This window comes from Rattus norvegicus, chromosome 5 (assembly GCF_021556685.1).
Source record: "Rattus norvegicus strain SHRSP/BbbUtx chromosome 5, alternate assembly SHRSP_T2T, whole genome shotgun sequence".
Classification (NCBI taxonomy): Eukaryota; Metazoa; Chordata; class Mammalia; order Rodentia; family Muridae; genus Rattus; species Rattus norvegicus.
The window spans coordinates 31590451-31734629 of record NC_141538.1 but is presented as its reverse complement, the minus strand read 5'-3'; the positions used below and the strand labels follow the sequence as shown (position 1 = coordinate 31734629).

Here is a 144179-nt window from a genome sequence, read left to right as displayed (position 1 = left end):
TCACAATTACTGGTTCTTTTTTCTCTCAAATGGCATCATTAGTACTAGAAAGACAGAACCTTTGTCATAAACTAGCCTGAAATGAAAAGGCAGGCATGACATGTAGAGTTTATAGCATGGATGAAGGAGCCAGGATGATAGCAGAGTGACAAATCAGGATCTTAGTATGTTGACTAATGAGGCTATGATCTGGCTGCTCAGAGAACGTTTGAAAGGACCAGCCAATTACCGTATTGGCTGCTACAGTCTTGTAGATAAAGTATGATTGAATTTAGCGTATTGCTTGACTTTTGCTATTTAACGAGACACATCAAAGTTCAAATACCATTTTTTTTTCACTCCTGTGTCTGAAACGTGGCTGGAATTAGCTGATGTGGACTGGACTCAGTTCCAATTAAGTGTATTTTACAGCTTGAAACTTCTGTGGTCCCATGGGTAAATTGAGATGCGGATATGAACGTTATATAACTACATAACTATGGACCAAACAGGGGCACCTGATGTTTTAAAGGCCTAGGTAGAGCTGCTATATGTCAATTGTGTACATAGTTTAGTGACCAAGGTCAACATCATGTTCAAGCTTAACACCAGTTGGGTAGTGGTATATACTTCACATCCAGAAGTACTATGAAATGACATGGGGAAGGCCAAATGCATGCCAACTGTGTCTGTGGCTTAATGTGTAAATGGTTGTGGCAATTAGGAAAACATGTACTGCAATCTTAAATTTTTTAAATTAATAACTCCACAGTTTCAGTTTGTATTAGGTTCAACAAGTAATATATCCAGTTCTGGGCATAGAAGCGAAGGGGAGTGAGGATTGGGGGCATGTAAGGAATGTACCACGTAAGAGACAAACTATGGCACTGTCTTCTTCTTGGTTGCAACACAAAGAAGCAAAGCAAGATGAGCAGTGAGCATAAATTGCCGAGCATGAGCAGTGAGGTAGAAGATTACAGGAAATGAGAAACCGGAACCCAAAAGATGAAGAAACAAAAGTGGAAGCACTTTGGAAGGGGTGAACGTGTGTGTCTGCGCATGCGTGTATCTGTTCTATTGCTGCCAACCTTATTTGCGGAGACATACTCTGTCCAAGAATTTGCAACTCACTGCTAATGATAAACTGGCTGGTCAGCAAACACCGGGGATTTACTTATTTTGTCCGTAAGCTGTGTCGGGTACCATGGCAAGCTTTCTTGCAGGTACAGGAGAACTGAAATCCAGGTTCTCGTGCTTGGGCAGCAGGAAAAGTATTCACTTACCCATCTCCTCAGATTCGGGAAAGCGGAAGGCTTTAAACCACAGAAGGTTAACAGAGATTAACAATAATTCGAAACAAACTAAGTTGACTCAAATTTTGCCTTGGCATTTAGCCATCCACTTGATGTGAAATTTTAATCGTTTGATAAATATAAGATACTATGCTATTGAATTTTATTCATCTAAGAAATGTAGGATAATATTGTTTGATAAAGATTAAACTTGTTAACAACTCTATAAAGGTAATTAAAATAATATGATTACAAAGCAAGGTTAGCTTTTAATTAGGATAAAAATCACTTCTTGCTGATAATTTTACCTGGCCAGATTTCAAACGTTATATTAGGTGATGGTCATTTGCTTCTTGACAGGATTATATTCTACAACATAAACCATCCTATAATGTATTATAACCATAAGGTTATTGTCTGCTTAGCCCATTACATTCAAGTAATATTCAAATTTTATACTTGCTTGTAAATTATTATGCCAAGTCTAAATTCTACTAATAATATGCTTTTATTCATTTCATCAATTGCTCATTTGTTCATTCAGTGTTTTCTGTAGGTGCTCAGTGCCTGAAGCTTTTTTCACTGTTTTCATGAATATGGTTACTATGAGTAAAGCACTTCTTAAAATGCTTTAATAAGGCTAGGGCGCTGGTCTTGCCTATGTGCCTATGTGTAGGAAGTACATATGTGCACGAAGAACTGAATTCCATTCCAGTGACTCCTCCCACACAAGCAAAGCCACACGGGATGCATGTGCATGTGACCCTAGCACTAGGGAGGCGGGGACAAGTAGTCCCTTGGAGCTCTTTAGGTAGGCCACCTAGCCTACTTTACAATTTTCAGGCTAATGATAGACCTTGTATTAAAAAAAAGATTTTTAAAAGTTATTGTCTCATAAACAACACCTAGAGTTGCTATCTGAATCCCACACTGGCAAAAGTACCCGCAAATATATTAAAATGCACACACACACACACACACACACACACACACACACACACACACACACTGCGTTTTAAGAACTTGGACAGTCAAAATTATTGTAGATATGACTTACTTTTTATTGCAGTAACATAAATTCAACCATGTTAATAAAAATAATGACAGGAAGAATCCTTCAAGTCTTTACTCAGAAGTCAGTTGTTCCAAACGAAAATTTGAAGAATGTTTTATGCTTTTCTCCAACACAGTGAATCACCATGGTAACATTGTCAGCTGTGGGCCCTTTAACAAGGGATTAGTCTTGAAATCTCTGCTCTCTTGAATGAATCAACGTTGTGATCATGAGAGTGGGCTGATTATTCTAAGAATGAACTCCTGTAGAAATAGTAAGTTCTCTCCATTTCCTTTCTCTGGCTCCAGTGTACATTCGCCTCTCTGCCATCTTCGGAGGGAGAGCTCATTTCATGCCCTAAGAACTTAAGCTTCTCAAACCATAGAACAATTAGATTTCTACTATTTGCTAAGTATAAAGTCCATAACATTCCACTACACCCTCAGAAAGTAGACTAACACACAGGAATACAAGTTAGGGGTGTGATTTTTAGTAAATAGGTACTACTACTATGTAAATAACTGTAGTAGTGACGTGAGAGAATTGTCTCACAATATTCTGACTCATACATCATTGCATATTGCATCTGGAGAAAACTCTTCTCACAATAAGGTGTTTAAGAAAGAAAATTTGTTCTTGGGAAGAATATGGGTGCATATTTAAAGAGCCATATCGATAGACACCTATAACAAAAAATCTTTATAAAACAACATTTGTCACTAGCCAACAAGGAACACAAAATGGGAGTTCATCCACTCAATGGAAAAGACTGCGCTAATAGCAGCCGCGATGTAGACTTGCCTTTCAAACATCTTTAATGGGCACACAGTGAAGACCCAGTTTAAGCCCATTTTATAGAGCTTTCTTGGTAGCGAAAACATAAACCATTCAGCTCTTTCTCTCCTTGCCAAACTCATAAAATATTGTGCACTGCTCTAACATACCCCAATGAATATTCAATCAACACAAGATTGGGCTATGAGGAAGTTATATATACATAAACCCCCTATTTATGCTATCACAATTTTGCATTTTCTCATTTCCTGAGCCACAAAGTTGTCTATGTTGCTAATGTACAGATTTTCTGCCATTTGCTATCATTTCTCAGAAACTGTTAAAACATAATCCTATGTTTGCTGTGAAATTAGCCTTGAAGAGAAAGCTGCTGAGGAGAACATAGCACCTTACTAATACACACCTCCCAATGCCTACTGCCTCCCTCTACAAACAGAAAAATATTATACTCATCTAGTCAGCGAACAAACACATTATTAAACACTTATCCTGTGCCAAGCACTGTGCTTGCTACTGAGACGCACATATGCTTGGGAGAGCTATAAGCCAGTTTTCTCACGGAGGTTACTGAAGGGCAATCAGCAAAGGCAGACTGTTCATTCTCGCTGCTCTGCAGATCAATTGCACTGGGAGGCATAGGGTAGAGGATACCTGGATGGGGAATGGGGCAAGAGTAAGTTCACAGAGAGGTGTCAGGAGGTTAGTGGGACAGCAGAGAGGTAGGACCAAGGTGAGATTGTTCAGATGGCTTCAAGTGTGGCGACATGGTTTGTTGGCCAATAGGGTGATGGTTGTTACAGCCATCAACCGAGAGAGAAAATGGTAAAAAACACATGCTGGAGGGGAAGTGACAAGTTTACAAATTATTACTGGACACAACTTTGAAGTTTATGATGCCACTGAGACATGTGAAGGTGTTTGGCAGGTAAGGAACATGACACTAGATATTAGCATGCTTATTTAAAACAAGGGCTTGCTGTATTGTCCAGGCTGGTCTTGAACTGCCTTTGAAGTTCCAGTGAGCCTTACACTCACAATATTCTTAGTATTCTAGATGCTGGACTAGCATGCATTATTCAACTAACTACACTTGGATATTATCTTAAGATAGAAGTACATAGGCTTTATTTAAAGCTGTGACACAGAATAAAGTAATCAAAGGAGTAACTTGCACACAGAAGATATTTAGTGTCAACTTATCATTTTTCCCCTATGGAAACTTGGCTCATACTTGATATTTTTAGCTCCATTCTGCTCTGTTCCTGACAGCATTAGTGTCTTCTATCACTCACGAGTAGCTATTGCTTGGATGTGACTACGACGATGCTAGCTTCTCAATGGACTGCTGTGCTCTCTCTTTGCTGATCTTGCCTCAACATGCGCCCAACCTCGTTGCTTCACTCTCAGCCAACACATGGTAGTATAGATGAATTGTGTCTTCAGAGAACTGACTAAAACAAGTGCTTATCCCCAGTAGACCATGTGCCTGAAAGGATGAACTAGCTACTATTATTCAAAATAGATTTGCCAACTCAGCTATCTATATGAAGAGCTATCACCTGAGCTTAGATAGCAGACATTACTCTCTTCTGGCCACTCTGAGCAAGGATCCATCTGTCAATCCTTTCTCTGCCTCCCACCCCCTTTCTGAGCAAACTTCACCTTGGTCCTCAGGAAGCTACTTAAAAAAACGTGTCACCCAATCTAGCGTTTGGCTTAATGTCTGAATTGAATACATGCTTTTGGTCTTATCCTATACTCAACGGGTCTGAAAACTGTTTTCAAAATAAAAGAGCAATTTTCCCCTAGAAAGACTTCATCAGACTCCACAATGTAAATGCCACTGTCGCTTGTCCTTGGGTGGCATCTCAGATTTTGTCAAAGTTTGTTCATATTATGTGATACTTCTAGATCATGTTTCATTTTGTAATACTTTTAGTAATAGTTTTTTATTGGATTTTTTTTTACATTTCAAATGTTATCCCCTTTCCTGGTTTCTTGTCCATAACCCCCTATCCCATCCACCATCGCCCTGTTTCTGTGAGGGCGTTTCCCCTCCCCCAACCACCTACCCCTCCTACCTCTCTGCCCTGATATTCCCCTACACTGGGGCATTGAACCTTGGCAGGACCAAGGGCTTCTCCTCTCATTGATTCTCAATAAAGCTATCCTTTTCTACATATGTAGCTGGAGCCATGGGTCTGTCCATGTGTATTCTTTGGATGGTGGTTTCGTCCTTTGGAACTTTGGATGGTTGGTATTGTTGTTCTTATGGGGTTGCAAGCCCCTTCAGCTCCTTAAATCCTTTCTCTAATTCCTCCAGTGGGGACTCAGTTTTCAGTCCAATGGAGGGCTGTGAACATCAGCCTGTGTATTTCTCATGCTCTGGCAGAGCCTCTCAGGAGATAGCTATATCAGGCTTCAGTCAGCTTACACTTCTTGGAATCAACAAGATAGATAAACTCTTAGCCAGTTTAACCAAAGGGCACAGAGAGAGTATCCAAATTAATAAAATCAGAAATGAAAAGGGAGCCACAACAATAGAAACTTAGGAAATCCAAAAAATCACCAGCTCCTACTACAAAAGCCTATGCTCAACTATACTGGAAAATCTGGAGGAATTAGACAAGTTTTTAGACAGATACCAGATACCAAAGTTAAATCAGGATGAGATAAACCATCCCATAAATAAATAGAAGCAGTCATTAAAAGTCTCCTAACCAAAAAAAGCGCAGGACCAGATGGGTTCAGTGCAGAATTCTATCAGACCTTCATAGAATACCTCATACCAATACTGTTCAAACTGTTCCACAAAATAGAAACAGAAGGAACATTACCCAGTTCCTTTTATGAAGCCACAATTATGCTTATACCTAAACCACACAAAAACCCAACAAAGAAAAACAACTCCAGAGCAATTTATCTTATGAATGAATAGCAATGCAAAATTGTTCAAAGAAATTCTCACAAACCGAATCCAAGAATACATCAAAATGATCATCCATCAAGATCAAATAGACTTCACCCCAGGGATGCAGGAATGGTTCAATATACAGAAATCCATCAACATCAATGTAATCCATAATATAAACAAACTCAAAGAAAAAAACCACATGATCATCGCATTAGATGCTGAAAAAGAATTTGGCAAAATTCAACAACCCTTCATGTTAAAAGTCTTGGAAAGATCAGGAATTCATGGCCCATACCTAAATATAGTAAAACCTATACAGCAAACCAGTAGCCAACATCAAACTAAATGGAGAGAAACTTGAAGCAATCCCACTAAAATCAGGGACTAGACAAGGCTGCCCACTCTCTCCCTACTTATTCAATATAGTTCTTGAAGTCCTAGCCAGAGCAATCAGACAACAAATGAAGGTCAAAGAGATGTAAATTGGAAAGGAAGAAGTCAAAATATCACTATTTGCAGATGATATGGTAGTGTACTTAAATGACCCCAGAAGTTCCACCAGAGAACTCCTAAACCTGATAAACAACTTTAGCAAAGTGGCTGGATATAAAATTAAGTCAAACAAATCCATAGCCTTCCTCTACTCAAAGGATAAACAGGCTAAGGAAGAAATTAGGGAAAGGACACCCTTCACAATAGTCACAAATAATACAAAATACCACAGTGTGACTCTGACCAAGCAAGTGAAAGATGTGCATGACAAGAACTTCAAGTCTTTGAAGAAAGAAATTGAAGATTTCAGAAGATGGAAAGATCTCCCATGCTCATGAATTGGCAGGATTAATATTGCAAAAATGGCCATCTTGCCAAAAAAAAAAAAAAATCTAAAGATTCAGTGCAATCCCCATCAAAATCCCAACTCACGTCTTTATAGAGTTAGAAAGAGCAATTTGCAGATTCATTTGGGAATAGCAAAAACAAAACAAAAAACAGGATAGACCATGTTTCTAATGGACTTGGTAAACTTGTAAGTATTCATGTTGGGTATGTAATTTAAAAACCCTTCATTGGTTTCTGGGCATATTAAACTATTATTACTTTGCTGCTTGAATTTTCACTAAGCAAGCATATATCCACAGCAAAAAGAAACAGAAGTGGTTTGGCTGTTTAATTTCAGCTTCTCCATTCTTTTTAGCTTTAAAACTGTTCTAACCCCTATTCTAACCTAATAGTGAAGTAAAAATAACTGACAAAGTAGAAACAAATTTCTGAGAAACTGCATAGCCATGGATCTTGGAAGATCTGTGTTTTGCCCTACCTCTCTAGCTTCTAGCCTAGTAATTCTGATATGTGCCTCAAATGATAACCATTTTCTTGCCTAGGAGACCATGCTCATCATCCCGGTGAGTTTATAGAAAAGGACAGTATCTGTACATCTCTGCTATGTACTGGTCCATAAGACCTCATTAAATCTAAAACTTTAATCCCTAGCTTTGGTCCTTGCTGCAGTTATGAACGTAGGTCTAGCTAGCAGGTCAGGGTTTTTTTTTATACAGACTGCATTCCTAGAAAATGAAGGGAAATGTCCTCTGGTTGCCGATATCCCATCCCAAGGTCACACCTTACTCACATCTGCTGTGTCAGAGTCACAGGGCTTCTGCTCTTGGCACTAAGCCTGTGCTGTCACAATTGCTGACAGGTGAGGCCCGTTGGCCCAAGATCAAAAAGCTTGCTTGGACTGTAAGTGCACCTCTTCCTCTGTCAGCTGTCACACATACTCTTTTACACTGCCCCACTGCAGGATAGGTGACATCTTATTCAAGGTAGTAGCGATCTGAAATGATCACTGTATGTTTATTAGGTTGTATGTAGTGTTTCCCCAAGCTGATCTGCTCTCTGCGGGCATCCTTACAAATGCCTCCTTCCGTGACAATGTAGGGTCACATCTGAAAGCTTTGAGCCTGAATATCCAGCTGATTAAGTGAAGTCTGGGCCTGAAAAGGGCCCAAATTCATCAGCAGATCCACCTGTCAGGTGACAGGCCAGGCTCGGGGTATGGCTGCCTGGCAACACAGTGAGTGCCACCTGTTAGTTGGGATTTCAGCCAACCTTTCTAATTGTAGAGACCTGGTTTTAAACGTGAAATAAAGAGCTGTATAAAAGCAGTGGTCTGCCCGGAGCAGCCAATCAAAAGATAACATCTATATAAAAACACCCAGCCAGTAAGTGATGTTGGAGAAGTACAACCTGCTCTATTTTGCTCCTGTAAGCATAAACATCATTTAAATTATAATACTGTAAACTATAAACACACAGTTATTTAAGGGATACCATAACTCAGATACCGACCTCCTTGTCTCTCCCCCCCACCTCCCGCTCTCACATACACATACGCACATGCACATGGACACACACACGGACACACACACACACACGGACACACACACACATACACACACACACTGTTTTCTAATTGAGCCTAGAAATACAAATAAAACTACAAAAATGCTGAAGTAATGTAATCAGAATAGACAAAAGTTACTGATTTACATCTTTTAGTATAACATCTGTTGTTTCCCTCATATTTAAAAATTATAGTAATGTAAAGGGGAGTATTTAGTCATTCCATTTTACCCATTTCCAAAGATAATACAGATTTACTGACCACTGTTCTTCCTCTACTTGGACTGAACCTTCATTAAAGCCGGCCATTGCTGTAATCTTCCAGTAGTATGTGGTATAGGAAGTTCCTCAATATATTTTTACTGCTTTGAAAGAGATCCCGTTGGGCCACACAGAAACTGAAATAGACTCATAAATCAAGAGCTCTCACTGTCCTCCTTGTTTGAGTACCATCTAACTACCCATTAAAACCATAGTCAACTAATTCTTGTTTGAAATCAAGATCTATGGCATGAGTTCCATATTTGAATTAAACTGTAGACTGTTAAACTTTGAAGAATTTTTGAACTAGGAATAATAACTTAGGAAATAAGGAGTGAAGGGACCATGTCACTCTAATGTAAGAGAAGACTTATATCATGTAGCAAGACTTTTATTGATGGTGTCAGATGTACCTGAAGAAATAGGCTCAAGTCGTTTGTAGATGGGTACATTCTAGATAAGTTATAAGGTACCCCACAGACTGTAGGCAACCCACACTACATCATAGAAACACCCACCTTTCAGTATATATTGAAGGGCATTGGTGGTAGATATTGGTAGCTAGTCTTTGCTACTTTATGGTCTCTTTTTTCCCCCACTTTATCCCTGGTTTCACCTCCTAACACTAGATAGGAGAGAAACACAGTAGAGGGATGAGAGGTATTGGGGAGATCCCTAAATCTAATTTCTTTCCTTCTGTTTCACTTTTGTGACTACTAACATATCACAAGCAATCTCCATAAATGACCAACAACTATCAACCCCACCACCCGGGGCTCTAGTTTTTATATACTCTCTAAAAAGTTTCCAGATTCCCAAACATGACACAATCACAGAGATTATATGCAGCTAGCAAAACCATGCCTCTACTAAAGCACGAAGCAAATCATAATCAGTTGCTTCAGACAGCTGAAGCAGCCCCACATGCCTATATCTGGATTAAAACAAAAGTACATTCTTAACAATATTTTTGTGTTTTATTTTTACAAGAAACCAAAGTTCCAGAATTCTCACTACAGATATTCTCACTCTCATCCACTTGTAGATTAAGATTCTTGTGTAGCACTAAGTCAGGGCATTTCAGCAATAACCATATGCATATTTCTACCTCAGTAAGGATGTGTCAGTCATGCCTGAAGGCATCCTTCATATGAACTCCCACTAAAAGTTTCAAGGTTTCCTAATCTAAGAATTAGAAATCTGGGTATTCTTTATTAACTCAAAACATCAGTGAGAGGAAAATAATATGAATTCCATTAATCCTTTGTGAGACATTTTTGTTTTTATAAGAGGAAAGAAACTACTGTTGTCCTTCTAATAATGATCAAATTTTATTTGTGTTTGCTTAATGCAGTGGTAGAGCATTTGCTTAACATGTACAAGACTCGGATTTCATCTCAAGGACTAAATAGTAGTAAGTAGATTAAATTTAAAAAGTACTACCTTCATCTTTGCTATATTTTATAATTCCATTTGTTCTTGGTTGGTCAAGAAAATTCTCTACTTGGTTGCTGACGACCTCAGGGTAATTAGTTCATCTTCCTAAGTCTACTTTCAAAGGATGAACTTCATGGCACTACATTTCCATTCTTCCTCTCTGGCTGTGGTCACTGCCAGTTATTTTTATGTTACATACATTATAATAGCCTTATTATGTTATTTTTGCTTTGTCAGTTTTTGGAAGGCTTTTAAATAAGCAGGCATTAACCCAACATACCACATTTCTATTTATCTTTGTTATTGGGTATTATTTATTTAAATTTCAAATGTTATTCCTTTTCTCCCACTCAACCACCTATCCCTTCCAGCCTCCCCACCCTGACATTCCCCTACACTGGGCGGTCCAGTGTTGGCAGGAGCAAGGGCTTCTCCTCCCATTGGTGCCCAACAAGGCCATCCTCGGCTACATAGGGAGCTGGAGCCATGGGTCTGTCCATGTGTATTCTTTGGATGGTGCTTTAGGCCCTGGGAGCTCTGGTTGGTTTGTATTGTTGTTTTTGTGGGAATGCAAACCCCTTCAGCTCCTTCAATCCTTCCTCTAACTCCTCCAATGGGGACTATGTTCTCAGTTTAATGATTGGCTGTGACCATCCACCTATGTATTTGTCATTATCTGTTAGCCTTTCAGGAGACAGCTATATCAGGCTCCTGCCAGTGTGCACTTCTTGGCATCAGCAAAATTGTCTGGGTTTGGTGGCTATATGTATATGGGCTGGATCCCCAGGTGGGACAGGCTCTGAATGGCCATTCCTTCAGTTTCTGCTCCAAACTTTGTCTCCATATCTTCTCCTAAGAATATTTTTGTTCCCCCTTCTAAGAAGAACTGAAGCATCCGCACTTTGGTTGTCCTTTTTGAGCATCATGTGGTCAGTGGATTGTACCTTCTGGCTATTATAAATAAGGCTGCTATGAACATAGTGGAGCATGTGTCTTTGTTATATGATGCATCTTTTTATATGTTGTTTTATGGGGCATCTTTTGGGTATATGCCCAAGAAAGGTATAGCTGGGTCCTCAGGTAGTGCAATGTCCAATTTTCTGAGGAACCTCCAGACTGATTTCCAGAATGGTTGTACCAGTGTACAATCCCACCAACAATGGAGGAGTGTTCCTCTTTCTCCGCATCCTCGCCAGCATCTGTTGTCACCTGAGTTTTTGATCTTAGTCATTCTGACTGGTGTGAGGTGGAATCTCAGGGTTGTTTTGATTTGCATTTCCCTGATGACTAAGGATGTTGAGCATTTCTTTAGGTGCTTCTCGGCCACTTGATATTCCTCAGCTGAGAATTCTTTGTTTAGCTCTGTACCTCATTTTTTAATAGGGTTGTTTGGCTCTCTGGAGTCTAACTTCTTGAGTTCTATTTCTTATGTTGTTCATTTCTTTGCATTCTTTTGATTTAATTTGACAGTCATCACCATTCTATGATTTCCTTTATATTTATTACAGTTTGGCTTTGCAGACACTGAAAGTATCTTTTGTCATTTGCATATTATAAAGCAATTTATAAACCTTCATTTTCTCCCAGTACTTGTAAGTTTTAGTCTCCTTGCTACACGTAGGTTCCGTGAAGATGTTACCCATCCGTCCAAACCTGTGTGATCACTGACTAGTACTCTGCTATTAGCATTGTCTTCTCTTTCTTTTGTTTCATGCTTCTTCACTCTGACATCTTCTAAGATCTTATTTTCAAAATCACCTTCAATAGAGATTCAAATGGTCAGTTATGATGGGCTTTCATTTTTCTTCTTCTTGCTTAACAGAGTGTTGATTTACTTTCAAAAAGTAAACAAAATCATGTATAAATATTTCAGTTGGATGTATTATATCTAAGTAAATACTTTTCTGCATAATCTTTAGACATAAGATTTTTTCCTATGGTATATTTACACTGTTCTATTGGTAGATGTCCAATGTGTAAATATCTATATTAATAGCTGACACGGTGTATTTGTCTTCTCAGTTCATAAGTTTCATGCTGCTTTCATTCCCTTTTAAATTTAGTCCCTTGACATAGGCATAAACTTAGGATCCTCCATCTTGTTTTGCTCTTTCATTTTTTTACAATAATAAAATAAAATAAAATATAGTATGATAAACATAAACTAACACTTCAGAATTGGGGAAACCAGAACAAGAAAACATAAATATGACAAGGGAATTCACAACAGCCAGATACCCACTTGTTTGCACCTTTGGGAATCCCATAGAAACATCAAACTGGAAGCCATTCTATATCTGCAGAGTACCTGTTGCAGCCCCTGTGCATGCTGCTTCAGTCTCTACGAGCTCATATGAGCTTTAATCATGGTGATTTTGAGGGCCTTGGTATCCTCTCTTTTAGGTCTTACACTATTCCTGTCTTTACTTCCCCAGAGCACTTTGAACCCTGACAGGAGAAATCTGATGAAGATATCCCATTTAGGAATGTGCTTCAAGTTCCCTCATTCTCTGCATAATATCTGGCTGGCTGTGGGTCTCTGTATTTGTTCCCATACCTGTAAGAGGAAGCTTCTCTGATTGTGGATGAGCAAGGCATAAAATCTATGATCTATGACAGTAAGAGACATTCTATTACTACTGTTTTCTCTTTAATTAATTCATTTATTCAATTTGCATCACGATTGAAGACACCCCCTCCAGTCTCATCCTCACACTTCACACTTCCCTTTTCTCATTTTCCCTTCTTGCCCTCCTCTGAGAAGGGGAGGCACCCTCTGGGTACTATCCTGCCTTAAAACATCAAGTCACAGCAGAACTAGGCATATCCTGTCCCACTTGGACAATAGATCGCAGGCCAGCTAGGGGAAAGGGAACCAGAGGGAGGCAAGAAAGTCAGAGTCAGTACCCATTCCACTTGTTAGAGTACTTGTGTGAAGACCAAGTTGCAAATAGGCTACACTTGTGCAGGAGGCCTGTGTCCAGTGTCTTCATATTCTGTAGTTTAGTCTGTGAGGACCCAAGGATGCAGGTTAGTTGACTCTGTAGGTCTTCTTGTGGTGCCCACGACCCCTCAGGCTTCCTCAATTCTTCCTCCCATACTTCCAAAGACTCCCTGAGTTCCTCCTAATGTTTGACTGTCTCTTCATGTGTTTCCACCAGTTGCGGGATGCAGTCTCTCAGAGAACAGTTGTGCTTGGCTCCTTTCTGCAAGCATAGCAGCGTATCATTAATAGTAGCAGAGGTTGCCTCTCTCCCATGGGATGGGTCTCAAGTTGGGCAGTCATTGATTGGCCATCCCCTCAGTCTCTGATCCATCTTTGTCCCTGCACATCTTGTAGGCAGAACAAATTTTGGGTCAAAGTTTCTTGCCTGGCTATAGGAGATGGCCACAACAGCCTTTATATTCCCCACTGCTAGGAGTCTTAGCTAGGGTCACCCCCATAGACTCCCAGGACCCTTCCCTGTCCCATGTTTCAGACTTGTTCCAGAGATGCCCCCAATGTCTGCTGTTGGTTTTGTTATGACATTTTATAAATGTACATGATATACTTTGATCATTTTAATCCCATATTACCATATCCAATTTCCACCTCCCACTGTTTCCCCTCTCTCTCACTATTTTCTTTATCTCTAAGCCCTCCTTCAATATTTATATATTCTCTATTATTTGTTTTTGCTTAGTTTTTATCAATATATAGAAATCACTCTTATATATATATAAACACAAATATATATTTAACCTAATGAATCTCTTTAGTGTTGTTCATATTGCCTGCTAGCCAATGCTTCAGATTCATAATTCTACGCATTTTGTCTACATTTTTGTTTGTTTGCTTGTTTCTTTTGGTGAATCAGGTGTCAGTTTGATGAACATGGTTTCTACTAGCTCATAACGATAAGAGAAAAGTCTAATTTGATATTCATTGTCTAAATAATAATAAAGCTTAAAATTCCTTCTCTTCAATAACAGAATTCAGTTAGGTAAATAATAATTCACTACATTACCTTTGAGAGTCATTTGTCTGTTTCGTGTCTAGGAATATTTATATTTTCTTCTTGAGAGTAATATATACTATCTGTGTGAAAACTGAAGGTCTATAGGCAATGACTGATTCACTCAGGAAAGCTCAGAGCTGCTCAAGTTTCCTGCGAATTAAAGCATTTCAAGGTAAAGCCATTGTTTGCAATACCATAGACTCAGTGTTTTGCCTAACTTCTGAAACCTCCACAATTTACATGAAAAGGTTCATAAACACATTTTATGAGACTCCATGAAAAAATGACTGTAAAGTGGTTCTCAGCAGATTGGTCAACTTAGAAAATTAAATACTGTAGATAACTCTTTTTTACAATTACTAATTTTATCAATTTACTTGTATTATTGTTTAATTTCTCAGTTAGGCTTTTGGCAAACATTTATTTCTTTAAAACACAGATTGCACAACTTTTCCAGACTTGCGGAATTCCTACCTTTGTTAGTCTCTGTATTTTCCTAATGATCCACTTTAGCACTTACTGGATTATTTGGCAATCAGTTGTTGTCACTTGTCTGTACAAATAAGATCATCATGATTCATATGACAGGCATGTTTTGTTCATATATGTATTAGTATTATTTTCCATTTCTGCTCTGTACCATTAGGCACTAATACTACTCTGAATTTTCACAGTGTAAGTCATAAATGGGGATAATGGTGTAACAGAGACAGAAGCCAAGTCAAACTAACAAGTAGTCAGAAGATATAAAGCTAGATCAGGAGGTGAAGTGAGACCTATAAGGATGGAAAAGTCATTAAGATCATTCTCTTAAGTAAAGTGAAACAGAAAATCACAGAAGATTCTGGATAGGAAAGACCACACATGTTGCACAGAACAGCACTGATTGGTTTTCCTTTCCCCGAAAAGTTCAGTTTCAACATTTAATTTTTTTCTCATAATATCAATATTTGTTAAAGTCTTGAAGCAAGTAAAAAGTAATTACTCTTCAAGCCCACCCACTCTCCATGATCTCTTCCTTTCAGATAGCTAAAGACATTTTCTAAGGAGTGTAGAGTTCTTGTAAAAAAATGATATAGCTGTTCAGCATTTTTGAAAATTCATTTAGAGACATCCAGTTCATCACTTTTGTTGAGATTTTACAAGCAACCTTTGCAGTGCCTTTAGTATTTGGAAAACAAATTAGTATCATTTTAAGCAGCATCTGTTGACAAAAAGGGAGAAATTTTGAAAATAACAGTGAGGAACTTTAAACATTCAGAATGTTTGCTACATAGAACTGAGAAAGCATGGTTTATCTGTATAATTTCAAGAGACTTTAACTCGAAGCCATATACTTCAATAATTAATTTTGATCTGCCAAGTGTGATGGTCCACAACCTATAATTCTGACTTTGAGGTAGCTAAAGCAAGACTGTGAATTCTTTTGTTTGTTTGTTTATCAGCTATTCTGACAGGCTAATCAACGGATAGATGGTAGATAGATAGATAGATAGATAGATAGATAGATAGATAGATAGATAGACAAATAGAGATTTGAAAAAGTCATAAGAAATAATATATATTCTCTTAAAATTACATATAATGCAGCTAAATCTGTGTATTTTTATATGCATGTAGTTGAAATAAAATTTCCCATATGGGTTGACTCTGCTCTCCCCCCAAAGCCATAGGCTATCTAATAAAACCTTTAATCCCAGGTTTGAAAAGCCCTCCTTCAAATTTTCGGTAAGGGAATGTCAAGAGACTCCCTCACATAGGTTGTTTCAGTTGCTGTTTCCTTGTTTTCTTCCAAGAGATGAAGACACCATTAGGGCTGAGGGACCAGATGCTCCCAAACTGAACCTGAACTTAGAGCTTCTGCATGTGAGGACTAGCTTTCATGGTACCTGAAGGTGCTCTGTAAGCTTCCAAAGGAGAGAAGCAACCAACAGTCCTGCCCAGTCATGATACCTATGAATCACCAATGACTAGCGTTGTAAGATAATCTCCAGAGTTCAGTGGTGGCACACACTTCCTGGAAGTGATCAACACCACCGTAAGATCCACTCAGAACCATGAAGATCATGTCTGGAATCAGAAATCACCTATTCAAAGTCTAATGATGTCATGGATCTTGAAGGAGAACCATAACCACCACAGTTCCTAACTTCATTCTATATTTATCCTTATACTCCTAGGTAAGTGTATCTCTCGCCCCTAACAGAAGAAACTTCTTTTTTATTATGCATTTTACTTTTTAATATAATAATATAATTATATCATGTTCCTATACTTTTCCTCCCTCCAAGCCTTCCCATATACCATCCTTGCTCTCTTTCAAACTTATATCCTTTTTTCCTTTATCATTGATATTTTTCTTATCGTTGTTGTTGTTGTTGTTGTTGGTGGTGGTGGTGGTGGTGGTGGTGTGTGTGTATTTCTAAAAAACATAAATAGAACCTCTTCAGCTGTATAGTATTTCTTGAATGCATACATTTGAGAGATGACAATTTAATGTATTTATTTCAAAACTAAAATAATTATTTTTAAAAAACAGTCCCTGTACATTATCACATAAGAATTTCTGCAGTAAATCATTTTATTGTTATAATGGAAATTTTTCCAAATCAATTTACCCACAACATATTTCTTTCTTTACTATTTTTATTTTTTCAGGCAACAGTTTTCCGAATGAGTTGTGCTTACCTAGGTCTTCTGAAGGGCAATGCCTAAGGCAAGGTCCCAGTCTAGGACTGAGTGAAAGAAAATCAAACGGGCACATAATGTGATGTCACATGACACAGAGAAGGGTTGTTTGTCTGTCACTGTTCTGATTCTTTTCACTGGCCAAGGATTACCCAGGCAGCACTTGGTTTTCAGATTGCAATAGCCTAGAGAAGCAGCTTAAGCTGCACATTGCAAACCTGACCTGGGGAGAGGGAGCAGTGAGTTCCCAGGCGAAGCCCCACTCTGGTGTCCAGAGGCATTTGGGCCCAGGCTACAGGGCAGACTCTAGTATGGTCTTAAAATTCGGCCAAGTGGGAGTATTTGCAGTGTGAAATGATGGGGATTTGAGGTGCCGGGGTGTGGGAGGGCAGAATTGGATGAATCAAAGACAGCATTCAACCTTAGCTTACAGGTCTGACAAACGTGAATTCTTTCCCACAGGCACGCTTTCGGGCTCTCTCTGATGGTCTTAGGCCTTAAACACCTGAGACTTGATCCCTTGCTGTGTCTCTCCTTTGGTTGCTCTTCTGTTTCTTTTCAGTTCTACTTTCAGAGGACCTTCTCACTTGACCCCATTCCATAGGTATCTGTTGGTTTAGTTGGTAGAGATGGAATCCGTACCACTGTTCACGACGGAGCATCCACATCCTCTCCTTGACAAGCTTCTAAATTGTCTCTTTGCATATTCCTACCTGTCTTCGAGTTGAAGAGCTGAATGTTTGTAAAGTACTAGACATGACACTTAAAAATGTGCTAGTCACATGGAGCCCATTATTTTAATAAAATCCTATAACCTTGTGTCTTAAATCAATATACTTTCAAATTTCGAGTATGTTGTGGGTTTCCAAAATACACTCTCTGGATTTGCATTTCAGAGCAGGGTACATGATCTTTTAATTAACTAGGAAAGGGGGCTCTGAATGTATCACCATTCTTTTTTTTAGACTTGGGTGACAAGTACTGACATTTTTGGCTTTAATGTTTTCTTGTTCTCTTGTGTTTATATTATCACTATTATGTTTGATTTCTAAATTATTATTTGTCTGAAACAGGGTTTCTCTGGGTAACAGCCCTGGCTGTCCTGGAACTCACAGAAGTCTACTTGCTTCTGCTTCCCAAGAGCTAGAATTAAAGGCATACAGACAGCATCATGCCCAGATGATTTCTACATTGTTAATAGGCATCTTTATCTACTTCATGAAAATGTTCATTTACTTAGGATCAGGTAACCTAAACTTTAGATCCACTTAATGAAATATATCAGAACTCAATACTCTCAATTTACTCAATTCACTGCAGTGAATGAGAGGGTGAGATGAGACGATAGATCAGTCAGCACTAAGAAGAATTCTGTGTGCTCTATGTGATAAGTGATCACCTTGGGTACCTAATACAGGTGTATTGCTGCATCCTTTGCTAAATATTAATACAGTGCAATGTGCTACCTTAATATAGATATTAATAAATATACCTTTCTAGTATTTCCTTGGTACACTCAATGGACCCTCTCGTACAATCACTTTGACAGACATGGTTCTGAGTTATGTCTTTCTATGTGACACAGCTGGTATGTTAGGCTAGCGTGTTCTTCTTTCTGCCTCTTAGTAATGTGGTGAAAATGAAGACGGCTCATGCCTCTTATTGCTTTAGATACACATCTCTCATCTCTTTCAGCATCTGAAAGGATGGAGGATAACACAAAGCTAAGTAAAGACCTGTTGAGGATGTCTGCTATTTCTAAGGTATATTGATTTTTGCATTCCACAGGATGATGTGATTAATTGAGATCAAAGGGGCTGTCTCCCATTTCCTGTTCCAGTGTAGATCCCCCTCTTCCTATCCTAAAGAGCAGGATCTGCATGCCATACTAACGTGCAACTTGCGACTAGTGTTTGGAGAACATGTTGGATAGTTATTTGCAGCAAAGGTCATAATTTCCAATGAAGGAGGAAAAGACAGAGCTCAAGACTATACATTGGCTTCTAGAATTTTCTATGGGTCTGCAGCTGCCAAAGAACAGCACATTGAGAAAGTAACTCATGTCCCTTGGACACAAGCAACTTGGTACAGGAGCCAAGATGGGCTTGTCTCCCACTGCTGAGGGCCAACAGAATATGGGACATGAATGATAACTCCTGGTAGTCAAGGTATCCTGGTTCACTGTACTTAATCTTCCTGCCTTGGTAGAAGAAGAAACAGGAAGTAGAGAGGATAAATCCCAACATGTTCCCTTTAAAACTGAGAGATCATTTTTAAAAGCCCTATCATAGAAATATAAAGAGAGAGAATAAGGGTTACTGCCTTAAATGTATAACTAGCCATCTTAGTCAGGGTTCTATAGCTGTAAAGAGACAGCATGAGCATGACAACTATGATAAAGGAAAGCATTTAATTGGGGCTTGCATATACTTTCAGAGGTTTAGTCCTTTGCTATCATGGCAGGGAGCTTGAAGACATATAGGCAGACATGGTGTTGGGGAAGGAGCTGAGAGTTCCATATCTGGATCTGCAGGCAACTGGAAAAGAGAGTCTCTAGGCTTAGAATGGGTCTTTGGAGACCTCCAAGTGCACCCTCAGTGACACACTTCTTCCAACAAGGCCACACCTCCTACCTAATCCTCTCAAATAAATAGCGCCACCTCCTGCTGACCAAGTATTCAAATCTATGAGCCTTTGCAAGCTCTTCTCACTGAAACCACAACACCAACAAAACTGGTAAAATGACATAAAATACATGGGGAAAGCTACGAACCAGAATTATTCACATAGTACGTGTCCTATAAAATTAGTTTTAAAAGTTCTAGCAGTCTTTGAATGAATAGTTTGAGCTAAGATGGCAAGGAGTTGCTGGTAATTACTAATAATGCCACTTTTTCAACAACCACCTCAGTACTCTTTATATATTACTGCTATTATTAAGTACCTAACGAGTTTGTTGACATAGAACAATGTGCTTCCTTGAATTTAAAATAGGCAGTAATTCAATAGAAAAATTTATAGGCAGTATAGAACCCCTTAAGTTGAATTACATTGTTAAATACAGTACTTATAGTACCCTTGATGTAAGTGTTTTTTTAAAGCATTAGAGGAATCAAACAAACAAAGTCTATATTTTTGCATAGGGTGTTTTATGTTCAATGCTGAAATATTTATGTTTGGCACTAATCGCTCCAGGGGAAAATACAGGCTGTGTGTCTTTTATGTACTTGATAGTTCAGAATCATTGATACCCAAGAGCTTGCTATACCCACTGATTTGTGCCACAATGCTTACGACACTGAAAAGGGATTTTTTTGCTATTTAAAAGCAAGCTAAGCCTAATTTTGTAATTGCTATATACTACAAGATTCTATTTAGTAAATGAAGTACCTAAATGATCTATCATTAGACACAACGTAGTCTGTTTTACACAAGAGAATGACTTCCAGAATTTGTTTTATTTCAACCAGAACGATAACTTGAAAAGTCTCATTTCTTTGGCAGTGTAGCACAGAGCTAAGTGGAAGTCTGTTGGAGAAAACTGTTATTCCTAAGAATGACATGTATCATGTATCATATGAAATGGTGATGTGATTAGTAATTGAGATCCAATGGACTGCCAGGTATTAAATTTATTTTCAAAGCAATGAGAAGCAAAGTCATCAGCTCTCTTGCATCTATTTCGAACAAATAGATTCTGGTTCTACTATTTCCATTAAGGTTTTGCTTATTTCTCTTCTAGAGGGATTCTAATAGTGCAACTCTTAAAACACTAATAGTGAAGGTCAAACCGGGGAGATAGTTCAATAGATAAAATGCTTTCTGTGTAAGCAGGAGAAACTGAGTTCAGTGCCCAGTATTCACAGGGGAAGATGTATAAAAGCAGATGTCCTGGGAATCTGTTTTTCTTCAGCTAGCGTAACCTATATGGTGAGCTCTAGGTTGGTGAAAAACTCTCTTTCAAAAGACAAGATGGATTTGCACTGAGCAAGGACACCTGAGGGTGATTTCTGGGCTCTCTACACACACACAATTCACTTAATAAAATGTGTGTACATTTACTCCCTCATTCACGTGTTAACGTGCACATGTTCACCACAGAACCTCAATTAAAGTATTATTGTACTGTGTATTGACTTTCAAGCATTACGTAATGTATGAGCCAATGAGAATGATCTTCATTGAAGGATTCAGTGTTATTTGTTACTTGGAAAATGATGCACGAGAAGTGCATGGATGAGACTGTATTATTCAAGGGCCTCTGAATCCTACATCAGAGTCTGAGGAAGGAAAGAGTGACTGTAGAAGATTGAAGTCTGTCTTGAAAGAGGAGTGCATTGTGCAGCTTACTATTTCTTTTTCAGTCAGTGCCTGATTTTTTTCTATGTATAATACGTGTGAGCTAAAAATACTTCTGATACTAAAATAAATGTAAATCCATGAGATCAATAATGTACATGTCAGTTGTTCAGTACCTGTTATGTGTCAGGAGTTTTACTGTCTGTCTATCTGTCTGTCTGTCTACCTTTTGATCTATCTATCTATCTATCTATCTATCTATCTATCTATCTATCATTCAATCAATCTATATATCTATTTGCAGGAAAACTGAAATTCAAAGGGATTAAATTTATTGAATATGATCATTTAGTCCATAGGTCAAGGATCAGGGACTGAGGCTAATTCAGAATGTCTTTTGTTCACCAAGAAGAAAGATGAATCATCACACAGATAGCGTATGATGTCAGTGGAAGGTCTAAATGATTTGTATTTTGGACTGCTGCTTTTCACCTGCAATGATAGTGGGAAGGAACTGAAGTAATTTGAGTTCAGTCATCCTGGGTCAGAGCTGTGTGTTTATCATTAGAAATACTTCTGTGATTAAAGAAAGGTGATCCTTTCAGTTTCCTAATCCTCCTATTAATCATTTCTGAATAAAACATGGCTCAATGAGCTGTTGTGTCCAAGTTTTGAATAAAGAAATGAGGTTACCATTCCTGTGCCACCTCTTGTCCCAAAGTGAGTTTTATCAGTCCTGCAAGTTCATCATGAAAATGGAATGTATCAAGATCCATGTTATAGAGAAGAGACTTTAAAACTCACAAAAATTAAATCAGTCACCAAGAAATAATGATAGTTGTCTAGGCATCTCTAGTGCCACATGGTAGGATCGAGTTCCCTTCTGGCATTACTTGTAACCATAAAACCATGGCACATTCTGAACAAATGCAAGTGTAACATAAAATAATTTGTTTATTATGACTATTCCTGGTGTGGCTTTTGAAAATTCAAACAAGTTGCTATTTCTTCAGTCCTCCAACGTTTTTTGTGACCCCTATAACATCTTGTATTATATGCATTGCAATTTAAATGCATCGTTCTCTGCTACTGAGATAACAGCATTACCATGCTTTCATCATTCCATCTTGAATTAACTAAAAGGTAAGCAACTAAGTGTGCATGGGAGGGATTGTTCTTAATTAAATCATTGAGGTGGGAAGAACCTTCTTTAACCTGGGCCACATCTTTTCCTAGCTTCCTAGATCAAGGGCACAGAAGGACAGGTTGACTCTTTTTCTGCTTGTTCTTGCTTTCAGTGGTGAGATGCCTTCACTGGCATCAGAAACTGCTTCTTTGGGATTGCGGTATATAAATACTGAAGACCAAATGTGACATCCAGTGTCATGAACTGAACTGGATCTGGATTCTAGAACTTGATTATGCAGCCATTGTTAGACTAGCTGGACCACAGACTGTAAGCCGCTCTAATTATATGTATGTGTATGCATACATATGTATATAGTGTCATTATGTGCATACATTGTCGCACCCAACCTCAACCAGCAAGGAATACGAGACCAGAGGAGATCTTCTTCAAGCAGTTTTACTCAGGAACCTTGATACAATCTTCTGATCCTGGGAAACCCCTGCACCACACTTAAATAGCTAGCGCTGGCCAATCCTAGCAAGCCACGTGGGTCATGTAGATAGGCTGTCACTATGCGGAAGCTAGCAGGCCAGGCAGGCATAGTCAAATAAGGACTTGTTTACTACAAGGAGCGTTCACCCTTGGGAGGGTGGAAGGCAGAAACCAGCGCCATCTTTGAGGCGCGGTACGTCGCAGCTCCCTACAATACATGATGTATATTATATATAGATACATAATTCTTTCAATTATATACATATGCATGCACACACTACATTCATTCTATCAGTGTTGTTTTTCTAAAGAACCTTGACTAACGTAGGGAGAGGTGTTGCTTCCCTAATTGTTTCTTAATTGTGTAAATAAAAAATATAGAAGCCATTGAGCCATTGCTGGATGAAAGGAAACGGGATGCAGAAAAGGAGAATTTAGAACCAGTCTTTGGAGCAAGTCGTAAACTGCAGACATGTAAAGTCTTGGGGCACCTTGGGGCACCCACTGCAGGCAAGGGTTGGGAGAAGGGGGCAAGGAGATGGCGGGAGCTAGCTTGTAAGATTAGGACAGGAACGTAGTGAGACAGGCCTAATCTCTAGCCTAGCCAGGAGCTAGACCCCAAGAAGGCGCAACTGTGATTTTTTTTTTAATTACAAGCAACAGACTAATGCATTAATTCTTAATATTCTGGACCTAGTGCTTCAAGAAAATGTACATGCCAACTGTTTGCTTACCTGCATGCTAGATGGTTGGCGTATATTCTTTAGACTCAGAAAGTCTGGCAGGATATATGGCAACTGAGAGTTAAAATACTAGAGCAGTAGCAGTTGGGATAGGATGGAAGCCTTTCTTTTACTCATACTGCCTTGCCTTTTTGCCCTGTGTCGAATGAGAAGTGGAAAGTCTAAGGAAGCACGTGTGATAATCGTGGTCAATGGGTTAAAACCTATGTAAGAAGAAAAATGCCGAAGATCAGACCATACAGGAAGATTAAAGTTTGGTCCTCAGGAGATGGTGGTCTGTTTCTTCCTCCTCTTACTACCATGGGAAATAAAAGTCTCCTCCATAACCCTATAATTCAATTTTTCCAATTTTTGAAAGCCTTCAAAAATATTGCTGAGACATGACTAATATGCAAAAATTGTACCCATTGAATGAATTTCTTTAAGGAGTTTGAACATATGCACAATATGCATTATGTCATTGGCATGGAGGTACTAATATCTTTCATTTCCAAATATGTTCTTGCGTCCTATTCTGCTATTTTCCTTTTCTGTGCTTGTTTATTTGATTCTGGTAATAATGCTAGACATGAAATATATTATGAATATACCAAGCATTCATAATACATTGTTAACTGTGTGTATTAAGTTATAGAGTAGCTCTCTAGAGTTCATTCATCTTGCATAATAGAACCTTCACACAAATAAATGCTATTTATTGTTCAGAAAAGTGATGTTAAAACACCCATTCGACTCAAAGCTATCTGCAGATTCAGTGCAATCTTTATTGCTATCCAAATGGAAACTTTACAGAAGCTGAGACAGAAATTCTGAAGTTCTTATGGAGCCCCAGTGTACTCTGAATAGCCAAAATATTTTGAGAAATAAGAAAGCTGTAGACATCATCTTTACTCATTTCAAAATACTCCAAATCTACAAATAAACAAAAGTAACAAGAAAAAGAAAGCAGATGATGCGGTCATATCAAATTTAAAGGCTTCTTAACGCTAGGCTGGAGAGATGGCTCAGTGGGATGGGGCTTTATTCCCAGTTCCTCATTGCAGCTCACTACTGTCTGTATTTCTAGTTCCAGGGAGCCCAGTTTCCTCTTGACTTGATAGGTGCTATACCCACATAATGCCCAGACATACATGTAAGCACAGTCTCTGTACATATAGAATTAATTAATTAATAATTAATTAAATAGAAGTTTATAAAAAGAACATGTACACCAAATGGAAGCCTTAGGAGACTTAGGACATTCTGTAGAATGTGGGAAAATATGCCTCAGTCTCTTTGATAAGAGGTTAGCCTCTGAAACATGTAAGAATCGCCTCAGTCAGTAGAAACACTGACATAAAAACAAAACATCATGAAAACAGGCAAAAGACCTCTGTAGACGTTTTATGAAGGAAACCATAAAAAAAGGCTACCAGATTTCTGAAGGAAGTGTTCAACATTGCTAATCATCACAGACATGAAGAGTAAAACCACAAGAAAGTATTGTCCCCTCTGTTAAGATTATCATCAAAAGATAAAATTATAAAGAGAAATAGTAGAGAATGTAGAGTTTGGATAGTAAAAATATTGGCCATGTGAATGTGTCTGAAGACCTGCTCCCTAGATGGTAATGCTAATTTGGAAGTGAAAAGACACTTAGGAACTGGGGCTTCACTGAAAACAGTGTGGGGCTGGAGGCAGGCTTGTGAGCTTTAGGTTGATCCCAGGTCCAGCTCTTGTTCTCTAGGCAGCATGACCACCAGTGCTATGTAAACATTTGCCTCATGTTCCCACTGTCTTCCAAAGCTTCCACATCACCATGTATTCCCAATCCTGATGGTCTGTACCCTCTTAAACCATGAACCAATGCAAACTCCTCCCTTAGGATTCTGCCAAATATTGGGTCACAACATCAAAAATAGCATACAGAGAGAATTCGAGAAATTAGAATCCTTGAGCAGTATTGTAAGATTGTAAATTTCAGCAGTAACTACTGAAATGGTATGGAGTTCCCTCAATAAACTAAGTATAACTAACACATAATCCATAACCTCATAAAAGCAGTAAGGCACATACAAAGACGTACATACATCAGAATCCCAAAGGTATTTCTGTCTTCTACTGCCCACTGCCTCATTATTGTAAGAACTACAATATGTGAACATCCCAGATATCTATGAATGGATAAGTTGATAAGGATGATATAGGATATGGGTGGCACACTTATGGAAGAAAAATGCCCTGCCACTCTAAAACTACAGATGAACCTTGCTGCCTCAGTAATATGATGTACATAAAAATGGTCAAATTCTTAGAAGAATTGGAAGAAAGCGGAAGTGAGAAGATTGTTAATAGACAAGAGTTTTCTGTTAAAACTGGAAGATTTAGAGGTGTCTCCATGGTTGTATTTGAACCCTGAATTCAGTCCTTCTAAATTTCTCAATCTGCAAACTACCAAGCCATTCTATTAACTTTGTTACTTTTATTCTTGGAATCCAAGAAACCAAGTCACTAAGCTAAATCATGCCCAAAACTAAAATAATCTAGCAATTCTTCTTATACAGCCCCCAATGAATACGTATTTAACTGGGCAGCTGCTAGCCTAACTTTTGCTGCCTAATTAATCATGGGGAGAAATTTAGGTCAAATGTGAACAGCCAGCTACATACGTTTCCTTTAAACAGCAGTAAGGCACTTGATTTCGGCATCTTTTTGCTTCTTGAAAACATGATATTGAGGCTTCTTTATTTACAATCGCATTCTCCACCTGACTCAGGTGTAAACCAAATGGCAAAGTGTTAGCCTTTTCTAGCTCGTCTGTGAATACAGTGCTAACAGCTGAGTAAGGCTGGACCTTCACCTCTCCCGAATTGCCTCAAAATAACAGTTGTCAGATGGATAAATACAGACATGTCTAAGTAAATAAAAGCTCAAAAAATAAACACGTGAGGAGAATCTTAAGCTCAGACCTCATAAAATACCTTAACTCAATCAACTGGTGCATTTGCCTTTAGAAGTGAGTGTCATCGTAGGTTATTTTTCCTGCTGTCTCATGTAGTCAACCACATACAATGAAAACATAGCTGGGGTGTGAGTGCCAGAGTATGGTAAAAAGCAACATAGTTATTTTTCCGCATGGATGACAGGGCTCAGAGACTCATAACCTCTGTGGCCCCAGGCAGATGCTGTAACGAAGGAGATGGTGAGGCCTCTGATGCATTGGTATAAAGTATCCACTGTAGAACGCTCTCCAAGTGTTTCCCTCAAGAGATGGAGGCTCGCTTTTGTAGAAGGGTCTGCATATTTTAAAGAGGTAAGCCAGTTGTTTTAAGAAAAGAAGTTTATAAATATGTACACAAATTCAGTTAAAAAGCAAAAGCAAATTATTTGCTAAACAAAATACATCTTCAGGTTTAGGTCAAGAGATGTGGTAACTTGTTTTAGGTAAATGGACCATTTCCTCTCCTCTCCCAAAAGTCTATATTTATATTCATTTATTGATATACTTCAACAGGCATTTTTCTAAGGTTGTTATGTGGTATTGAGCTAAATTACAGGAAGTGTGTCTCTGAGATGGATTGTCTTAGACGGTGACTGCTGATTAAGGTAAATACAAACAGCTCTGACAATTGAGAAAGAAAACAGTCAGAAAAAAATACGTCCTCATCAAAATTATATTAGCTAGTCAGGGTGATTGTCCCACAGTGATGACAGAAGTACTTCATAATCTCTCTACCCAAAGGATAGGCATTAGCAATGTGCGGCTGTTCAGCACTTGAAACATGGCTAGTACATTGATCAAAATTCTATATTTTATTTAATTTCATATGTGTGTGTATTGCACTAGACAGTATAGTTCTAAGCACATGCCTCACAGCAGAACATCTGATTCAAATATGTCAGACCTATGTGCTTCCTTGTACATAGATTCAAAGATATTGCCCAATTAGCCTTAGGAGTTACATGCCCAACACTGATCAAATTTTCAACATTTGCCTTTTTAATACCTGGCTTGTCCAATAATTTTTAACTGTTTGATGACCAATAATTGTAGCTATTGGATACTTTAAGTTTCCTAACTAATAGAGTTTGTTATCTTGTAACATGGACCATCTGATTTCCTGTTTGAAATAGCCTTTTACTGTACATTGAACATTTGTATAATGGGTTGATCTATCTCTCCCCTCCCTCCCTCTTTCCTTCTTTCCCTGCCTCTATTTCCTTTCTCCTCTTTTATATATATATATATATATATATATATATATGTATATTAAAAATGTATAATCTAACCATTTGCCAATTATAATTGTGTCAATTATAAATGCCCCATTCCAACCTGTGTATTGTACCCTCAGTTTGTATATCTTATGTTAAACCTTTAGTAAATATGACATATCAACTACTACATGGCTTCTGCTACTGTATGGTGTCTTTTGAAAGTGATCCATTTTATTTGAATTTAGCAAACAAAAATCTCAAGTTACCTCAAAGTTGAGATAAACAGTGACTAGATTTCATTTCTTTTCAGTATATTAATTTATCCAAAGAAATATCCTTACATTAGAACTATTCATTGATTATATAAAATCAAAATTCATCTGGTTGTCTTTGATTTTGACAGTCAAACTTCTTTTATACATTTTCAAGTTAATTAGCAGATGGCCTTTTATTTTACCCAAAATGAAATTCTGACTTTCAAAAGAAACATTACTTCTTTTATCATTTATTACTGTTTATTTTGGAAATTAAATTTTAATTAAGTCATTTTCCCGTTTTCTTCCTTCTTCTCAATACCTCTCATGAACTATGTATCTTTCAAATTCATGGCCTTTTTTTATTTGATTTTTTAAATTTACATTTCAAATATTATCCCCTTTCCTAGTTTCCTGTCCATAAACACCCTGTCCCATCCCCTTCTTCCTGCTTCTATGAGCATGTTCCCCACACCTACCTACCCACACATTCCCTCCTACCTCTGCACCCTGGCATTCCCCTACACTGGGCCATCGAGCTTAGGTCAAATCTGATCCCACTGATGCCCAACAAGGCTATCCTCTGCTACATATGCGGCTGGAGCCATGGGTCTGTCCATGTGTACACTTTTGATGTTGGTTTTGATGGTGGTCCCTGGGAGTTCCGGTTGGTCGGCTTTGTTCTTATGGGGCTGTAAACCACTTCAGCTCCTTCAATCCTTCCTAGGGTGATTTGGCTCTCTGGAATCTAACTACTTGAGTTCTTTGTATATTTTGGATATTAGCCCTCTATCATATGTAGGATTGTTAAAGATCTTTTCCCAATCTGTTGGTTGCCGTTTTGTCCTAATGACAGTGTCTTTTGCTTTACAAAAGCTTTGCAGTTTCATGAGGTCCATTTGTCCATTCTTGATCTTACAGCATAAGCCATTGGTGTTTTGTTTAGGAAGTTTTCCCCAGTTCCCATGTGTTCGAGACTCTTCCCCACTTTTTCTTCTATTAGTTTGAATGTATCTGGTTTGATGTGGAGGTCCTTGATCACTTGGACTTAAACTTTGTACATGGTGATAAGAATGGATCGATTTGCATTCTTCTACATGCTGACCTCCAGTTGAACCAGAACCATTTGTTAAAAATGCTATTTTTCTTCCATTGGATGGTTTTAGCTCCTTTGTCAAAGATCAAGTGGCTATAGGTGTGTGGGTTCCCTTCTGGATCTTCAATTGTGTTCCATTGATCTACCTGCCTGTCTCTGAACCAATACCATACAGTTTTTATCACTATTGCTCTGTAATACTGCTTGAAGTCAGGGATGGTGATTCCCCCCAGAAATTCTTTATTGTTGAGTATACGTTTTCACTATCCTGGGTTTTTTGTTATTCCAAATGAATTTGCAAATTGCTCTTTCTATCTCTAAAAAGAACTGAGTAGGAATTTTGATGGGGATTGCATTAAATCTGTAGATTGCTTTTGGCAAAATCACCATCTTTACTATATTAATCCTTCCAATCCATGAGCATGGGAGATCTTTCCATCTTCTGAGATATTTCTCAACTTCTTTCTTCAGAGATTTGAAGTTCTTTTCATACAGATCTTTCACTTGCTTGGTTAAAGTCACACCAAGATATCTATGTTGTTTGGGACTATTGTGAAGGGTGTCATTTCCTTAATTTCTTTCTCAGCCTGTTTATCCTTTTAGTAGACGAAGGCTACTGATTTGATTGAGTTAATTTTATACCCGGACACTTTGCTGAAGTTGTTTATCAGGCTAAGTAGTTCTCTGGTGGAACTGTTGAGGTCGCTTAAGTACACTATCATATCATCTGCAAATAGTGATATTTTAATATCTTCCCTTCCAATTTGTATCCCTTTGACCTCCTTTCACTATCTGATTGCTCTAGCTAGGACTTAGAGAACTATATTGAATAAGTAGGGAGAGAGTGGACAGACTTGTCTAGTCCCTGATTTTAGTGGAATTGCTTCAAGTTTCTCTCCATTTAATTTGATGTTAGCTACTGGTTTGCTGTATATGGCTTTTACTATGTTTAGATATGGGTCTTGAATTCCTGATCCTTCCAGGACTTTTATTGTGAAGGGGTGTTGAATTTTGTCAAATGCTTTTTCAGCATCTAATGTAATGATCATATGGTTCTTACCTTTGAGTTTGTTTATATAGTGGATTACGTTGATGTTTTTCCGTATATTAAACCATCCCTGCATCCCTGGGATGAAGCTTACTTGATCATGATGGATGATCGTTTTGATGTGTTCTTGGATTCAGTTTGCAAGAATTTTATTGAATAATTTTGCGTCAATGTTCATAAAGGAAATTGGTCTGAACTTCTCTTTCTTTATTGGGTTTTGGTATAAGAGTAATTGTGGCTTCATAGAAGGAATTTGGTAGTGTTCTGTATGTTTCAATTTTGTGGAATAGTTTGGACAGTATTGTTATGAGGTCTGCTCTGAAGGTCTGATAGAATTCTGCACTGAACCCATCTGGACCTGGGCTCTTTTTGGTTGGGAGACTTTTAATAACTGCTTCTATTTCTTCAGGAGTTATGGGGTGGTTTAGATGATTTATTTGTTCCTGATTTAACTTTGGTACCTGGTATCTGTCTAGAAAATTGTCCATTTCCTCCAGATTTTTCAGTTTTGTTGAATATAGGCTTTTGCAGTAGGATCTGATGATTTTTTTAAATTTCTTCAGATTCTGCTGTTATGTCTCCCTTTTCATTTCTGATTTTCTTAATTTGGATACACTCTCTGTGACCTCTGGTTAGTCTGGCTAAGGATTTATCTGTCTTGTTGATTTTCTCAAAGAACTAGCTCCTGCTTTTGTTGATTCTTTGTATAGTATGTTTCATTTCTACTTGGTTGATTTCAGCTCTGAGTTTGATTATTTCCTGCCTTCTACTCCTCTTGGCTTTATTTATTTCTTTTTGTTCTAGAGCTTTAAGATGGGCTCTCAAGCTGCTGACATATGCTTTCTCCTGTTTCTTTTAGCAGGCAATCAGAGCTATGAGTTTTCCTTTAGTACCTGTTTCCCTGTATCCCATAAGTTTGAGAATGTTGTATCATCATTTTCATTAAATTCTAAGAAGTCTTTAATTTCTTTCTTTATTTCTTCCTTTGCCAAGTTGTCATTGAGTAGAGCATTGTTCACCTTCTATGTATATGTGGGCTTTCTGTCATTATTGCTATTGAAGACCAGTCTTAGTGCGTGGTGATCTGATAGGATACATGGGATGATTTGTATCTTCCTGTATCTGTTGAGGTCTGTGTTGTGGCCAATTATATGGTCAATTTTGGAAAAGGTTCCATGAGGTACTGAGAAGAAGGTATATCCTTTCATTTTAGGATGAAATATTCTATAAATATCTGTTAAATCCAATTGGTTCATAACTTCTGTTAGTTTCTCTACATCTCTGTTTAATTTCTGTTTCCATGATCTGTCCAGTGATGAGAATGGGGTGTTGAAATCTCCTACTATTATTGTGTGAGGTGCAATATGTGATTTGAGTTTTAGTAAGGTTTCTTTTATGAATGTAGATGCCCTTGCATTTGGAGCATAGATATTTGGGATTGAGAGTTCATCTTGGTGGATTTTTCCTGTCACGAATATGAAGTGTCCTTCCTTATCTTTTTTTAATGAGTCTTGGTTGAAAGTCAATTTTATTTGACATTAGAATGGCAACTCGAGCCTTGTTTCCAAGGCCATTTGCTTGGAAAATTGTTTTCCAGCAATTTATTATGAGGTAGTGCCTGTCGTTGTCTCTGAGGTGTGTTTCCTGCATGCAGCAAAATGCTGGGTCCTCTCTACATATCCAGTCTGTTAGTCTATGTCTTTTTATTGGGGAATTGAGTCCATTGATGTTGAGAGATATTAAAGAATAGTGATTGTCACTTCCTGTTATTTTCGTCATTAGAGGTGGAATTATGTTTGTTTGTCTCTCTTTTGGTTTCATTGTAAGGAAATTACATTCTTGCTTTCTTCACAGTGTAGTTTCTCTCCTTGTGTTGGAGTTTTCCATCTATTATCTTTGTAGGGCTGGATTTGTAGAAAGATATTGTGTAAATTTGGTTTTGTCATGGAATATCTTGGTTTCTCCATCTATGAAATTGAAACTTTTTCTGGATACAGTAACTTGAGCTGGCATTTGTGTTCTCTTAGGGTCTATATGACATCTTTCCAAGGATATTCTGGCTTTCATAGTCTCTGGTGAGAAGTCTGGTGTAATTCTTATAGGTCTGCCTTTATATGTCACTTGACCTTTTTCCCTTACTGCTTTTAATATTCTTTCTTAGTTTTGTGCATTTGGTGTTTTAACTATTAAGTGATGGGAGGAATTTCTCTTCTGGACCAATCTATTTGGAGTTCTGTTGGCTTTTTGTATGTTTATGGGCCTCTCTTTCCTTAGGTTAGGGAAGTTTTCTTCTATAATTAATATATTTACTGGCCCCTTAAGTTGGGAGTCTTCACTTTCTTCTATACCTATTATCCTTAGGTTTGATCTTCTCATTGTGTCCTGGATTCCCTGTATGTTTTGGGCCAGTAGCTTTTTCTGTTTTACATTATCTTTGACAGTTGTTTTGATGTTTTCTATGGTATCTTCTGTCCCTGAGATTCTCTCTTTTATCTCTTCTATTCTGTTGGTGATGCTTGTGTCTACGGCTCCTTGTCTCTTCCTTTGGTTTTCTATATCTAGGGTTGTCTCCCTTTGTGCTTTCTTTATTGTTTCTATTTCCATTTCTATTTCCATTTTCTATTCCTTCACTTGTTTGGTTGTGTTTTCCTGTAATTCTTCCAGTGATTTTTGTGTTTCCTCTCTGAGGGCTTCTACTTTTTTACTTGTGCTTTCCTGCATTTCTCTAAGGGAGTTCTTTAAGTCTTTCTTTAAGTCCTCCATCACTATAAAAAATGTAATTTCAAATCTAAATCTTGCTTTTCAGGTGTGTTTGATATCCAGTATTTTCTTTGGTGGGAGTACTGGGCTCTAATGATGCCAAGTAGTCTTGATTTCTGTTGATTAGGTTCCTGTGCTTGCCTCTAGCTAATGGATTGTCTTTGGTGTTTGCTTGTTTTGCTGCTTCTGGGAGTGTCTTTGCCATGCTGTAGGCCTCTGTGTCAGCACTCCTGTAGAAGTGTTTTCTGGCTTTTGTTTTTTTTTTTCAGCCTTTCCTGAGAGCAGGTGCTCTGCTCTCAGCTGTGGCAATCCTCCTGGAGATTGTCTTCCAGCTGTAGGAATGGTCAGGAATCAAAAGGTTCTGCTCCTGATTGCTTGTGTAGGTCCTTGCACCCAGCAGGCACAGTTGGCACTATGCAATTCCCTCTTGAGTCTGGACTATTGGCAGAGGGTATTCTCCTCGGTCTTCTCAGGAGTATCCACACTTCTGAGGTTCCAGCTCTCTCCCCCAAGAGATTTGGGTGCAGGGATCTGTTTGGTGGGATAAGTTCAGACCTAGGCACAGACAACAACAGTGGGTACCGGAGGCTGTCTGTTCCTTTATCCCTCTGTCCAGCGGCTCTGTTCTGTTTCCCCTTGGACAACAGATGTGGGCCAAGGTGTGCAGAAGTGGCAGTCTGTCCTGTGGCCCCGGGATGTCTTCACTCCTGAGTGGTCTGCTCTCTTCCCTACTGTATTTGTGTCCTGAGTTCAATGTTTGTATCTTTCAAATTCATGGCCTTTTTTTTTATTAACTTGAGTATTTCTTATATACATTTCGAGTGTTATTCCCTTTCCCGGTCAGTTGTGGATGCACTGTGCATGTGATGTGTGTGTGTGTGTGTGTGTGTATGTGTTTGTTTGTGTGTGTGTGTGTTTGTGTCTGTGTGCCTGTGTATGTGTTTGTGTAATTATTCCTAAATATGAAGACAATCAGTCGATATAAATATACTTGTATATAGATTGTTTTAGGGTTGGCAACTTAGTATTACATAACCTGTCAAGGTCCCCTTCTTAGAAGAGAACTAACTTTTCCACTCTCAGCATTTATTAGTTGCCTGTAAATAGTTAACCTGCTTTCACCATGCTTTTCTTTCTCCTTTCTGCCTTCTCTTCTATTGATTGAACACCCATACATGTTTTATTATGGTGAAAGATTGTGTGATCTAACTCTATTAATAGTTTTCCTTGTTGGCCTTCACATTTTATGCAAACTTTGTTTATTTGTTGGTTTGTTGTTTGTCTGTTGAATCAAAATTTGTCTATGTACAGCAGGTTGGCCTTGATCTTACAATCCTCCTGACACTTCCAGGACAGAGGGGCTACATGTTTACATTGCCATACCTGACTTTACACAATTTTTCTGGAAGTTGTAATTGCTGTTATGTCCTTTGACCATATTTATATTAAAGTTTTCTTTTCCCCCCAGTTACTTTGTTTGGCATTAAAACTGTTTTAGCACTTGGTACTTTAGATGACAGATATGAAGCTTCTGGACCATGGAAGGATTGGAGGAGCCAAAGGACAAGGAATTTTTTTCTGTGAGCTTCTGTCTCCTCATAATAACAGAAGCTATACTCATAAATTCTCACCAACATGCCAGATAGACATGCCAAAGTAGATAGGGGAAAGCCAGAGAGGCTTCGCTATTTACAAATAATTGTAGGCATCTAAAGAATTTGGAGTGTGAGAAGTAGTCTTTCCCAGTGAAGAGTATACCTTTTGTTTATCCAATACCAAAGAATCAGTTCTGAGAACAATCATACAAGTAACATTACACATACTGAGCGGGTAATACCTAGGACTATGTTTATACATACATATAAATAAATGTAAATAATAGCAGTTAATGATTAAGAGACTTTGATTCAGAAAGGGTGCAAGGAGAGCATGTGGGAGGATTTGGAGGGAAGATGGGGCAGGAAAAAAATGTAATCATAATCTTAAAGATTATTCTCCTTTATCTAAAGAAACTGCTTTATCATATATCAAGTCCTAAAAGTCATCTATAGCACTTAAGTTGGATATCCCAGTTGTCAGTCTTGATAAAAATGCCATGTACCTAAGTATGTATAGGATTCAATATACTGAAAGAATCACGTATAGACAAAGAGTCTCAGAGTATCAGGAAGCATGGAGGAAAGTGGTGTGACACAAGGCTGAACTAGAACACTCATCCACCTTTAGTAGCCCTTGTTGCCAGCTAGCCTCACCTCCTTTAGACATCAAAGCCTCATAGCAGAAAAACCATCCATCGGGTGAACAAGTGTTTGTACACATTAGCCTGAGTGTACATTCATATTTCATCCATAACATGCTCCCAACTAAATATATTTAGAATTAACTGTGTTTACATTCACCTTCTCCTCTTAAACAGAAGAAATTTCCTTTAGTGTTAGAGCCCAGCTCTCCAAGCAGACCCAGCATCTTTTAAAGTGGCCTTTTATTTTCAACTGCAACCAGAAGCTATCAAGGAACTTGCCAATCAAATTTCCTTTCATCTGTTCCTCAGAAATTTTACCTCTTGACTGGATTGTGAGGACAGTACCGGAAGCTTTTAGAACATTTCAAATAAAAAGGGAAAAGAGAGATAAGCTCTTTCTTTCAGTTTCATCTCTGAAGTGAGAGGGAATAGATGCTGTTAAAGAGAGTATACAGGTAGAAATGTCCTGACAAAAATGTACAGTAGGGAAAGGAGGAAGAGTGTGAGGAAGAAAGGGAAAGGCAAAAGAATGAGGAAGAGATGGAGAAGGGAGAAAATGAAAAGGAAGGAGACAAGGAGAATATTGAGGAGAAGAAAATGAGTAAAGAGATAAAACTGGTGTTCAAGTCTCCACTTTGTCCATGGATCTTGAACTACTCCCGTGACCACAGTTGTGTTGTTGAGAAAGAAATAGTTTTTTCTGCCAAAGTTAACATGAAATTAAATATAACTTTCAAGTCCTTCTGCAAGGTGGCTGAAGTCCTGAATAATTATCTTCTGCCCACCCTAACACTCTAGACAGTAAATTGGTCTCCATAGGCATCTATGAATCACTTCATTGATTTATTTCTACCTCATGGCACTAACCTGCACACTGAATATTGTCAATTAGCTTTTGCTATCCTGTTTATCTCAACTAAGCACCATTCATCAACTTGGCACTATTGTGCCCTGGGTTCACCTTACCCTTCCCTTAGGCTCAGAGAACTTGCATAAGATCTTTTCTTATATAGGCCTAGCCTTTTACTTTTAGAAAATATTTGCGAACAAGGCCATGCCCTCGCATTTATACTTTAGAAAGGAAATCCAAGCACTATGTGAATTATATAAAATGGAGGTAACAAAGCAAATTGCAATAACGATACCACTGAGAAGGAAGATCCTGAGTAATGGTGAGGAGTTGAGGAGAGAAAGAAGCAGGAGTAATGGGAGGAACTCATTACCCAACTTATAGAGCAATCAGATCTGAGGGTTTGGATTTCATTGACTAACCATTCAAGTGGAAATTATAAAGAAACAATATATGTACTCACTTCAAATAATAATGGTAAAAACATGTTTTAGCAAGATATATACTTGCTTGAGACTATAACACTCATATTGACTCTATCTGTTTCCATAAGGGATGAGCTCAGTGGCTCTGTGGGAGTGTGAGGTCAGGTAAAGAGTACTGGAAGCTGTAGTATGAAGTAAGAAGGTTCCCAAAACACAAAATTGGAAGTAGTCTTCCTCACAAAGAAAGAAGGTAATGAAAAGTAAACCCCTTCATGAGTAGAGCTAAACATGCTATGAAGAAAGAGGTCATCTCTTCAAAACATTAGATTCTATCAGAAGCAACAGCAACATGTATAAAAGGTATGAACCAGAATGAGAGAGCAAGCTATTTGAGATTATAAAAAGGATGGGAAACCTGAATGAGGACCCACTTCTCCTGTCTTCAGATGTTTTTTCCATCTGTAACTTATTTATACATATTTAGGGAATATCTACCTTCTCTGCAGACACCCAACTTTTCCTACATTCAACACCAATGCAGAGATTTTGGAGCAGAAAAAGTATTGCATGAAGAAAATGTTAATTAATGATCTTAATGATCTCAAGGCAAGGATATGTGTGCTGTTAACAGAGAGGACTATTCCCATACCACAATGATGTTGGCAAAACATATTTTGACATTTCTATTTTGACATTTGAGGTGATATAAGCACTGTGAGGAGACTGCATCACACTCATTGGTATCTCAAATCCTGGGGGCTATTTGGAGATTCTTGGTAACAATAACAAGAAAATGGAACATCCTATAGACTATAGTTTATTCTTCTTCCGTATGAATTTATGTTAGCCATATATATACAAATAAGGACACAAAGGTGAGCTAATATCAATTAGTTTTTATACCCAGCTAACTTGTCTCTCCCTGGGGTAAGTGTAGAGGAAAGATACTTTGAGCCAAAACAAAAGAACAGCAAGAACAACCTCACCACCCAAAAAAACCAAAAGTGAACAATTAAACAACAACAAAAAAACAACAATAACAACAAAACAAAACAAAACAGAAAGGCAATTTTCTCTGGAGAACTCAGTTAACAAAAGTTGTCTCCTGGCTAGAAATGGCAGGCAGCTCCCACCTGCTGTCTGCTACTCATCAGTAAATAATGGCAACTCTTCAGTGTATGTATGTTGTGATGGAGGGGTACTCTTAGTTCCTACATGTTAACTCCTTGTATCAGTGAGATTAAGCTCTCCTGTGCAAAGATAGGACAATAGATGCAGCCGAGAGCTTCCATCCCTCTCTGTTTTCTATTTTCTCCAACATTCACTCTTGTTCTCTGTTCATTATCTTAAAATTAAAAGGTGTTTTCTGTGTTTGTCTTGTATACTGAAAGTGAGAATAACAATGTCTATGTACTGATCATTTTAAAACAACAACTAAATAGACAATTTTGTAACTTTTAAAATTGACAAAAGATAAAAATCTAACAGAAAATGTTAGACCTATGTATATAATATAATCAGGTCATAAGTCAAAGTCTAATAAAAACTAATTGAAACTGCATAGTGACTAATCAGGAAGAAGTAAGACCTGGGATATCTGGTTTTTCTTATATGAGTCCTTGTTCTTTTGTTTTTTATTGCCAAACCCGAGTCTCAGTATATAACCAAGGATGACCTTGAATTCATAATCCCTGATGCCTCAGCCTCACCATTGCTGGAATTCCATGTGTGTATCATCATGCTCAGCTAAAACATCTTAAAGAAGTCAGGCAATAGCTTTGGTTACAAAACACACTAGTTAGTTAAGTTATCAACTAAAGTCCTTTACACCCAACAGTATCTGCACCCGGAAACCCAAATGATTTTTTCCTTTAATTGTAAAAATCCATATCTCCATGCCCAAGGGATTTCTAATCACATGAATATTTAATGAATTAGGAAGGTTAGAAGTGAAGAGGAGACAAATATATGAGATTTGGAGTTTCTCAAATATCTCAACCTTCTTTCATCTGAGTTCACCATTAAATTGTAATCTAAATAGTTTTCCCTAGCTCCCTAGTAGGATCAAATCCTAATCACCCTATTAGAACATCATTTCCTACCAATGCACCCAGTGCTTGCTGACAAGATGATCTATTTGGGATCAAATTGTTATTATGTGATTCAGTATAGAAATGCACATAGGCAATTTTAATGAAATTTTCTCATTTGCACTGACTTTGCTCTCTCTAAGAGCCAAAGGAAACTTAAAAAAAAACCCAATGCCAAATATCAGATTATCATTTAAGAGGCAGCTCACAAAAAGCCTAATAATCAGATAATAATATTATTTTGCTACTACTATATGACTTTAAAATAACATCTGATCAGATGTAATTTGTGAAATATACATGGTTTGAAGAATGAAACAACTATGAAAATATAAATGCAGTCTACATAGTCATTGCCAAAATGTTATTTGTCTCCATCTGTGTGATTGAATACTGAAAGTGCCTATTTAATTTTGTCTCTGTGCACAGTCACTGAGGTGGAGAGCCTTTCAGTATAGACCATAACTTCTCCAGCCTGGATGAGAAGATTTATTCTTAAGGGTGATGCTGTACTTGGAATAGAAGCTGTCCTCTTTGAGGACCAGTTTGTCTGTTCAAGTAACAGGACTTTGCCAGAGGTCCTTTCAGGACCAAATGATCAGTGAGGTCACAAGAGTCACAGTGATGAGTTACACATTCCTCCCAAACTTTATGAAGTTCTTCCTGTCTTTAATCCTGAATGTCCTGTCAGTATCCAGAAGATGAACTTAGGGAAACAGAACCCCTTGTTTTGTTCCTTTTGCTAATGTGGCCATATCTAATAAAAATTATTTCTGCTTATCAAAATCTAAAATTAAAACAAAGAAGAAAGGAAGGAAGGAGAGGAGGAGGAAGGGAGGGAGGAAATGAGAGAGAGAGAGAGAGACAGAGAGAGAGAGGAGAGAATCAGTGTTTGTCAAAGTATAGCTGTGAAACTCTTGGCAAAATAAATGGGAGTTTCCTAGTTTCTGCTATGTCATTTTCAAAAAGGGTAAAAATGCATGTTTTATGAAAGGCATACCGTTAGATGAAGCTGGTGATACAGCCTGGCAAGGGTGAGATTATGCGCTGTACTGTCTCAGCTCTTAAGTAGGAAACCCACTAGGCCATAGCTTAGTGCATTCATCTGGGAGTTTCTCAGAAAGTCATATCTGTTCAGAGTTTAGGCTTTGAAACCAGAAGACTTGAGTTCAAACTCTGGCTTTACCACTTCCCTGCTGCTAGTTCTTGAGTAGGTTAGGTCATTATCATGAGCTGTAGCTTCCTTACACTATCGGTGCTAGCAATGCCATCTCAAAGGACTGAGGATGTGGACAGAGGACCATATCAGTGAAATGTTCAGCACAGTGTCTGGTACATTGTGTCATTTTACTGCCACTGTCGTCTCTTCTCATACAAGTGGTGTATCTGGCTCATGAGATATTTTTTTAAATATTCAAAAGTAAAAGCTGCAGATACTGGGTTCTTCAGAGGAATAATAGGGTTAAAAGTTAAATTTTTGGTTGAAATTTAGGGTGACATTATTTTTCAGGGCAAATACTGAAACCAGTAAAGTCTTTGGACAACATCAGAAATCTAAGCTCTGTTCAGGAAGGATTGAATATTTGGAAGACAATTTATAATTCAACTTCCAGTCCTGGAAAGAACACGTCCCTGAGTAAAAAGCACCATCATTGCAAAGTCTGTCCCTTTGTGCTGATATTAAAAGTAAATCCTCTCTCTTTCCCCTCAGGCTGCAGAAAGATATCAGGTCTAAAATGATGCTTTCCAATTTGTACTACATTATTTCATGATTATCAGTTTGTATTTGCCAGGCTGTGTTTCTTTCTTATTCTACTTTTTCTCATTTACATAACAACATAACGGAGAAAAATACAAGGATAGCATCTTAGCAGATGGTAATTTAGTGTCTGTGGAAGGAAGGTGAGGAATAATACAGTAGAGGATTGTGAGCAAGGGGGAAGGATAGCTGGATCATTTGGACTCTCTTCTGGCGCCATCAGCGGTTGTGTGTGTGATCCCACAGACAGCACCAACCTCGGCTATGCAGTCCACCTCTATCATCTACAAAACTAGAAAGATGCCCGCTGCCCTCAATCCCTCTGAGACTGGTAATATGATCAAATGCGATGTCACCATCGGTGCTCTGCAAAAGCATAACAAAAGAACACTTATTTGTTCATGGTAAATGATAGAGCCTCATTTCTTCAACCAAGTGCACCCATATCTCCTTTTAAGGCACCAAGGAGAATTGAAAGAGGCAATGTAGAATTATAATGAACCTCAAAAGATCTGCTCTCCTGGGCCTCTTGCTTGCCCTCCCATTGTCATCTCTGATGATTAATCACGAGGCTCCTTGACGTCCCCCTTTGGTGGCCGGCCACCCTACGGTGGCCAATGCTGTTCAAATCCATCTTTAGGCTTCCCAGCTATCCAGGACAGAAGTCTTCTCTGGTGTTAGGTCATGCCAAAGCTGAACTCAAACCCCCCCCATTAGCCTAATTGACAGCGCAGTTTTCGCCTGGGGAGAAGAGTGATAATCTAGTCATTTATCTTGTCTGTAGGTTTATCACCACTGTGCTCAGACAGAGATGTTTAAATATAGAAATGAGGTAAAGCACATTCTTCCCAGACTATGTGCCATTACTGCCAGGTTGGCCGTGAGGAGAAGGAAAGGGGAGCATCTGGATTGAGGTCCCCCCTCTGTTGCCGTTTTATGTCTCAAGTGGCCTTGGAGTAAGGGGATGCTCATGAGGGCACTAAAGGACATCTCTTTGTAATTGAGAGCAGGCCGAAGCTACATGGCCACTCCTACCTATGGAGCAGCTGCACGCATGCATCTAGACTGCTGCTTTTCTGTAAGGCAGGAGAGGCCCATTAGAAACCTGAAGGGGAGGCTTAATTCTGCAACAAGATGTGTACAAATGTATGCCTCCCATCGAAACCCATGCAGTAGCTTCCAAAGTTAATTAAAAGCTAATTTTCTAATGAGGTGGTAACACTGGCAACAACATACTATCAGTGTGGGAGCTGCAGCCAGCAGCCGGTGAGGGAACAGGCAGCCTCCTTCTTACAGGATTGGAACATCCTACCTGCATCCATTAATTAGCCTCCAGCTGTATTGCTTTACTACTAGACACTAGTATAGTCTGTCACAGAAATCATCAATTGCTTTGGCATTGCCAAGATTGTGTTGATACTTATTATGCAGCAGGCGATTTGTAGCCATAACATCGCAGGCAGACATCCGTTCTTGGAAATATTAAATCTAGGGGCACTGCCATGGACACTCTGTTCTGTCAAGTGCCAGGGGTACTTTAATCCTTCAGGCAATTGCTAATTGTAAGCCAGACTTGCAATTAGCCTTAATAAACAGAGCAAAAGTGCCTTAAATTAACTGCACTTATGTTGGTTTTGCCTCTTGTTTTGATTTCAAACACATAGCCAAACAGGATGACTCTTGGTCATTATCCTAATGATATGGGTCTCCTGGCCATAGTCAGAATGTGCCAGACACCTGTGGCCATTCCTTGGCATTCTTCATAGGAAATGTGTGATGGCGTCAGGCAAATGGATGCTGAGTGTCAGCACACTACAGGGAAAGCATTACATGGAATCTCAGAATTTTTGATATTTCGGACATAAGATTTTATTAAATTGTATTAGTGTATTAATTATCTTTGTCTTATCTGTGACACAAAGCGACATAAGGGATGAGTGTATTTTGTGTCATGATTTAGAGAGAGTACAGTGCATCAGTCATAGTGATGTGTGAAAGGGTCCATGAGAGTAGGACATGAAGCTGGTATTCTTCACGTCAGCGGACCTGGGAGTAGAGAAAAAGGGGAATGATGATTTCCTTTTTATGATATTTAGTTCGGGGCATATCATCTGGACCGTCCCATTATGGGGAAGTAGATTTTAAATGGCAAGTCTACTCCCGAATCCCAACCTCCCTGAATCTTCAAATCTCTTCATTTATGTTAAGCTAAGGGATATCATCAGGCTTGCCTAACTCATTCATGGTAAACTATCTTTTCAACCATACTTTAGCCAACAGATTAAACTATTAACTATTACCATTTTTAAGCAGTTCAAGATTTAGCATTAAATAAGAACCTTCGAATTCAACAAAATCTAGTTTTACATTTCTTCTACCAGTGTCTCCAGTCCTTAAAACCTATTTGCATATGTATTTCCAGCTTTCTGTTCACACGCATTAAAAAGCTCCAGAAGTCATGTGTGAGGATAGATCATTTCCTTTTGCATTGTTCTCTGTACTGCACCTCTACAGGCTTGATGAGGCTTGAATCTGGTTATCAGTGCAGAGGCAAAGTTGTAGATGAGAATTGGCACTGAAGAGCATCAGCCTTGTAGGCATCTCATTCAGAGAAGGTCATTGTTGTGTCCATTGACAATGGAGGGTTAATTCCCTCAAGCTAGTGCAGAACTGCAAATAGCACAGAGGTGGGATGGAGAGAGCTACCCCTAAGGGTGGGGGAAGTTCAGTGTCCGAGCCTCATCCCAGTCCTTCCACATGTGTTTGACCTGTGTTTCAGGAGTTGTGCTTTCCCCATTCCTGCTCTTACTCTAAATCCAGATACATGTTGGGAATGAAACTTAATATACGTTCTACTCCACTAGTTACATGGTGATGGCTTGTACTTGGTTTTTAGTAAGTTCAGATCTACAGCTGCAGAGAGAGGCATAGTTAGAAGCCTTCAGAGTTCTTTCTGCACATACATTGCTGACAAATGGCACCTTTGAATACTTTTCATTTGTTACTTTATAAAGATATGCTTTTTAATTGGTTATTTTATTTATTTACACTTCAAATGTCCGCCTTCATAGTTTCCTCTTTGCAAACCACCTATCCCACCCCTCCCCCTGCCTCTTGAGGGTGCTTCCCCACTCATCCACCCACTCCTGCCTCACCACCCTAGCATCAATTCTCCACCTGACTAAGTGCTTCCCTTCCCATTGATGCCAGGTATGGTCACCCTCTGCAACACATGCAGCTGGAGCTATGGGTCCCTCCATGTGTACTCTTTGGCTGGCCATTCAGTTGCTGTAAGCTCTGGGGAGGATCTGATTGGTTGTTATTGTTGTTCTTCTTATGAGGTTGCAATATCCTTCAGCTCCTTCAGTCCTTCCCCTAACTCAGAGATGCTTTTTTAAGAAAACTAGCCAACATCAATTTATTGATGATCTTTCTAGAAACGCCTACAGGAACTATGTTGAGATCCACTAAACTCCTTGCCTTTCACAAGTGGTAAACCAGAAGTATAAAGTATATTCTGTATCTTTATCAATGCTTTCCTTACTCTTTGAGTGTCTTTAGTAAATATGATTAACTAGAGATCCAAGTCCCACAACAAGAGAAAGAAGTTTTTAAAATTATGTGTCCCAATAACTGTCTCACTTCCAGCACCAAATCTGTATGAATCAGGGTTCTCTGGGGAACAGAATCATTATGATGTAAATATATTTTACATCTGTAAAAAAGGATTAATTTGACTTGCTTGTAGAGGAAGAACTAAGTAATCTAATTTTGTCCATCTCCATGCTGACAATTCAATGTCTGGTCCAAGACCTTAGAAGTCTCTGCAGTACCCATAAGTCAGTGAAGGTTGAGTCCACATTGGAAGGCTGAATTTGCTGGAGTTTGGCATCAGTAGAGGATGGCAGCAGGGGTGAGCTGTGGAGTTGTCATGAGGAAGAAGTAATGGCGTATCTTTAGTCACTCTGATTTTTCTCAGACATTTACATATCATCAATAAAACCATTGGAAGGCACTAGCCACTTCAGTTCATCTTCTACGAAAACTCTTCCATAAACACATCCCAAAATGGGTTTGCTAGCTCATTCTAAACCCAGTTACACTGACAATCCAACCATCAAAATCAATAAAACATCCTTGTGTAACTCTAAGGCATCCTGAGGCATATATTATCAGTGTTTAGTGGTCAAAAGCAGGCAGAGAAGTAAACGCTGAATACTTCACTACTGTGAGAAGGTTCTTATCACCAGCTCTGTGGGCGTGTGTGTTTTAAATAATTTGTTCATCTTGGAAAATAATACAGTTAGGTCATTTCACTCACCTGGTCTTCATTTGTATCTTCCACCTGTCTTGGCATCCAGTTTTCTCTTTCTGTATCTCTTTCTTTTCTTTTTATTGCAAAAGATTTATTTTTATACAATATACCTGATCATTCTTTCTCCTTCCCTGATCCTCCCTGATCCTCCCCGCCTCCTTACCCACACAACTCCATACTCTTTCTTTCTCTTAATCTTTAGAAATCAAATACAACACTATCAACTAAACCAGACCCCTCAGAGCCTCCAGAGACTAAGCCACCAATCAAAGAGCATACATGGGTTGGCCTGTGGTACCTGACACATATGTAGCCTTGCTTGGGAGAAGATGTGCCTAATCCTGCAGAGACTTCATGCTCAAGAGAAGGGGAACTGGTGGGGGTGACGTGGGGGAGCACCCTTTCAGAAGCAAAGGAGAGAGGGATGTGAAAAAGAACTTGGGGAGGTGGGACCAGGAAGTGGGGGGAGCAACATTTGAACATTTGGAGTGTAAATAAAATAATTTAAAATCAAATTATCTTTTTCTCATACTTTCACTCACTCTTATTTAACCACTCTTCAGTATGTTTGCTCTCTCTCTCCCCCCTCCCTCCCTCCCTTCTTCCCTCCCCCCCTCACTCCTTAGCATTCTCTGATTCTCTGCAGCTTAAATGACAATGACAGGGCCTAGGTTATTATCAGTTATCATAGCAAGGTGATTCACCTAGGTTCTTATCAGTTCATGGAAATTTGAAGAGATCCCACTTTTATCTCAGTGATCACCACAAAGCCAACTGCTCACACCCAACTCATGCTCATGGTGTTGGTTTTACTAATCCGTGAACATGCAGGTATCAGAAAGGACAGTGAAAGCATACACTCAATTGATTTGGAGGAATCAGAATCTACTCCCTAACTCATGAACAGTCTTGGTTTCCTTTGAAACAATCTTCCATTGGCCAGTGAGAATATGTCAAAATAAAACTGGCATTCTATTTGGAAGAGTAAATTAGAAATATTGTTAATTGTGACTAGTGGTATGCTCTTTGGTAAAAATTATTTGTATGTTTAAAGTACAGCAGAGAGGGAGACATAGGGTCTGAAGAAAAATTGCCAGGATGATCACCCAACAGTCAGAAAAATGAAGTCCATAGAACATTCTGGTGAAGAAGCAGAAATGCATGTTCTGTGAGACTGAGGATGCCACTGTTGGCAGTCAGCACTGAGACAAGTCTCAGAGGACTTGCCTTGTCCTGGAGGATAGAGATAACAAATTAAACACATAAATAAAGGAATTTCTGAATGTGATGAAGTCTGTGTTCTTGGTTTAGAACAAGAACTATCATGGCCAGACTTGTCAGGGAAGGCATATTTAAAGATGTAATGGTCCAAGTTCAGAAGGAGAACAGTGGCACCATCAAAATTAAATTAAAATGCATGTTACAGAGACTTTTCTTGTGACTTCATTTCTGTAATGTCATCATAATAAGTAGAAACATCTTTATTCAACAAGTCACCTGCTAAGAACTTAGATTCATTCAATGACTCTTCACTAAGTACCTATTATGTGCAAGCTGAACACTAAAAAACAGGATTAACAAAACCAACACTATTCCTACTGAGGATCTGATATTCTCATCATAAAAACATTCAACAACCAGAAACAATGTGATAAATTGTTATCATATTTAGTAGTTTACAAATATTTGTTTTGTAAATACATATTAAAATTCATTTTTAAAATTATGTGTGTTCATGTGTGTGTGGTGTGCCCATGAGTACACATACCTGGATGTGGAACTGGAGTTACAAGCAATTGTGAGTCACTCAACATAGGTACTAAAAAAATCTCCCTTAAGTCCCCTTAAGGGACAGTATGTGCTCTTAACTGAGAAATCTCTCACCCCACAAAAACATATTTTAAAGCACTTTCAAATTTTAAGTTATATACATCTCTTTAAAGGAACAAATAATATAGGAAACATTTGTGATTTAAAAATATAGGCAGTAACAAAGTCATATGACCTCAGTCTCCTATTTGCTCAGTGAGGCTGGTGGGTATGTATGAGGTCCTAAAACAAAAATTACTAAAACTAAATTATTTATATTAATTAAATTATCTTAATAAAAATTTAGATCCTAATGATGATGAAAATGTAAATATCTCTATCAATGGGTTTTAAATGGAATTTGGTCCTGAAAGACCTGTAAATGAATATGCCTAGTTTGTAAACTCCTGGCTTCTGTGCCCTTCAGAGGAGGCATCATTGTGTGAAGATGAATGCCCACAGGTTTCAGGGACATTTGCTAATTGAAAATAATCCAGAATCATCCATTTAGGTGTCATATAACTCTGGAGGGACCTTTCTAATAGATTTCAAAGTACAAGAATACATTCAAGACCACATATCACCCCTAAATAAGAAAAATTCTTTAAAAAGTATAACACCAAAGAATACTACCAGACCGTACGCCCTGAGTTATCTGAGGTGACTTGAAACCTGCTAAGGACAAATATCACAGTATCTAATTTACACCACAATAAGAGGAAGGGCAGATTTGCCACTGTCGGGTTAAGGTCCTGTGATTTTGCTCCCTTCTTCATAAAGAAACAATCTCCAGATGGGAAATGTTGTGTGAATAACAGGAAGAGAAAGCCGAAGCAAAAATTCCCCCAGACAAATTGAACTGATCTCTCTCAGTTGCACTTCTGTCTCCTGGTATTTCCCAGAGTCCTTTAATAGTTACGGAAACCTTGCTTCTTCCGTTCATCACTGTACTTGGATATCCTTTAGAAAATCGTGCAGCATTGACATTTTTACTTCCAAGTTTTAGAAGACTACAGGAGGTTAAATGTGCCTGATCCTCAAAACCGTATTGGAGAACTGACTCCAAGCGAGGGTCTGACTGGAGCTCTCCTAAAAACCAAGAATTTTCAACCATGGACCTTTTGAAGCACATTCTGATTAAAATCCATTGTTAGCGATAGTTCCATTTTTATCCTTATTACAATGATAAAATTTTCATTAAGGCAATATAATTAACATAAATAATTCAGTTTTAGTAATTTTTATTTTAGGGGTCTCATATACATTCCATACACATTCGGCTTAAGTATGTGGAGGAAGATTTAAAGTAGAGATAATGTGGGGCTCGGGAAATGGCTCAGTGAGGAGAGTGTTTGCTGAAGAAGCGTGGATACATAGGTTCGAATCCATACAGCCCCCATAAAAAGTTCCGTGTGTCTGTGTACACCAGTGATCAGTACTGAGAAGGGGAGTCAGAAGGATCCCAAGTTTCCACTAATCAGATTTCCATGCACTTGATGAGCTCCTATTTTATAGAATGGGTCCAATCCTAAAAAGTAAGGCGTAAAATTATAGAGGAAAAATACTGACATCAACCTCTGATCTTCACAGCCCATGCACAGTCCCACACCCACCCCTATGCATGGGAGCATGCTTCTGCAAATGAAGCTGGCCCTCTAAAACCTATCTGAGGCTCACTTTTTAAGCTAATCGTTCTCAATTCACATAGCATGGCAATGAAATAAAGACTGCATGCCACAGAGTATTTATAAGTTCCCTATTAGGCGATATTGCGGGTTTTCCTATTAGAACACTCAGTACAACACAACCTTGGATGTTAAATCCAAGAATAGGTCAAGTGGATTAACAACCTCAAGCGTGCCACTCATGGAGAGCGGAAACGGTAGCTGAAGAAGTATTCCTGAAAGGTTCGGTCTGAACTCCGACACTTTCACTGGGGAAGCACGAACTCCTAATTTCTAGACTGTGACATTGGAAGAATTACTTCACATATCTAAGCTCCAGTTTCTTCGTGTAAAGTGGGAGCAACAATGCTAATCATGGGAATTCCCGAGGCTCCAAGAATGCCAGGCACTTAGAGTGCTCACTGATCGGCGAGCGTGGCAGAGGCCTCACTGACTGATAGCTGCTGCTGCCATTATCATTCCTAGCTAATTAGATTTGGTGGTTTTGGAAGTGGCGAGCCCACACAATGCTCAAGGAAAAGGGGGCTTGTATAATGGCATAATAAATTTTAAACTGTTAAGAGAAATTATCATATGAGAAAGCCCTAATCTCACATGTTAATATAATACTCCATTAAAATGTTGTTAATAATCATTAATGTTAATTTTATTTCAGGGTGAGCTCTGCCAAGGTAGTCATAGAACAGTGAAATCATACATAATAAATGTCTAAAACATTGTAAAAACATGTATTAATGCACACATAAATGGCTTGCTGACAGTAATGAAAGACAGTAACTATTGCGTGTATAATTTCATGTGTGTTTTTCTGTTTTAGTGGCCAGCTACTTGCGATTATGAAGAAATACACAGTTCCCTGTAAATGTGAGTGGTGTCTACTGATATGTTCTGGGAAAATAGTTTTCTCTGACCTCAGTTTGTAAGTACACTGCTCAATTTGGAATACTTGCACAATGGTCTTTGCCTGGTGACTTACTCTGATGCAGAATATTAGCTATTTCTAATTGGTCATTTGCATGTTAGTCATGAAGAAATATAAAATAGATGGCTTTCTTGCACGGTACATAACTCATTGGACTTCCAATGAGTATAAACACACACAGGCTATAGCCACTGCCATATAGGAAAGATGAATTGGACATGGAGCCAGTCCTCAGGGTGGTAGGAATCTGCATGCACCACTCCAATTGTTGCCAAATTCTCTAGCAAAGGGGCTACTGATATAACCAGAAGAGGAAGAAAGTGCCACTGTCAGCGGGTTAGTGGTGAGAATGAGAACACTGGGAAGTCGGGTCAGAATGATTGAAGAGAAGATGTGTGGGTAAATGTTCAAGAATTTAAGTGGATGGAAAAAAGGACTTCGTGCAGATTAAATGACTTAGGAAAAAGGAAAGAGCACCCCGGACTTATCCTTGAAGACCATTGCCATTTATATGCAGAGACAAAGGAGGGATAACCTAGGTTTTCAGGAGGTTCAGGAAAGCTAGCAAAAGCATGGTGTGACAGGAACTAGAAGGAGAGGCAGCATCAAGCAGAAGTTGATGAATGCTGTAGATAGGTAAGGCGAGGATGAGGAATAAGTGAAAAGGTGGGAAACCTGGTAAAAAATCAGCCAGTGAAACTGACATCTCAGAGAGTTTAGCTAATCTCAGGTAGAACACATGTGGTGTAGAGATATCATGAGAGACGAGAAACAGAGTGGATGCCGACAAAGGGCAAGGCACGTGTTTAGATGATGTTCACTGCCACACCTGGTTAGGAAGAGAAGCCAGTGCTAGAGACCTACAGCAGACTTGGGCAGAAAAGCTCAAACAGCAAGGCTGGGACACAGATGTGAGAGACACAGGAGGTGTAGCCAAGAGGACAAGGACTCCAGCAGAACAAGCTGTGCAGTCACAGAACCTGGCCATTGTTGGGTGAAATGAGCTGAAACGGACATGGATCCTGTGCATAATGGAGGGAAACTGTTTGAATCTTATTTTCTGGATCAAGGTTTGTTTGTTTTCTTTAGCGTTTAAGTGCACTCTATTATTTACAAAATATACATTACATTTTTCTTTAAAACAAACAAAACCCCCAATGTCTCCACTCCAAGTAAACCACAATGAATATTTAAAGAAAAACTCACTGGAACTTCCATTGCATTTGTCTTAGGTCTGCTTTTGTCTGGGTGATAAGCATCAGCCAGTCCTTGTAGCAGGCAACAGATCCGAAGCAACTTCCCATTTTGTTAATATTTTCCCTTAAAGAAAATCTTATCTGGTATCTCACCATTCATAAAGTAGTCCAGAAAGCTACTCTGCCATCTCAATTCATGTTTTCACTAACCAGTAAGAACGCTACCTCCTGACGTTTAGTGAGGTATGTTTGGATTGCCTTCGAGCCCCATCACAAAGGGGTTGACTCTTCCTAGTTCCTATTTCTCTGTCTGCCTTTAAGTGCTTTCAGTAGTATTTCACATACTAAGTCTCTTATGTAGGGCTGCTTTCTTGCAAGTGATGCTACCTGACAGTGTTAACACTCGCCTTGTTGTAGTTTGGGTACCTAAGTATATGGACCTTCAGAAGAGGAATTTCTATCAATGAGCAGATCACGTTACCCCATGTCTGACTATTAGCTGGCACCACCTCAAAGCTCGGCCCATCCTGGGTTTTGCAAACGTTGGATAACTGCTCTCCATGGCTGATGAGGTCCAGCTAGACGAAAATGAAGGCAGTGAGAGGAAGATGGTGGAGGGTCTATCTTAGAACATTAATGTGAGTCGGTCTAAATAGAGATGGGATGGGGATAGGGAAGACAAGAGCCTGGGAGAGAGGAGTAGGAAAGTTACATCAATGGTTTCTACAGTGAAATATGTGCATCATAAGGTATTCAAACTTTTTTGATTCATTTACTGAATTACACTACAGTTTATGAATTATAATCTACGTGACTAACTTTTAAAAACATTTTTAAATCCTTATAATACTTTGCCATGAGATTGGAAGTAACAATAATGTATTTTTACCACCCAAGGCAAATATGTCTTACAATACTTTGCAATGAGATTAGAATTAAAAACCAAATATTTTTAATACTAAAGACAAACGTTATTTTGTGTTGGGAGCACAAAGGTCCTATGCCCACAGATCACTAGGAAAACCAGGAATGTTAAACCCAGAAGTTTGTCTCCTCAATAAAGGAAATAAATAGCTGTTTTATATTCAGAAAGCTGGGAGCGGAAGTTGTTAGTGATCTGGTGACCTTTGCTATCTACAGAACCAGACCTTCCCCAAATCCCCCAGAGTGTTTGTCCCAGACGCTCCCTCCCTAAACCTTTATCTTTAGCTCTCAGTTAACAAAACCCATCCTTAGAGGGAGGCATCACATGCCCTTCATGTAGCCTACTGACCTCCATGCTATGTCAGAGAATACATCAGATCCTAGGCCATTACGCCATAGAATTCATCTTCATAGTCACAAGTGGTTTAAGTTGGGTTTCGAAGTAATAATGACTCTTTGTGCACCAAATATTGGATTGTACCAAAGAGGTTTTGTTCTTTGTTTTTTGTTTTTGTTTGTTGTTGTTGTTGTTTTACTGAAATTGTATGGTGTTGAACTGCACTTACAATAAACCACCTGGTGTCAGACTCCTGAGGGGACTGAACCAGCACCTACTGAGTCAGGCTGAACTGAGTTTTCCTTCTTCCCACTTTGTGATTCATTTCCCTGCCAGCCACGAGGTTCACAAGGACCCCTGTAAGAGTTTAAAGGGTAGGGAATCCCAAAGAGAGGATACAATCTAGTCGTTAACAGAAAGGAGATGACACAACGTTTTCTACATTCGGTGGCTTTTCCTTGTTGAAGTGCCGTCTTTGACTGGCCATAGGATGCACACTATAGGTGCGCCTTTGTCCCTGTTCTGTGGCCAGCTCTCCTCAGCCTCCTTCTCTGACTCTTCTTCACCTTACTGGTTTTTATTTAACATTTTCTGGGCTGAATGGCCTTGGGTCTTGTCCATTTTATAGTTTTCCCATGGGACTGATCCCAATTTTCAGAAATAAAATTTCCTTCTTTATAACTTCTAGATTTTTAATTCTATGCCTGATGTCTTCTTAAACTTTGAGTATTCTATTCAACATAACCAGTATAAGCATAAAATAAATATCTTTGAACATTCTTGTTCTAGGGATTAGCTTCAGCCCTTTACACATTTTATTGACTAGGCAGAAAACAATCTAGTCCATAAACAGAAGAATGAGATATAATCCATGAACATTAAGTTGGAAAAACTGGAAATAGACAGTATGCTTAACAAAAGTATATATAATTCTCAGAAGGGATATGGTTAAGGAGTGAGGACATGGCTGTGACAAGAGATTCGATGGTTCAGGGTAAGGATGAGGCATCAGGTTAAAGTTTAATAAGTTGTGTGCACCTAGTTAAGAAGGTGGCATATGAACAAGTGTTAGGACATTCTGAGAATGCAAAGTGGGAGCCAAAAGGCTCTGTGGGAAGAGTAAAATCATTAGTTTAAAACCATTTCCAGCTACTAAAACTGCCTTGCACTTCACAGAAACCCAGTATTTGCAGAGTGAATTAATGAAAAATACAGCAACATTTTGTGCCAATTTCTACCTACTTTTATATATCTTTGATTTAAGACAAAAATATTCTGGATCTCCCTGTAGTCATAGGCAGAGGACAAGACACAAATAAACTGCAGATTTTACATGGCTATGAACACTTCCTAGGCATGTAAAGCAAATATGTAAAGATATATATCAAAATAAAAATTATCAAATAACATCACAGACTATTTGTATAATAAAATTTATCTTATTTTTTCTTATTAAAGGGTAAATATACCTATGTGCATGATCTAAACCTGTTATATAGGCTGAATTTATCTAAACTTTTGAGACGGGATAGGATGGTCAGTATACACTAAAGACTCACCTTGGGATCTTATTATAATTTTCGCCTCAGTAGACAGAGTCTAATTGTGGTGTACCTCCACATGCCACAATTTAATGAACCTGGAGCCTCATTTCTAGGACCAAGGAAGACAAGAAACCTGGAGCTCAGTAAGACTGTTTTGTTTCATTAAATGTTCTTAACTGTTGGTGTGGAAAAGAATGTGACTTGTCCCTGACAGATGATGAAAGGCAGCGGACATCATTAGTGTCCATCACATGACTTCTGACACCTACTGGAGAGAAGGCCTCTGTTTGCTCATGATCACAAGTAAAATCTTTGCACAGATTGATGTGAAATTGCTGCTTAACTCGGTGTTCAGATTGAGCCATGAAGCCTGGGTGGATCCTGTTCCCACCTTAAACACCTTCTCGGGTTTTCAATCACTTTAGCTGCACATTTCAGAATACTTCAAGGGGCAGCGAAGCTTACAGAGGAAGAAGGTTCCAGAGAATGCTTTATTAGATTTTCAAAAAATACCATCTCTTGCACTGCTCATTACTTGAAACAACCTGATGCCAGGCAATTTATGATTATTAAAACATATAATTTGCATTTAAATTAAATGAATTAATAAATATGCAAGATTAAAATAATGTATCATATTTTCTTATTGTTTGCTGCTTTAATTTTCACAAAAAAACAATAGGAAATAAAGCACATGAGCTTTTATTTTTATTATTATTATTTTATTAACTGAGAAAGGAAGAACTGAGAAAATGTGAATTGGGAAAATTTGTTTTTATTATGTCCAGCTTTGTCAGGAGAATATGAACTTGTGTGCATTATTTTACATAAAGAGTATTTTAAAGAAATTGCATTATATTGCATTTGTTTCATAAAATATTTCTCGGTACACATCTATCTAAGAAACTTTTAAAAGGACTTGTAATATAAGTGATACAACATGTTATTATAAATTTAATATGGAATAATTTTCTTAGAGCAGTAATAGTCTTCATAAGTAATGTACTGTGAAAGCTATATGCAAGGTATTATATAAATAATACTATGAAAATCGAACTACAATGTCCCTTCCTCAAAGTACAGAGTACAGTAAATCAAACCTGTGGAAAAGTTTAAAATTCAAGACATAACAAACCTATTGGGGAAATTTCAAAGTAATTTTTTATACTTATATTATTAAGTATATTAAATATATACTTTTATTATACTTTATTTTTATAGGTATCTTTGGAAAATGATAAATTAAATTTCTGTTTCCAGTGATTCTTGGACTGAGGATAATAATAATTAACCTGAATCCATTCTTAAAACCCATCCAGGCCTCACACCAGTACTATAAAAAAAAATTAGGGGCAAGGGTACCTGTAATCTCAGCACCCAGCATGCAAAGGCAGAGAGGTGATGAGCTCCAAGCCTGAACTGCATAGTAAGACCCTGTTTTAAAATTACAAAAATGTACAAGTAAGGCAAGAAAGGACTGAATGGTAGCTTTATTGAGAAAAGGAAAATGCTACATTTATCAATTTATTATCTGATATATAATGCCACGTGACAACAAAAATCTGGCATGACTGAGCCAGCAGGTGCACCAGAAAGCCTAAGGGTTACACGGGAAAGCTGTGGTATTGTGCACAAGCCACAGACTCCAGTGATTTTTAAATAATGAAAGTTTTAACCTGATTTTTGATATTTCGTCTGATATTTTTTTAACACTGGCAACCAGAAGTTCAGTTGCTAAAGTACTTGGTTTGGCATGCATGAAACTCTGGGTTTGATCCCAAAAGCACATAGATTGGATAGAGTGGTGCATATCTATAAGTCCACCGTTTAGAAGTTGTCACAGGGGGAATAATTCAGTCATCCTTGAATACACAGTAATGCCAGCTTGGGCTACATACGACTTGTCAAACAAAATGAGGGAGGCTGATGAACTCAAGAGGAGTATGGTGTCAATGAGCGGGAAGAGAGAAAATGTGGCACTGCTGAAGTGGTACAAGTGAGAAAGAAAGACAAGAGGAAAAGTGAGGGATCTTCCAGAAGTGTAAAAGAAATGAAGGGTACCATTCTTTGCCCAGGACTTAAGAAAGACTGGCCTCACACCACCTTCTACTGTTACACTAGGGACTTGACTCTTCCTATCAATAAAAACTCAACCAGCAGCACTTGGCAAAGCTAACAGAATAAAAAAAAATTGTAAATACTTTAAGGGATATCTTGTCTACAAAAAGAACAAATGAAGAGTGTCTCGAACAGGGTCTCAAACATAATCCTAGTGTTAAATTACTCTAAAAGAGTTTGACAATTAGAGCTCTACATGATAAGAAGGTTAGGTAAGTGGATGGATGAATGTAATAAAGTGTAAACAAAAGAATAAAAGTGAAATGAAGGCATAATAGAGCAAACACACACACACACACACACACACACACACACACACACACACACACACACACTGAAGAAAACAGATAGTTAAGTCCATCTCAGAAGAAAGTTAAACTATACCCAAAGTATAATGAATTCCAGTGAAAATTCGAGGGGGGGTCAGTGAATAATCAAGGTAACAAAAGTGAGATAAAACTTCCCGGTTTCATCTTAGTCTGCTTTGTGTTGCAGTGATGAAACAGTATCCAATAGCAACGAGGGGAGGCCAGGCTTGCATGCTCTGACCACAGCCCATCACAGAGAGAAGCCTGATATGGGCCAGGGAAGGAACCCATAGACCCTTGCTAAATAGCAAAGCATCAACAAAGGGAGAAACATTACATGGCACAAATGTCCATGGACACGAAGACGTGAAGTTAACCATTCCCAAGTGCCAGCCAGTTTCAAAGTGTAAGTGACCTTTAATTCATGTGTTTCAGGGAAAAAAATCATGTTAGGTCAAATGGCAAATCTCAAGACAATGTTTTATATGAAGAATTCATCTGATACTCAGTGATTTTAAAAGTCTGGTTTTTTAATATTTTGGATAAAAGATGTGTAAATGGTAATATAGAGAAGAGATAAGATGAGAAATAGAGAAGTAGATGATAGATTCAGATAAAACATAGATGACAGATAGCCAACAGATAATAGGTAGATATAAATAGATTATATATCAATAGACAGACAGATAGATAATAGATAGAAACAGATTAGAAATAGATAGATTATACATACATAGATCATGCTTCCATTACACTTTTACACAATGATGTAACAGAATGAGTCAGTAATGTTATAAAGATGACCACATGTTATACCTGTCAGGATAGCTAAGATCATTAACACAAGTGACAGCTCATGATGGAGAGGATGTACTTACTGTATGGGGAACATTCCTCCATTGCTGCTGGGAGTGCAAATTTGTACAGCCATTGTGAAAATCACTATGGTGGTTTCTCAGAAAATTGGGAATGAATCTATGTTAAAATCTAGCTACACCACTTCTGGGCATAAAAGCTAAAAGTCAGCTCATCCTACTACAAGGACAGTTGTCCAACTATGTTTATAGTGGCTTTATTCGTAATAATCATAATATACATGATATATAAAAAACCCAGATGTCCCTCAACAGAAGAATGGATAAAAATATAGTACATTTATACAACTCAGCTGTTAGAAAAAGTGACATTATGAAACTTGCTGGCAAATGGTTTGTAATTGGGAAAACAAACAAACAAAAACCATCTTTCATGAGACAACCTAGATACAGAAAGACAAACATGATATATACTCACTGACTGATAAGTGGATATCAGCCCAAAAGCTCAGAATACCCCAGATACAATTCACAGACCATATGAAGTTCAAGAAGAAGGAAGACCAAAACATGGATGCTTCAGTCCTTCCTTAGAAGGGGGGACAAAATATTCACAGGAGGTAGAGGGTGGGAGGAACTTGGGAGGAAGAGAGGAAAGAAAAAGGGGGGAAGAGGAGCAGGATCAAGTATGTGAGGAGACAGGGATGATATACAGAGGGTTGGGAATTTGAACAGAGGTGTATAGCAATGGGGGATGAGAAACTGGGATTAGCAACCAGAAAGTCCCAGATGCCAGGAAAGCAAGTGACTCCCAGGACCCAAGATGAATGAGATTAGCTGAATTGCCCAACAATGGGGAGAACCTGTAGAGACCATATCCAGAGGTTAGGTAAGGCCCCCCTGGTTAGGTGATGGGACCAGACACTCATCTCCAATTTCTTAACCCAGAAGGGTTCCTGTCTAAAGGAAATACAAAGACAAAGTGTGGAGCAGAGACTAAAAAAAAGGCCATCCAGAGACTACCCCACCTGGCGATGCAGCCCATATGCAGCCACTAAGCTCAGACACTATTGCTTTTGCCAAGAAGTGCTTGCTGACAGAAGCCTGATATAGCTGTCTCCTGAGAGGCTTTGCCAGAGCCTGACAAATACATAGTCAGAGGCTCACAGCCAGCCACTGAACTGAGCACTGGGTCCCCAATGGAGGAGTTAGAGAAAGGACTGAAGGAGCTAAAGGGGTTTACAACCCCATAGGAAGAACAACAATATCAACCAACAAGACCCCCTCCCAGAACTCCCAGGGGCTAAACCACCAATGAAAGAGTACACATGGACCCTTGGCTCTATCCGCATATGTAGCAAAGGATGCATTGTTTGGTATAAATAGGAGGAGAAGCCCTTAGTCCTGTGAAGGCTCGATTTCCCCAGAGTAGGGTAATGCCAGGGCAGTGAGATGGGAATGGGCAGATGGGAGGGGGAACACCCTCATAGACACAGTGGGAGGGGGTATTAGAGAGGTGGGTTATAGAGGGGAAACTGGGAAAGGAGATAACATTTGAAATGTAAATACATAAAATATCAAATAAAAATTACAAAAATTAAAAATGACAAGGCATACATCACAAAAACTAAGTGGACATTATCTGTTAAATAAAGAATCCACAGACCCAGAGAAGGTAGATAAAGAGGAGATGTCCAGTAGGGCATTCATGGATTTCCCTGGGAGGAAGAAAGGGAATAGATTCTGTGGGTGATCTAGGGGCTGCTTAGGATGGGAACAGGAGGGATCAGGTCTGGGAGGGACAAATGGAGGGAGGGAGAACTGGAGAAGAGACAGGAATAGGTAAGCATGAAGAAGTGATGTGAAAGCCTAATGTACTGGAATGTTCCCAGAACCTTTGCGTATGACCCTCTTGATGACTCCTAGGAATGGAGGACAGGGAGCATGAACGAGTTTTCTTCTGTAACCAGGCTAGGCTCCCAGTGTTGGGACAAAACCTTTGACTCACAATCTGTCCTGCTAATCAGATGCACTGGCACAATGGTGGCTCAGAGCTTTCGGGAGTGGTCAACCAATGACTGCTCGCTCTAACCTGAGATTCAAGCCATAAGACCGAGCCTATGACTGACCCTGCCTGGATGACCAGGGTTCAGAAGCTAGATGCCTCAGAGACCTAGGGTAGACCCAATTATGGTCGACCAGGGGGAGGAAATGGTCAATAAAAAATTCCTAATGATAGTCTGCTATACTCCGAGATCAGTGCCTAGTCCAATTGTCATCAGAGAAGACTCATCTAGCAGGTATAGAGACCCACACCAAACATTAGGCAGAAGAGGGGGACAGAGGATTGTAGAAGTCAGAGGGACCCAAGGCAAGGCCTAGAATCAATTAACTTGGGCTCACAGGGGCTCAGAGTGTCTGAAGCAGCAACCATGGATCTTCCATGGAAGGCCCTCTGCATACATGCTATGGTTGCTTAATTTGAGAGTTTTGTTGGACTCCTAACATGGGGGTTGGGGTAACTGACTATTTTGCCTACTCATGGGGCCATTGTCTTTCTACTGGGTTGCCTCATCTAACCTCAATATGAGACTTGATGTCTGGTCTTATTGCATTGTGTTATACCATGTTCGCTTGATATCACTTGGAAGCCTGCTCTTATCTGAAGGGAAACAAAGGAGCAGTGGACCTGGGAGAGGAGAGGTGGGAGGGAATGGGAGAAAGAGGGAGGGAAGGCTGTGGTTGGGATGTATCCTATGATAGAAAAATAAAGAAAAAGGAAGGAGAACCAGCATCATTATTACTGTTTCACATTATCCTAATATCATTCTTCATTTTTTATTGCTATTTTATTTATTGGCATTTCAAATGTAATTCCACTTCTTAGTTTCCCCTCCACAATCCCTCATCCCTTCCTCCCTCCCCTGCCTCTATGAAGGTGTTCCCCCACCTGCCCACTCACTCCTGCCTCATCACCCTAGCATTCCCCTATACTGGAGTATTGAGCCTCAATAGGACCACGGTGCTCTCCTTCCAGTGATGCCTGATAAGGCAATCCTCTGCTACATATGCAGCTGGAATCATGTGCCCCCCTCATCCCCATTGGTACTCTTTGGTTGGTGGTTAAGTCCCTGGTATCTGTGGGGGATCTTGTTGGTTGATATTGTTTTGATGTTCTTCCTATGGAGTTGCAAACCCCTTCAGCTCCTTCAGTCCTTGCCCTAACTTCTCCATTGGGTTCCCTGTGCTCAGTCAGATGTTTGGTTGTGTGCAACCACATCTGTATTGGTCAGGCTCTGGCAGAGCCTCTCAGGGGACAGCTATACCATGCTTCTGTTAGCATGCACTTCTTGGCATCAGCAATAGTGTCTGAGTTTGGTCAATAGATGGGATGGATCCCTAGGTGAAGCAGTTTCTGGATGGCCTTTCCTTCAGCCTCTCCTCTACTCTTTGTCCCTGTATTTCCTTAGGACAGGAGGAATTCTGGATTAATATTTTTGCAGTGGGGGGGTGTCCCATCCCTCAATCAGGGACTGTGTCTATCCATTGGATAGGGTCTTTACAGGTTCGATCTCCCCATTGTTGGGTATTTCGGCTAATGTTCTCCCTATTGGGTCCTGGGAACTCTTGGGTCCCTGGCATCTGGGACTTTCTAGTAACTACCCCCCATGTCCCCTCCCCGAATGCTACTCTCCTCCTTTCAAATTCCCGACCCTCTGTACTTCTCCCCCACCTCCTCCAGTACCTGAACCACCATCCCCCCTCTCCCCTTCCTCTCTTCATTCCCTCCCAGATCTTTCTCCTCTACTTCCAGAAATTATTTTCTCTTCCCTTCTGAGTAGGACTGTAGCACCCAAACTTTGGTGAGGTCTTCTTTCTTCTTGATGAGCTTTAATAAAGATGATTGTACCCTTGCAAATCTTTACAGAATCAAGAGTAAAACCAAGTAAAACCAGAAAATATTTTGTAATACAATATAAATAGCAATAATTTTAATCACCTACTTATTTGTCCAAAACAGTTTTGGTAACAATCCATGTTTCATAGTAGTGACTGATAGATGTATAAAAGGCTGGCATACCTAAAACACGACTATATTAGATACCAATAACTGTTACAGAAAAACAAACAGAAACAGGAAAAGTGCATAAGAAGCCCCCAAATAAATAGGATTTCCAATTTTAAATAGGGTAGACTTTGTAAGACAACACTTATGTAAAGGTAAGCAGGCTCTTCCATAAACAAGTCTGAGAGACCCAAGTTAAAGTTTACTTTGGGAAGAACTGGGGGCACTAACTCAGTGTGAGATGTTCCAGAAAGGTAACTAGCACTAGAGATGGAAATGGACAAAGTTACCATTTATTTGAACTCAGTGCCCTATGCTTATTCTGTGCCTTTACAGTACTTCTTAGAATATTAGAATCAACTCATTGTTTAATACTACTATGTCGATGTGATTGATATGCAAACACTGTCTTTCTACACAGCAATAAAAATAATTTTAAAATGGTTACATGTAAATAGATGGGGACTTGGTGGGAGGAGAGGAGATTAGCTCGGCAGCTGTGTGGGATGGGGACAAAGGTGGGTGGATGAGTGTGACCAGAATGCATTAGACACGTGTGAAATTGCCAATGAATAAATTCATTTTAAATGGCCAGGATACTATAAATACTGAAACATATCTAAGAATGTCTCTGACAAAATATTCACAAAGTTTTTAGGCAAAAACTTATGTAACTCCTTTAATGAAATGGACAGAATAAATAAAAGTAGCGTGTTCCACGGACCAGGTTTGGATTTTATGAAAGCAGACTTTTCTCTTGTCGACTTGAACAATTATCAAAGAAAGAGGACAACCATTGGATGCATGGAAAAGTGTACAAGTCACATGGTCTTCTACTCTCCGAGGAATTACATGGAGATCTCTCAGGTACGGACCTCAGAATGATGTTCCAGATTACAATCTTGATCTTACATTGTTCAGAACGTTTCAGAGAGGTACCTCAGGTTACTGGGACAGGAACCAGACAGCTGCTCATTAATAATATTGTGACAATACACACAATGCTGCCTCCCAGGGTACTAGTGGGAAAATCAAGGTTGGGATAGGAAAGGCTACCCAGAATAAGTCAGGTGATCACGGCAGACATCACTGAAAATAGAATGACAGTACTTAAGTCAGTCCTGTGGGGTACCTAAAACTCTGCCAGGTTTTTAAAAGTATCAAAGATTTAATTGTAACAAAAAATAGGAACATTGAGAGGAAAATATGTGCATGGCTCTGGAGGAAGAAAGCTTGCTCTAATCTCAATAATTAGTGAAATAATGTTTCAGCATTCATCATCATGTGATGAACATTAACTTCTTTTGACCAACTGACAGCTCAGAGAAAGTGAGACGGAGACACACAAATCCTCATATTAGATTGGAAACATATAGACCCATACAAAGCTGATAAAAATTTGTTAGTAAATTATAAGAATTCTACTTTTAGAAATATGAACACTTTAAAAAGTTTTCTGTTTATTTTTCGCTATGTGTCTGTGAGTGGATAAGTTTACATGTGTGCATGAGCACACACAGGTCAGGAGCGTTGGACCGCCTGGATCAGGAATTGCAGGCACTTGTGAGCCACTTAATTTGGGTGATGAGAACTGAACTTAGGTCGTCTGCAAGAACAGTACAAGCTCTTAACTGCTCAACTGTCTTCTTCAGCCTCCACAGCTTCAAATGGACAAAATATGAACAAAAATTTTACAACTATAGAATGTAAATGAATATAAATATATATTAAAAGTTGCTTAACTTCAAGATCAATAAGTAAAGCAAAAGATTACAATAAATGTATTTTTATATTTCAAATTGTAAAAATGGAAACAGGAAATAAAAAATATTGGCATGCTGGGGCATTAAGTATGTGGGTGTGCTAAATTTTTAAAAATCATTCTTTCAATATCATATAGGTATATATGAATTGTCTCAATTTTTAAAATGTAATTATTTGCTATTGAATACAAAACAAAATAAAAGTAGACATAGTGTATTAGTGATAAAGAGTTAACACAGGAAGTTCCAAAAGGCTTGCTAAGAGTCAAACACATTTTTAAAACTTTTCAATTGGCTACAGTTTAAGCTACTTGTCTCATACCTGTAACAAAAACCTGACAAAAGGGAGTGTTATTTTGACTTAAACCATCCCAGGGATGCAGTCTATCATAGCAAAGAAGATACTATCATAGCAGGGAAGGGATGGGTTGGTGTCAGGAGAAGGTAAGTGTTCTTGTATCTAGAGTCAGGAAACAATGATAAATGTCTATGCTCAGCTGGTTTACTCCTTTCAAGGGCCAAAATCTTTCAGTGGGGAGTGTCTTCCCACGACAGATAATCTGAAAACCCAATTATAGACAGGTTTAGAGGCTCCTTCCCCTGGTGATCCTAAGTGTTACCATGTTGACAGTCAAGGCTCACCTTTAAAGCTATGGATGCATAAAAGTTCTTTATAGTGAATAATATTTTAATAAAAACCGAATACCAGAATGTAAAGCTATTCCAGCTCTGCATATATAGCAGAGGATGGCCCTTTCGGGCATCAATGGGAGGAAAGGCCCTTGGTCCTGTCAAGGCTCAATGCCCCAGTGTAGGGGAATGCCAGGGTGGGGAGGTGGGAAGGAGTGGGTGAGTTGGGGAGCACCCTTATAGAAGCAGGGTGAGAGGGAATAGGAGAGGAGGTTTCCAGAGGGGAAACCAGGAAAGGGGATGACATTTGAAATGTAAATAGAGAAAATATCCAATTAAAAAGGAAAAAGAAACATCCAGCAATTTTCTCAAAAAATAGAAAGAAAACGTTAAGAGATTAAAATCTGTTAAGAGTCTAAAATGTCTTGAATAAAATTAGCTTATTTGAGTGACTAAATATTTTAAAGTCCCCATTCCCCTCCTCTGTGAATATAACAACAAAGGTAAGGTTATGTTATCATCAGGTATTTGGAGAGAAATGTCCTATACATGATGCCCTCAGTGTCTCACTACTCAGGTGTCATCTTTAGCGCAGGGTTCAAGTCCAACAAATAATGTACATTTAGGAACACCTATATTTAATCAAAATGCCTCTCATCAAAAAAAGGCACTGGAAAGGGTCATCTTGTGCTTTCCCATTTCCACCTAAGGGTCATTGGGATTATGGTTATTATTGTTTCTAGGGCTTTGCTTCTGAAAATTACACGGTGATTGACGCTGACTCAGGGGCATCAGCACACACTGAGCAGACACATGCACAACGACGGACCTGCCCCTCACCTTGTCTGCGGTAGCAGCGCCATTATTGAGGACCCATTCTCGGGCACGGAGTGTAACAGTGTCACGCTCAGTCAAAGGTAAGTCAGGAGCAATGCAAGGAACTGCAGAGCCAGCAATGAAAGCCAGCGAGATTTTCTCTCCTTAGATTTGAGTAAGAAAAGCAGTTACAATATAGATAACTAGTATGGAATATATTATATGAAAGATTTCAGTAGGAGTTACCTCATTTGGCTTTGGGTGAGAGTGAGGAAGCTCAGGGAATTCTGGGAACTGATTCATCTTAGATGATATGCACATAGGAATTTCTCATTTTGAACTAGAGAAAATCATTTTGAGATAGTGAAAGGAAAGACTAGTGAGCACAGCGGATGTTAACAGCCTCCCAGGCCTTCAGCACCATTCACACAGTTTATTCTAGATAGTAGATGGAAGGGACTGGGCAGTAAATACATCAGCACTCTTTTCTTGACTTCTCCCATACAGTCTCATATCATCTCACCCTTTTGCTCATTTTCCCCTTTTCCTATTGGATAAAAGCATCAACTTCCATCAATACTACTCTTATGAGATAAGAGTGCATTTGAATATTCTCATTTCTTTGGAGACTCAGTTCAGTCATGTGATGTTTTTCTGGGAACTGACTTATGAGAGGATGTTTTTGCTGAAGCAGACACATGAAGGATGTTTTGCTAAGAACAGACACGTGGTGTTCATCTGGAAGCTGTTTGGAAAATGTGCCTGTGCTGTTTTGCTACAGAGGACTCTTGGAAGAATACATGCTGTTTGGAAAGGGTATAAGTATAACCCTTCAGAGAGTGGGCAGTGCTATGTTGTATCGGTTCACCCTTCGCTGATCATTGCTTATTGTGACTTCATAGAGAGAAATGCACCAAAGAACTTAGGGTGGTCCTTTCTGAGCCTTCTTGTTGCTTCTGCTGACGTTGGCTGATTGGCAGAGCCTAGTGGTTTCTTCTGGATTGAACTGTCATCTGATTCATGACTAGTATTTCTGAGTGGATCTAAACAGGTCTCCTTTGTCCTACTAACTTTTCCTTTACACTACCTATGGGGGCTAGAAGTGAGGTTAAAGCATTTAAGTACACTTGTTAAACTAGGATTTGAAAAATACAAGAACAGTATTGGCCATTTTTTTTTTCCTATGAGCACAAAGCACAGTGAGTGGAACTCGGAAAATAAACGATAGTTTGTGTATAAATAATGAATAACTTTGTCACTGTGAAAAGAGTAAAAATATGTCAGCCCTGGTACTTATTCTAAGGAATGTTAAAGGCTGACAAGACACACTTGGTACCTAATAGATACTTAAGTCACTTGTTAAGTGACTGAAAAAGAAAGATACATGCCTAGTAGGCATTTGGACCTTTAAGTAGCTCAATGAGTCATTTTCTTCTTAGCACTCTCTGAAGAATAGAGACGAAGAACTCAGCTTAGTACAATGAAGGAAATGAAGATTAACTTGTACACAGAGGTCAATTCTCTTTCTAAATGCCCTTTCTATGCATTTAAAATACACATGTACAGAGACACACATATTTAAACAAAACAGAATTGCATGCCATGTAACTATATAAGGAACTTTTCATTCTCTGATCATTCAGTGAAATACTTACACTTTAAGGACTATGTCATGCTTCCTTTATTGACAGTCATAGCTCATTTGTGATCCTGTGTGAGGCACTTACATTGCTTTTGGTCCTTTGGGTATTATGAAAGGTGCTTTGGCTAACATTCTTAGCTCCTTTCACACTATTGGTGTCATCTAGCAATGAATGTGTAAACTATGTACAGCATTTGAAGCTTTAAGGTACACTGTAAAAGAGCCTTCCAGAGAACAGGTTCCATGACCACTCTCAAGCAGTGTGTGAACGACACTGTTTCTTCAGATCCTTAATTAAGGTCAAGGCTGCAATGTTAGATGGTATTTAATGTGCGGCTATCTAAGAGTATTTATATTATGATGGTTAATTCAGAAGTCAATGTTTAGACATAATTTCCTATTACAAGATTCTAAAGATCTTTGTAATTTATCCTCATAACTTATATGATTTCATTTTTTGTAGAGAATGACAATCAGAAATTAATTTAGTCATAAGTCATACTATACAGGAATATTTATATTTATAATTTAATATTCTATCTCTTCATCATTATTATATATGTTCATTAAATAAATGTATATGTTTAGATCTTACTACATAAGGCATCTCTTTTCTTGCAGCTTTGTTTTCCCTATGAATACATACTATATTCTACTAAATGTTATACTATGTTAATAGTTTACATATTATTTCTTTATCCTGAAAATATACTAAGAGTTCATATATTAAATTTCTCTGTACTCAAAAGAATATATTAGTACAACTAAATCATCCAGTCAGGAGAACTGGGAATTTCTTTTGTATCAAAGCTTCCTTATGTTCTTGTGTAGAGTTTGTATTTTTTTAACAAAGATTCATCATACTTACTAAATTATGTATATGCACAATAACTTAAGGTGACATTAACAAAATTACATTTGAAGTTATATTTACTAACTTGTGAATTATTTCCATATATATGTAGATTACAGAAACTATCATCATTTATGTTCTAATAGGGTATGTTATATAAATCTCATTCAATATTCAATATGGTATATTAAAAATCTTAAATTAAACATAGTAGTTCATGCTGTAATCCATGTACTCTGGAGGAGAAAGCAGAGAATCAGAAATTAAAGGTCATCCTAAACCTGCCTGTGCTATATGAGCCCATCTCAAACAAACCAATTCACAGAATACATACATACATACTGACTTACATAATATATACACATCGAACCAATTCACAGAATACATACATACATACATACATACATACATACATACATACTGACTTACATAATATATACACATATACACACATTCATACATACCTATGTACTGGTTCACATGCATACATAAACATATACTTACATCTATATATGTACATAAAATCTTATTGCACTGGCTCTTGCTTTCATAGAATGTCAAATAATGTAGAGGAACATAATTCATTATTTTAATGAAAATACTGTGTCAATCATGATAAAATTTTCATTTCAGTAATAAAATGGCAGTTGCAATAGCCAAAATATATCACATATAAAACCCTGTTATGTACAATAACAAATGCTATAGCAACAGCAACAGTAAATCTCCCTGGGTCACAAATAATTGGGACTACCAGACAGCTAGTTATCCGGCCAACTTAAGAGTCCCATTTTGGTGTTTCAAGAAAAATACCATGGGAAGATGAGTGTTATAGCCTCCTTTATTTTAGTCCTTTCAGCAAAAATGATAGATACCATTTTCTGTCGCTTAACTATAAACCAATTACGGAACTTCCAACTTAAAGTGTGTGCAATGTTATGTAAATATGAGAAAAGGAAGGAGATTTTTTTTTGAGTTTTTGCTATCATCAGGCACATCGCACAAGAAAGGCAGTGAGGGACTTGCCCTCCCACTTCAGCAAGGCAAATGCAGACGCGACTTGTCAGCTGCAGACAGACAGCTGTACACTGAAGAGGTTCACAAAGGAGGACGAAATTAGATCTTGATATCCACTCCTTTTCGCTTTACCAGGAAAGTTGAGCTCCACACAGACCATTTTATTTGATGAAGTTAAAAACATAAGACATACTAAGATGGGTGCCCGCGACAACAGAACTGTACACATGCTATAGCCTTTATACTCACCATGTACTTCATTGGTCCAAATATTTATAGTTCATTGTTGTGACTGCCGAAACTGGCAACCACGAGGATTGTTGTCTCAATTAGGACAGTAAACAGATTGTCTCTTTTTTTAATGAAAAAATCTAAAATGTAATACTTCACAGTTTCACATGTTTATTCATCCAAACGAGCTAAAAAATAATGGTGCGACATCTGTTCGAGAAACACTGGTACCTCAAAATTTGGCTGCCTCCCCACCAATTTGGTTGTTGTTTTAAAAAATGAAAAATAGGAGGGGGCACTGTCATCAAAAATCTTCTGGCGTGTAAAGTAACTTATTTTTCTCGAAATAAGCATCCCCTATCTGTTGCTAAGGATACAAAAAATTGTGTAACAAGGCGTTACTATGCAGAATAGGGCTGCAGTTCAATTGTTTTAGGTGGTTCTCTGATGCACTGGGACTGGTCCACAGTTGTGCACCTCTGCACACGACTCTCCGGTTCTCCTTTGTACTTACCTATGCAATTACAACCGAGGGAAACGGTGAGACTGTCTCTGTAGGGGCTGGATTCCTCTGCTACAATTGTGTTTTGATGGAAGGTTGTAATGATCCTAGAAATGGTGTCAGTGGAACAACATCTAGCTACCATCTTTCTATCCAGGTGACACTGGTGTAGTGCTAAGAAGACAAGGCAGCGCTCTGCTAGGGGAGAAGTAGGAAGTGCCCCTCCCCCTGCCCCCAGAGAAGCCCCAGGTAAGTATAAAGAAGTTTCCCTGTTGCTGGAGAGAGAAGAAAGACTCAGCTTCGGATAGTCTCTGGCTCGGAAGTTTGTTACAGATGCAGTACATTAAAATAGAAACATGTTTAATTTCTAAGCATTTATTTATGAGGCTTATCTAATGTACAATTCACTGTGATGAATTATTATTGACTATATACTTTTAGAGCCTAGAAAACTGAGTGCTTTAGTATTCACGTAAAACATTATAATAAAAATTTAATTTTATTTTCATTTGAAGTGAATACGTATGGTAAGTTGAAGTGAAATGCTAAGAATGTTTTTAAATAAATATGCATTGATCTCCTAAAAGAGACCGCTGTTCCTAATTCATATTGACTTTGTACAGTTCTTTAGATCTGCAAGAAATAATCATATATACATACAGTTTATACATAGATTATCTTGCATTACACCAGAAAAGCAAAAATGCTAATTTCTGGGTTGACTAATACTGTGTTTAGATTTATTATTAAATTTAAACTTTTTTAAGCATTTAATATATGGAAAATCACTGAGTCATCTAAAATGAATTAAACCAAATTCTTGCTTGCACTTAAATTCATGAGCAGAGGACCACAAACCGGAATGGCAGAAATAAAACAATCCATGTTCTCAGGATCTCTCTGTTGACTGGAGTTAGAGTTCACCATTAGTCTATATGACGAATTGAAAGAGAAACTCTTGATATACGTCGTACTTGGAAAACAACTATATATTTGCACTGAAGTGGGATTTTCTTTGCTTAGAAAGACTATTAGACGATGTTATACTTTTACAATATTTTCCCCAAATGAATTTAAATGGCTTTATCTAAACCTGCATGTGAGATCATTCCCTCTGTATGCTATTCACAGCTCTCTACTGCTATGTGATCTTAGTTGGACATGTATGCCACAGTGCACATAGGCAGATCCCAATATTTCTTAAAGACCATTATAATGTCTCCCTATTTTTGTCTCGATCATTCTTGGAAGTGTACATCATTATAAGAGGAGTAGCCACGTCTAAACATTATACTTGACGCCAATCCCGCATTTATGACAAATGCTACTCACTAATCAAAAAAAATGTTGTCCCCTGAAACAGCATGGAGTTAACATCTTCCTGTCTGGAAATATTCAAACTAGACTTTCAGTCTGGTATTTCTGTTTGGGAGATTGGCTGCTTCCTGGGAATGTGAGTTCATGAAATTTGCAATTGCACTGCAGTTGCAATGTAAAAATATCATTGTCTCTCTTTCCCTGCTATTTGCTGAAATCAAAGATTTGAGCCTGGGATTTGTTCTCTGGGAATGTCATAAATCAACCAGCTACACAAACAGACCCAGAACACTGATAAATTCAGGTAGTGAAACCTGCTTATTATTACAGCGGATTTCAATTGATATTTACTATTATAGAAACAATACTTTCTCCCCAGAGCACATGTCATGAGTGAAACAGGAAAGGGGGGGCTTTTCTCAGAACAGCCACTTGTCAAACGTTTCCAGGAGACGCACTGAGAACTGCAGAACTATCTGACCTGGATAGGTATCTGATAAGCAGTTATTACATGTCCTTTCACTTCAGTTACCACGGAGAACCAGAAATAAGCTTCATTGGATGTGACTGTTTTTACCACCATATGGGAGGGAAATAACTAAATGAAAATTGCTCACGTAAATGTGATGAGACTGGAAGAAAGCAGCCTTTCTTGACATGTGGCGTGTCACTCAGGAAAGGAAAAGGCCCATCAAATCCAAAATGCCAGCTTGGATATTCCCTTGCCTCCTGCTTCGCGAGCAGACATACCACATGGCATAAAATGCTGCAACCTTTCCTAAAAATGCCACTTGGATGAGTCCTCTGTGGTGAGTGTGCAAGAGCTCTTGTTCCCTCTCTTGAGCCTGTGAGTTCAAAAGGAAGAATCCAGCAAATAACTCTGGCCACATTTTGCCCTCAGATGTTTGGCATAAATAATATGTGAGGATATTGGAACCTTTGGCTGTTTCACACTGATGAAATAAATTATGCTACTTAAAAATTTCTACAGAACAAATGCTATACTGACATACTGTTTTTCTTTCTTTCTTTTTTTTTTTTTCAAAAGTACCAAATAATATCTGTTCCTTTAGAAACCAGGCTGAAAAGCCTGATTTACTCCTTGAGTATTTATTAGAGCATCCGTCTCCTGGCAAGTGCAGAAAGGACCTTAGAATCATTTTTAGTTTTTTCATAAAGTGAATGTACAGTCTTAAAGTCCATACCTATTTCAAAATAGTTGTTTTCTATGCATCTTTATATCAGATAGGAGCTAACAAGAATGTATTATATACTTAAGTACATATAGGAATATATATGTATATATATATGTAGTTCTAGGCTTTGTGTGCATGTGTACTTTACAGTTTTGTTAAAATTCTGGTTACCAATAAAAATATTGAATAGTCATTACACTAAACCACAAAATACATAGAAAACATTTACAAAAAGAACTACACATAAAGGTAAAATGTGACATATTTTTCTATTGTTTATTTTTCTCTACAGAGTCTTAATTAATTCACAAGAGACAAAATGCGATAAAAAACTTTGTAATGCTCAAATTTAAGAGACGAGCCAATAAAATAATTCGATGTACGTACGCCCCTGCTAATTCTGCAGCGTAGAAAACCCTGCACGATTAAATGGCAGATTGTTACACAGCTCCCTAAATGAGGGGCAAACTGATACTGCAGGCAGCCAGAACAACATAATTAATATAGAATCCCAACTTTATATTAATGGTGTAATAAGTTAATTAAAATCAAGATCAGCTGAACTTTCTATTTACACCAGTTCAGGCAGCCCAGGAGACGAGGAACTCCACTTTAGGGACATATGTGACTCTTTGAGCTTCTGTCATCCAGGTGCCATTTCTGACGCAGCACATGTGCACGAACAGTTGGCAGGAAGGAAAAGATTACTGTAGATATATGTGCAGATAGTCTCCCTAATGACATAAAATATGTCTGCAAAGAAAGCATGCTTCTTTGTAAATTAGAAATTTCCTATCACTTTCTGTTCCTTCTTGGATTCTGAATATAATTTTGAGTATGCTTCTTCAAATGGCAATATATAATTTTCTCACAATATACATAGGATATAATAGGTTTAGTGACTTGTAACCGATGGAGTTGTACATGTAAATTGGAAAGAAATCTGAAAAAAAAATGTTTCCATCTTGTTAAACGGTACCCTGAAGAGGATATCTGCCAGGGCAGAGAGATTTATAAAATATCAAATAGATACATGATCCTGGATTGCTGGGTAAAGTCTTTTTTCTGATACCCTATGCCATTAAGCACAAAGATAATTCTGCAAACTGACTGACAGTACCAAGAAGCAAATTTTCGAACTGTTCTAGTGTTGGAAATTGCAACGTATTTGTCCCCAGAGATGCTCATATCAGACTTAGTTCTTTTCCTTTTCTGATTCCTGCTCAGCTAGTCTTCATCTGGGTCCAGATCAGCGTCGATATTCGTGGACAGTCGGAGGTAAAAGAAAGCATAGAAAGCCAGTAAGAGGGCCAGTATAGCTGCAAGCATGAGGCCAACCTCCTGGGGAAGAGAAAACGGGAAACCTGAGCAGATGAAGAGGTCAGCTTCAGCACATACAATAGCCTGTGCTATTGGTGTAGGATAATAATAACAGCTCTATATTATCAATTATTAATCTATTCTCCATAAACAGCAAGTAAATAGTGTGTATGGTGTTTCTATTATGATTTTTCTAGGGGTAAAATTTAAATTTATTGTTTTAATATATTTTCTTAACCTTGACATTCAAAATTTTAAGTGCATTCAGTGAAGTTTATGATTTTATATTCCGGTTGTTCTCTGAGTACACATTACTGGTTTTTAACTATTATGTTATTCATTAGTGATGTAATTTAACAGAAGATATTTTACAAATTATCACTGTTTTCTATTGCAAAGAAACACCCATGATAATTGATTTCAGGAGATAGATGCTATACAAACATAGCCATTCACATTTATTCTTGGTATTATTATGGAATTATAGATTCTCTTTCCCCCCTCCTCCCCTTTGCTTACATCCTTCCCTGCTCAGTTCCACATCCTCCACTCCTCTGCACTGTTATTAAGCTTTGCTTCTTTTCCCTCTTCTCTGTTTCCTCCTCTCCACATCTCTCATTTTTGTTTGTTTGTTTGTTTTTATCTTTTTAAGACAAACTGACCTCTACCTTGGTAAATGGCTGACCCTGGCCTCCAGCTCCTGTTCGTCCTTCTTCAGACTAAGGTTGGAGTTCTGGGATTGTAGGGTTATGCCAACATGCTTAGCCACATATTCCACTTTTTAGAGCCCTAAAAATCTGTAAATTGTAGAGTGGGGAACAAGAGTGAACCCTGAGCTCATAAGACATAAACTAGTGTGGTTCACTTTTGCTCGGAAGACAGGGATTATATGCTACCGTGGTATTTTTATGTTAATTTTATCAATCATTGGTATTAAATAGTGGATAAAATTTAACATACAATAAAGCCACATTCCCTTCAAAATGTGTGTGTGTGTGTGTGTGTGTGTGTGTGTGTGTGTGTGTGTGTGTATGTATGTTCTGAAAAGTACTTTACTCAATATTAACATGTTATTTTACTGCACAGGAAGAAAGAACAGAGTCAGTCCATGACCCAGAAGGCTCTAGAATACCAACTGGTTTCCACCTTTGCATCACACTGCTTACCTTGCTTTGTTTCATGGGGAAGCAATTCATTTGCATTTGTATGAATATATTTTACATTTCATATGAATGTAAAATAAATAATTCAACATGTGCCACCTAATAAACTTTAAAAAACATTAAAATGGATCTGATGTATACCCAAATTTCAGATGAATGTTGAAAATATGAATAGACGTTATGTACAGATTTTCCGATGCTTGATTACATTTATTTAAATATCCAAAGTATGAAAATAAATATTAATAAAAAACCCATGTCAACAAATTTTGTGTTACTTGATTTTTAAAATATCATACATCCATGTACTGTCAAACGAAAGTGAAATTTTCTTTGTTACAGCTGGACCACTTTGACATCTCTAAAGGGCAAGGAGGCATCAGACAGGTTTCATTTACTGTCTCCTATCCACAGCTGTGCCCCCAGGCCCATCTGGGTAAACGGCCACTAATTTTAAGAGGATGTAATAAACAAGTGACACAGCCACCAACCCCATCTGCTCTGTAAAGTGGACAACAGGATTGATCAACAGCAGCCGTCGCTTACATAAGCTCAACCAAAGAATGACTTTTTATTCTCGAATCAAGACCCCGTTTCTCATCTTACTGGTAATCATTCTTAATGACTGCTTTCCCATCCACTGTTCTTAAGGTAACCTGCCATTCCCTCATAAATGAGTTCAGGATATTCACAGGTAGTAAGAAGAGGGTTGGCCATAGAAAGCAAAGATTATGTATATAGAAAGGCCCCTGTCCTTCAATGCAAATGCAGATGAATTAAAAATCACGGTGGACAATGTCTCTAACAGTTTACTTCAAAATGCATTTTCACAGAGGCAAGCACTGTGGAGGGTGACTGTTTTGAAGTTTTATGCCATGATCAAATCTTGAAATAAAGCTTTTAGATTGGCGGAGGCTGTGACCATAACCTTAGACACCTGTAGGCATGTGACTCCCTTTCCAAGTCTTGGCTGCTATTCAGATTTGAACCCGAAATAACAAAAAGAACAAACAACATTTCAAGCTGTTCATCCCAAAGGGATGCTGGCAGGATCTGCTTGACACTGAATATTTTATTTATGTGGAGAAGCTAAGTTTTCTATCCTTACTCCTTTGTGATGACTATGTTTTTCTAATAGACTTTTAAAATTAGCAAACAAAGATTTGTTTCCTTTTTCTTGTTGGGAACACAGGTATCTGCATTGTGTAAGAATTTTAGTGACATGTACACATGTGTGTCTGCGTCCATGCGCGTCCCATGCTTTTGCTTTGCCTCTTTTTCTTCTCCTTAATGGTTTGTTCCTATTACAGCTTGTTTAGTTTTGTTTTATAGTATTATTACTATTATTATAATTATTTAAGCGCCTGTTTGGCTACTAGGGAGAGACAAAAAGGGTGTGGATTTGGATGGGAGGGCGGTGTGGAGGATCTCAGAATATTTGGGGGAGGGGAAACAATAATCAGAATATACCATATAAAAATTTACTTTTAATAAAAGAAGTAAAAATTAATTTTAATGGTGGAAAATTAATCTTCTATTTGAAAAACAACCTACTATGAACGTTGTTTGTAGAAATACTTTTCAGTGCCACACGCAGCCGTTTTATGTCTTAAATTATGATACTGATTCATACTTATGAAGCAAAAAAAAATAAGAGTGATTTCTAAATTAGAAGTGAATTCTACTCAATGTGATATATTCCTGTATTAAGCTGAACTAGTTTCCTTCCAGAACATTTTCTATTACTCTGCTGGGCATGTACAGCTAAGCAGCAGAAGCCTTACTTGGTCAATGCCCTACTTCCCATCTCTTTCCATCTCAGGGGCCAGGGTACTTTGGTTTAACATGGTGACTCAATCTGGAGGGGATTTCCTGTATACTCTTTTCAAGAACACCATGCCTTGCTCACCACCTTCCATAGATTCTACAATATTGTAATAGCTCAGAGTGATTTCTCAGACACACTGGATCAAGTGATACCTATATGACTTTGATAGTAAGCATATTAAAACTGGGACAGTTTCAAGACTTTAAGTCATGAATATCCACAGTACTAACTCCATAGCAAATGCAAGAGCACTTTGCATTATATCGCAATGGCTCCATTACGCAAGGTCAGCTGAAGTCAGGAAGGCTCTGACAAACACTCATGGGAAGTCTTCTTTATCCAAACCAGACACAGCTAAGTTTGAGTTTTCCCTGTCACTTAACAGTCACAGAAGCCTTCAGCCTGGCCAGAACAAGGCTCTGTACTGCTTGCCCTGTACAGTCAGCTCTGTGGACAGCTCTGAGGTAAATGATAGCCTCCAGCCCCAAATACAGCTTCTCAGGCTTAGATCACCCCCAGCCATAGGGAGAGCCAGAGGGATGAGATCTCAGGGCCTTCATTGTATACTTAGATTTGTAGCCATTGACATTTTTTCTATTCTGTGGAATTGTTCATAGTTTCTAGGGACATAACTCACTCAAAAGTAGGCAAGTAGTAACATAACATTATGGACATCGTGTATTACCTGGATCAGAGTTAAACATGTTTGATGTTCATTAGTCCTCAGTTACTTCTCTGACATTATCAATATAGATAAAATCACTCACCAGGGAAATTAAAACACATTAAAAGACAATTGCTGAAGGAAACTCTGTTATTTAAAATCCTATGCCAAAATGACAAGGTACTCAAAGTTTGATGGGGCAAACTAATCACTATGCTAGATTCAAAGTGCAAGACACCGTCATGGTTCTGATTCTTAAAAGTTTCATACCACAGTAATGGCTGCAAGGAAAATAATAGTTTTTTATTCTCTAGACTTAGCAATCAGAATGATATGTTAGATTGTTAAAATATATCTATATTACATACTTTTAATACATACTTTATATTGTGAGGCAAAGCTAAGAAAAATTCATTCATCATAGATTTTGAAGCAGATAGTAGCTAATAGTAGTGTGCACTGGACTTTAACTTATAATCAGAGCACAGTGATTTCTTCTAAGCATTCCAAAACAAAAGTATAAAAGCAAACTAAATGAGGGGTGTGTATAAAAATGTGGTATAAAATATATAAATGGCTATATTGTTCTTCAAATTTTAATATTTAACTATTCATTAAACTATGTTAGGAATATATTTTGTTATATTAGTATTTCCTTTTAAAATGCCTAGCATATTATGAAACAAAAAAGATTATTAACTGTTTCCTTGGGGGACAATGTGAAAATTGTTCCTACTACAAGATTCAAATCACCATGAGACCAAACAGAAAATAAATGCTTAGCGTTGCTTTTGAAAAATTCATACCATAGTGTCTTTTATAAATGAATGCAACTTCATGTGTATTTGAAAAAAATATAAAGTAAGTTTTTCTTTTAAATGAAACATTATTTTATCATTAAAACCTACATCATAGTGCCAACTGAGGAAACTGTGCTGTGCAAACAGCACAGTACTCAGTAAACCTGGGTCAACATCAGCAATCAGAAGCAAAAGGAAGGCAGTGTTTCATGATCATAATAGCAAGCTCTGGAAGATAACCAAATATATCATCTGGCAGCTGAACAGCTTTACAGCTTGCTGGTAATACCTTGGCATTTGTTATAAGCTATAACTTAGAAAAATTGATTTTTTATCTGCCAGATGAAAACCCAAATCTTCTTTTAACAGTTTAATATTTAAATAAAATATTTGAATTGGTCATTTTTACTTTACACATTTGGTAGTATTATTTCCAAGTGTCCTCTCCTACCCAGCTACTTCATTCTAAGTCCTGGGTGAACATTTGATGAGAATAATAGTGAAGATGATGACGTTGGCTTTGCTAGCACAGTAAACCAGTATCTGCTGACATCATCCTCAGTTGCAATTATCCCACCTAAGCAGATAAACACTGGTTTACCAAAAGGACAACTTTGAGAATGTCATTAGAATTTCATTATACAGAGTACTGGAGACAATAAAACAACAGAGATATTACAACAGTAGCGTAAACAATTTTGTAGGGGAAATTTACTCAAAGTCCCAAAATCTGATGAAGACACATGACTGAAATGTTTGAACAATAGTAATAGCAGCTAGAATAATAAATTTAGCAATAACTTACTTTCTATTTACTGTTTATGTTATACACTTTAATTATTCCTTTTAAGAGTCCTCAAAAGATGGTAAAGAAATAAGTAAATTTACAAAACCCCTCACGTTTGATATTTTATTGAGATTTCTCCTAGCTTAGGATGTTCAGAATTCAACACTAATACAATTCAGTTGTGTCAAAGGAACTGGCATGCACACATCAAATCATAACTTTATCACACAGAAGCATACCTTTATGCCGATCGCTGTTTTCTTCGCTTCTGCTTTTAGTTTGGTTGCTCGTAGAATAGGTTTGGTTTTTTTATAATCTTGTTTACCTAGAAAGAAGTAGTTTCAGACAATGAATTATGTTTATGTACAATGAAAACTTCACAGTCACCTATGAAATTTCTAAGAATGTTGACATAAAGAAAAGCATAGACAGAGAACGACATGCGCATTCACAGTTGAGATTAGCATAAACATAGCTAAAATCAGTATGTCCTTTTACTCTTTTAGGAAGAAGTCTCTGACAGACATCTTGATTCAAAGTGCAAAACATGTCAAAGCAAAATTACAACTTTAAATTTTTAGACAGTAAGATATTCAGAGTAAGTGCATCTTTTGGAAATAAAGGCACTGATAAATAATAAACACATAATTATATTATCACATTATTTTGTAAAGTTAACATTGTTTTAGCAATTATAAAATAACTCCTGATAAATTTATTATATTGTAGATAAACTAAATATTCAAATGATTAATTTAAGAAATATTCGGAGCTCCTGCTCCCAAACCCCGTGGGAGAGAGCGCGGACCACCCAGATGTGTGGGCAATCCTGAGACACCAGGGCAGGAGAGATCACCACTTCTGCCCACCTTTGCCCACCTCCTTGGCCCAAGAGGAAACTGTATAGTGCCTGTGGGCAGAGGAAGATTGCGGCAGTCAAGCTGCAGGAGCCCTGTGGTCCAGATAGCGCCCAGATCTGAAAGGATCTGGTCAAACAGCTCCCTATATCCAAATCCCGTGAGAGGGATAGCTAGACCTTCAGAGGGGTACATACACCTGGGAAACCAGAGGAGACTACTCTCTGACCACATTTCTGACTCTACAGGAAAACACCTAGCCCATTTTGGTACCCCTACCCACAGGGAACTAGGAGAAGTAGGGGCAGGCCCTTTTGGTTCCTGCCCACAGGGACAGCTGAAAGCCAGTGGACAGGAACAACTGACTACATGTCTGAGAACAGAAAACTCTGTTCCCATAACTGGCTGAAAGAAAACATGAAAAAAGGTCTATAACATTCCTGAAACACAGGCCTATAGAACGGTAAAGACACTCTCAGAAATAGTAGAACAAAAACACCAGAGACAACCTGATGGTGAGAAGCAAGCATAGGAACCCAAGCAACAGAAAGCAAGAGTACATGGCATCAGGGGTTGGGGATTTAGCTCAGTGGTAGAGCACTTGCCTAGCAAGTGCAAGGCCTTGGGTTCAGTACCCAGCTCCGAAAAAAAGAAAAAAAAAAAAGAGTACATGGCATCATCAGAGCTCAATTCTCCCACTAAAGGAAACACTGAATATCCAAACACACCAGAAAAGCAAGATCTAGATTTAAAATCACGTATGATCATGACGATGGAGGACTTCAAGAAAGACATAAAGAACTCCCTTAGAGAAACTCAGGAAAACACAAGTAAATAAGTATAAGACCTTAGAGAGGAAACACAAAAATCACTGAAAGAACTACAGGAAAACACAATCAAACAGGTGAAGGAATTGAAAATGGAAATAGAAACAATAAAGAAAGCACAAAGGGAGAAAACCCTGAATATAGAAAACCAAAGGAAGAGACAAGGAGTTGTAGATACAAGCATCACCAACAGAATAAAAGAGGTAGAAGAGAGAATCTCAGGAGCAGAAGATTCCAAAGAAATCATCGACATTCCAAAGAAATTATCGTCAAAGATAATGTTAAACAGAAAAAGCTACTGGCACAAAACTTACAGAAAATCCAGGACACAATGAGAAGATCAAACCTAAGAATAATAGGTATAGAAGAGAGTGAAGACTCCCAATTCAAAGGACCAGTAAATATCTTCAACAAAATCATAGAAGAAAACTTCCCTAACCTAAAGAAAGAGATGCCCATAAACATACAAGAAGCCTACAGAATTCCAAATAGATTGGACCAGAAAAGAAATTCCTCCCATCACATAATAGTCAAAACACCAAATGCACAAAACAAAGGAAGAATATTAAAAGCAGTAAGGGTAAAAGGTCAAGTAACATATAAAGGCAGACCTATCAGAATTACACCAGACTTTTCACCAGAGACTAAGAAAGCCAGAAGATCCTAGACAGATGTCATACAGACCTTAAGAGAATGCAAATGCCAGCCCAGGGTACTATATCCAGCAAAGCTCAATTAACATAGATGGAGAAACCAAGATATTCCATGAAAAAAACAAATTTACACAATATCTTTCTACAAATCCAGCCCAACTAAAGATAATAAATGGTAAAGCCCAACACAAGGAGGCAAGCTACACCCTAAAAAAAGCAAGGAACTAATTGTTTTGCAACAAAACAAAGAGAATGAAAGCACACAAACATAACCTCACATCCAAATATGAATATAACAGGAAGCAATAATCACTATTCCTTAATATCTCTCAACATCAATGGTCTCAACTCCCCAATAAAAAGACATAGATTAACAAACTGGATACGCAATGAGGACCCAGCATTCTGCTGCCTACAGGAAACACACTTCAGAGACAAAGACAGTCACTACCTCAGAGTAAAAGGCTGGAAAACAACTTTCCAAGCAAATGGTCTGAAGAAACAATCTGGAGTACACCTTCTAATATTGAATAAAATCGATTTTCTACCAAAAGTCATCAAAAAAGATAAGGAAGGACACTTCATATTCATCAAAGGAAAAACCCACCAAGATGAACTCTAAGTCCAAATCTATGCTCCAAATACACAGGCACCTACATACATAAAAGAAACCTTACTAAAGCTCAAAGCACACATTGCACCTCATACAATAATAGTAGGAGACTTCAACACACCACTCTCATCAATGGACAGATCATGGAAACAGAAATTAAACAGAGACATAGACAGACTAAGAGAAGTCATGAACCAAATGGACTTAACAGATATTTATAGAACATTCTATCGTAAAACAAAAGGATATACCATCTTCTCACCACTTCATGCTACTTTCTCCAAAAATTGACCATATAATCGGTCATAAAACAGGCCTCAAGACATACAGAAAGATAGAAATAATCCCTTGTGATCTATCAGACCATCACAGGATAAAGCTGGTCTTCAATAACAATAAGGAAAGAATCCCCACATATACATGGAAGTTGAATAATGCTCTACTCAATGATAACCTGGTCAAGGAAGAAATAAAGAAAGAAATTAAAGACTTCTTAGAATTTAATGAAAATGAAGGTACAACATACCCAAACTTATGGGACACAATGAAAGCTGTGCTAAGAGGAAAACTCATAGCGCTGAGTGCCTGCAGAAAGAAACAGGAGAGAGCATATATCAGCAGCTTGACAGCAAACCTAAAAGCTCTAGAACAAAAAGAAGCAAATACACCCAGGAGGAGTACAAGGCAGGAAATAATCAAACTCAGAGCTGAAATCAACCAAGTAGAAACAAAAAGGACCAACAGAATCGACAGAACCAAAAGCTGGTTATTTCAGAAAATCAACAAGGTAGATAAACCCTTAGCCAGACTAACCAGAGGACACAGAGAGTATGTCCAAATTAACAAAATCAGAAATGAAAATGGAGACATAACAACAGAATCAGAGGAAATTCAAAAAATCATCAGATCCTACTACCAAAGCCTATATTCAACAAAACTGAAAAACCTAGAGGAAATGGACAATTTCCTAGACAGATACCAGGTACCGAAGTTAAACCAGGAACAGATAAACCATTTAAACAACGCCATAACTCCTAAAGAAATAGAAGCAGTCATTAAAAGTCTCCCAACCAAAAAGAGCCCAGGTCCAGATGGGTTCAGTGCAGAATTCTATCAGACCTTCATAGAAGACCTCATACCAATATTATCCAAACTATTCCACAAAATTGAAACAGATGGATCACTACCGAATTCCTTCTATGAAGCCACAATTACTCTTATACCAAAACCACACAAAGACCCAACAAAGAAAGAGAACTTCAGACCAATTTCCCTTATGAATATCAACGCAAAATATTCAATAAAATTCTTACAAACCCAATACAAGAACATATCAAAACAATCATCCATCATGATCAGGTAGGTTTCATATCAGGCATGCAGGGATGGTTTAATATATGGAAAACCATCAACGTGATCCACTATATAAACATACTGAAAGAACAAAACCACATGATCATTTCATTAAATGCCGTGAAAGCATTTGACAAAATTCATCACCCCTTCATAATAAAAGTCCTGGAAAGAACAGGATTTCAAGACCCATACCTAACATAGTAAAAGCTATATACAGCAAACCAGTAGCTAATATTAAACTAAACGGAGAGAAACTTGAAGCAATCCCACTAAAATCAGGTACTAGACAAGGCTGCCCACTCTCTCCCTACTTATTCAATATAGTTCTTGAAGTTCTAGCCAGAGCAATCAGACAACAAAAGGAGATCAAGGGGATACAGATCGGAAAAGAAGAGGTCAAAATATCACTATTTGCAGATGACATGATAGTATATTTAAGTGATCCCAAAAGTTCCACCAGAGAACTACTAAAGCTGATAAACAACTTCAGCAAAGTGGCTGGGTATAAAATTAACTCAAATAGATCAGTAGCCTTCATCTACACAAAAGAGAAAGGAGCCGAGAAAGTAATTAGGGAAATGACACCCTACATAATAGTCCCAAATAATATAAAATACCCCTGTGTGACTTTAACCAAGCAAGTGAAAGATCTGTATGATAAGAACTTCAAACCTCTGAAGAAACAAATTGAAGAAGATCTCAGAAGATGGAAAGATCTCCCACGGTCATGGATTGGCAGGATAATATAGTAAAAGATGGCCATTTTACCAAAACAATCTGCAGACTCAATGCATTCCCTATCAAACATCCAATCCAATTCTTCAGAGAGTTAGACAGAACAATTTTCAAATTCCAGATTTTCAAATTCATCTGGAATAATAAAAACCCAGGAAAGCTAAAACTATCCTCAACAATAAAAGGACTTCAGGGGGAATCACTATCCCTGAACTCAAGCAGTATTACAGAGCAATAGTGATAAAAACTGCATGGTATTGGTACAGAGACAGACAGATAGAGCAATGGAACAGAATTGAAGACCCAGAAATGAACCCGCACTCCTACGGTCACTTGATTTTTGACAAAGGAGCCAAAACCATCCAATGGGAAAAAGACAGCATTTTCAGCAAATGGTGCTGGTTCACCTGGAGGTCACCATGTAGAAGAATGCAGATCGATCCATGCTTATCACCCTGTACAAAGCTTAAGTCCAAAAGGATCATGGAACTCCACATCAAACCAGATACACTCAAACTAATAGAAGAAAAAGTGGGGAAGAATCTCAAACACATGGGCACTGGAGAAAATTTCCCAAACAAAATACCAAAGATTTATGCTCTAAGATCAGGAATCGACAAATGGGATCTCATAAAACTGCAAAGCTTCTGTAAGGCAAAGGACACTGTTGTCAGGACAAAATGTCAACCAACAGATTGGGAAAAGATCTTTACCAATCCAAATCTGATAGAGGCCTTATATCCAAAATATACAAAGAAGTCACAAAGTTAGACTTCAGGGAGACAAATAATCCTATTAAAAATGGGGTTCAAAGCTAAACAAAGAATTCACAGATGAGGAATATTGAATGCTGAGAAGCACCTATAGAGATGTTCAAGATCTTTAGTCATAAGGGAAATGTAAATCAAAACAACCCTGAGATTTTACCTCACACCTGTCAGATTGGCTATGATCAAAAACTCTGGTGACAGAAAATGCTGGCGAGGATGTGGAAAAAGAGGAACACTCCTCCATTGTTGGTGGCATTGCAGACTGGTACAATCATTCTGGAAATCAGTCTGGAGGTTCCTCAGAAAATTGGACATTGAACTACCTGAGGACCCAGCTATACCTCTCTTGGGCATATACCCAAAAGATACCCCAACATATAACAAAGACACGTGCTCCACTATGTTCATAGTAGCCTTCTTTATAAGAGCCAGAAGCTGGAAAGAACCCAGATGCCCTTCAACAGAGGAATGGATACAGAAAATGTGGTACATCTATACAATGGAATACTACTCAGCTATCAAAAACAATCAGTTTATAAAATTCATAGGCAAATGGAGGGAACTGGAAAATATCATCCTGAGTAAGGTAATCCAATCACAGAAAAACACACATAGTATGCACTCATTGATAAATGGATATTAGCCCAAATGCTCGAAATTACCCAAGATGCACCAAACACATGAAACTCAAGAAGGCTGACCAAAATGAGGATATTTCATTCCTTCTTTAAAAGGGGAACAAGAATACCCTTAGGAGGGGATAGGGAGGCAAAGTTTAGTACAGAAACTGAAGGAATGCCCATTCACATCCTGTCCCACATGTGGTCCATACCTATACAGCCACCAAACTAGATAAGATGCATGAAGCTAAGAAATGCAGGCTGACAGGAACTGGATGTAGATCTCTCCTGAGAGACACAGCTGGAATAAGGTAAATACACTGGTGAATGCCAGCAGCAAGCCACTGAACTGAGAACAGGACCCCCGTTGAAGGAATCAGAGAAAGGACTGAAAGAGCTGAAGGAGCTTGAGACCCCATAAGAACAACAATGCCAACCAACCAGAGCTTCCAGGGACTAAGCCACTAACAAAACTCTATAGATGGACTGACCCTGGGCTCCAAATTCATAGGTAGTAATGAATAGCCTAGTAGGGGCAATAGTCGAATGGGAAGCCCTTGGCCCTGCCAAGGCTAGATCCCCAGTGAACGGGATTCTTTGGGGGAGGCTGGTAATGGGGGGTGGATGGGGAGGGGAATACCCACATAGAAGGGTAGTGGGAGGGGTTAGGGGGATCTTGGCCTGGAAACCGGGAAAGGGAATTACAATAGAAATGTAAATAAGAAATACCCAATTCAATAAAGATGGGGAAAAAAAGAAATATTTGGTTGTTTTTCTCTAAGACTACAAAAAGAACCTATAAAGAACCAACTTTCTATCCCCTAAGTTCATTAGAACAAAATACTTTACTTTCATTTCCTCCCCCGAGGACACACAGACCTGACTAAGTACTGTGGCAAACAGCAACATTTAGATGTGACACTCAGTCTTCATTACCACACTTCACAGCCAAGAAACAAGCAACAATGAGTCCGTGTCATATCATGTTTAGTTTTGGTGTACCATCTGGTGACCCTACTGACAAGGCACAAAAGAAACATCGCTCAGCCTCAGGGGGGCAAAAGTAGATTTCACAACAAAAGGTTTATCAAGAAAACGTGTATTCAAAAAAACTCTCAAAGGAAATATATGGGAGTCACATTACGTGTGAAAACTGAGATGTGATTCTGAGCAATGGTCACATGACAATAGAGGTAATTTCCAATCTCCACTCTGCGCTCCTATTCTCACCTCAGCCCTTCTCCTCTCAGTGGTCCATTTGCAGAGCTCATGCACACACTTCCTCCTTTAAATGATACTGTGACTCTCTCTAACTCCACATCTTCCTCACATGCAAGCAAATCGGAAAGCAGTTGATCTAAAGTATATCATAAAAATTTAATGTGAAATAAATCTGCTTCTTAATGTGTCTACTAATGATTCAAAAGTACCTTTAAACTTTCATATAGATCTTTAGAAGTAGAAATGGCGGAGGAGTGAGGCAAATGGATAGCAATGAAGAGTTCTACAGTGGGGTAGAGTTCATTACACATACAAGTGCTTCTCTGCCTGCAGAGCTGTGTGTTAGTTCTTAAAGCAAGAGCGTGTGGTTCACCCTGCTGCAGTGCAGCCGCTCTGAATCCAACAACAGAAACTTAATCAGTTGTTTTTGTTGGTGGGGTTTAGTGATTTAGAAATGAGTCAATCGTAAAAGAAAATGCATATCAAATGTTCTAAGATTAAATCAAGGAATAAATAATTTACAGAGAAACATGACTCTAACCCATTTTAAATTAGTAACATTTAATTTTGCTGAAAAAAGAGAGAGAGAAGAAAGCTTGACAAGTGTTCATTCTGATTTCACATCTCAACAGTCAGGTTATTCTTGTCATTATTCCTGCTGTGATATAAACACCTCAGAACGATGAACATGGCGACACAGTCCTCCACTCAGGGTTACCAAGCACATTCCTAAGGAAAAATCTAAAAACAAATGTGAAAGTCTCAGAGATGAGCAGAAAGACGACATTCCTACTCATCTTCTACATGCTAAAAAAGGGAAAAGGTAAGAATGAATGATGGTTTCAAACAATACAACTCATCAATAATGTGCACTATTTTTATAATGTTGTCATAACACATGGCAGATTGACATTAGAGTCATGTAACAGTAAGAATTTACCATTCAGCTTCAGTGCCATGAAACCATTGGTTACGTTACTCTCTCCCACCTATAATCTTTTATAAAACAAAACTTTTAGATTATCATTGAGGTTAATGTGAACATCTAAACGTGTATTTATAGTAGATGTTATTAAAATTAATATACAGCTGGCACATTTCCAAGCAGCACATCTGGCATTAATTTTCCATTCCCCTTCTGGTCCATGAGACACAAGAGCATACACTGCACAAAGCAGTTTGCAATGACAGCACTTACAAGGCCTCTTCTAAGGTCTTCAGACTCAGTCTACACTTCTATTATGGGCAAGAACTTTTAAACCTTGAATCTTCTTGTTCTCTGAAATGTCTTGCTATGTAGCCCATGTTGTTCTAGAACTCAGGGCAACAATCCTCCTGTGTTCATATCCTTAATACTATAGTTATAGATGTGTGTTTCAAATGTATAGGAAATCGATACTCCTATGGCTTGAAGACAGAAGTCTTTCTCCTTAATGGCTGTAAAAACTGTAATACACAGAAGTCCCTTGTGTTTAGAGTACTTGTATTTAAATATCCAAACTAGATAATCTATATTTTATACGTAAAGTATTAAGCTTGCATTTGTTTCTGGACATGCCAATAATGCAATAGGAATGGATAGAGTAACACAGTGATTACATATGTATTTAGCATCCATGAGGCCCTAGATTCAATCTTCAAGCACCTATAACAGTGAGTAAACAGAAATAAATGTGCCAAGTATTTCCAAGACAGTTACTTAAGTTGTATGTAGGGAACCATAAACTAATAATTCAAGACAATGAAGATAATCATAGTGAGATTTGTGTTAGCACAAGATTCCCTGTTTTTAGGTATAGGTTGCCAGCTCATATGTTAAATATATGTATTTATCATGTATACTTATATCATGAACATATTTATCATATTTGTGGAAGAAGCCAGGCTGAAACTTCTGTCATCTGCTCTCTTATGATTTAGATATGAAGTGCAGTGAAGGCTTGGCTCTCCTCTGGCCATGTCTTTGGGGGGTGATGGACACTTTAGAGGGTTGAACATACCTGGAGGTGGTAGGTCATGGGAGACAAGCTTTCCAAGGTTAGACCTAGTCCCTAGACCCTGTCTTTTGTCTGATTTCTGTGAGCCGGAAGATGAGTAAGCCTCTCCTACATGCCCCTGCTGTCAAGGGCAAGAATGAAAAGACTGTAGACTGCCATACTGGAAAGCATGAGGCAAAATTAATTCTTTCTTCCAAAGATATTTTGTCAATTATTTCACATACTATATGTACTTCAGAACACTGTATGCATTATCTCTGTGTACTCAATAATAATTATATAATAATTTTCTTCCCAACTCTATTTCTTATCACTTGAATTATACTTCATTTCTGCAATTTAATTCGGATATGTTTAAAACTGGGTTTCTTCACTTATTCATTGTGTGTGTTTATATCGGCTATAGTTCATGTGTGGAAGTCAAATGACAGATCTCTGGAGTAATTTCTCTTATTCTACTATGTTGATACTTGGGATCAAACTGAAGTTGCTAGGCTTGTTGGCAAGTGTCTTTCTCTCTTAGCTATCTTGTTTGCTCTTATGATAGTCTTTCAAAAAATCATGTGTCTGATGTGTGTGTATGTGTAGGTGTGTGTGTGTGTGTGTGTGTGTGTGTGTGTGTAGGTATATGGGTATGTGTGTACTTGGACTAATCTAGGTTCTGTACAGGAAGAAACAATGATCTTTGTCTAAGCCTTACTTATTTTGCTTAATATAATCTTCAGCTCCATTTTTTTCTACAACTGACATAATTTCATTATTTATACTTAAGGATATGTCCACTGAGGCAATAGTGGCATAAATGTTATGGAAGTCACTAATAACATTCTAGGACCAGCTCTTTTAGATAGCAACCATACCTGGCACTGTTAATGGAGCCAAGAGCCTGTGGATAAATAGTTTATAGGCACTTGGAATGAAGCCAAGACTATTCTGTTAAATGGATATACCCATAGATAGTGTATCTGTCAACACTCATCAAAGAGGCTTCTTTTTTCAGTAGATGACAATTAACATAAAATTAACATAAAGACCCTCAACTGGTCTGAGGTACAGAGATCAAGGAATGGCAGATACTGAACCACAACTGGTCAATGTACAGAGATTAAATATGGCATATACAGACCTACAACTGGTTAATATACAGAGATTAAGAAATGGAGGATACAGAAGAAACCTGGAAGTTGGGTAGGTAGGGAGATGAAGACAGAGAAAGCAGATCTCAGAGATGTTAGGGAGGTAAATGTGATCAAATTATATTGTACGATATTATAAAAATTTAATAAATAATACTGAAAATGTATTTTATATATTCAGTAATACTAAAATTTATCTAAAAAGTAAGAAATATTTAAATGAATATAACACTTATATACTGAAAACACATATATAAAATATATTTAGTAAAAATCATACATTTTAATAGTATACTAGTTATCGATATTCATTCACCATATCACATTGTTTTAGCAAAGGATATCACAATTTATATGATGCTCTAAATTAATATATCATCTATATATAAGCAATTATTTCCTATTGAAAGTAATTTATGCTTTAATATTACAAGTAGGAATTTCCTTAGTTTAATAAAAAAACAAACCAAAAAGCAGACAATTGACTTTGGTTCTTGCCTAGTCATGTCTTTATCATTGGGCTAACTTGGATGCTTAGGCTCGTTATCCAGTGACTGCCTGGCTACTGTCTTGTAAATGGTCATCTTTCCATGAGCGTGCAGCTCTTCTCTTCACTCCACACTGGCCATGTTCACTATCATCACACAGCAGCGCTGCTCTTCCTCAGCCTGCACTGCTTTCAGCATTAATGCTCTCTCTTTTCTGAATGCCGCCTAAGCTGCTTATAACTCCATTATGCTATCAAACGGGCGCATGCAGAAAAGCTTCCTAAACTGTTATTCTCTAGATGAGAATGCAGCTGGTTCTGCTTCAAAGGCAGAACCTTTCACCTGCAAATGGACTTGCTCCTACACTTATTCCTTAATTCATTGTCTTTTATTTGTATCCTCAAATCTTTAATTGCCTTTAATTAGAAAAAAAAGTAAATTTAGTCCTTTAATCTTTCAAATGCATTCCATCATAATTCTGTCTGGGATGAATACCAAGCTCTATTCACTGTCTGATCTCTATAACAAAGATATATAATTTATTGTCCATTTATATAGACCACACCAATTAAGATACAATAGAAAAGAAGAGAGATAACAGTCAAAATATTTGAAAAGAAAAATTTGCAATCTAAATTTAATTACTCAAATGAATTATTGGGAGATGAGTTATTTGCAGCACTGACAAATAATATTTGCTAATCAACAGTAAAGACTTTTATCTTGCCTTCAACCTTAGAGTAATTTTCAACTGCTTCAAATACCTCCTCTTTTATTCAAGTCAAAAGTATTATATAATTGTTTCTTATACTATCAGAAGTAAATGTAAGGCCAAGACAATTTGTTACATAATTTCCAAACTGCCATTGAACTGCTGTAAGATATCTTTACTGTATTACAAACACCATATAGCTGCAAAAATTACACTACAAAAGCAAACTCAACAGTCTTTCTCAGAGTATTTATAGAAAACTCTAGTGTCCGGGTAAGTAAAAACTTTGTATTTTGATGTCTTAAAGATAAACCAACTTATAAATACTCATAAGAAAATGTATACTTAGAAATAATAACCAAGTTGGTAGAATTACTACATAATGTAAAACAATTAGAAACATTGATCTGTAAGGATATACAAAATTAGCTGTTTCAGTCACTTAAAATGATGCCATATGCTTTTTAAAAGATAAAGGTAATATAATAGTAAAATTTTAAAAAGTCATTTATTTTTAGACAGGAAGAATTACGGGTCAGAGTTTTGACTGTGGGATAGCAACCTCAACCCTCACTTGATGCTGTCTTTCTGCTGGAGGTGGGCTCTAATTCTTCCTGTCTGAAAGAAATTCAGGGAAAGAAATGGAGAAGAGCCTGAGAAAAGAAGGTCCAGTGGCAGCTCCAAAGTGGGATCCAGCTCAAGGGGAGGCCCCTAAACTTGACACCATTACTGACGCTTTGGGGCACTCACAAAAAGGGACATGTCATGACTACCCTCCAAAAGACCCAACAAGCAGCTGAAAGAGTCAGATGCAGATATGTGCACCCAACCAATGGACAGAAGCTGCTGACCCCTCTGTTAGATTAGGGAAACCTGGAAGAAGCTGAGGAGGAGGACAACTCTGTAGGAGGACCAGCAATCTAAGTTAACCTGAACCCCTGAGATGTCTGACACTGGATCACCAACCAGGCAGCTGAGATGAGGTCCCCAACACATACAGCAGAGGACTCTGGGACTGGGTTCAGTCAAAGAATATGCACCTAATCCTCAAGAAACTGGAGGTCCCAGGAAGTTTAGAGGTCTGGTCGGGTGGGTGGGGCGTGGGACATCTTCACTGAGACACGGGTGGGAGGGGAGGAGGCATAGGAAGCAGAAGAGTTGGAGGGTGGACCAGGAGGGGAATAAAGTCTGGAGTGTAAAAATAAACAAAAGACTTAAAAGAAAAAATCATTTTTTTTCAAAATTATACAGACATCTGGATTACAGCAAGCAACCTGGTAAACTAATCCCTAAACACATAAACATGGGCCAAACATTTAGTTTAATGATGTTACAGAGATAATTAGAACAATTCCCAGCGGTAGGTAGAACATACTGACAGCTATCATAGATTTCAAAGACCACATCATCTACTAATACCATATAAATAAACAAGCACTAAGATTTATGGTACTAAAGGAAAATAAAACAAAAAATGGCTAAGCATGAGAAAATAAGGTATTTCAGAAGAGTTACATAACTATACCAACTATATCTTTTAACAAGTTACAGGGACAAGAACACTAGACATTCCAAAGTGGACACTGAAAGCCCATGAGAGAGATGTCAGCCCTTCATAGGGTTCTGCAGGTAACTGAAAGGTGCCGAGGGCAGAAGACAATGTCTTCTTCACCAACTTGTTTTCCAATAACAATGCTCAGACCTAAAGACATACACACAAGCAACATTCCATAGACTGCGCAGGTAACATTTAGAAATACATGTGCACATACCTGTACATATGTGTATGTAACAGCAATTAATGAAAAAGAGATTATGAATTTGAACATCTTGTCAAATGCTTTCTCAGCATCTAATGAAATGATCATGTGGTTCTGTTCTTTCAGTTTGTTTATATAATGGATCACGTTGATGGTTTTCCGTATATTAAACCATCCCTGCATGCCTGGGATGAAGCCTACTTGATCATGGTGGATGATTGTTTTGATGTGCTCTTGAATTCGGTTTGCCAGAATTTTATTGAGTATTTTTGCGTCGATATTCATAAGGGAAATTGGTCTGAAGTTCTCTTTCTTTGTTGTGTCTTTGTGTGGTTTAGGTATAAGAGTAATTGTGGCTTCGTAGAAGGAATTCGGTAGGGCTCCATCTGTTTCAATTTTGTGGAATAGTTTGGATAATATTGGTATGAGGTCTTCTATGAAGGTTTGATAGAATTCTGCACTAAACCCGTCTGGACCTGGGCTCTTTTTGGTAGGGAGACCTTTAATGACTGCATCTATTTCCTTAGGAGTTATGGGGTTGTTTAACTGGTTTATCTGTTCCTGATTTAACTTCGATACCTGGTATCTGTCTAGGAAATTGTCCATTTCCTGAAGATTTTCAAATTTTGTTGAATATAGGTTTTTATAGTAAGATCTGATGATTTTCAGCAATGAGGGGTAGAAGGGAAGGGTTTGCAGGGAGGAAAGAAAAGGGAGAAATTATAATCTAAAACTAAGAAATTGAAGATATTTAAGCAAGTCTTTATTAAGTTCTTCTGTGACATCAGTATGGATACAAATAAATAAGAGCATCTGCCTTTAAGAATATTAAATTGAATAGATGCAAACACTAGCCCCATATGAGAAATAAGAACCCTCAGTATGATTTCAAAGTTGATGAACATTACATTTTAGTAAATCCAATGTGACAGAAATAAAAACAGAAAATATAAAAAAATCCCAAGAAAGAAAGAAATGAAATACTTATGAAAGAAAAGATGTAGTCCAAATATTACAGAGCTGTAGAATAGGGTGCAAACCAATAGAGAACATTAACTTTAGCTGAATATAATTTTAAGCTAGAATATAAAGAACTTCCATTTAAGCTACAAATTAAATTTGTTTGTCCCAAAATAAACATTTTGAGGACTATATATAAGAACATAAAATCAAAAATTTAAAGTCCAGTAAAAAGATGATTGAGAATTAGACAAAAGGTAGAAGGAAGTTATCAATACTACATTAAAACAAAAGGCTCAGAAAATAAACAAACAAAAGACTTTTAAAATAGTTTTTAAGTCATTAAAAGACAAATGGGGAAACAAAATAAAAAAATAAACATTAATTTTCACATATTAAGTGACAAAAAGATATTGTCATTATTTTGGAACATTTTAATTCTTCTTTCTTAAACAGTAGAATGTATATATATATATATATATACATATATATATATATAACACAAGAGATCTGCAAATCATGATTAGATGAGCAGTACTATATCTAAATGTAAGATAGTAGTTTTCTTTCAACAGCAGAGAGGATGTTAGCAAGATTGACTACACAGAACAAAATATTTAGCAAAACCTGATAACACAAAAAAACCTCATTCTTTCCAGCTTTGTATGCAATTTAAGTTGTTACCAGCCTTAGCTGGACTATTATGTTTCATGTAAGCTTCTGAGCAATTAGAACCAAACATCAATAGTAGACACAGAAAAGAGAAAGACTTTATAGCATTAAAGAACCATCAAATTGCAAAGAAACAACAAGGGAGGAAAAAACTTAAAAATTGAAACCAACAAAATGGCAAAAGTAATTCATGTTCTATTGACAATTATTTTAAATGTAAATGCATTAAATGTACCAATAAAGAAACAAATAGCTGAAAAGAATTTTAAAACACACAATTAAATTCATTCAAGATGAGATTCACTTTAGATTTAATGATACATAGGCTGTGTCATTACAGAAACAGAAAGGATATTGAAGAGTGAGGCGGAGGGAGGGGGAGAGGGAGAGAGGGAGGAAGAGGGATAGAGAGAGAGAGGAGACAGAGACAGAAACAGAGACACAGGGAGAGACACACAGAGAGAACTCTAGAACCAGTCAGCCAACAAGCACAGAAGCATCTAGGCTTACATCTGACAAAACAAACCTTATAAAAACTGTGGTAAATAAAGAGTAACAATGTTATTATAACTGAGTTAATTTAAGAAATGGATATAGTAATTATAAATGTTCCTTTGTCTTCAGAAGATGGTTTCAAGACCTCCTGTAGAGGCTCATGTCCAAGAAACCTCAGATGCTATCTACATATGCTGCTAGCGTAGAGCTAACATGTAGACCTCAAAACACCTCTGTTTCTTAGAGTCCCCGATGCAGTACAAAGCCTACGGTAAAATGCTGTATTCTTTACAAAATGGGTGAAAATGAAAAACCATACTCATGTTAAAGTCAGGGAAAATGTTTTCATTCTGAGCTTAGCTGACTCCATCAACTCTGAAATATGTGGATTAAGAAGATATATTTGGTATCCTCTAAACTTTAAAGTACATACACATAAAAGCATATATATATGTATATATGTATATATATATGCATATATCTGTATGTATGTGTGAGATAGATAGACAGACTGATTGGTAGATAGAGACAGATACTAATACATGGATAGACAGATGGATTAATAATAGACAAACTAATCATGAAACTCAAGAGATCACTATGATTAGAAAATAATTTATTGACAATATGCAGCTTTTTATGGATTGATCACCAATATAGAAAGAGTAAAATTAGATAACACATCTCATAGGTGAATATAGAGTATCTAATTCTGTATTAACAGATTACACAGTTCTAAGTGCATGCTTACATTTTCCAGGATGATTCACATGCTAGGGCACATGACGAATTTTATCAAACACAAGAAAGAAAACTAAACTCAGTCAACATATCATTACTGTATACAATGGAATCACACACCAGCAAGTCAAATGGGAATTCACAAATATGATGTGAAAGCAAGTAACCAACTTAAATCTTCACCAATTTTGTGCCTGAAAATGAACAAATTAATTGCATGCTACAAAAGTAGATGCCGAAGTTTGAATGCCTTTTTCAAAATTCACGCTGAAATGTAATAAACAACCCAAATGTTGCTAATGCTTGGAGGTAATTAGGGTCAGGCAGGATCATCAGGACAGGACATGGGGGGGCTGGTGACTGAGGGCAGAAACATAGACTGAGCCAACTTAGGGTTTTTCTCACTTTCTACATGACACGTGATGACATTAAGTCACATCGAAGAGGCATATGTGATATGCCAGCCAGTGGGTAGTCCCCTGAACATTTCTTCTTCACATACTACTGGCTTTAGTTCAGTTTTGTTAAAGCAGCAATGGGCTAATACAGAGTGATATATAAACTAATAACTACCTGAATTGAAAAGAATCATTTCTACTAATCAACCCGAAGTGCTCAAAAATTATGTAACAATAAATTAAGTTAGTACAATAAAGGAAATAATACTAGATGCATGATATATGGACCAAAATACAATAGGAAGAACATTAACAAAAGAGATTATGAATTTTTCTAGACTGAAACAAAGTGAACAAATATCAAAATGAGGAGAGCGTGTAAACTCAAACATAAAAGCCTGTAACAGGCTATCATGAATAATTATATACCAATGAGCTAAATAACTAGAAGAAATGCAAGTATTTATATAAACATGGGTATATTCCTAGAAACACTGTTTCAGCTCATGGAACCAAGAAGGAATCAAATATAAATAGAAAACCTAAAAATACAAATAATAAATAAAGATACTGAATTACTAATCAGAGATTTCCTGACTAAAAGCATCCTAGTACCAGATGCCAGTACAGATGAATTCTACCAGACATTTAGAAAAGAACATTCTTCATAAACTCTTCCAAAATATATTAGAGAGATCACGTCATTTTCAAGAGAGTTTAACTTACATTCTGAAGCTAAACAAAGACATTACAAAGCAAAAAATAATGCCTCATATTCATGAGAAAATAGTTGCTAAGATCATCTACAAATTAGTAGAAAAGGAAATTTGATACTACATTCAAAATATCATTCACACTCTCCAAATTATATTCATCCAAACTGTTGAGGTTATTTTAACTTGTCAATTCACCTAGATTTGGAATTATTAGAGAATTATACCTTTGGGTTTGTCTGAGAAGATGTTTCCAACAATGTTTAGCTGAAGAGGGATACCTACAATGAACTGTGTGGCTACATACCATTGCCTGGGCTTTTTGCCTGAATAAGAGAATGAGACTTGAGTAGTATTCATTTCTCTTTGCTTCTGCCTATGGGAACAGTTTGACCAGCTGCTTCTCAGCCCCATCAATATGCCTTCTCACACAGACTAGAATACATCCCGTGAACCAGAACCCAAAATGTACCTCTCCTTCCTTAAGTTGCTTTTGTCAGACATTTTGACCCAACTGTGATGAGAAGAAGTAACAGAAAATTGGTACCAGGAGAAGGGTTATGACTATGATGAACCTGATCATTTGTTTTGGTGCCTTTGGAACTAACTTGTGCGAAGAATGTAAAAACTTTTGGATCTGCAGGCAAGAAGTGCCCTATAATGTTGTGATAGAGCTTGACTGACAATTCTTGGTTAGCTAGTGGTGAGTGGAGGTCCAGACCATGAAGTTCAATCAACAAATACAGTATGTGAAATGAAATAGAGGCCATTCAAGTTGTCTTCTGCCAAAGAATCTTACTTAATTTTGCCCACAGCCTGATAACTTGAATCAACTGAATTAAGGGTGCAGAAACTGAAGGAAGGGCCATTCAGAGCCTGCCCCACTTGGGGATCCAGCCCATATACATAGAGCCACCAAACATAGACAATATTGCTAATTTCAAGAAGTGCATGCTGACAGGAGCCTGATAAAGCTGTCTCCCGAGAGGCTCTGCCAGAGCATGACAAATACAGAGGCGAATGCTTGCAGCCAATCATTGAACTGAGAACGGGGTACCCATTGGAGGAGTTAGAGAAAGGATTGAAGGAGCTGATGGCATTTGGAACTGCATAAAAACAACAATAGCAACCAACCAGAGCTCCCAGGGACTAAACCACCATTCAAAGAGCCATGGCTCCAGCTGCATATGTAGCAGAAGATGGCCTTGTTGGGCACCAAAGGGAGGAGAAGTCCTTGGTCCTGCCGAGGCTCGATCCCCCAGTGTAGGGGAATGTCAGGGTGGGGAGGCAGGAAAACATTGGTGGGTGGGTTGGGAAAGGGGATAACATTTGAAATGTAAATAAAAATACTCAATAAATAATTTTAAAAAGAGAAGTAATATCTATATAACAACAATAAATGAAAAAAAAAAAAGAGGCCATGAACTTTAAGTAGAATAGGGGAAATAGGGAATTTGGAAGGGGCAAAAGTAAAGAAGAAATGCTATGATTACAGTATGATCTCAAAGAGAAAAGGATTTAGAAAAGAAGAGATGGACATCTTTGGTTCTTATACAAGTTGAAGGACAGAAATGGGAATATTCAAGTCCAAAAGTGCAAAGCTGTGGCATCTAGAGATCTAATACCGGCTACATTTAATAATATTGTATCGTGGTCAACAGACAACTGACCGATAGAGTTAAGTGGCCATTATATGGAATAACTGATATTTGTATTTACTATAGCCACCTGATATTGATATGTGTATGTATGGATACATAAATATTTATAGATTTTATAAAGTTATATATAATACAAAACACAAAAATTTATTCATTGGCCTATGCATTCTTATTTTTGTTTTTTAATTTGTATGTTTTTGTAATTATTTAAATTTATGGAGTTGCATGCTCTGTAAATATTATAAAGTAGATGCATATTATTAACAGTTAGTTGACCTATTGTATCTGAATCCACTGAAACTTTTTTATTCTACAATTATGTAAGGAGGTTTTATTAATTCATTATATTTCTGTTTAAGTAAGTACGGGTAGAGGTAGAGAGAAGAGGAAGACAGTGGTATGTTGACAAGTTGTTGTTTAGCTTCTGATCTCTACTTTATTACACTGTTTTTTTTAAAAAAATGTATCCCTAGGCTACAAGCTCCCTAAAATCTCAGATTTCTCTTTGTGTACTGCCCAGTGCACGAGTATTCTGTAAGCTAATACTTTGTGGGTACATAGAAAAGAAGCATGTGTTCACGAGCAAGCTGCTACCTGCTCTCTCCCTATATGTGTTATCTTCTGTAGATGGCCATCTTCACCAAGGGCTCTTCTACTATCTGAAGATATGCCTGGAACTTTAATTGACAAAGCCTTGCATCTTGTCTCCGATAAGTCTTTACTTATGCCCTTTCTTTCTTCCTAAGCTCAGCTCTCCATGTGACACTGCATCTGTATTTATTCAGCATAGTTTAATGAGGTACTCTGAAAATATAAGTCACTGCAATGGTGAGACAATGAAACTAAATATTTGGATGATTATAAAGGGATAACTTATTAGAAGGTAATATAAAAAGTACTGTAAAGCAGCATTTATTTATAAAAATAACAATATTAATTTTGCTTTTATTCAACTCATAAAATGCCAAAAGCACTTGAAAAAGCAAATACATGAAGTAGGTCCTTTGTAGGAAGCACTTTTACATTTGCTTTTCCTCCTAAAGACTTTAAGGTACTTCCTTACTCATGTTTTTCTGTGAGTCATATACATTATAGGAAATGGATTTTTTTTATGGACTTTTTTAATCGACATACTGTCTCTTTTTTAGTTTCTACTCACAGAACGTCATTGCTTACCAATTTGCTTTCTGTACTGATCAACAGGAAGTTTTGTAGTGGAAGAGTCCTTTCTACCCATCTTTGATCTCCAAAATACCTGCTAAAAAAAGAAAGAAAACCGTCATAGTGAAACACATTTTTTTTTTTTGGTTCTTTTTTTTGGGAGCCGGGGACCGAACCCAGGGCCTTGCGCTTCCTAGGTAAGCGCTCTACCACTGAGCTAAATCCCCAGCCCCGTGAAACACATTTTTTAAAAACTATCTACACAATTTCCAAAGAGTTCAAGATCTTTTTAAAGCACTGAATAATAAGTCTGCCAACTTAACTTCAATTAGATGTCTACAAAGAAAACAACACTCTTCACATACATCATCAGCTATATAATTACTGGTGATAAAAATCTTTATTCATTTATTCTAGGTCAAATTAATTTCATCAAGAACTAAGTTCAATTAAACCAGAATACTAGAGAGGTGTCTGTAAATGGTAAGTTTCTTTGCAGTTACCAACTGTGTTAAATTGAATAGAGGCGACAGTTCGTGAGTTGAATAGTTTGGACTTTGTTTTCAAATGCCTCAAGAGTGTGGCCAAGGTGAGTGTGTTTAGGCTTTGCTGCACCCCTAATGCAGCAGTAGAGAGCTCTGCCGTGTGTCATTACTCCCACCTTTGCAAGATGTGCTTTATCTAGTCCTCAAATTAGTATTCACATTCTGTTCTCATTATGTTTAAATGTTGCACCACAAACTGTCCTCTTCTCACCAAATCCATGATCGCTTCTTAGTTTCACTGTTAGACTACACTGCCTAGCTTTAATTAAAAGAGTAATTAAGTTCTTATCATAGGGATTGGAATGTATCATTTTCAAGTGTGTGTATGGAAAACTCATAGGCACGACCATGGGTGCTCTCCCCCACCTGAAGCAATGACGTCTAAATGAGCCTCAGACAAATTTAGAAGACCCTGTTTCCAGAAACTTGATTATCCAAGGAGTGGGGGAAGCATTTTTAATAATTTTTCATCCTTGAGGAAAGAATTAAATTCTCTTGTGAGTTGGTAGATATCTGTGGGCTGTATTTACTATAGTCACACATGTTCACACATGCAATGTAAACCCCAGTATGTGGAAGTCAGTCCTTTCTCCTTCTGGCATAGTTCTGTTTGAATTAGATAGGTGAAAAAGATATGGCCAAGCAAGAAGTCACTTTATGATTAAAAACACAAAGGCCACGTTTTATTTCATTATTACTGTTACATATATATGCATACATATATAAATACAGTCTGCCTTATCTATTTACTGTGACCTGACTCTTCATGATTTCAGGAATATTTTGTACTGTGTACCCATTAGGGGCTGCATTCCTGGGAGAGGCTAACTCTTCCTCTCTAATCAGTCATTAGCTGCCTTTGCCTAGAGAAGGGAGGAAAGGAAATAGAGAAGTTATATAATTATATTTTAATTAATTTAATAAGTAGAAATACATAAAGGCACAGGAGTTCTAAGAACTTGGGGTTTAAAAGGCTAGAAAGCTAAGTTCTAAAAGGCAGACTGGAAGAAAAAACTGAGAAATCTTTGAAGATCAGTTTGAAAGTCAGTTAATATTTCTCATCTGAGAGGAAAGGGAGAGAGAAAAGGGAGGGATAGAGAGACAATAGAGGAGAAGGTGAGAGAAAGAGAGAAAGAGAGAAAAGAGAAAAGAGAAAGGAGAGAGAGGGGGGGGGAGAGGGAGACAGAGAGAGAGAGAGAGAGAGAGAGAGAGAGAGAGAGAGAGAGAGAGACTTTGTCCTGGATCTATTACTTCCGGTTATCTCCAAGTAGAAATTAGAGGATAAAATTAGCCACCCGGAAGCCAGAAGCCCAGAAGTTCCAAAGAACAGATGAAAAGTCAACAGAATTGTATTTAAGAATGAAAATGTGACAAAATTACAGGCACGTGAAACTCCATGTGAGTGGTTACAGAGATTAGCAAAAATTGAGAAAGCTATTTCCAAAGGAAGACTCAACTTTAAGCACAGGATTGGGTGAATGAAAACAGGCTATGGTCCTCATTTTCTGAAGAAGACGATATAGTGCCATGGGAGGTAACTGTACAGTGTGATGTCACCTTCACTCCAGAGGAGGCAATCACAGACAGGAACACACACAGGAGTTTCTCTAAAATGATCATGATTTAGTTAGAAACAAAATCTCCCCATGGGTGACACTAAAAAAGGCAGGAGTAGGCTATAACTTTCATAGTCTGGAAACCTCAAGGAGCACAGGGCAGAATTTGAGATAGGACAATCTATTGTAGTCTCTCAGGTTTGGACTGGATTAATAAGAGGGGAGCTCTTTCAGGCTCCAAATAAACAGAATTTTCCTAATGGGTTTTATCAGGGTCCTCAGATACCAAGTATGTTTGAAGTCTGTTCAAGTTAAACTACACACTCTTTACATATCTTCACAGAAAAAGCCAATAATGTTATCATTCAACACAGCAAAAAGACATCTTATAATAATCTTCAGATTGATTGTGCAACAATACCTAGGAATATAAAATATCTACTGATAACAGAAAGTCAAATAAATTAAGTCTTTATCTCTAGTAAAGCACAGTTATTACATCTAAGAAGACACATACCTAAAGTTTTCTAAATGAAACTAAGACATTACCAAAACCTATATACTCTTACTTGTTATAAATCAAAACATTAAAAATAGTTCTGTCAAGACAAGCCATAAATAATGTCAATAGATTTAATGTATTCATATAGCAGTTCTATTTTGCATAGTGTTTGCATTTATTAATAGTAAAGTGGAGTCATTATTTTAATCTTAATTGAATGGAGCTTGAAGACATATCCATTTCAAGAGAGAAGCTAGTTTGCATGAAGAAAACACAAGATAATATTATTTTTTCAATATAGTTTTGTTCCTTTGTGAAATATGCTTAAGATAAATACACAAAACACAGGAAATTGCTAAGTCTGAGCACCAAAAAGAACTGCTCATACACAACCCTTTTCATCCTGGTCCTTCCAATGCCCTTGCATTCTAGTCATTTAACAAAAGAAACAATTAAGAAGTCAGTACTGTAATGATTAATTACTTACAGCAATAAAAAAAGTATCTTAACCTGAAGTTTATTACTTTCCAAATGTGCTTTTCTTAATATTATGACAAAAAGTTTAACAAATCTAAGTTGTCATAAATGTCTGTAGGCTGTAAACAGAAAAAATATATACATAAACAGCCTATAAATAAGATATAGAATTATTGTATGTAAAATTATAAAAATTTAGAAAATTTAAAGGTCTACACAAAAGGAAAACTAGCTTATAATTATTGTTTGTAATTATTTTAGTGATTGATAATGCTTGATCAGAATTATAAAATTTTAACTTTCTTATTTTGTTTGAAATAACTATATTCTATTCTTTTAAGCCAAAATACAACATTTACCCAAATGATGAGTAAAATAATTAAAAGCCTAAAACCCACTACAGACATGACTAAATTTTGTTAGGCAAATAAAGCGAAAATGGTTTAATGTATTTTGCCTTCCTCATAAATGCATTGATTCTATTAAAAGGACCTGAAGACATGCCCGTGTATCTGTATAGCACAAACTCTCAGTGTTCAGACATCTAGAACTTACATGGCTGTGTTCTGCTCTTCAAAGCTTTGCAATAATCAACATTCATTTCTAGTGCTTTGATGGCAAGATAGCAGACCCCCAAGAAACCCAAGGAGACACTGCGATATCCGGCCATGATTTCTAATGAGACAGCTATTTGCATATAAGATCAGCCACAGTTTAAAACGTGTTGTGATAGATGTGGAAAGGGAATAACAGATTTATATTAGTATGTGTAATACCAAGATTGCATTCACAATTTAATTCCTTAGAGGCTGTGTCTCATTGCCTTCTCTTATAAAGGCCACTGCATTCCCTGAGGAGGTAACTTGCTCTGAGACCCAGATGAACTAAAATATGGATTAATAAGCTGCTATTTATTATTTATGAATTTTGCTGTAGAATAATTCTCAGATTAAATCATCAGAGAACTTTTTATCCTTCTTGAAACTTGATGACATATTTAAGGAAGAATGAATACCAATGTTATTCAAAACATAGACCACATACTAAAATAATTCATAGTTAAATTTGTTAATTAAAACTTTACACTCTGGAAGTTTTAAGACTGAAGATGTCTTTACCATTTATATATAGTTTCTTAACTTGAATTAAACACAAATTTGTTTCATATGTAGGTTTAAACATATTTTGGGTCATTTAGTTGGGCTAGAGATAAGGCTCAGTGATTAAGTGATCATACTCTGTGATATAGGACCCCGGTTTCTTTCCAGAATCCATGCTGTACAGTTCACAGCTGTCTGTACCTCCAGCTACAGGGACACCTGGTACCTCTGACCTCAATGGGCACACACATTCACATGCATAGACCTGCCTTTCACCTCCAGTCACAGAAAAGAAATCTCTAAAAACAAAACAATTCATATTCTCAATCACATTGAAATCACATTTGTTTTTCTAATATATGTAATATATAACATGTAATATATATATATATATATATATAGAGAGAGAGAGAGAGAGAGAGACAGTGTGTGTGTGTGTGTGTGTGTGTGTGTGTGTGTGTGTGTGTGTGTGTGTGTGAATATGCTTGGCCCATTGGAAGCAGCACTATTAGAGGTAGTAGAGGTATGGCCTTATTAGAGAAGTGTGGCCTTTTTAAAGGAACTATGTCTCAGTGAAGGCAGACTTTTAGAGCTCATATAATCAAACTCTGCCCAGTGTGGAATGAGACCCTCCTCCTGGCTGCCTGCAGAAGACAGTCTTCTTCTGGCTGCCTTTGGATCTAGATGTAGAACTCTTGAGACCTCCAGAGCCATGTCTACTTACATGCTGTCATGCTTCCCGCCATGATGATAATGGACTGAACCTCTGAAACTAAAAGCCAGTCTCAATTAAATGCATTAAACGTTTTCCTTTATAAGAGTTAACCTTCGTCACGTTGTCTCTTCACAGCAATGGAACCTTAACTAAGACTATATTTTTTTCTAGACATCTGGATCATTAATGGTACAATTTAGAGAAGGTCTGAATAAAATTTAGTGTTTGAACATTTTTATAAAGCCCAAAATGACAAAGTGTAAAAGCGGGAAAACCAAAGTCATTGTATATGTTTCTACTTCCAAGAAAAGAATTAAATTTAGATTGTTATATTCAAATCCATATCAAAACATGGGTCATTAAAAGATTTAACTCTTGCCCACAGAAAAAAGTTAATGCATTAGCATTATTCCTAATAAAAAGCAACTAAACTATGAAAATTCTTCATTAGATATCAAGTAATATTTAAGCAGAAAAGATACTTGATGTAAATAAAAACATCACAAAATAGAGCATTATGTAGGATACAATGGTGGTCATAGCTGATATTTCTTCCTGATTGTTGACACATTCACTGTTTCCAGACTATTCAAAACTCTGACTATGCAGTCTTCTGAGTGATGACAAGACTTTTGAATCATTTCTTTTCTATATGGGTTCTACTGTGCTATCAAACCCTATTTTGTTTAAACAAACAAAACAACTGAAAAATAGTGATTCACAAAGTCAAAGCTGGCCTTGAAATTTCGATCCTTTTATTTCTTCCTACACATGCTGGGATTGCAGAAATGCAAGACCAAGACTGGCTCACATTAGCGTTGGGTTCCACCATGGTCACAAGCTTATTCGCCACCATTTCATAAATTTACTCAACCTCTTCAATTTTTAAAAATATATTCTCAATATGTAATCATATTGTACAACTCATATTTAAACAATTCATATCAGGGTCATCTGCACTGAAAAAGTCAGACATTGCCTAAGTGGCACCATCTATAATCCAGCTTTCCAGAGATAATACTCCATACTTGGAGAAATGACAAAAACATGCAAGAAGTGAGCTTTGGTAGGAAATAGCATGGAGGGTTTGGTAGCACAATTTCCACCTTGAAATATGAGGCAGTGTTATAAGCTACCTGTGAGAGGGAAGGTGCAAAGACAGAAGTCAGAAATTGGACAGTCGGAGACTGGAATTGATACTTTGATGAACTGTAGAATTTTGAGAAGACAGACTCGTAGATAAATACCTATAAAGACATGGATTTGGTGAGCGTTACTCTCAGGAACACATTCTGACAGATGACACATTACTTTTGGCTCTCTCAATGGCTTAATGTTGACACAGAGAAAGATCGTATGGTCTAGTAGGATGTGTATTTTCCAGGATGGGCAAAACAGAAAGAGAGCAAGGAAAGCAAAGGTCTAAGACAGTATAAGGACAAGTATCCCACTCTGGGGCCTAAAGCTCCAGAGGAAGTATGGCTGTCAGAGCACAGAGTGAATCAGAATTATTAATAGACCAATCTTTAGACTCTAAAGCTCTGGTAAGATGAAATACCCAATTTCTGGAGTTAACAGTACACAAATATTTGAATGAAACGTCCTTGTTAAGGAAGAACTGAGACTCATAAAACTGTGGAGCAAGTGACTACTGAGATGGAGCCTACTTTGGTTGAAGGCTGTCAAAGTGGAAGACTCCAATGTGGCAAATAAAAAAAGGAGTTAAGAGAAAAGATAAAAGTTTCCACTGTAAATGTAGATAGTGAAGGGACATGGATATAGATAGCCACCTACAAGCATGGATACAGAAAGTCACATGCAAGGTCGGACACTGAGAGCCACGTGTAAGCATGGACATGGAGAGCCACGTGCAGGCTTGGACACAGAGAGCCACATACAAGCATGGATACAGAAAGTCACATGCAAGGTCAGACACTGAGAGCCACATGTAAGCTTGGACATGGAGAGCCACGTGCAGATTTGGACACAGACAGCCACCTACAAGCATGGATACAGAAAGTCACATGCAAGCTCAGACTCGGAGAGCAGTGTTTAAGGTTAGACATAGAAAGTCACGTGCAGGCTTGGACACAGAGAGCCACATACAAGCATGGATACAGAAAGTCACATGCAAGGTCAGACACTGAGAGCCACATGTAAGCTTGGACATGGAGAGCCACGTGCAGATTTGGACACAGACAGCCACATACAAGCATGGATACAGAAAGTCACATGCAAGGTCGGACACTGAGAGCCACGTGTAAGCATGGACATGGAGAGCCACGTGCAGGCTTGGACACAGAGACTCTGAAGTTAGACTAAGGAAGGATGGGGATGTCCATAGATAATAAAAAGAATGTTTGAAGGCCTTGCAGTCACACGTGACAAAGGAATGAGATGGGGGTCTTTGGTTGACTTTTCTGGCTTGTTTTACTCAATATTTAATATTAAGTGACAAAGCAAAAATATGACGATTACCCATATACTGACTCAGAGGTGAGCTTTGTGGCACAATGGCCCCTTAATTCCAGAACACCAGAGGGAGAGGCAGGAATAGCAGGTATCCAAGGTCAGCCTTGAGATCCAGCTAGGTTCCTAAAATAATGTCAAAAAACAAAACCTAAGCAAACAAACGAACAAAAAGACTTTGTGAAAATGATGTCTCTTCTGAGTAACTGGCTAAATGAAAAAAAGTGACTTGCTTAGGATTGATGGATTTCAAAAATAGAAAATACACAGGAAGCCAATGAAATATCAAGGGTGTATGTGGGACATGAGTGTTCAAAGGAGGACTTAGGATTAAATGGCTCTTATCAGAAAATGAGTAAGAAAAAAAAGAAATGTGTCCTGTCCGGAACTAGCTTTCTCTTAAGCTGACACAGAATTCCTGTGGCTTACCTGAGTGATCTGGGGGTAGGTGGGATGGGGAAGCACAATCCCTCTGGGAAAGGTTAGTTAGATAGAAGTCAGCCCACAGAGGAAAGTCTCCAGTTTCAAGGGGCAGGGACACTGCTCACCAAGCAGGACTAGCGGCTCTAGGTTGGCAACTGTCAACACATCTGTCCATTAGTTGCTTATTATCTACTGAGCAACAAGTTCCCAGGCCCTTTCCAGCCCCGCTAGATCAGAATCCCAGCAACTAAGACTCACAGAGAGTCAGTGCTGTTCTGCTTTTAGACTTCCCAAGTAACCCTACTGACCACCGACTCTTCTTTATCAAGCTCTCGGGAATTCTTCTACAATGATACATTGCAAAGCTGTTGCATGAACATGCTTTATGTCAGACGGTGACTTCTTTCAGATTTCTTGGTAGATGACAGCCTGCTTGAGCAGCGTGACTAGATTGTTGAGGCTTTTAATTTTGATGGGCTTTCTGAACGCAACAGGAGCTTACAAAGGGTTTTGTGCAGTGACAAAACCAACTTCAATATATTTTTACTACCATTCCATGTACACGGTAATTTGAAGATAATAAACCTAAGATATAACTCACAAGTAAGGAAATTTCAAAGGTAGTCCACCAAGTGAACAGGACATTCACACATACGCATAAAGTGATGCATGTAAGCTGACTGTTTAGAACTGAGTATCTACCTAGATGGGTCCATGAGGCAGAAAAGCTGATATTAACAATGAGTCACAACTTCAAGCATAGATCTCTAAAATACAGATTCTAAGGCCTCACTCACTCCATAAAGAATACTCAGTAAGGCTGGAGAAAGGGCTAAGTAAATTCAACAAACACCTACTACTTGCCAGAGTTTTCAAACGTAAGTAGTTGTAGGCCACATTTTGCAAAATATTGTGCTAGACAGATGGAAACACCACCAGCAGAAATAAGTAATACAGGAGAACAAAAGGGATAGGTGGTCACAGTGGGGGTGTGACAAAGCCATCTGATAAAACATATATAACTGCTCAGGAAAGCAATGGACCTGATTTTTCCTCAAGCCTACCAGAATTTATTGTTTCAGACATAATTGTATCAGAAATCCTTCAGCACCCACCAAAAGATATCCACAAATATTTTGCTTACTTTTCTCTTGGTGCTTTTTAAAGCACAGACTGTTGTGGCATCTGGACACACAACATACTTGAAAACAACACATTAAATTTATACTGCCCAGAATAGACAGAAAGCTGCCTTGTGTGTGATGTTAATAACATTCTTCATTCAGGGAGGTTGATATGACATTAGCTGGGACCCATGGAATAATTTTTATAATTCTAAACTTTTCCCAGACATACTGGGAGTTGGCACTACAAATCTGAAGTGCCATCTAAGAGAGATAGTCTCTAATGAGTGACCATCTCTAACGAGTGACCAATTTTCCAAAACATGAAAGTAACCATTATAATAATTCAAATGTTTCACTAGATAATATAGATGTCTTTTTTTTTTTTTTTTTTTTTTTTTTTGGAGCTGAGGACCGAACCCAGGGCCTTGCGATTGCTAGGCAAGCACTCTACCACTGAGCTAAATCCCCAACCCCCAAATGTTTCACTAGAGAAAGTGACAACCGGGCTTTAGCTTCCTATGCTATATTTCTAAAGGAGATACAATACTTAAATACAAATTGTCTGCTATTCATATTAATTTGCGGTTATTACATGAAAGTCACTAATTGGGTTGGGGGAGTATTCAATAAGTAACAATGCTTATAAAGCAGGCAGTCTAAATGCTAATTTCCAACACAACCTTAGAAGCCAGGCATGGCCACACAAGCCTACAACCCAAAGCATGGGAGGTGGAAACAGGCCAATCCCAGGAGATTGCTAGCCAGCCATCCTAACTGAAATTGCAAGCTACAGATTCAGAACCAACCCTGCCTCAAAGATAAGGTGAAGAATGGTAGAAAAAGACACTTGAGGGTCTCCTCCACTATTGGATGTGTGGTTGGAACAGGGAGCATGTGGAGACACCTGTGCTCCTACACCTTCCTCAAACATGCATACAATATGCTTTCAAAGGTATATATTTACCTAATAAAAAGAATTCTGGCATTTAAAAGAGTGAAGAAAATTTTAATCTGACAAATTACACTGTCTTTTAAACAAAGTTACATTTCATATAAATTGTTCTTTTAAACAGGTTTCTAAAGGGGACTACAGAAATGGTTCAGTGGTTAGGAACACTGTCTGCTCTTCCAATGACTACGACTAAAATCCTAGCACCACACAGAAGCTCACAATCACCTGTTACTCTAGTTCCTGGGTTTCAAACCCTTTCCTGGCCTTCTCCAGTGTCAGCATTAAGCATCCACAGGCATACAGGCAGTCAAAACACACATTTGAATAAAATAATTTAAATATATTTTTTAGTGCTAAAGATTCTAATAATATAAAATGAAAAAATAAAAATGTATATCCTGGTTTTACTACAGTGCTGAAGGAAGAGGCATATAAAATCAATGAGGTAAATAATTTGGACTACTATATATAAATATTTAATAATTGAAGAGAATGAGAGGCAAGATTGTATATTGCAAGACTCAAGGATATCATTGTGGTTTGACTGAGGTCCCCGTAGGTCCATTTATTTGAATACTTAGTTTCCAGTTGGTGGAACCGTTTGGGAAGGATTAGGAAGTATAGCCTTTTAGGGGGAGGTGTGTTACTGGGTATGTGCTTTGAGGTTTCAAAAGGCCACTCCCTACCCACTGCAATGGTCAGTGACTCTAATCCTTTAGAACTGTGGGCCCCAAATTCAATGCTTTCTTCCATAAGTTCCCCTGATCATAATGTCTATTCACACCAATAGAACAGTAACTAAAGTAGATACTAATATTAAGCAAGGCAGGGTAATATCCACCCTCAGTAATAAATGGCATCATCCAAACTGTTTTCTCTAACAGCATAAAGAGTCATTGAAACCAGAGTTATATCTGCAACTCCAAACCCTGAGTTCCCCACGTGCATCTTCCTTTTAAGTTTCTTTAAAAGATGTCTATGACACTGAAGCTTGTCTGCTTTACTATGTAAATAACGGCATTCTCACTTTACTCAGCTGGTACCAAATGCTGATTCCAAAGGAGAGAGGAAAGCAGTAAGCCATAGACATGGCCACCTCAGATGACATTTTCTCTTTTTCTCCAATCTCTGAGTAAGCAGAGGTGATGATCAGTGATAGTTGTAATTTGACAAAGGATAGAATCATTTGAGAGATGGTCTCTGTGCGTTCGCATGGGGGTGTGTCTTGATCACAAGCATTGATACAGAGGACCTGCCCTCTGTGGGTAAGACCATTTTCTGCAGTGATCGTCTTGATGGTATTGGGCAGACGGAGTGAGCAGAGTACAGTAAGTATTCATTCCTGATTGTGGGGATGGTGTAGTTAGTTGTTTGAGGCACCTGTTCCTTTACTTGCCCACTGTGATGAACCACAGTCTATGACTAACAGCCAAAGTGGAATGGTTCACTTGAGCTGCTTTTCCGGGGTGCTACATGTGAATAGAAAAAAGCAATGCCCCAAAGGAGCAGACGCAGCCATTTATCACTATTCTATGTGAACGCCACATTTTAGGTCTAAGATAACATTAGAGAATTATGATGACTAAATTTTTTCAATAGGTGAAGGAAAGATGACTCAGCACTTTAGAGTATATACTGTGCTTGCTAAGAATCAGAGTTCAGTTCCTGGTACGCACTCGGGCAGCTCACAACACCCTATACACATTATCCCAAAGGAATCTGACTCCCTCTTCTAGATAGACACTGTACTCACAGGTCCACAAAGATGCCCCTCTCCCCTGACAATTAAAAACAAAAGTAAATTCTTTAAAGAAGTTCTTAATGCATTTCTGTAAGGCAATGACTAAGAAAATGCACTTAATAATAAATTTCTAAATAAGTTTCACATGTAAATGAAATGTTCTGACAGACTCTAAATCATGACTTTTACCCAACTTTTACTAATTAACTAAAGCAATGTTAAATCTTTATGTTTCCTTATTATTCATGCATATACATTTAAGCAAACATGAACAACTTCTAGTTTTAGACTACTGGCAGAGTTTGAAACTCTACTTGAAGACTTTCTCAGTCTTAACATGCATCTTACAAGTCTCTAGGAAAGCTTGGATAGACCATATTTCTTATTTTGGTCCTTGTGCAACTTTTAAAATTATCTATAATTTTATCTTGCAAATCTTTTTATGAAAAGTTTAAGCAGTAAGATGCTCATTTACTGAGGATCTGATTTAAAAAGACAGGGAAAAGCAAGCATTTGATTACTACAGAAGACATAAAGACTGTCATAAGTATGTTCTTACCTATTAGTTCTATAAAAATAATCCTGTTAACAGAAACCTATAGAAAGATCTACCACACAATTTACCTTCTAAGCAATTGACTTGGGGCTCCATCAAGAAAAGCCAAACAAAACAAAACAAAACAAACAAACAAACAAACAAAAAATACCCCAAAAAAACCAAAAACCCCAAAAAACAAAAAAAACAACCATCTCAGGACATCTTAGGATATCTTTGCATTCTACACTGTGAGCTAAGAATTTTCATCTTTTTAATTCATAATAATTTACAATAAGCTTTGAAACTATATAAATTTTACCTTGCGTTTCATAAGATTTGAAGCTACTGGTCCAGACTCTACTTGTACTGAATTAAAATTTAACAGCCATTATCTAATGCCAAATAATACTGTTTTAATTTCCTCTGCCTACATCTATCAGTTGAAAATGAACACACTGTTCTTTTCTTTTTTTCTTTTTTTTCTTTTTTTTTTTTTTCGGAGCTGGGGACCGAACCCAGGGCCTTGCGCTTGCTAGACAAGTGCTCTACCGCTGAGCTAAATCCCCAACCCCCACACTGTTCTTTTCATTTGCACACATTTATCAGTATACAGTCACAGAAGGCTATTCTATCCACCCAGTAAGAATTCATTTTTATTATCTTGATGGTCCTATTGCCCAGTGTCAGATTCTTCCTTCAAGATGCTTGTGTCCAACTGACAAATTATCATCCTTTGAAAAGCACTTCTTTATTTGTTGTCCTAGAATTTCTCAGGGGTCCAGTTTCCTTTTATCGAGATTTTTGTTAAGTCAACATAAGTCACATGTTTATATCCGGTGGAGGCATCAGGTGCCAGGTTTAAATGGACAGTTCAGAGGGTAGTTACATCCCTCATTGGATAAAGTGCTTCAAAACCAACACTTAAGAGATAAGGGTTTACTTTGCCCCATGGATTAAAAGAATATAGAGCACCATGACTAAAGCTTGAGAATGGGAAAAAGAGGAGCAGGGACACATGGCACAGTCAGGAAAAACATGAGGCCCATCCCCAGAGAACGACTGAGTATAACTAGATCCTCTTTTAAGTATTCTAGCTATGCCACTATTAAGAGGTTCATGGTACTGGAAGGTACTCTGCATGCTACCAAAGAAGAAAGGTAAACACCAGCCAACCTATAAAACCATCACTCTATAAGGATCAATTATCTCCAGATGTGCTAGAGTAACAGAAGCACAAAGCTTGTGGGAGTAACCCACCTACATCTTATTTGATTAAAATTCCATTGTCCTGAGATTGATCCAATTCCCAACATTGCTCAGTTGGTCACGGACTCAACACTAGATAGGCAACAGACTTAGAAGAAAACCAAATACTGTTCTACTAAAGGTACATGGCAACAAAATGGCTCCTGGTGACACCGTGTTATTCATAGGTCAGTGAGTTGCTCAGTTGTCATCAGAAAAGCTTCCTCCGACAGTAGATGGGAATATATTCAGACACCCATATCTGGACAATGTGAGAAAGACTGTAATCATCAGTCACAGATGAGATGTCTCCATCACATCGCACCCCTCAAGGCTCAGGGAACCCTGTAGAAGAGGCAGAGCGGTTTTAAGAGCCAGTAGGGTGGAGAATGCCTGGGTAATAAGGCCTTCTAAACCCAGAAGGACCTACGTACATATGAACTCACAAAGACTGTGGCATTATGCACGAGGCTTGCATAGGTCTATGTCTGATGGGCTTTCAGTGCAAAGAGTGGAAGTGCAAACAAACCCCCATCCCTTGCCCACAAACTATCTCCAAGTGACTACCACTGGCAAATGAAAAACTAGTTTTCTCTAACAGCATCTCACTTGGTGTACAAGCAACCCTTAAGGCCAGGACCCATGCCCAGCAGTAGATGGTGGACGCAAAACAAACCCAATGCTAATAGCAGAAGGATCCTGCTGCTGCTGCTGCTGCTGCTGCTGCTGCTTCTGCTGCTGCTGCTGCTGCTGCTGCTGCTGCTGCTGCTGAAATGATTTGTCACATAATGCGTTGTCTGTTCTTGTTTTTTCTATTTCTTACCCTAAAGGTATTCTACTTATAGTTTGTGTCTTTAGGGAAGTCAATGTGTTTGTCTCTGCATCTATACCTGTTACTTGTATTTTTCTTTAGCACTTTGTTTTTGTTTGTTTTTCTGTTTGTTGGTTTTTTACTACTGATGTTTGTTTTTCTCTTTTTATTGATTATTTTATTTATATTTCAAATATTATCACCCCTCCACATTTCCCCTCTGAAACCCCCCTATACCAGCCCCTTCCCCCTGCTTCTATGACAGTGCTCCCGTACCTACCAACCCATTCCAACCTCATCAGCCTAGCCCTCCCCTATGCTTGGGCATCAAGCCTTCACAGGACCAAGGTCCTCCCCTCCCACTGATCCCAGATAAGGCAATCCTCTGCTACAAATGCATCTGAAGCCATGGGTCCCCCCCCCTCCACATGTGTACTCTTTGGTTGGTGGTTTAGTCTCTGGGAGCTATGGGGGGTCTGGTTGGTTGATATTGTTGTTCTTTCTATGGAGTTGCAAACCCCTTTAGCTCTTTCAGTCCTTCCCCTAACCTCCATTGAGGTCCTTGTGATCAGTTCAATGGTTAGCTACAAGCATCCTTGGGTGTATTTTTCAGGCTCTGGCAGTCTCTCAGGAGTCAGGTATATCAGGCTCCTGTCAGCAAGCACTTCTTGGCATCAGCAATAGTGTCTGGGTTTGGTGGTTGCATATGGCATGGATCTGCAGGTGAGGCAGTCTTTGAATGCCCTTTCCTTCAGTCTCTGCTCCACTCTTTGTCCCTGTATTTCCTTTAGATAGGAGGTTTGGTGGTTGCATATGGCATGGATCTGCAGGTGGGGCAGTCTTTGAATGCCCTTTCCTTCAGTCTCTGCTCCACTCTTTGTCCCTGTATTTCCTTTAGATAGGAGCGTCTTATTGTTTTACATTTTTAAATATAGGACCATTTGTTTTGTAATGATAAAGACCAAGAAGGATGTGGACTTGATTTGATGATAAGGATCAGAGAGGAGAGGGGGGAACTATAATTAGACTATATAATATTAAAAACTCTATTTTCAATAAAAACTATGACTTTAATAATTATACAGCATGTATATATAGTATAAATTCAAAAGTAACTACATATAGCAAATTGCTAAATTTTGAGATGTTTATTGTGAATTATGAATATATTCTATCATAATTTAAGGTCTTTAAAATATGATTTTCATATTTTTGACTAGAAAAAGTATAGATGTTATCCTATACATTGAGCTTCTCGGATTTATTATTATGATAGCAGTAACTGTATTCATTGCTAGTCACTTCAATATGTGCCATCTCCTTCAAATTATCAGGCATCCAAATGTCAGAAAACTACTCTAGAAGAAGATAGATAGCCAGGGTTACACTGAATGTACAGAAAATACAGATGTGTCTTTTCCCTATCTCTGCATTTGTAACTACTTTGGGAATAATAAACTCAAACAGGAATGTATTTTGTTTATGGATAGCTTCCAAAAGACATTCATTGTTTCCTCCTTGACAAAGATGGGATAATATACGAACACCCTGACTAGAGGGTAGACGACCGTAGAGTGGTCTTTTCTGCTCAATAGAAGAATATATATGGCCTGACAAACTTTCTTCATAAAATATTCCTAACCCCTTTTGTACAATTTTTAAACATAGCATATATGAACCCATGACTAGGCTGAGAATGATTATTTTAATGCCTAAAAACATATTTTTGCATATTAGGAAAAATCTAATAATACTAATACATAATATTTTAATATACATTTTCTAAAACAAGTGAAAGATATGAAGTGAACATAATGTAAGTGTTGAGGGGGGAACCAAGTAGCTTAAGTGAGCCATAGAATGTCCTTTGTGGTTACTTAGTTTCTCATAACTTTGTAATTCTGCATTACTTATTTAAGAAGAGCTATATTAGTAAGTAGATGTCAAAAGTATAAAACATCTAGTATGCCTTCAATTGGACAGAAGTTACATTAAGAGTATTCATTATATTAATGTCCCATGTGATATGGTCATTACCAATTCACTAATGTAAGAATTTCTCAAAGTGGTAGTTTTAAAACAGATTGCAATATTAAATTTTATATTTACAAACCATGAGGCGAATTACACTTAAAAGGTACCAAATTACACTAGAAAAATGCAGTAATGAATACTGAATTCATAAAGCTGGGAAAATAATATGGAAAAATTAACAAGGAGAAGCACTGTGATATCAATAATACAATTACACTAGAAAATAAAAAAATGGAATACTAAAAGTCATAAGTAAAGTACATCATAGAGACAAAGGACTGATCAGGTAAAACATATGATCAAGACATTGGAAATTCTACTTTGCCATCCGTTTCCAGCCTCCACCTCTTAATCCAACCTTTCTATTTCATCAAAGGTACAGGAGTGCCCTTTCGCTTAAGGAGATGTCAAAATCGATTGACAGCAATCCTGAACATTTTTGAAGAATTCAGTTTTAAAAGCAGACATAAGACAGTTATCAGAAATGAAATTATGATAAATACATATTTTAAATGTATTATCCAAATGAAAATGAATTCAAATTTAAGCCATTTTGAGAACAATAGATGCTAACCTGCAAAATGTCTAAAAAATTTGGCTAAAACAAACAGGATTTTATATGATATATATTCAGGAGTTAATCATTCTAAAAGGAATGATGCTAAATGTTTTAGAAAAAAAAATTTAGACGGACCAGAGTTAAAAAATGAACTATAAAATCCATGCCAGCCCTACCAGAAGCCTGGGAAATGAGACACTCTCAGGGATCAAAGGGAGAGACCTTGGATGAAGTGCTCTACACTGAGGAGGGGGAACTTGTAGAGTCCATTTCCGGTGGAGGGACAGGACATTAAGTGGAGGGATGGGGTTGCCATCCCACAGTCAAAAGTTCTGACCAAGAATTGTTTCTGTCTGAAGGAACTGCAGGGACAAAAAATGGAGAAGAACATGAGAGAAAGGAGGTCCAGGGACAGGTTCAAATTGGGATCCAGCTCAAGTGGAGGCCAGGGGCCCTAACACTGATACTGATGCCAGGGTGTGCTTGCAGACAGGAGCTGCCCTCTTAGGGGCCCACCAAGTGGCTGAGTCACATGCTGATACTAGCGCCCAACCAGCTGACTGAAGCCAGGGACCCCTGTGGGTGGATTGAAGAAAGGCTAGAGAAAGTTGAGGAGGAGGGCTGCCCCATGGGAAGACCAGCAGTCTCAACTGACCTGGACCCCAGTGACCTCTCAGACACTGAGCCACCAACAGGCAACATACACCAGCTGATATGGGGCCTCCAACATATGCAGCAGGAGACTGCCAGCTCTGGCCTCAGTGAAAGAAGATGCACTTAACCCTCAAGAGATTTGAGGCCCCAGGAAGTGGGGAGACCTGGTGGGTTACGGGTGGGAGGTAGAGACATCCCCATGGAGACAGAGTTGGGGGACGGGGTATTAGATGGGGAATGGTAGGAGGGCAAACCAGGAGGATGAAATCTGGACAGTAAAAAAAAAAAAAGGATTAAAGAATTAAAAAAAAATAACCACAAAAGAAAAATTTTAAAAAGTTAACAAATGACAGAAGCATGTCTCTCAAATTACTGGTAATAAAACAGTAGGTTAAAAAGCAGCTTAAAAAATTAGGAAACAAGATCTCAGACATGATTAGAACAGACAAAAAGAGAATTGTTTGAAAACATAGGAAACTAGAATGCATTTATTCTTTTTTTTTTATTAACTTGAGTATTTCTTATTTACATTTCGAGTGTTATTCCCTTTCCCGGTTTCTGGGCAAACATCCCCCTAATCCCTCCCCCTCCCCTTCTTTATGGGTGTTCCCCTCCCCATCCTCCCCCCATTGCCGCCCTCCCCCCAACAATCTAGTTCACTGGGGGTTCAGTCTTAGCAGGACCCAGGGCTTCCCCTTCCACTGGTGCTCTTACTAGGATATTCATTGCTACCTATGAGGTCAGAGTCCAGGGTCAGTCCATGTATAGTCTTTAGGTAGTGGCTTAGTCCCTGGAAGCTCTGGTTGGTTGGCATTGTTGTACTTTTGGGGTCTCGAGCCTCTTCAAGCTCTTCCGGTTCTTTCTCTGATTCCTTCAACGGGGGTCCCATTCTCAGTTCAGTGGTTTGCTGCTGGCATTCGCCTCTGTATTTGCTGTATTCTGGCTGTGTCTCTCAGGAGCGATCTACATCCGGCTCCTGTCGGCCTGCACTTCTTATGCATTTATTCTTATAATGTGCTCATCTTGATTTTATTTCAAAATTGTGTTAGCCCCAACAAGTAAGTTTGAGGTTGTTTCTGTCTGTGTGCTTCAAAACCATTTAGTTCGTACCAAATGGATTTTTTATAGTGATTATCTTCACTTGATTACATAGTAGATCCTAGCTGCAAAACCAGTTAGTCTTGCCTATTTTGTTTTCTATATTTAAGTATATAAGGGTATAAAGGCTTAGCACTAGGATCTGGGTTCTGTCCCTAGCATTCCAAAACAAAGGCAAACAAACAAAGCAAAGTACATAATATTGTGAGTAAAGCTGATATAAACGTCAAAATGAATGGAATACTTGTTGAATTAGAAGTTCTTGGTATGATCAGGGTTGTCCTAGAGACTCTCAAAAACATGTAGACATTTGCTGTTGTCCTTGGTTATGTTCCAGATTTAAAGACTTTAGTGCTAAAGATTCCACACTTTAGACACAGAACTTGGAAGAATCATGCTGGATCTTACCTGGAAGCCTCATTCCTGCGAACTATGTCTAACAATATCCAAAGATGCTTAGCAAGGTACCAAGGGCAGAAAATAATCAACAGACTTAACTAAGCTATAAAGTATCTGGACCATAGCAATGACCAGCCCAGCAAGACATGCCTACTTGAATAACAGTACCTTGTTTATCTTGACAGTAACCAGTAACCATAAAACTGAACTTCAAGATAGCTCAGTCGGACGGAGTTCATGTCCGGTACTTAGACTCAGCCAACGATCCATGGCTGGAGAAGGCCTGTTATAGAGGGATTTTTAATCCTGGCAAGGAATCACAGTCAAAGATCTAGGTGTACACAATCCATCCAGAATGCAGACACGCCCTGGATTACAGCATAATCGGACTGGATATATTTAATCCCTAGCATGGAAGGTAAGACTAGAATATAGAAGAAGCAGCTGTGCTTGAGAGTGATTAGTTAGACGGCAGACAAAGTGATGAATCGAAGAAGGTTTGACAGAATGAGTCAGAGAATGGATATTTCCAATTCACAGGAGAACAGCACAGAAAAGAGAGGCTATTTAAGAGAAGCTAGAGAGAAAAAAGGTGTTTGGTATATGTACAGCAATTATTGGGGCAGTTTTACAGAGACAGGTTGCAGAGAGAAGCTAAGCACAGGTGAAAACAGAATGAGCCAGAGAGTGAGAAGAAGCTAGAAGATTAGACCATACCGCCAAAGTTAGAACGAAACCAACAGAGCAATTCAGTCAGATGCTGAGAGAAGCCAGACTGATTTAGTCATCCTGGAAGATTAGACTGTATGGAGGATAGCACTTTGCAGGCCTAAGATCCTGATAGATAGAACAGAAAAAGAAATGTTCTGGTCTTAGCCCAAGCCCTGTATTGGCACACTTTGGGTGTGGCTCTCATCCCTTTATCTGAGGAAATAAAGCCACCTTTACAATTGCATCCTGGATTCCAGAGGCAAAACTACTGTCCCTTTCCTTAACCAGCCTGATTACTCACTGCATTCTATATGTGTATCCTTATAGCCACACAAAGGTATAGCTTTCATGACTCATCAAAAAAGATTGCTTTGTTTGTTTTTGTTGCTGTTGTTGCTTGTTTTGGCAGCAAATAGAGACTATTAAAGAAATCTATGACTAGTTAAAAGTAGCTTTTAGCCCAAATGCTTGAATTACTCTAAATCCCTAGAACAAACGAAACTCAAGACGGATGATCAAAATGTGAATGCTTCACTCCTTCTTTAAATGAGGAAAAAGAATACCCTTGGCAGGGAAGGGAGAGGCAAAGATTAAAACAGAGACTGAAGGAACACCCATTCAGAACCTGCCCCACATGTGGCCCATACATATACAGCCACCCAATTAGACAAGATGGATGAAGCAAAGAAGTGCAGACCGACAGGAGCCGGATGTAGATCGCTCCTGAGAGACACAGCCAGAATACAGCAAATACAGAGGCGAATGCCAGCAGCAAACCACTGAACTGAGAATAAGTCCCCCGTTTAAGGAATCAGAGAAAGAACCGGAAGAGCTTGAAGAGGCTCGAGACCCCAAAAGTACAACAATGCCAACCAACCAGAGCTTCCAGGGACTAAGCCACTACCTAAATACTATACATGGACTGACCCTGGACTCTGACCCCATAGGTAGCAATGAATATCCTAGTAAGAGCACCAGTGGAAGGGGAAGCCCTGGGTCCTGCTAAGACTGAACCCCCAGTGAACTAGACTATGGGGGGAGGGCGGCAATGGGGGGAGGGTTGGGAGGGGAACACCCATAAGGAAGGGGAGGAGGGAGGGAGATGTTTGCCCGGAAACCGGGAAAGGGAATAACACTTAAAATGTATATAAGAAATACTCAAGTTAATAAAAAAAATAAATAAATAAATAAATAAAAGTACAGAGATCAACTGACAATAAAATGCCCAACTTTCACTGATGTATCTGCAATCCCACCCCTACCTCACAGAATACCATCACACAGTAGGGAACAGAAAGACTGTAGAAGCCAGACTGCAAGACTGAATCATTTAGAAATTACAAGAAAGCTACACCCTTGAAATCTCAACAAAAGGCTGCTTAAACAAGACCAGCACAATGACATCAGTTGACATGCCAATAGGGATGGGGAAAGTCCCACCCATAGGTGAATAGCTAGCTATATGCAATGAATGACCACTGAGAGAGAATCTAGGGATGAGTCCCCTGATAGATTATGCAATAGCAAATGGTTAACCCTAAACACATGTAAATATAAACAACACTAAATAGACTCAATGAATGACTCAATGGATGCCGTATTATATATGTGATGTGTATATCACATATAATATGCATTGTATATATACAGTATAAAATTTATTTGTTTTATGTTATACATAGATTACAATATATAACATATACAATAATAATTAAGTCATGGATTTGAGTGGGAGTTGGGGTACAGAAGAGAAGTCAGTCAAGGGGAGGAAGAAAGGAATGAAAGTAATGTAAATACAATATTCATGTAGAAAGTTTGTTGAAATTAAAAATTTAAGTTAAACATGTCTCTTAAAGCCTCACTGTTATGAGTTGTCCACCGGATATGGCGTTTAATTGCCTCCTCATCCTCACTTTGTTCATGGGTAAATCCTGTAGTTACGAGGAGATTCTGTGGCTATGCTATGTGTAAATAGCACAAGGGATATCGAGCTACAATGAAGTTCCCACATCGGATGATTTTAAAAGACGGATATTATCCTGGTGGGACTGATCCAGTCCCATGAACATATTAAATCTTGGTCTAAGAGTCAGTTAGAGAAATTTAAAATTCCAAGTAAATATGAGAAATTCTCCATTGGTAGCCAGGCCAGTGATGATCCAATCTACCAAAAAGGCAAATGTCTGACATCTGTGCCAGGCTCTGTGGGATATTTGCAGAAGAGATTATCAGTAGTTTGCTATTTGCCTCAGTAAACTAACAGAATAACAATAACTAATGTTCAAAAATGAGAAGCCACAAGCACAGAAATTCAAAATGTTTCCTGAATTCAATAAAAAGAAAAAGTAATTCACACCTTTAAAACAAAAGTAATGCTTATAAATAATTTAAAAAATAAAGACAAAATTGCATTATAATATTAGTCATTAAGAAATACAACCTAATAGTTTCATTGAATAAAGGCTTTCTCCCCATGAATCCAATTCTATTAATATGGTTCATAAGTATTTTTATTTCAATAATTTATATGCTGTTACTTCTATAGTGGTATCATGAGACACATTATCTGCCTCGCCTTGTCATTTAATAAAAGAATGCGCTTTGCAAAATGCAGTGTTACTCAGCTCTTTAAAAAATAACATCACAAAATCTACAGGCAAATGTATGGAACTTGAAAATTCATCCTGAGTCCCAGAAGGACATATGTGGTATATATTCACTTATGAGTGGACATTAGTCATAAAGTAAGTGATTACCAAGTTGTGATCTATAGACTTTTAGAAGTTAGGTAAAGAGGAGGGTATAGGGGAAATCACAGATTTTCCTTAGAAGGGGAAAGAGTGTAGATTTTACAGGTGGACTAGAGTGGGTGGGGACTGGAAGAGATAGGGAGGTCAGGTTGTGGGGTAGAGTGTGGGGAGAGATAGCTGGAATTGGGGGACATTTGGGAGATAGTGTGGAAACTTAGTACAGTGGAAACTTCCTGGAATATATGAAGGGGATCCTAACAAGAATCCCTAGTAATGAAGAATATGGAGTTTCAACAGGCTATCTCTTGTGTCCTGGTGAGGATTCCCGTGGTGGGAATGTGTTTCATTCAATTGAGTTGTTAGCCAAGAAGGTCCCATTTAAATCCCTAAACAATCCAGGCAGCTGCTAAGATAAATGGTTTCTCTCCAAAAGCTAATAGCAGTGACCCCCATTCTCAAGGTCAACACCCACATAGCTCATTGAACATGAAGAAGTTGAGGTGGTGCCTACATGAAGCCCTTACCCCTACATTCTAGTATAGTGTTATGGGAAGGTACTCTGCAGGATACCAAAAAAGAAACATGGACACCAACCCAGCCACACAAGCTTTGACCTAAAATATGTCCTACCCCCAAAATATATGCGGGCAATGGTGCTGCAGAACTTGTGGGAGTAGCCATTCAATGTCAGATTAGACTTAAGGCCCACTCCTCAAGAAGTCTAAACCTGGCACTGCTTGGGTAACTAAGAACCAGAGACTAGATAGATCAGAGACCTAAGGTAAAACCAACTGACTGATATAAGCATTTAAAAAAAAGTCAATAAAATGATTCCTAATGATATTCTGCTATACTGTTAAATTAGTGCCTCATCCAGTCATCATTAGAGAGGCTGCCTTTGGTATCCAATGGGAACAAATACAGAGACTCCACAGCCAGACATTTCTGTACAGAGTCTAAATTGAAGGTTTCCATCAAATCCTTCCCCTCGGAACTCAGAAAATCCTTCCACAGAAGAGGAGGAAAGAATCTAAGACATAGAGATAACGGAGAACACCAGAGAACAAGATTCTCTAAATCAACTATTCAGGGCTCATATGAATTCACAGAGATTAAAACAGCAAGTGCAGAGCCTGCATGGGTCTACATCAGATCAGATATACTGTAGTGTTAGGTAAGTATTTTTATGGGGCTGTGAGGAGAAGTGGATCTCTGACTCTTGTGCCTGCTCTTGGAACTCTCTTTGCCCGGTCGGGTTGTCATGAGCAACTTCACTGTGGTAGCTTTTGCTTCATTTTATCATATTTTATTTTGCCATGTTTGGTTGTTATCTCTTGTAAGTCTTTTGTTTTCTAACACATAAAGAGAGTAGATCTGGAGGGTGGGGAAGTAGACAGTACTGGGAACAGTAGAGGGAGGGGAAACTATAATCCACATATATTGTATGAAAACAATCTATTTTCAATAAAAGAAAACAGAAAACTTAAAAAATATGCTTAGTTTTTTGTTTCTTTGTTTTTTTAATTATGGGAAGATTGCCATTCCATGCTTTTTAAAAGGAAATTGAGAACTATACTTTGGGTCCCCTGTATAAATAAATACAAAATAAATATAAACAACTCTATGCCACGTGGCTCATACAAATATTAGTCAAAACACATGCAGCAACACAGCAAAACCAAAAATAAAAGATTGAGAACATTGTATTTACAAAGCCACGTACCTGTTAAAGAATCATGAGTTTTACTCTATGGTCAGTAAACAATAATGGAATATTAGATGCCTTAACTAGCTACTATCTGTCTTTGCAATTTTGAAAACTTTATTTGAATTTTTCTAATCTCACACAATGAAAGCTTATCCAAGTAAAGAACAGTATGTGTTCAATCCAGAAGCATAGGAGAGTAAGAGCGGCGTCTGGCAGACAAACGACACACTCACTGGGACTCGTATTCTTCTCTTTTCTACTTGAAGCCATGACCATTACATAGAGTAAGGAGAGCATAATCTAAGACCTAGAACTGTCTGAGCTGGTAAACTAAGACACTCGCGGCTCTGACTACAGAGATCAGGAGAGACCCTTCACTTCCTGAGCTGAGGACTGATGCTTGTGGGGTTTGTTCATCAAACAGTAGGAAATGTCTCTGGAGATGATGAAACTGTGGCTCCGAGGTAGCGTCAGTTCTGTAGATTTAATAACATCCTGACGTGCATGATTTCCAAGTGGATAGAGAAACTGACTGGTGCCAGAGAAGGTACAGAAATCTTTAAGTAAAATCCCAGATTTCAAAAATTAAAAAGGGAAAAATTATATTTTAGTCATCACAATTTATATAATCTTTCATATTCTGGAAAATAATTCCCACATAAATAGTGGAATGACCTGTGTTTGAGGAGCATGCTGCTATATTCATTAATAATCAATGTGTATGTTCACATCATATTAATTACAAAGCCATTCTTTATGGAATAGTATATATGTGTTGGTATGTACACAGACATACCTATATTCACAGATAATATGCATGGAAATTCAGCCTTTAATGACATGTCCCCACTGAGACAGCTCCATGTATTGTTTAGCGTATAAAATGCAGTTAATTCTCAACCAAATTGTGAGCAATGGTGTCAAAGATAAAATGGTAGCATTTATATTTAAAAATAAAAGCAAACATAAAAGTATATTTATATTGAAATATCTTAAAAGTATATTTAACTGTAAAGAGAAGCAAAGTTAATTTCCCAGTGGAAAAGATGGTTTGTTAATGATATAATCAAACTCTGAAAAAGTCTCCAGCATTTCCTAGAATGCTTTGATGATATTTGTACAAAATGATGAGTAAATTATTTCCTGAGTGTGATGTATCGGGGAAGTAGACCAGAGAAACAAAAAGAGTAAAATCACAGCACACAAACAGAAAATTCACATTTAGACAGAAATCTCACAGTTTACATCACATTCATGTTTAAAATTAAACAGCACTTTTTCACATTTTGAAGATTTCCCCCCTAAATGTGGAAAGAACAGCAAGCCAGGACTTTAATATAATATTTTTTCCAACCTGGAACAGCTGCAAAAAGAAACAAATCTTGCTGGAGATAAGCTCGGTTATAAATATCAACATTTTCTTTAAATAAGGGAGTCCAGTTTTCATACCATCTGCCTCTTTCCAAACATGGGAAACCAAGAAAATTATAAGCCAGGACATTCCTCTCAAATAAAGCATACAAAAATGAATGTAGTGAAAAGACTGTGGATTAATCCCAAGCATAGTCTTTACACTTGCCTTTCGTAGCTCAGGTCACAAAAACAAGCAAAGATTTCAGAAAAATAAATAACTCATATTCCATGAAAAAATTAATAAATCAGCCAAGGGAAAAATTACCTTTCAAGTTTTTCATGTACTGGTCACTATTATAATCTCTGGTTAGATCATGTTTTAATTTATCAGATTTATTTTCATTTTGCTTCAGTTCTATTACTGCTACTTTTTTCAGATTTATTAGAGTTTATTTCAAAAACCTGCATGTTACCTAGCAGAACACAAAAATGAAGTCTCTGAGAGGCTGGAACTTTCTTTTAACATAGACTCTGTCTTATGAGGAAAACCTGCCTTTACTTCTCTGAGCACAGTACCTTTCTTCTTCTTTCTTTCTTTTTTATTAAATGTAGACCTTTTCATATCATGTGTCTTGAGATTGTTTTCCCTCCCACTATGTCTCCTACTTCCTCCCCGTGCTACACCCCATCCCGCACTCTTTTTTTGTTTGTTTGTTTGTTTGTTTGTTTGTTTTGTTTTGTTAGAGAACACACAGGCTTCTAAGGGATAATAATAAAATATAATAAGAGAAGGCAAACGCAAACACATCAAAATAGGATTAAGTAAACAGAAGGAAATGAGCCCAAGGAAACGCACGAGAAACATATAGAAGCAGAGACCCATTTACCTCAGGAATAGCAAAGAAACACAAAACCAGATTCCATAACATATAAACAAGGGTAAATGTGAAAGGAAAAATAAACTTACAAATAATTATCAAACGTAAAAGTAAAGCCCTTATATGGCATTCTAAGTCAAGGTTCCTCCTAAGATGCCATTGAGTTCATGTTCTGTGGCCCATCTTGTGCTGGGCATGTGGCCTATCCTTAAGAGTAGACCTAGATAGGACAGGAACCTGGAACAAAACCAAACACTACTGTTCTACTAAAGCAACACAGCAGGAAATGCCTCCTAATGACATTCTGCCATTCCCCTAGATCAGGGTCTTACTCAGCTATCATCACAGAAATCTCCTCCTATAGCAGATGGAACATAATACAGAGAGCCACAGCCAGACAATATGCAGAGAATGAGAGACCTTGGAAGACTCAGCCCTAAAGGGGCCATGTCCATCAAGTCCCTCTTCTCCAGGCTCAGGAAGCCATGTAGAAGGTGGTGGAGACCACCATGGAGGCCGCTAAACACAGCAGGGCGGATGACGCCTATGGTGCTCACAGAAACTGAGCTAACATGTACAGGGCTGCACCCAGATGGGTTCCTTGAGCTGAAAGGAGAAGCCTTCTTTAAACCAGAAGTTACTTCCAATTGATAACAACTTACAAACAAAAAATCTACAAAGGAGACACACTTGGTAAAGCACAGTACTTTTTAAGGCCTTCTTTTTCTCTTTTCCCGTATTTATTTTCATTTTTACCAATGTCATTGTGATTCGTTATTTCAATTTTTCATTGTATCACAACACTCTTTCAATAGTTAAGTCTATAAACTGCAGTTATTAACTCATAAAAGTATTTTAAAAAGATTAATATATGATGGTCTCACAAACACAAGTTTCAGAGCAGAATGCTAGACCAACTCACCAAACAGAAATATTACCATGGTAATACTGAAACTCCTTGAAGGAAAGCAGAACAATCAGCATTCTCCATTTTAAAGCATATTTGTGAGCGTTTGTGAGTGTTGTTTCAAGGAAATTGATCAGGTACTTAGAGCAAATATAAAAGAAACATGGCCACATCCTGGAGGTCGATTACAAAGAGTCTGTTTTGAAATATGCCAGAGTACCTGTTCTGCTCACACAAGATACTAGTTAACCAGCACCTATCTGATAATGGGGAAGAGTCAGCCAATTCCACTGTACCCTTCAGAGAAGAAGAAGGAAATATCTAACTCTGTGTCACCACAGCCATTTGTTCTGTCCAGAAATCTTCTGGAAGCGGTTAACAATTTCAAATGACAGGATACAAAGTCAACATAACCACAAGTAGCCTTTCACTGTGCCCCCAACAAACACATGGAGAAAGAGGTCATGGATACTCCCTTTCACAATGGTGTCAGAGAAAACAAAATATCTTAGAATAAACATAACCCTGGAGAGTAAAGTCATACACTATGAATATTTCAAATTGCTGAACAAAGACATTGAGAAAGACAATAAAAATGGAAAAACATGCCTATTTGTAGATTGGTAGGATTAATATTGTGAAAATGAGTAGGTACCAAAGATAATATATAGGTTCAATGCAATCCCAATCAAAATACCACAACATTCTTAGTAGAAAAAAAATCCTAAACTTGATGTGGAACTTTCAAGACTCCAGTTGGTCAAAATAACATTGAGCAAAAAGTATAATACTAGAGGAAATGTCATTTCAGACCTTAAGATGTATTATAGAGCTATAGTAATGAAAATAATATTGTGGTACAGGCACAAAAACAGGCAGGTAAACTTAAAAAAAAGACCCAAACATGAGTACTCATAACTATAACCATCTCATATTTGACAATGATAAAAGATATATGCTGGAGAAAAGACAACATCTTCAAAAACTGGTGCTCACATGTAGAAGAATGAAATGAGATCGGTATCTATCCATCACTCTGTATAAAAGATAATGCCATGTGAATAAGATACCTCAATTTAGAACCTGAAATATTAAACCTGACAGAAGAAAGCGTATAGTCCCTTACAACCTGTAGATACAGAAATTGGCTTTTGGATCAGGACTTCATTTGCCTAAGAATTAAAGCCAACAACTGACACATGAGACTTCATTAAACTAAAAAGCTTCCATACAATAAGGAAATAATCAAGTGAAAAAGAAACCCACCGAATGGGAGAGAATATTTGACAGAATATGACAGGGGATTAATATATTTCGTTTTTGTTGTGTGATTTTTTTCATTTTTCCTTTTTTAGTCTTTAATCTCTTTTTACAGTCCAGTCTTTATATTCATAATATATTTTATGCACAAAGAACATACAAAGAACAACAAAAAAATCAATAACTTATTTTAAAATGGCCTAGGAACCTAAAGAGAGTGTTATCAATAGAAGAAATAAAAATAGGTAAGAAAGGTGTTCATCATCCTTAGCAATTAGGGAAATCCAAATTAAAATAACTTTGATATTCTACCTCACCCTCGTCAGAATAACTAAGACCAATAAAATAAGTGAAAACAAATGCTGTCCAGTGAGGTAATGGGGAAAGGAGACCTTAATTTACTGTGTAAGTACACATTTGTGTAGCTACACTGGAAATATGTATAGAGAATACTCAAGAATCAACAAAAAAATAAACCTACTATATGACCCAACACTCCTTACATGCTCCCAGGGCTCAACGTATCCCCAACAGATACTTGCTTAGCCGTGCTCCCTGTTTAAATGCAATAATTAGGAAAATGAAACTACTTAAACGTCCTTTCACAGATGAATAAACAACGAAAATGTAATGCATATAATCAGAAGGATATTATTAGGCTATAAACATGAAAATTTCGGGTAATTTGATAAGCCTAGAAAAGATTCTGTTGAAATAAGTATAACCCAGATCCAGATAAACTCAGCAAATTCTCTCAACCGCGGTTCAGTTCCTAGCTTAAATGATCAGATGTGAGTATGCAATACAGGATAACCACAAAACCCAGGGAAATATAAAGGGCCCATGGAGGATGGTTTGAGGAGGAAATAGCAGGATGAGGATGATAGGAAGCAGAAAACAGCAAGACAGGGAATAGGATCCAAATGGAGATGGGAGGAAGTCATTGAGGAAGGAGAGTGAGAGCAGGTGAGGGACAAATAATACCAAGGTTGCTTGATAAAACCTTAAGGGATCTTATTATTTTGAATCTACTTAAACTGTTGTACAACACATACAAGTTTATGCATCTACATATACACATACATATAATATATAACATATCTTTACACATACATATATATGGAAAGTTTGGGGCTAATGCCAACAATATTTCCTACAACAAAAAGTGATTTAAAAAAAAAACCCAGTATCAGGCAAGAGAACGAACCATCCCTTCAAATGGTTGGTCAGAATAGTTCAAGTGCCTCCCAAAACTATTTAGACTATGGCTGTTACCCCAGGTTGCCTCTTAGAGGCTGAAGGGAAGCTTCTATTTCTGAAGAAACCACAGAACTCTGAAGATTCAAGTTGAATTTAACCTTAAAGTCCCCTCCTTCTTGTGGTCTACTTTCCCATGTACAGAAAATACCATACAATCTGCTGAGGGAGGGAAACAGTTAATAGCCCCAATGAGTTGTGACAATATGAACCACAACAGTGACCAGCATGAGAAGATATCCACAAAGATGTGGTAGGTGGCACTCACATGTTGGTGAAAATCCATCTCTGTCTAGTTGGATTTAAGGCTCACTCAAGGTGGGGGAATTATGGCTGGTATTAGAGACATAGCAAATGTTCCAAAACAAGTGAGGACATTGACTGTAGATGGTAATATATTACTGCCACTTGGTTGGCCAACGTAACTCCTAACTATATTTAAAGTCTTATCCTTGTATTCACAGAGACGTCTATCAACCCCACTAAAGAAACTTTTCCCAACAAATTGAGATTAATACAGACAACTCCAAGGAGAACCCATGAAGAGATCTGTAGATCATGGGGAACCCTAGCCCAATGGATAAATCTATATCACAACTCTCGCATCTACGACTCAAGGGATATCTAAGACTCAAGGGTGGCTTAAAGACGGTAAGGGTCAGAACACCAGGAAGTCTGCAGTAAAACAGTCTCTCACAGGAATGACTATGTAAACAAGATCTGAACAATGGTAATGTCAGTAGACACACTGACATGGTGGGGGAAATCTCATGGGGTTGCATTCCTGGACAGGAGCTATAGGCAACTGATGACTGTGAAGAGGAGAGCAGCTTCTTCTGGGGATGAGCCACACTTTTGGTAATTTAACAGAAGCTTCGCCGGTGTTATGAAGACAGAACTGAGTCACTCTGGAAGACTGTTGGGCATTTTCTTACAAAATTAATCATGTCCTTGCTTTCCATTGAACCAGCAATTTGGTAATTACCAAAAGGAGCTGAAGATCTTTGTTCACACAAAAACTTATATATAATTGCTAAGGCTTAGAAGGAGCCAATATATCCATTAATAGGTTTTACAGCTATGATACTCCTACACAAAGGAGTATGATATGACAAAGAAATGCACAACCAAACCCAAAACAATTGAACTTCACCTACTTGGTGAATGAAACTAGTCTGAAAAAAGCTATTATTCCTTTTATTCTTTTAAATTAGCACACTGAGTAAATAGGTTTCAGCACAGCCATTTCATGCACACTTTGTTCTTATTGTCCTCCCTCTACCAGCCCCTTCCCCTTACTCTGTTCCTCCCACATATGAGAGAAAACATGTTGTGTTTGCTTCTCTGGATCTCACTACTTTTATTCAACAAGATACCTACTATCAGTTCTATACTGTTTTCTACAAATATCAGAACCTAATTTTTCTTTATAAATGAAGTTACATTGTGAAAATCTACCATACATTCCTTATCCAACCACCTGCTCATAGACATCTATATTAGTTCTATTAAGTAATAAGAAAACATGGGAAGTCAGCACTGATGTGCAAAGGTCGCTAGGGTAGGACTGCATACTGTGAGAATGAACACAGGAGGGGTACAACTGGGTAACATGATATTTCTACCTTTAATATTTTGAGAAAGCGACGGGTGTAGAGTCTATACCAATTTATAATCACATGAAGAGTGTAGAAGGGCTCCTCTAACCCCACATTCTCACTAGCAGGTGGTAGTGTTTTGCTGATGGTAGCCATTGTGAAAGGAATTAAATGGGTTCTCAAGGCACTTTTACTTTTCATTTTCCTCATAGCTAAGCATTTAATTCTTGTCAAATATGTAAAATTATATACATGAAGACAAAAAGGTAGATTTGTCTATAAATAAAAATAAGAAACTGGCATACTCAAATGTAAAAGACATTAGATACTTGTCTTTAATCCAGCATGAAAATCAACTCCCAGTGAGGCAAAAACTGCACTATAGGACTTTAAGCCCTGAAACTGCTGTGGAAAAACCTCCAAGATATAAAGTTAGGAAAACTTCCTTTAAAAAGACTTCAATTACACAGAAAACAACCCTAAGGCATACTGAAATTTAAAAGCTGTATAGCAAAGAAACTATCAGCAGAGTGAACAGACTGCCTAAAGAATGGATGAAAATCTCTTCCAGCTATACTTCAGAGAGGAGTGAAATGTATAACATGTAAGGAACTGTAAATATTAAAAACCTACCTGCCAATAATTGAGGTAGTGAAGAAAATGGATAGCACTCAGAAGTAGAAACACAAACAGACAGTGCAAATTTCAAAGTGTTCCTCTCGATACATTACTCCACCGATATGAGATTCAGGGGGAAAGGCAAAATTATGGACACAATAAAAATCAGTGTCATGTCAGGGAGTTGTAAGCCCCAGGGAGGATGAAGATTCAGGAAACTCCCAGAATGGTGAATATACATTCCGGTGGACACAAGTCTGTATGCACAGATTCAAACCTACAGAATATGAAGCCAGCAGTGAAGCCCACAGAGTTGTGAGCTCAGAGTGATCACAACTATTTGGCCCTCCTTAGACCAGCACATGCACCACTATGATGGGGGATCACAGGCAGGCTACATGTGTGTGGGGATCTCTATATCTTTCTCTTTATGTTGCTGTGATCCTAAGACTGATCAAAAAGTTCTACAATTAAAGACTCTCATAAAAATGCTTCTAGATAGAGCTAGGTAATTACCTAAGTTTCAGAAAGTTTTCTTCTATTAAGCAGTTTTATTATCATGCTATCCAATACTTTTATCCATAAGTGGGATCACATCTCATGAGGCATTTTCATAGAAACTACACGGAATCATTTTAAGGGATATATTTTCAAATTTTTCTGAATTTATAACAATGTGAAGATACTGATCTTCTTGACGGTTTTTGTAATAAACTCTGTAGTCAAGTTTACTAAGTCCCTAATGCTGTGTTGCGTCTGTCCCTCTAATTCGCTGTCTCTCTTTCACTCCACAGTAACACCCATTCCCCTGCCTCTCAAAATCTCCATCCACCTTCATTCTAGTCTGAACATATCATCTTGTTTCCCGGGTCAAATACACACACACACACACACACACACACACACACACACACACACACACACACACTGTTTATATATATATATATATATATATATATGTATGTATAATGTTTATATATGTATGTATGTCTATATGTACACATGTATTCTGGCACATGTGGCCCCCTACACACACACACAATGGAAGACAGCTTTGGCAGTTCTGACATGACTCAACTCTTCTGCATCCTTTGTCCTGGTGAGAAGAAATGTTGTAACAATCACTCCTGATTGAGAGTAAGCTATGTGCTTTGTCTAATGAAACTCTAAATGAAATGCACAGCCCACGAAGCTGCTCTTGTCTCCCACTGCCACAGTGATCATACATGTGGGTTGAGGTGAAGCCTTTGGTGTCTGGGCTCTTAAGCTTTTCTAGTAATGAGTTTGGGGTATAGTGCCTGTACAAGAAATAAACATTTGTGCTTTTAAGACACTGAGATAAGGGCTCTCTATCTAGTGGAGACTGAGGAGAAACAGAGCCATCATATGCTTCATTATTAACTCTTCTTCCAGTGACCAAATAACTGCAAAAGAAACAACTTAAGATAAGAAGAATTTATCTTGGTTCACTATTGGAGTTCCAGTCCATTGCAGACCTGAGGTGTGGTGGGAGACACATGTCACAGTCTGACAGCAGGAGCTTGAAGCTGCTTGCTTACCCCTCCATGGATCAGGATCAAAGACGGGACAGGAAGCAGAGCTGACCTACATATCCTATGGCCCACTGAGTCACTCCTTCCACTAAACCTCAACCAGCAGAGGTTCTCCAGCCTCCCTGCACAGCACCCAGTGTTCGAGAACATGAGCCTGCGAGGCACATTTCAGAATAAAACTACAACTGAATATCATAACCTTGCTAGGGATAACCACAATAAGCAAGGTAAGTATAAAATATATGACTTATTAACTATAGATGAATACTGCACGATAGAGAGCAATACTCTGCGTTCATGGCAGACCTTCTAACTGAAGTGACTGTATCGTACAGATAGATGGTGACATTTTAACGCAGGGCGAAAGGAATAAGACAGACCAGAACAGCAAGCACAAGCTTGCTGATATGGGAAAAGTCTGGGATGCTCAAAGACGTGCATTTTAACCTGGAACAAACAAATGGGAACGAGAGCAGAGATAAATTTAGGAACAAAACAAGGGGACGGGTTTCAGAGAGGAATGCTGGCTAATTTCAGTGCCTCGGCTTTCACCTTGAATGACTAGGGAGCCTTTGGGGGATTGTGAATTGGGACTGAGAAAGGGAAGATGTCATCAGCCAAGTGAGAGACTTGATGCTTTATTTCCTTCCTAGTACTCTTTTAAAGCCACGTATCAGTAAATTAAAGAACAGTAAATGTAACATTGAATAGCTATGCTTATGTTCACTAATTAACACATTGCAACATTGAATACAACCAACAAGTAATTACCAAATATTATAATGTACTAAGCCATATAATGTACTAAGTATCAAGAGATTACGTGTTAAATGTGGTAACAAGTCAGTACACAATAGTACAGTATTATTTAACAAATAAGCCAGATAAAATTCACAGTTTATGAATCTTGCTTGATTTACTTTGATACGTCTAAATTATACAAAATAAAACCATATAAAACATTTTCTCATTATAATAGTGCCCTCTGTAACAAAAAGCCATGTTCAGAACCCAAGTTCTTTGCCAGAAGCAAACAATTCAAACCAGGAAAAACAAAGTAGAAGGAAACAAACCACAAATCAAATCCAAGCATTCAATCAAGAAAACACACCTTACGCTGTGTCCTTGAGGCTGCCAAGTTGGAACTCTGGAAAGCGGCCAAAAAAAAGAGAGATGTTTCCGGAAGCACAGTCTCAGAAGCTCGGCTGCGTTCCTGGCAAATCCAACTCCAGTTGCCAAAAATCACACTCTTGGTTGATTTCTCTTACTGTAATTTAAAATGAGAATGTATGGACAAATTAAAATCAATGATTTTCAGTTACCTCATTGACTAAGAACAAGACACACTGAAGGGGCTAGAGACAGATCAGTGAGTAAAGAGTTGCGGTGCAAATGTAAAGACTAGAGTTCGGGCTTCCAGAATGCATGAAAAGTCAGGTAAGGAGGGGGGACCACCAAAACCCTCAGTGCTCGGGAAGCAGAGATGGGCTATGTCTGATGCAAGATGGCTAGCTGAACTAGCCAAATCTGTAAACTCTGGGCTCTAGTACCTGACCCTATCTCAATATATAATGTAAATATAACTGAGGAAGGCTCCTGACATCAGCCCTGGTTCTCCTGATATACACACCAGGAGAAAAAATAATCTAAAAATTAAAATGAAACAACTAAAAAGATAAGAGCATCTTAAGCTTTGTATGGTTCCTTTTGTTTCATTCTATGATTCTTGGTTTTCTAACTGTTAACATATTGCAACATTGACTGAAACCAATAAGTGATTTCCAAATGTTATAATGACTAAACTATAATAATGTACTGTCAATGGACAACATGATAAATGTGGTAAACAAGTCAGTACACAGTAGTACAATATTATTTAACAAATAATTTAATATTTATTTGCTTACTTATTTAACAAAAAATCTTTTCAACCCAAAACAGATTTAACTGCCAAAGTATATTTGGAGGATAATGCATCTTTATTTTTTTCTTTTTTTATTGGATTTTTAAATTTACATTTCAAATATTGTCCCTGTTCCCAGTCTATAAGCCCCCATCCTATCTCCCTCCCTTTCTTCTATAAGGGTGTTGCCCTTCCCCAACCACCCACCCTTCCCGTCTCCCCACCTGATATTCCCCTACAATGGGGGGGGGGGTACAGACTTGGCAGGACCAAGGGCTTCTCTTCCCATTGGTGCCCAACAAGGCCATCCTCTGCTACATATATAATGCATCTTTATAAGGCACAATTCCATAATAATGGCTGGGAGAAGGTCCCTTATAGGAAAGCATTACAAAAATTTACTTGACTTAATATAGGTGCGAAAGTCATTTGAGAAGTAGTGGGAGAATGTTCTAGTTTACTCTGAAGCTATAGTTCTCAACCTTCTTAAAACAACCCTTTTAATACAGTCCTTCGTGATGTGGTGTCTCTCCCACCATAAAATATTTTGCTGCTACTTTCTAACTGTAATTTTGCTAATTCTATGAATTGCAATATAAATATCTGATATGTGTAATATCTGATATACAAGCACCAAAAGGGGTCGTGACCCACAGGTTGGAAACCACTATTGTAGAGTCATGCACGAGGTATAAAAGACAAATTTCAAATTACTTTTTGCTATTTCAATTTGTATATCATTAACTCATAAAGCAATAGTACCTAATAATAAACTTCAAAGTACATATTACTTCCTAAACAGTTATTAACAATAATACTGCAAATAACTGTGTATATGTAAACGCATGTATTCACTGAACATAAGAGTAATATATATTACATACATATTATGCACCAAATTCTGAACTTTTTTCTAGTTTACACTGAAATTAATCTGATATATATGATAATCAAATTTATATGACTCCAAACTACTTTCTAATAATACCAACTGAACATTAAAATCCATATATTTGAGAATATTTTTTAATTCCAATAGGATAAATATAAATATCTTACAGTTTTAGGAAAGACTTTTAAAAAAATGTATGTGTATGCACTAACACGGGGGAGGGGAAGGAAAAGGGGAGGGCGTACACAAACTTACATACTCATGCACACATGTGTGAGTGAGGGTGTCTGTGGAAGCCCGAGGGGGGCTGCAGATCACCTGAAACTAGTGAAGCAGTAAGGAACCTGTGGCTGCTGGGAATTCATGTTCAGTACTCTGCAAAAGCAGCAAGCACTCTTCACTGCTGAACCAGCTAACCAGCCTCGAGGCCATTTATAAGGACAGATAAAAATTAAAGTCAAGAGTCATAAAAGGACAAAATGGCTTTTAAATAAATAATGCTACTACTGAATAAAGCTTAATGCTTATCTCATACCACCACCTAACGATAACAACAAAATGATCCCAGTCCTAAATGCAAGGGCTAGTATTATAATACTCTTCAAAATTGTGTGACTTAAATGTCATGACTTTGAGCTACATAACAGTTTTAGAGACTAAAGATAGGATCTTATATGCTCCAAAGAACAAAAATAGTTCAAAGATATTCCAAACAACAGGAGAAAATATTTATAAATCAGTTCATGGATAAAAAAGTTTTGTAGTGAGATTATATGAAAGACTTTTACTATTCAATAACTTTAAAAAATCAGTAATAAAATTTTCCAATAATCAAAGAATTTGAAATGACATCTTCCCAAAGGCTTTTCAAATTTCCAACAATCACATATTTTATTTGATGTGGAAATTTAGAATAACAGCACAGCACTTTCACCTCTACATGGTCAACTAATCGAAAGGAAAACAGTGACAGTGGAGGAAGATGCCAGGGGAGAGATCTGAACCCTTATGCATTGGTTAGCAATGTTAAAGAGTAAACTCACACTTTAGAGAGTCAGCAATTGCTCCCCAAAAACCTACACACAGAACCATATGTAACCAACACTTCTGCTCTTAAGTGCATGCTCATGAGAAATAAAAGGCTTTCCATACAAAAAGAGCATGTGTGTCTTCAGAATTATTCTAAAAGCCTCAAAGAGGAACCAACCCACAATGAACAGACTGAAAAATCAAGGTCACATAACTGGCTATTGGTCAGAAAAACTAATCAATTACTGATGCTCATTGCTACATAGATGGTCCTAGAAATAAAGCTAAGGGAAAAAGAGCAGGTGGAATCGCTCACTGAATGTATCAGGACAGTGTTCTCTTTACAGAAAAAAATTCAGGATGGGGAAAAGTCAATAGTGAGAGTAAAGCCATTATGCTGTCGAGATAAAAGAGATAATTTGTGTTTTTTAACAGAGAAAAGAGTTCTTGCTGGAATACAAAAGTATTTCAAAATTAGATAGTGTTGATGGTTGCACAAGTTTGTAAACACTAAACCTGTTTGACCATACTATTTTATACAAGCACACAGAGAGACAGACAGACAGACAGATAGATATAGATATAGATATCCCATCCCCTCCCCCTTCTTTTATAAGGGTGTTCTCCCACCCATCCATCCACCCCTTCCTGCCCTGACATTCCCCTGCACTGGGGGGTTGGAGGATCCAGCCTTGGCAGGAGCAAGAACTTCTCCTCCCATTGGTCCCCAACAAGGCCATCCTCTGCTACATATGCAGTTGGAGCCATGGGTCTATCCATGTGTACTCTTTGGATGGTGGTTTAGTCCCTGGAAGCTCTGGTTGGTTGGTATTGCTGTTCTTATGGGGTTGCAAGTCCCTTCAGCTCCTTCAAACCTTTCCCTAACTCCTCCAATGGGGACCCCATTCTCAGTTCAATGGTTGGCTGAGAGCATCCACCTCTGTATTTGTCCTGCTCATATCAAATCTTACGCTTGTGAACTATGTCTCTCAATATGCAGTTTGAAATACAAGTATTATAATAATAATCTACTCTGAGGTCCTTAGCTAAAATCTTGGGGCCACATGTTCTGTGGGAACATTGAAATTACGTAAAGGTAACATGTCCATCCCTCGCAGTTGTGTATTTGAGATCCTTGAAGTAAAGGGAAGACGCACAGTGGAGAAAGGCCACACCCACCGAAAGCACAGGCATTCCGCAAACAGGTTAGCCCTGGCTGACACCTCAATCACAGCTTATGAAAAGCTTTAGAAACGGGCATTTAACCGAACTACTGAATTTTCAAAATGATAAATCGTGGGCCCTGGCCCCTTATAAATGGTGATGAAATTAATGGGAATATGGAGCAGTTGGCATTTATTAAATGGCAGTTAGCACGGCAAGCACTGATATTATGTAAGCAGCTGTGTGGTGGGGACTTGCCTTCGCATCCCTCTGGAGCAAACACAATTAGCTGTAACTGACGAAATGGTTCCCTTGGGATTTGGTAAGTGACCTACTTGAGCATGCCACCTTGGGAGGGAAAAAGATGGAAATCTGCATTAAAACCTATCTGGAGAGTTCACTCTTCACAGGGAACTACTACGTGTTCTGGGCTGTGGACTGACATTTGAAAAGGAGGAAAGGACTCTTTATGAGATGAGATATGAATACCAGAGTATATATAAATAATATGTTATTATCAGAAAATTATTTCATCAGCAACTGAACCTGTATTAAATTGGAAGCACAGATAGTCAAGTTCTCTTTGAGTAATGAAATGTTAATTTTATCATAATGATAGGGGTTAGTTTAGAGATTGCACTATCTACATCTAAACTATCAAATATAAATAGATCCCAGTGGTCCCTAACTAAATCACCAACTTAAGTTTTCATGAATTTTCTGTAGGACATATTTAAAGGTATCACAGAAGCCAAACATACATGGCTATGGACCATGTTTTGTCTAGTGATATTCCTATGAAGACCAGAAAAAATTATGTTTTGTACCTTATAAGTAACTTCATCTTCTAAATGTTGAGTGATTTTTTTTATTTATTTAGCATATACATTGACATGTGACATGATGTTATATACTCTATGTGTTCCTAGGGTGGCTAAGAAACTGTTTATATACAATACTTTAAAGGAGAGTAATAAAAACAACCAGAGGTCAGAATTTCTCACAGTTGCTTTCATTTATGTGATAAGAGAATGAAAAAATTTAGAGGAATACTATGAAATGTGTGAGAACTAATATTCTAAAGGGCTAATCTGATCATTTATTGTACTATTTTAAAACCTACAGTACGTCCTCTGCTAAATGACTTAGACATTTTTTGCATAGCATATACCAGCGTTCTTCACTTGGCCATACGGACTCTATGGTCCCGCTTTCAGCCATATGTTACAAGTTACAAGTACAAGTTACATATCACACGTTACAAGTAGTCTGTCTTGCCTGCTAAACACCTTTCTACAAACTTCAGCTGTTTCATAGCTCTATTCCCTTTACCGAAATGCAAGCTTCCTCCTAGACTAACCAACCTTGGCTTCATGGAATTCTTAAGACTTCATTTATTTTTACACTTTATCTATATAATTTACCTGCTCCACCAAGGCAAACCTTTGGTAATATGCTTTCCACTTATTAAATATTGCCCGCTTACCTTGATAGTCACTTGGTTTTAATATACGATGGTTGAATATTTATAATATCAGGTAGGAACTTATTTTTGCCTTTGAAAAGCAAAGTCTAAAATCTTTATGGAAATGTTGACCCATCCCTATAGATGATAAAAATAAAATCACAATTATGAAATGTGAAGAAAAGTAGACTTTTAGTGTTGGCAGCAGTTCATTGAAGATCAAGAAGATTCCGAGGCAAGTAAAACATTGATAGACATTTAGAGCAAAACTGTGAGAAATGCAATATTAGTCCTGTCTATACATTAACATTTATCATTTAGGCCAAGAGATGACAACATTTTACAACTTAAAAAATTAAAAATTAAAAAGGCCCGGAAATGCAAAAGGTATCTTTTTATATAAGATATGACTACTCAAAAGACAAGTTTTAAATTATAATCATATTTCCCATGCAAATAAAAGAAGGTATTTTTCAGGAAGGGAATGTTCATGGTTTCCCATCTATTTTCTGAACTGCCCAATTCCATAAAAGCAGCAGAGCAATGGTTTGGGAACTTCAAGTATATTTCCATGTGTTTTGTATTTCTAGGGTTTGAGCAACAGAAATCTGCTACTGTATGGATACAAGAGTCTAGCTCTTCGTTTGCTTCCGGAGGAAAACAATCAACCCGATAAGGTATTTTAATTATAAGAAATGAGCCGTGAACATAAATGTGTATGTGTATGCTACTTAGGCTGATGGAACAGTGTCTCCAAATACTTTTATTAAATCTAGTTTAATATTGAGAGCACATGTAAACAGAACACATTAATTCAATAGTGTAATATGTATTTGAATAGGAATAAAACATGAGAAACTTCTGGCTTACTGATATCACAGAAGAGATTACACTGCCTGGCCCAAAGATATACAAATTCTGATCCCCAGAACCTAGGATAAGTTACTGAAGGGTCCTTGCTGTCCTTAGGAAATGCATTACAAAAGACCTGTCAGACACATGCAAAGTATTGGCAAAAATGATTAGTTGATGAAAGAATAGGGCCATAAACATAGGAATGTGGGTGGCCGTATAACCTGGGAAAGGAATAGCAACAAAGATTGTCTACTGTAAGTTATACAAAGAATACAGCCCTGAAAAAAACTGTCATTTCCAGTACGGTACATGTCAAACTCCAAATAGGAGTATGAGATGTTAAAACTACAGTTTATAAAAATACTTAATGTTTCTCATATATTTTAATTTCATGACATCTTTTATCTTTTGTACTATCTATTATCACTTTTTCACTGTCATTTTTGGATGGAGTTCTAAACACAGGGGCCATGCATTATGAATGCATTGGCTTCCAAAGGTTCCCTGCGTTGGTCTTCTTTGACTTAAGGCATGCCTCTGGCTTCTTTGCTAATTTCCTTGATTTGATGGGGGTATTTTCTTCCACTTGGTTTCACTGTCAAACTCTATATTGTCCAGAATATTTTAGCACGTAAAAAGCTGTATAGGACATTTCTGCATAATCCCACGTTTCACACATTTGATGGACACAGATTTGAGGAGTGGAATGAAACTGGAGAATGGTAAATGAAGAAGCAGAGAAAAGATAGGTTCAGAATGTAGATAATCTGCTCTGGGCTGCTCAGAGACTGAACGCTATCACTGTAAACAATGCATCCCAATGCCCAAGTGTGGTGGTAGCAGAAAGACACAAACCTCCAGTCCTTCCTACACAACCAACTGGAGGCCTAGAAATGTTTTAAAACCCAATAAATGATGAGTCTGCTACCATGGTCAAAGCCTCCCATCAAGTGTACTTCCCACTTAAATTAAGACATAACCTATAATCTTGAATTAGGATCTTGTGAAGGACATCCATATAAATTATTATTCAAAATCCAACAAAGGCATTTAATGTAAAACCAAGTACTCTCTGGATTGAGTCATCTAACTTTTGTAATAGTTAACATTTTTAGGTTTTACATTCTAACTGGACTGCTACTTTTCTAACTATAGAAATTATTAAAGAAGAAGGTTTCTTTATTCTTACTGCAGTTTGCACCATGACTTAAAAGGCATGGTGTTGACAAGAACCTTCATTTTATGATATTCTCTTACCTGTGACTCAACACAACGGCTGAGAAGAATGTTTACCTTGTTAATTCTTCTTGAAATGTATGAGGTAAAAATGACCATTTCACTAAAATACATGCACAAATGACTGTACTGTTTCAAAAACACTTAGCGCTTCTATCATACAAAAAAGATCAAGTATATTTAAGAGGTTTGTAAAAGAATTAGTTCTAGGATGAAATGATTCTTATTTGTTTAACAAATTTCTTGAGGAAATCAGATATGAATAAATATGTGGTGCTATTTTCTACTAGTGTCATTTTAGTTATTCTGAGAGAGTACATGCATACTCTATTCTAAAAGGTATATTCAAGACCTTCATAGAGGCACAGATATTGCTATTCAAACATGGATATATAACATGGATAGATGCACAAAGTTGGGTGGTGAATATGGCCTCACCTCATGCTTCGACATGGATGAACACTCAAAGGTATGCTTTCCAATGGGGGCACTCAGAATTTCAGTAAGAAGACTATTCTTCCTCTAGCTGACAGATCTCCCTCTTAGCCAAATCTGTGGCCTTAGAAGTCAAAAGTAGCTGCTTGAAAGTCATTGTAATGATGCAAAAAAAAATGCCATTGCATACTTCAAAAAGACCAAGAAATATCACTCATTATAAGAAATCAGAGTGCTAGATTAACAGTCTTGGCCTACAATCTCATTTACTTGAAGCTTCTACGTAAAAGGATATGATAGTTACATCAATTATCAACTTGACTGGACCTACCATCATCTAAGAGACATGGTACATGACTCTGAGAGAGTATCATCATTATGCTGACGTGGAAATGCTGTTCTCTGGGCTGGGTCTTGGGTTGCATGAAAAGGAGAAACTCAGCTGAGCCCAAGCACTTATTACTTCTTCCTGACTGTTGGTGCAATATTCCCATCAGACCCATGCTCCTGTCTCCATGCCTTCCCTACCATCTTGGACTAATTGGGTATTTTTTCAGCAACAAGGAAGTTAACTAACACGGAGGAGTATCTAATCAGTTACTCCAATGATGCATGACATGAATGGTGCAAAATGGTATGTCTGAGTAAGCGCATCTATTCTGAAATCTGAGGGTTTTTCTACAAGGTGATTAAGGTCTAGTTTCTGGGAAAGGAAATAGAGGGTCAAAAAGGATAGGAGAAATCAACAGTCATTTTGGTATCTGATCAAAAGTACTAACATCTAGTCAGTGTGTTAGCAGAAAAACTGTTTCATCACTGTTTTCAAACTCAAGAAACAAAAAAATCTATCCTTGAATGTTAAAATGTGTGTGCCATTGAGATGCTAAGTCTAGTCTATCTTTACTCAGTTTCTCTACTAGAAATGAAGAGGCCGGTATAAGAAGGGCAGAGTTCATCGAAGAGTTTTAAGAAATACCAGGCCCTTTCGTACACTCAATGCTTATTACAAAAGATATGGATCCTTTCTATTCTAAGGCTTTGCCTATTCAGAGGTGGCATGTCTACAACTGGTACCAACTTGTGTGGGTTATTTGAGCAAAGTAAATATTTAACTCTACTAAAAATCTATTTAAAAATAAAACTGGGTAAAGAACTACATGTAGAGAGACTCTCTTGTGTAGTGTGTGGAACAATCGCCTGTCAATAAAAATCCAACGGCCAATAAGCTGAGGGAAGATTAGAAGGTGGGACTTCCGGATAGGACTTCCGCTGAGGGAATCACACAGGGGATTTGCCACCTGACCATCTCTGAGAGAGTCAGACAAAACTGAAGAGAGGTTACCAGCCATGTGGCAGACATAGAATAGTATCAACAGGATAATTGAGTTAAGAGCTAGTTGGAAAACAACTCTTAAAAGCTTAAGGCCTAGGCATTTATTATTAAATAATAAGCCTAGGGTCATTATTCAGGAACATGGAATAATGACCCAGGAGCATGTGTGGAAAAGCCAAATGGTTACAGCTATCAGAAACTGAAAGCAACCAGGATTTTTTTTTTTTTTTTGGTTCTTTTTTTTTTTTTTTTTTTTTTTTCGGAGCTGGGGACCGAACCCAGGGCCTTGCGCTTCCTAGGTAAGCGCTCTACCACTGAGCTAAATCCCCAGCCCCAGGATTTTTTTTTTTTAGCCTACGCATATTAAAACATAAAAGATCTCTCACATGAGCTGTAAGAAAGAATCAGGTAATGATTTCACAGTTGCATGAACTTAGCATAATCAGCCAATACAACTTAGCACTGTCCTATAGCATTACATCTTTCTCACCTGAATATGCGTTCATAGACAGGATCAATGGCTTACATGGAAACAAAGTAACAAGTTTTCAACATTGGATGTTTCTGTTGTTCAGTAATAAAAATGAGACAGATTGGAATGACCTTATTTGGATAGTTAAATGGGTAAAAGACTATTTGAAAGAGTTAAACAAGCAAACAAACCAAAAAAAAAAAAAAAAAAAAACCCAAAAAAACAAAAGAAAAACAAAAAACTCTGCTCCAAGTTTTCCTTAGTGAGACACGGGGAAAAGTAATTATCGTGTCTTAATTAAAGGAAAATTGTGGTCTCAATATAGCTTCTACTTACTATTCAAAGGCTGCCCAATCTACAGGATCACTCGAAACTTTCTTTAGCATCTCCAAATGATCATCAAAATGATTAGATTTAAGAGGAACATATCCTAATGTCTCCAAGAGCCCCAACAAAACCACACCCCCTTCTCTATGTGTTCATGGGAGGTGGGGAACTAATACTACTAAGGACAGATTAAACCATGCAAGGCCCTTCATGTGCTACCTACACAGTAAAAACGCTGAATCAACATAGGAGAGATGGATGGGCTTAATCCTCTCTTCTCAATGAACCAAAAAAATAAGAAACATCAAGAACATTTAAAAAGACATTAAGATAAACAAATGGACATTATAATCAACAACATTTTGAATTACCGAAGATCGCTATTTTAATTATGCTTTTAAATCAATCCTGCAAGGTAGATACTCAATCGACAACTTTACAGATGAGATGGTTGAGGGTTCTCACCTAAGGAAAACTAAGGGGCTTTCTTACTGATGGTCATTGTTAATAGCAGAAAAAGGGAAGCTCTCTTCCCGAGGATTTACACTGGCAACCTGGCGTTTTCCTATAGAATGTTTGTTCTTCTGAACATGTAGGGCCAAAATGCACAAGGGAAGAAGATATTTGCAGTAGTTGCCTATGTTACCTTGTAGTTGATAATTAAATATGGATTCAATAGTAGGTGCTTAGAGCTTTGACATGCTTCACAGTGGACTGCAACGAAGACCGTGTATGAAAGTGCTTCCTGTATTGAGATGCAACTTACAGAGGATAAGGTCAAGTGGAAGACAGTTTACCCAAGAGCCTCTTTTCCTAGCCATCCACATACACAGCAACATAGTTTCGGTTCAGGGATTGGTTAAACATCAGAAAAAGTAACCCCACTTCACCACTACCACTAAAAAATGTAACTCTAGTCTACAAATATTTTGGCTTACAAAGACCGTTCCCATAAAAGGGAAGCAGGAAAGAATAAATCGGAGTTAAAACACGTGGGGAGGAGGCGGCCTGAGCAGGATTAGCAGACACTAGTCACCTGTAACTACAAGGAGGCCTCTCAAGTTAGTGGACAGCACAGGAAGCTAATCCCCAGGCCAGGGTAAACCTGGGGAAGTGGGTGGGACTGAGAGTTTCAGGACCTGGAGCACTAGGACACGCTGGCAGGGCGCACCCCGCGTTGCAAACCAGGCGGCCACACCCACCCCGGTCTGGCCATTCTTTCCCGGCCGGAGAAGCCAGAACCGTCGAAAAGGAGGTCGCCCTGCTGGGCTCGGAGCCCAGGTCCCCTGGAGGAGCCTCCCGATGCTCAGGCCCAGCGCCTGGGGCTGTTCCCCGGGCCAGATCTACAGTCTCCACCGGGCAGGGAGACGCTGGGAAAAGCGCGATTCCAGCCCTGGGCCCGTATCCAGAGAACTGTGACCCCGAACCCCCAAGCCCTTGCCGGAAACACACCTCAGCATTGCCCAGCGAGGGCGGCCCAACTGCGGGTCCGGCCGGGTGGGCAGCTGTCCACGCTGCTGTCACTCAGAAGCAGGGGCGGGACGACGAGCCGCACACCCCTACTCCAGGAGGGCTAAACGAGGAGGGGCGGGGCCAGCCTTTAGTCTGCACTCTGATTGGCTAGGCCTTTCCTGCGAACCTTCGGGACTGCGCGCGCCCTTAGGTCCATCTTTTCTGTACCATAGAGAGTGACCCACGGCTCCAGTCTCAGACATAGCAGAGGATGGCATTATCTGGCATCAAGGGGAGGAGAAGCCCTTGGTCCTGTGAAGGCTCGATGTCCCAGTGTAGCGGAATCTCAGGGCGGGGAGGCGGGAGGGAGTGGGTGGGTGGGGGGGAGCACCCTCACAGAAGTAGGGGGACAGGGGTTGGGCTAGGGGGTTTCCTGAGTGAAAACTGGGAAAGGGAATAGCATTTGAATGTTAAATAAAGAAAATATCCAATGAGAGAGAGAGAGAGAGAGAGAGAGAGAGAGAGAGAGAGAGAGAGAGAGAGAGGAGAAGAGAGAGCACACTTCAGTACTTCTGAGGATGCAGAAGGTAACAGAGGGGAGCCTGTCTTCTTTTCACAAATATAAAACGAAAACCCAAAGTTATTTTTATGAGTGACCAGCTTCTATCTTTTACAGCCAAACACACCCAAATCTAGTCATATCCTTAGGAAAACATTCCAATAATGAAAACGTTCAGAGAAGGGATTCCAGGGGCAAGG

The 144179-nt window shown here is 38.0% G+C and overlaps 1 protein-coding gene across 2 annotated transcripts; it reads right to left on the bottom strand.

Moving 5' to 3' along the window:
• Positions 1-70461: 70461 nt before the first annotated feature.
• Triqk (triple QxxK/R motif containing) lies at positions 70462-143537 on the bottom strand. 2 transcript variants are annotated; one of them, NM_001171802.1, is given in 5 exon segments: positions 70462-71552; positions 77013-77098; positions 97335-97416; positions 131969-132124; positions 143421-143537. In NM_001171802.1, coding segments are annotated over 3 exon segments (261 nt in total). In that variant the 5' UTR covers positions 97396-97416; positions 131969-132124; positions 143421-143537; the 3' UTR covers positions 70462-71438.
• Between the last annotated feature and the right edge of the window lie 642 nt (positions 143538-144179).

Excerpts from the sequence above, each read along its gene's own strand:
- Triqk (XM_087550432.1), bottom strand. The coding sequence starts at position 97,395 with ATGGGTAGAAAGGACTCTTCCACTACAAAACTTCCTGTTGATCAGTAC. Across the intron at positions 77,099-97,334 it reads TCAGTACAGAAAGCAAATTG|GTAAACAAGATTATAAAAAA; the intron begins GTAAGCAATGAC and ends ACTTCTTTCTAG. Across the intron at positions 71,553-77,012 it reads AAACAGCGATCGGCATAAAG|GAGGTTGGCCTCATGCTTGC; the intron begins GTATGCTTCTGT and ends TCTCTTCCCCAG.